General features: G+C 31.0%; 6 protein-coding genes and 1 long non-coding RNA gene across 8 annotated transcripts; 3 read left to right on the plus strand and 4 right to left on the minus strand.

Moving 5' to 3' along the window:
- Positions 1 to 18,905: 18,905 nt before the first annotated feature.
- Positions 18,906 to 21,706, minus strand: LOC105650331 (AAA-ATPase At3g50940). Its single transcript, XM_012237215.4, has 2 exons — positions 20,540 to 21,706; positions 18,906 to 19,431 (listed from the first exon to the last, which is right to left on the minus strand). Exons 1-2 carry the CDS (start codon positions 21,560 to 21,562, stop codon positions 18,994 to 18,996), a joined length of 1,461 nt encoding a protein of 486 aa, XP_012092605.1. The 5' UTR covers positions 21,563 to 21,706; the 3' UTR covers positions 18,906 to 18,993.
- A 5,765-nt stretch (positions 21,707 to 27,471) lies between these two features.
- LOC105650507 (abscisic acid 8'-hydroxylase 1) lies at positions 27,472 to 34,487 on the plus strand. Its single transcript, XM_089719912.1, has 9 exons — positions 27,472 to 27,719; positions 31,133 to 31,457; positions 31,789 to 31,938; positions 32,363 to 32,614; positions 32,705 to 32,791; positions 32,948 to 33,026; positions 33,159 to 33,265; positions 33,439 to 33,557; positions 34,373 to 34,487. Exons 1-9 carry the CDS (start codon positions 27,472 to 27,474, stop codon positions 34,485 to 34,487), a joined length of 1,482 nt encoding a protein of 493 aa, XP_089576038.1.
- A 1,405-nt stretch (positions 34,488 to 35,892) lies between these two features.
- LOC105650519 (acetylajmalan esterase 2) lies at positions 35,893 to 38,568 on the plus strand. Its single transcript, XM_012237433.4, has 4 exons — positions 35,893 to 36,170; positions 36,793 to 37,151; positions 37,855 to 38,128; positions 38,215 to 38,568. The coding sequence occupies exons 1-4, from the start codon at positions 35,918 to 35,920 to the stop codon at positions 38,430 to 38,432; spliced, it is 1,104 nt and encodes a 367-aa protein (XP_012092823.2). The 5' UTR covers positions 35,893 to 35,917; the 3' UTR covers positions 38,433 to 38,568.
- Positions 38,569 to 42,636: 4,068 nt separating this feature from the next.
- Positions 42,637 to 49,313, minus strand: LOC105650347 (TIM-barrel signal transduction protein). Of its 2 annotated transcripts, XM_012237235.4 has the most exons (9): positions 49,035 to 49,311; positions 48,310 to 48,945; positions 46,875 to 47,081; positions 46,329 to 46,544; positions 45,996 to 46,212; positions 45,490 to 45,737; positions 44,075 to 44,253; positions 43,725 to 43,978; positions 42,637 to 43,095 (listed from the first exon to the last, which is right to left on the minus strand). In XM_012237235.4, exons 1-9 carry the CDS (start codon positions 49,149 to 49,151, stop codon positions 42,944 to 42,946), a joined length of 2,226 nt encoding a protein of 741 aa, XP_012092625.1. In that variant the 5' UTR covers positions 49,152 to 49,311; the 3' UTR covers positions 42,637 to 42,943. The 2 variants fall into 2 exon arrangements, with proteins under 2 accessions (XP_012092625.1, XP_089576586.1); XM_089720460.1 differs by lacking the exon at positions 42,637 to 43,095 and having other exon boundaries at positions 43,731 to 43,901; positions 49,035 to 49,313.
- Positions 49,314 to 65,933: 16,620 nt separating this feature from the next.
- On the minus strand, positions 65,934 to 67,602 carry LOC149496742 (heavy metal-associated isoprenylated plant protein 12-like). The gene is made up of 2 exons (XM_089720461.1): positions 67,273 to 67,602; positions 65,934 to 66,262 (listed from the first exon to the last, which is right to left on the minus strand). Exons 1-2 carry the CDS (start codon positions 67,355 to 67,357, stop codon positions 65,988 to 65,990), a joined length of 360 nt encoding a protein of 119 aa, XP_089576587.1. The 5' UTR covers positions 67,358 to 67,602; the 3' UTR covers positions 65,934 to 65,987.
- A 7,875-nt stretch (positions 67,603 to 75,477) lies between these two features.
- Positions 75,478 to 78,259, minus strand: LOC149496743 (uncharacterized). Its single transcript, XR_016320655.1, has 4 exons — positions 77,587 to 78,259; positions 77,233 to 77,370; positions 76,464 to 76,545; positions 75,478 to 75,649 (listed from the first exon to the last, which is right to left on the minus strand). It is a non-coding gene; the product is annotated as an uncharacterized LOC149496743 (long non-coding RNA).
- A 52,471-nt stretch (positions 78,260 to 130,730) lies between these two features.
- LOC105650357 (S-adenosyl-methionine 4-1-methyl-2-pyrrolidinyl-3-oxobutanic acid methyltransferase) lies at positions 130,731 to 132,548 on the plus strand. Its single transcript, XM_020676724.2, has 4 exons — positions 130,731 to 130,888; positions 131,137 to 131,544; positions 131,630 to 131,884; positions 131,994 to 132,548. Exons 1-4 carry the CDS (start codon positions 130,814 to 130,816, stop codon positions 132,357 to 132,359), a joined length of 1,104 nt encoding a protein of 367 aa, XP_020532383.1. The 5' UTR covers positions 130,731 to 130,813; the 3' UTR covers positions 132,360 to 132,548.
- The last annotated feature ends 11,631 nt before the right edge of the window (positions 132,549 to 144,179 follow it).

The following is a 144,179-nucleotide window of genomic DNA, read 5'->3' on the forward strand; positions in this document are numbered from 1 at the left end:
CTGAAGGCCACTAGTATGCAAAAAAGGAGATTCTCCAACTTTGGTACTCCTCTCTTAAAGGTGTTTGAGAAAGTCAAGTCAGCGGATCTATTGAGATCGCTAGCACTGAGGTCACCTCCGGTACCTTTGCCAAAGAACTTTGATTGTAATGCTTATTGTCAATTTCATCAAGGCAATGACTACACACTATCGACCACTGTCTTTGGTTGAGATATGAGATCCAGAATCTAATTGATGATGGCAAGGTAACAGATTCAAAAAAATCAAGGCCAAGTACAAGAACCAATCCATTACCAAACTTTTGCAACATGTCGCCTCCTAAAAATCTCTACATGGTTAAGTCTGGTAAGACTATCGAAGAGGTGATGGCTGAGTTTGAAGAGGAGGAGGAGGATAAAGAGAGAATAGCTATTAGAGCAAATCTTTATAATGGTCCTGAACATATGGGACAATAACGGTGAGGAATGGTTCAATCAGAATGAAGAAGTGTGTGTAGGAAGCGAGGATGAGTTGATAGTGAATCCTGTTACTCTTGATGTTTGGAGTAGTGAGGAGGAGGAAAAAGCTAAAATAGTGAATCGTATGACCTGCAGTGGTCGAGTATACCAACTAGACATGATAAAGCCAAGGGAGGAAAATGAGAAAGCTAGCCCGTCGGTCATGCCAAAGAGAGAAGTTGAAAATGACACACTGATTAAACAGTTGAAAAGAACCCTTGCAAATGTGAGCATGTGGGACCTACTCATCTCTTCCAAGAAACACCGAGAGGCTTTGCTTAAAGCTATGGTCGAGATTCCAGTCTCGTCATCCATTTAAACTATTGATTTTGTAGGGCTGGTTCAGCATAACCCCTTTACAATAACCTTTCTGATGATGAGCTTCCTCCCAAAGGAAGGAATCACATAAAAGCTTTGTTCATAAAGGAAAAAGTGAGAGGGAGGATAACAGGAAATGTCATGATTGATGATGGGTCAGCTTTAAAAGTTTGTCCATTAAAACTTCTATTAAAGTTCAAGTTGGAAGTGTCAAATGTAGAACCTTCTGATGTTGTCATTCGAGCCAACGATGATTCAAAGAGATAGGTGGATGGCATATTCAAGATTGTGGTGAAAGTGGGGCCAATTGAAAAGGAGACAGAATTCATCGTGATAGATATCCCCCAACATGTCCCTTATTGCATGGGCGCCCATGGCACCATTCTTTGGGAGGTGTACCATCTATGCTACACTAAAAAATCAAGTTTCCATTTAATGGTGCTGTCATCACCATACCTGCTACTAGTGAGAGAAGTGTAGCCACACTGAATATCAATAAGCTGGTCATTCTCCCATGGACTGGCTTCCAAATTACAGTCCTAAGTACCGATATGGGGTTCGTTGTCTCCAACATTATGAAGAAGATGAAGTTTGAGGAGAAGAAATGACTAGGAAAGCACCAATAGGGTATTATAGAATTACCAAAAATTCACACCCAAAAGGAAGCTCCTAGGCTTGGGTTTTAAGTACAGAAGCACATCGAAGAAAACATTCGGCTGGTTAGACATTGATGAACATTTCGTCCGTACAAGTGAGCATTTCTCTCCATGTCTACTAATAGATCCCTTCGAATATAATGGGAAGCCATACCTAGGCCTAGAGATTTTTGCTGATGTTATCGAGGTCCTAGCAGTTGAGCCCAGAGGACGAGAACTTGAGCTTGAGAAGAAGGAAGAGAAAGAACCTGAGAAAAAGGGGATTGAGGTGCCAAAAGCGGCTGAGGAAGAGAACAAGAAGGAAGAGCAAGTTGCCCAAGAAAGAGAAGAAGGGAATAAGAAGACAAGCTCCGAGAAAGAAGAAGAGGACCCTATGGATCAAGTGCTCTAGGCGATCCAAGCTTGTATTGAAGAAAGCTTTGAAGAAGTTAAAATCTCTTCTAATGTTGTGATCTATATTAATGATGAATCTGAGTGTAATGAACTATCTATACTCTTTAATGAAATGAACTTCAATTTTGCTTACTTGTTTGATGTCTTTCCTGATGGTTCCATTCATCAAGTAGATAAGCTCATGTGCATATTTGACATTAACTCATCATGCATGCTTGAATTTAATATTCACACAAAAGTTAAGCCACATATTTTGTCAATTGGGCTGAACCTAAAGCTAGAATTAAAAATAAAATTTTAAAGTCTAATCATGGACAAAAAAGAGGCCTTCGCATGGAGCAATGAAGATATGCCTGGAATAGATAGGTCTATAGTCGATCACACGATTCCATTGTACCCTAAAGCCAAGCCAGTGAAACAAAAGAGTAGAAGATTAAGACCAGAATAGGCTGAGAAAATTAAAGAAGAACTGACCAAGTAATAGACGCAGGATTCCTAGAAGTGGTTCACTATCCAGAGTGATTGGCAAATATAGTCCAGTTTCCAAGAAGGACAAATGAGTCAGAATGTGTGTGGATTACAGAGATTTGAATAAAGCATCACCAAAGGATGATTTTCCTCTCCCTCATATTGACATCCTAATAGACAGCGCATCAATGATGGGATGCTAGTCCATTATGGATGGATTTGAAGTCAGATTCTCATGACACTGTTAGACAAGGCCAAAACAGCCTTCGTGACAGAGTTCAAAACTTTCTGCTACCGGGTGATGCCATTTGGCTTAAAGAATGCCGGGACTACTTATCAAAGGATGGCTACTACACTATTTCATGACACGATCCATAAGGAGTTAGAGGTTTATATCGATGATATGATTATCATGACTAAGACGCTGGAGGAGCATCCAGCAGCCCTAGAGCGGTTCATGGATAGAGTAACAATCAAATGCAAGCTACGACTAAACCCAAAGAAGTGTGTATTCATGGTAACTTCGAAAAAAGTGCTAGGATTCATAGTAGGACCGAAAGGAATAGAGATTCATCCAGATAAGATTAAGGTGATTCAAGATATGGAGCCGCCTAAGACAGAAAAGCAAGTGAGAAGCTTTCTGGTTCAATATGTCAGTAGGTTTATATCAAAGTTGTATATAATATGTGATCCAATTTTTAAGCTGTTAAAAAAAGATCAACTAGTAAAGTGGAACAATTACTGCCAAATAGCTTTCGATAAAATCAAGGAATATTTGTCAAGTCCCTCAGTTTTATACCCACCAAAACCAGGGAAACCACTAATTCTGTACTTGACAGTGGAAGATGCTAGAATTGGAGTCATGTTAGCACAAGCTGATGAAGCGGGTGTTAAAAAGGCAGTACACTAATTAATTGAACAAAAATATAACTTGATTGAAAGAACCTGTTTAGCAATGGTTTGGGCAACCAAAAAACTTTGACACTACTTTCAGTCTTATAAGGTTATAGCAGTCTCAAGGATGGATCCGGTTATAGTATGTGATCCAAATTTTAAGCTCTTAAGAAAAGATCAACTAGTAAAGTGGAACAATCACTGCCAAATAGCTTTTGATAAAATCAAGGAATATTTGTCAAGTCCCTCGATTTTATACCCACCAAAACCAGGTAAACCACTAATTTTGTACTTGACAGTGGAAGATGCTAGAATTGGAGTCATGTTAGCACAAGCTGATGAAGCGGGTGTTGAGAAGGCAGTACACTACTTAAGCAAGAAGCTTCTTCCAAATGAACAAAAATATAACTTGATTGAAAGAACCTATTTAGCAATGGTTTGGGCAACCAGAAAACTTTGACACTACTTTCAGTCTTATAAGGTTATAGCAGTCTCAAGGATGGATCCGGTTAAATATTTGTATGGAACAACAAAACTGGTGGCAAAACTGGCAAGATGGTTAATCTTGTTATCAAAATTTGATATTGAGTATGCCACAAAGAAAACCTTCAAAGGATGAGCAGTTGTAGATTTTTAATCAGCACATCCAGTTGAAGATAATGAATAATGGGAAATTGATTTTCCTGATGAACATTTGAACTTGATAGAAAAGAATGGGTGGAAAGTCTATTTCGATGGTTCAATTCATAATAAAGGAGCCAAAGTAGGGGTCTTGTTAGAATCTCCACAAGGAGAAGTTATCCAGATGCTGAAGAAATTGCGGTTTACAGTTATGAATAACATGGCAAATATGAAGCCTGTTTATTTGGGTTAGAAGCTCTAATTGCCATTAAAGCTGAAGAACATAAGTTATTTGTACTCAAACTTGGTAATAGAACACTCTAACGAAAATTGGGAAGTCAAAGAATATAGGTCGAAGCCTTACTTTGACTACCTGCACATCATTATTTAGAACTTCAAAAAAGTAACCTTCACGCACGCAAGCAAAGTAGACAACCAAGTACCGGATGCTTTGGCAAATTTAGCATCAGCTTGGGAAGAGATATCAGTTATGCCTAAGAAGTTGTTTGTGATGTCTTCAGATAGTATCCTGTGTTACGAAGGAGAGAGAATTATGGATATAGAGGAAGAAGATCAGCTATGGTTTCACGATGTCTTGTAGTGGGTGACTAAAGGATTTATCCTGATTCAGGTATTAAAGATGACAAAAGAGCTTTACAACATTTGGCAAGACAATTTATAGTCTTGGACGGGCAGCTATACAAGAGAATGTCTGATGGGGTATTGTTGAGATGTGTATCAAGGATAGAAGCTAAAGAGATTATAGAACAAATCCATGCAGGGGTTAGCGGCACCCATATGAATGAAAAAGCAATAGCTATGAAGATTCTGAGACAAGGATTCTTTTGGTTGATAATGGAAAAGGATTGTATTTCTTTTATGAAAAAGTGCTTTGAATGCCAGATTCATGGAGACCTCAATCACACCCCACCTTTAGAATTACATCCTTTATTTTGCCATGGCCATTTGCAGCTTGGGGAATAGATGTCATTGGCAAGATTTCACCACCTGCTTCTAATGGACATGAATTCATAGTGGTGGCAATGGACTATTTCTCGAGACGGGTAGAAGCAAAATCTTTTAAGAATATTGGAGCCAAGCAAATGGCCAAATTCTTTGACAAGAATCTGATCTGCAGATATGGGATTTCCCATCATATGGTGATAAATAATGGAGTTCAATTCTAAGCAAAAGTAAAGACACTGTTAAAAAATATGGGATTGAACACCATAAGTCTTCACCATATCGACCACAAGCTAATGGGGCAGTGGAAGCTGCAAACAAGAACATCAAGAAAATATTGAGAAAAATGACAGAAAATCATTGTGATTGGGCAAGCAAGCTAAAGTATGCTTTATAGGGCTACAGGACCACCGCCAAATCTGCAAATAGGGTAACTCTTTATTCTCTAGTCTATGGAATGGAAGTCGTGCTACCAACAAAAATAGAAGTGTAGTCCTTGCACATAATGATGGAATCTAAGGTTGCAGAATGTCAATGGCAGAAAATCATTATCAAGAGTTAGCACTCCTAGATGGAAAGAGGCTTAATGCTTGATTTATGGATCAGTTGTATAAAAGGAGAATAGCTAAGCACTCCAATAAAAGAGTTAACCCGAAACTACTCAGAGTAGGGGACTTGGTCCTGAAATAGATGCGGCCAAACATTCGTAACCCGAGAGAGAAGTTCAAACCAAACTGGGAAGGTCCATTTCTGATCAAGAAAATATTTTCAAAAGGTGTAGTGAAGCTATCAGACATAGAAGGCAATCAATTCACAGAATTAGTCAATTTGGATAGACTGAAAAAATTTTATGTATAAATTGAAACATTTATGGCAAAGCCCAATTCATAAATTCACCTTTTGTGTTCTTATCAAACTTCAAAGCTTGTTATGTTAAGTTCTTGTTGATATGCAAATGATGTGAATCTTCATTAGTGACATAGAATAGCAGGAAATATATCAAGCATTTTCAAGCAAAAGACATTTCATTCATAATAAGTGTATGCATTTATATAATTGCACTCTCAATAATTGTTAAGTACATATCATTAGAAAGCAAGATATGAGCATCTACGTGCCAGGTCCTAATATAAATTTAGCAACCAATAAATCAACCAACTCCGAAGTCTTAAGATAGAATCTCATAAGTTAAGAAATCGAATACAGGCAGGATCATCGAAGCAGGATAGACATCCAACCGGGCACCGTAAGAACCTCTTCAGTCACGTGTATTCTCCCTGATATGATGCTAAACTCTTCAAACAATGGATAAATCTCAAAGTCATTATGACAAAATAAATTGTCGGAAGGGTCAAAATGGTTAATCAACCGTTGTAGCAATCTGGGTTGAACCCAAATGTTCCGGTAGTAGCTCAACCCATTGAGATCGAAAGGAGAAAGCAAATCCCAATCCTCACCACTAAAATTGTGGAACAATGCTTCACATACAGGTGCCAAGGACCGATCCATGAAGAAGGGTGAAGAAATGGAGAGTTTAGGGAAGTTTTTGAGTGAAAGCTTCGTCTGGAAAAGGAGAAAAAAGCTTTTGAAGCGTGTATGGGTGTTATGGGCTTTTGTAGCAAGAAATAAAAGGACAAACTTGACAGTTGGCTACCACTGTAGCAAGAAATTGGCATTCACCTTCATATAAATAAAAATATATATTTCTTACAAAAGACTATTCCCCAAACTAGGCCCTGAATTTAGAAAAAGAAGAAACAAGAAAAGAGTAGACTGGGGCATCCATCTAAAGATATATTTATGAAGTCGTCTCCTCTGAGTCGTCGCTGCCAGACTCCTCAGTCTCCTCAACAACAACTGGCCTGAGTACAACTCCGTGACCAGCATGCCCGCCGCGCTAAAGTCCCCAACCTCAACCCACTAAAGGCGCTATGCTGCCTCTCTGCATATATTCATAAACATTAGTAATTGCATTTCATGCATACATGGCATATGCATTGTATATTTTTCTTTATGTTATTATTTTTTTACTTACAAACACGTGCTCGTCGGAGAGCCTTGCCACCACTAACTTGAGGTGCTCTGCTTCATACAGTTGACATACCTCATTGTAATCGACGATAAACACCTGCAGTATAAGACAAGGGCAGCCAATAAGAGAGGGAATAAAATAATGCAAAACAATTGCCAGAAGAAGAAAAGCGAATACTTACATGAGTGCAGCTAGGCGGAGACATCTAATATGGGCTCACCAGATAGCTCTCCAGCATTGCCCTATGTTGTCTGCCCCGTGTGCTCCAAAATAAAAGAGAAGCAAGCACATGGGCCATGCCCTAGCTTACCGACAACGACAGCCGTATTTGGAGCCTTAGAATTAGAGCCCCTCCTCACTCGCTTGCTGTGCTACTGCTGCTGCATGAATAAAGCATAGTTAGTGAATAAAAGAAAGAGACACAGGGGCAAAACCAAGAACAAAATGAAAGGAGATCAGAACTCACATGAGTTGGGGCATTGCCCTGATCCCTATCAAGCTCCTTCGCGTTAAAAGGGTCAAACTCAGATGGTGGAGGAACATGGACCAGAAGCTGAGTCCACACAAAGATGGCGTAGGCGCCAAGTACAAAAGCAACTAGGTGATCTGTAAAAAGCGATCCTCTTCGTGCAACTGCAATATCTTTCTCCAGCTTGATAGACCAGGTGGAAAACATATAATATGGCACATTATGAGACACCCTCCTCCTATCTGGCCCAAGCTCCCACTCGTACACCCTCTCTCCGAGGTAGTACATATCATAAAATAGACCAGGAAGGAGAAGCCGCCTCTACTAGTACACAATGATTGCCTGGACAAAGTCGGGGTACTCAGTCACCTCCCCACATGGGTACCTCACTATCTATAAAATTATAAAAAATTTTATCAAAAAAAAAGGAAAAAGGAAAAAAGAAGAAAAAAGAAGAGAGAAAAAAAAAAAGAAAAGAAAGAAAAAGAGAAGAAAAGAAAAGAAAAAGAGAAGAAAAGAAAAGAATAAGAAAAAGAAGAAAGAAAAAGAAAAGAAAAGGCAAAGAATATAGGAAAAAAAGCAGTGAGAGGTAGTAACTTACCCAAGGTTGTTCGGCAACTGCCGGAATACCGATATCTCTAAGCTAGTGTGAGCATACCTCCCACTGAATCTCCAGGCTCGACCTCAAGGGAGAGTCCTCTCATTAGTGTCAACATCGAAGCTGTACAAGGTTAGCATGGAGAGGACCCGGTACTCATAAGCCTAAATCTATATCAAGAAAAAAACAAAACTCAGTAAACAAATGAAAGAGCAGGAAGAAAGCATAAAAAAGGAAAAATCATCGGGAAAAATGTGATTTCATACCTCAATGACATGCTTATAGCACCTTGAGGTACGCCCCTTAGACACAGAGGTCCATACTATAGTACAGGTACGATAGGGCAGTAGTTCCCTAGTTTTACTGCCTAGTCACATCCAAATCCTATAGAGGTGTTAGCAACGCCGAATATACATTATTACCATGGTTGGTGAAAAAGGTGGTAGACAGCAGATAAAAGATAAAGGCTCGTGCTACCACATGAACATCTAGCTCCTAAATGCGCCTCTTGAGGCATCTCCTCATAATGAGAGATGATGCTCTCATAGCGAACTCTCTTATCGGAGATGGTGGGCTCCATCCCGATAGTTGCTCTGAGGCTCGCCCGCAAGCCTGGCCAATCCAAGGTCCTCAACTAGTCATCAAAGACAATCGACCGCCCTTCGAAAAGAAGTCCAGTGATGGTAGTGAAGTCCACCAACGTAATCGTCATCTTACAAAATGGTAGATGGAAAGTGTGAGTAGTGTCTATCCACTGCTCCATAAGAGCTAAAATACTAAAAGGAAGGGTCTGCCCTTGCACCCATGTTAGAGTGTTGACAAAGCGACCAAAGCCCACCTCTCGGACACAATCCTGGAATCATACAACCAACCGATCAAACCACTCACCAGCTTTCCCATACTTTGCGCTCTTCTGCAAAATAAACCACTATAAGTATACTAATAAAAGTGCAAAGGCATATATTCATGAGAAGTGACGAAAAGTGATGAAAATATGTGTTTCATAGCTACTGTGGCATAAGTCACTAAGTAGTGGCACAAGGCATTACTCAAGTGGCGTGCGCTACCACTGTTGTGGAGCACGCCATAGCATAACAGACCAGCTAAACAGCTAAAGAAGTGGCATGACATGTGCATAATTTGTTACTTTTATTCTCAATATTTTTGGTATTTCTGAATTATTTTTAAGTTTAACTTAGTTGGTTAGACAATTTTTATCAATTAGAAATGATCTTAGTTACTTTTGGAATAATATCATTAAATTAAGAAATTTCCAGCATTTTTATTGTCTTGACCGTTGTTCGATTTTTCAAGAAAATCTAAAGTTGTAGGACTCCAAACTGGAATCTATTTGATTCATTAGAAAGATGAAACAAAACTCTACACATTTCTAAAAGGATCAAAATCTAGTTTAGCCTCAATGTTGATCAAAAGTAGCTCTAAATTCAGGAGAAATGTTTAGAATGAGCATGCACAGCAGGTTTTAGTGTTTAATTGATATTTGGAGTTTTACATGTCCAAATAAACTTAGCCAAGGCCCATTTGAACCTTAACAACCAGCTCTACAATTTTTATACAGACCACTAAGTGAAATTACATCATTTTGAGTGTTAAAAATGACAAACAATTTGATCGTTCTGCTGTAACGTATGTTGAAGACCTATTTCGGTGTTTTTACCATATCTTGAGCTGTGAGTATTCATTTTGAGCGAATGATAGCTCGTTGGAAATCTGAGAAGAAGAGCTTCAAGTTTTTAGAAGAATCAAAGAGAGATTCAAAAACAAAAGGGCTGAAAAAAAGGGAGAGAAATCAGAATGAGAAGATTTTCAATTGATTGCTTTTAAAATCCCTAATCAATTGGGGATTTTCTGTTGTCTTTGAGGCTATAAAAGGAGTTATTTTGGGAGCAGCAAAATATTAAGTTTTTTGGTTAGTTCATCATCTATTTTGAGTATCTTTCTTTATTCTTTTGTTTAGTGATTGTAAGCCATGGGCATGAGTGGATAATTTCTTAGTTCAATTCAAGGGATTCAACATCCATTTGTATATTTGTGAGACATGTTCTTACTTTAAATAGATTCTCTTTGAATATATATTATTTCTTGCATTTAAGGTGTCAGGTCTATTGAATGATTTGCTAAAAAGGCCTATTAGTCAATTATTTAGTATGATTAAGTGTTATTTCATCTTCATAATCCGTAATTGTTGTGCAAGATTGAATGTTAGTAGCAATTAGGTTTTGCTGATTATGTTCCAAGTTTTCGATAATAATCTAAAGAAACAATAGGGTTGAATTAAACAATTTATGCTTTTTAAATTGTTATGCAAGTTTAACTACTTCATATTCTTAATGCTTTTATTAGATTCCGATTCATTTCATAATTAGAGTTAATGAGGGTGCTGGGCTCAAATTAACGATAATAGGGAAGTTTGGGAATTTATCATGCTTGTTGGTAAGTTTTAGTTAAGTATTCAAAAAATAATTAATTCATAATTTATCTATGATCATTTATGCATTGGATTACAAATCACCTTGAATTGAATGTTTATCAGATTGAATTACAATTTAAGTTTATTAGTTACTTTTCTTGTGATTACCTTGATTGAATTTCCACAAACCAACCCCATTTTCTCATACAAAATAACGCGAAATTTAAGATTTTAGTCTTTAGAGCTCAACTTGAATTCATCACTTCTGCAGTTAAATTCAGTAATTAATTTTTGGTGGAGTCGATAAACATTATGGAGCACGCCATAGCCGCAATGGCACACACCACACTCAGTGGCACATGCCATAGTGGCCTGCCACAACCCAAAAATGTCCAAAATGGTAAATTTCAATCTAATTTGTGATTTCTAACCTAATGTTCGCATGTTTTTAATATTTATAATGCATAAAAAGCAAGAAAACGACTTCTGGGTTACCTCAGATGTGCCTCAGCAAAGGTGGATGGGTAAATCATGCTGCTGGCTAATAGAAGTCCCTGCGTCGGGGATAAACTCCCGTAATTTCATAATGTGGCTCACAGGTCGAGTCAAGGGATCAATAACCGCATCCCCGGGAAGCCAATCTGTGACGTTCTTGGCAGCTATAAGTCTCGATTGAGGAGGAAGACGAGAGAGAGTTTTTGAAAGAGAAGTTTGTAAGTTAGGTTGAAAGTGACAAAAGAATGTCATTTTCACCTTTTATAAGGTTAAGTGGGCTTATGGGCCCAACTTAGGCCTTTGGGCCTAGTTTGGCCTAATAGCCCACTTATTGCGACCAGCTCTCATGCTTAGCCAATAACCCATCGATGGCCCACCGCCCATGCAGGGGCAATACACCGCTGGCTACAAGTAAGTTTCCTCATTTTACGTGCCACAGTACGATTTTCAATAAATTCACACAAAAACATATAAATTCACACAAATTCACGCAAACTCATGCATTTTTATGTAAAATCACGCTCAACACACGCATGCCTTTTCGGGCCCAAACATGGAATTTTCTAACTCTAACCATCGGCCAAAGGCCTTTTTACCTGTTAGCAAAAAATTATTTTTGCAGGCACCTCCCAAAGTGGAGTATTTCAAACCATAAGCCCTTCAAAGAAGGCACCGTAAGTCCCCTAGGGCAGCCAAAGCGCTTCAATGAAGGCACACATCCATTGAAGCCTTCGACAATCATCATGGCATATCTCATCCACATTCCATGTCCTCAGTGACAACCTCCCAGGATGGAGCATCTCAAAAACAAGTCGTCCCATGTGGCGCACAAACCCATCCCAATTACGCACCCAAGTAGTCCCATGTGGCGCAGTCAACCGCAGAAGCGGCTAACAATCAACATGGCACATCTCCTCCTCCCTCCATGTCCTCAGTGATAACCTCCCATAATTGAGCATTTCATATCAAAGCCGCCAAATGGTGCAATCAGTCGCAAAAGCCGCCAACAATCACCATGGCGCATCTCCTCCACCTCCATGTCCTCAGTGATAACTTCACACAGTGGAGCCTTTCAATAAAGCCGCCAACTAGTGCAGCCAGTCGCAGACGCCGCCAACAATCGCCCTACATGTCAACATCCCACAATGGAGCATTTCAACAAAATCTTCAACTGACGCAATTAGCCATAGAAGACATTAACCACTATGACGCAATTTGTCTGCCTAACACCGCCAAAATGGCAACCTACATCAACAAAGACGCCAAAATGGCGCACTTCGTCCATCCAAACCATTGAAAGAATAAAAGTCAGCCAAGTATTTCTTACTTTCGCGTCTACTTTATAGTTTTACGACATCTTACTCAAAAAGCAAAATATCATCAAAGTGGGAGCAAACTATAGACACTCAAATTTTGACCATAATGATAAACTATTTTTCACATAAGTGTGGATTAGGATTTCTGATTGTCCTGGTTTTCAGACAAATGGTCTGTGGCCGAGGTAATACACGTGTTTAACCATTTTTACTTTTTTGGGTCACCGGGCATTTTGCGATGAAACCGGGCTTGAGAAGCGCGTCGGGCCCGCCTAACGCACTATAGAGTGCACCGCCTCATTTTACGTGTCATTTGGTCTAATCTTATAAAAAATGGGCTTGGCCTTATTTTGAGGCCCATCAGTGGCATTTTTGCCATAACCCTAAAATAGGGCTACACATTCCCATTTGCCTATAAATAAGGCATAGGGAATTGTGTAAAAGGAGGATTTTTGGAAACCTTAAGGAAACTCTTGTATTTTCAAAACTCAACTCAAAATCAAAGCTAAACTTGTGTTTCTCTGTAGTTTAAGTTGTGATTCATCCATTCTAATTAGATTCACCTTGAGGATTCATTGAAAATCCTAGAAACACGTAGATCTAATCTCAAACTCGGATTATTGGATCAAAGAACTCAACTTTTGGGTTTTTTCATCCATTCTGACAGAAACCTTGGACACTCTTCACAAAGGTAGTTTCTGAGGCTTTTAATCCATTTTTCCATCTTTTTTCCTATTTCTTTTGGTATTAAATCACCATTTTTTAGTCTAGTTATGAGGAAAACTCGGGATCAACCAAAGGATGCTTTCTATGATGAAGTGGCGTATTGATAGTCGTAGTGGTGCAAGCCACTACGTGTGGCATAAGCCACTACGTGTGGTATGCGCCACTTCACCATAGATCTGCCCCTGTTGACTCTGTTCCAATCCTGAACCTTTCTGATTAGGGAAGGGCCTAGTGCCACAACATGTGGCACAAGCCACACCCATGTGGCACACGCCACTTTACTTATGGTGCTAGGCACTTTATTACAGAGGGCCAGAAAATAATTAATAAATTGTCCCGATTCGGACATCCAGTAGCAAAGCTCCAACCTTAATTGGTTTGGGATGCATTTTTGTCCATAAAGGGGTTTAACAAACGTCCATGAACAAGATTTTGAGTAGTGATGGGTGTATTTGTTCATCATTCGTGATGAACATCAAGGCCTTGAACTCTAATCTTGCTTTAATTTTTAGTTATTGTCTTTTAAATTAATGTTCTTTACTTTCAGCACTTTTAATATTCTGTCCTTTAAATTTATGCCCTTTAATTTGTGATATTATGATTATTGTTGCACTAACTCATTATTCATCAACTCTTGAACATAAACATGCATCATTTAGTCATTTGTTGGATGAATGAATGTTTGTGATTCGATGTATGGGGTTGTGATTTAGTGAATATGCTTTATGCTTGGATTTGTGTCGTATGGATGCCCTTTCTTTATTATTATGGTTTTATATTGTAGTTGGCTTAATATAAAGGGTCCTAAATGGATTTTTATTGCTTTAATATAACAATTAGTTTGGTTGAGAAATTCTAAAGGGATGAGGGTAGATTATATTAATAGGAGATGGATTGTAATCTTTTTCTCTTTCTCTCTTTTCTTTGCATGATTGTTTAATGCTTTACAACAAAATTCTTCATTGATATGTTTCCCAAAATTGCATTAAAAAGCATTTAACATCTCAATCTTAGTTAATTGTATTATTAAATCATTGTGAATTAATGGACAACAAGGAGACCGGTTTAACCAGGCGATATGGGTGCCTAACACCTTCCCAATATCACACCTAACTCTCAGATCCTATCTCTAGTTTAAAACTGAGTTAGTCGATTCTAAAGAATCGAATAATTTGAAAGTTTTTCCTAAAGAGGGTGGCGACTCCAAATTAAAAATTCTTACCAATGTAAGAGATCTTTTTACAATCCCGTTTTCAAAAGGATCACCATTTTTGAGGATTAATAAACAGGTTTAATAAAATAAAATCACTTTACAAAATAAAATCAACCAAGCTCGTTCCATTTCGATTCTTTCCTCCCATGGAAAAATCCACTCGTCCTCAATGTGGCTAAAGAAGTTCCTTCTTAGCGCATGCTGTTATGCTGCAGTTTTTGTACAACTAAATGGAAGAGGAATAAAGAAAGAGGGAAGAAGAACTTTATTAAGTTTTAATAAGGTGAAGTGATTATCATTTAAGAGAGCAATAGTATAAATTATTAATGATTTTGAATTTGATGATTCAGATAGTTACTTCTTGCAGACTCTGCTAAAAGATATTATGAAAGTGATAGTTACTTAATGCCAAGATATTAATGTGCTTTATTTGCTCATCCTAGTGCAAGCTTAATTAGGGGTGTGTAAAACTACCAACCGAACCAAATCAAAAACCAAACTAACCAGTTTTAATTTACCTATTTGTTCGATTTTCAACTAAACTTGTTATTCCGTTTGAATTGATTTCATAGAACTTTATTGGTTAGGCTTAAACTAAAATGATATAAAAAAAAGCGATCAAAATAAACCGAACCAACCGGTCGGTTTAAGTCACTTTAATTCAGATGGCAATTTCAATTTGGTTCGATTTATCATCAAAACAATTTGATATATATTTTTGGCCTTGGTTCTATTCAATTTAATTTGCTTACTCCTAAGCTTAATATAGAGACGTAATGTTCAAGTTTATGAAGTTGAGCTCAAGAACATTGATAGTTCTTTTTGGAGTCAAAGTAGTATATGACTATGAACCAAGTATAACTATACCTTAGGTTATGCAGAAAGCATATTTTTCTAAAACATTAGAGTTAGAGGTGACCAAACAGTTAGATTGTTCCAAACAGAATCGAACTAAGGTGAAAAATGTAAATCCTAAACTTTTCAAACTTAAAATTGAATCGAACCAAAATTGACATATGAACTGAACCGACTTAATCAACCATCTGATTCGATCAGTTTTGATCGCTTTTGCATATCGGTTCAAATTTAAGCATAATTGATTAATTTCTATAAAAAAAAAAACAAAGCTGAATTAAGAACAACTTTGGTTTAAACTGACTAGCTCGATAAAACTGAATCCCCCTTGAGCAAGCGGATCAGAACTAAAATGGTTCGATTCGTTCGGTTGTTTTGCATACCCCTGCTTAGATTGCTCTAAGAAGAGGAAATCCTCGGCTAGCATTGGGTACTCCAAATGTTAGTTAGCTCATCAATAGTACTCAAAACCATAATGTTGCATACCATAAAATTATCAAGTAGAGAGTTGAATATGCAAGGGAGTTATCCTTTCATTTTACAAAAGATTTATTTATATGGTGAATTGTAGCCTTTCATTGGAATCTTTGTGTTTCATTGCGCACAAATTTCTTACTTTGAACATTTTTACATGGGTTCTTAATATAAAATGGGGGAATGTTGGAGAGTTGTACAGTACATGAAATTTGAAAGAAAACTCAAGGAGAGCTTACTTATCTTATATAGGGTCCAAATCAACTAGATCATAACTTACTAACTCAATAGTAGCAGAAGTAAAAACAAAAAAAAAAAAAAACAAAAAAGGAACACTAATATAGCCTAAATTGCTTTCAATTTTCTCTACAACCAAAAAGTGTTTGTTGATAAGATTCCATAAGAGATATGGAATGAGAGAAAGAAAGAGACGGAGAAAGGTTGAGTTTGTGTGGAGTGATAGAGAGAAAGGAGAGGTTTTGTAGAAAGTGTCATCAGATACCGAAAGTGGTAAAACAAAAAAGTGAAATATAAGTTGAAGAGAGAAAAATCATAATGTTATGTCTTTCAAGTAATGTATTTCAAACTTTACTGTCATGATCCATTACGGAGGGCGGAATTGAAAACTAAGATCTAAATGGACTTAAGGCATCTAAAGCCCAGAATGACCCTATTACACTATAAAACATTCATGAAGCCCATTAAGATATACACCTAGCAAGTCCATTTCAATATAAATAATCAAATATTGAGCTGAGGCCCATTTCAATCATAAATTTAATCATTCAACATTTTCACAATATTCTAGCTATGTTTCATAATCATTCAGTCAATCTTCATAATGGTATTCATGGAACTTAACAATCAATGCCTAACGCAAGATTTCATTCTAAATTTAATTGAGAATATCTACAAAGTACACAAAGTAAAAGAGTACAACTGAGAAGAACCTATTAATTAACTAAATTTCGTACTAACTAGCTCTCTAGAGAAAGAGGAACAGCGCTTCTAGCACAAGTGGAAGTAGTTATCGGATTTCCTAAAAAATTAGGTGAAGCGGGCATGAGTGTTTCGGCTCAACGAATATTAATATATAACATGCGGTCTAAGCAATCAGGCGTGCGACAGCAGGGTTATAGCGTCCATAATTGTAGGCTATTTACGTCTTTTTCTTTTCCTTTATCATTTCGATACCCACCGTTGGAGGAACGTGGCTGATTCCCAGCAACAGCTGTATCCATGGCCACCTAGTGGTTCTGCTTTGTCCCAAGCATCTCGCACAGCACAAACAATATCACAGTGCATCCGTATCACATTATCATGTAACAACTTAAAATAATTCGATCAATAATCAATAAATGTAAGCATGATTATATTTAATTAGAATTAAATAAAATGCCATGCATGAAGTGACTATATATTATATATTATAACTACCCACAATGGTTTCATTTTTCCATTAATCAACTCCCACAAAATATCACCTCATAATTGTAAGGACTTTTGAGAAAATGTCACGTTCAAGGTTTCACTTTTAATTAAATGTCATCAAAGAATACTTATTAAGATGATAACAAATTACGTCAAAAAAATTTCAATAATACCAAAACTGATTTTGCAAGAGAAACGGAAAAAAAAAAAAAGAAAACGCTAGAAACACTTAAAAAAAAAAGAAACATTTGAAAAAAAATGACAATTAAATAGTTTGGCCCAAACCAGTGGGGCCGAAGACCTTCTCTTGATGGTTCCCAAGCTCTCTCATCGAGAAATTGTACGTGCTGCATTAATCTGGACCGTCTAAAGTCTGATAATATACCATCTATGATCACGTGGCACCGTAACTTGGTGGACAGATTCCCTTTCCACAACAAATATTACCGTCAACCGAACAGAAAATCTCGCTAGGATTGGCGATCTTTTAGCCCAGCAATGAGTAAGTTTTTCTCTTTTTGGTAAGATCGATCCTTTATATAGAGAAGCAAATCGGTTTTTGTCATTTGTGGCTAAATGGATTGTTATATTACAGAATAAAAATAAATGAATAAGTGATGATGTTTGATTGCGTTAATTGCTATTTGTGCTATATACCATATTCAAAAGCTAGAAGGAAATTATTTTTGCATTGATTAAAATGAAATGTCTGTTATACTGAATTTAATATGTGTAATCTATAGATATATGTGTTTTCTTGTTGCAGATTGAACTGCTTAAGTCAGTTCTTTGCATTTCATTTTTCTGTTATTACTTCACCTGATAAATGGAACTTGGAAGTTGTGATCCTCTAGTTCAGTTGCAATCTAACTTTATTTTACAAATTGAAAATAAAGTAACAAAACTAAAAATGAAATATGAAGTAATACAGTGACAAAAAAAAAAAAAAAAAAAAACCGAAAAATTAAAAATTATAATTAAAAATGAAAAACGAAATTTGTATAAAATGAAAAGTTAGGAAAACAAAACAAACAAAAATCCCAGGTATATATGTGGAATAAATTTGTAGTTTCATTTCCATAATCAAAACAATAAATAGCCGAAAAACTATATTTTCTGATTCAACGGCAAATATATACACGCACATCGTATTTACTATTGTATCAAAAAACCTATATATATATATAAGCGCGCGTGCACACATAACAATTCAAAATGCAGGCAAAATTCATAGAGTAATCAATAAAATAACTAACATGAAAACTTAAAAATCTATAAAATAACTAACACGAAACTTAAAATATAATCAACTTGACTGTAAAATAGCTCAAGAAAATTGGAATCTAAACAAAATCAAATACACAAAAAGAAGGAGAATGACAGAAAGAAAAAGAACAGAAGAGAAAAAAAGAAGAGAAAGAAGATAAAAATGAAAAATGAAAACGAAATCGTAGAACAGGAATTGATTTTCCAATGAAGAATAAAAACAAAAACCATATCATAGAACAAGAATCAATTTTCCAATGAAGAACAGAAATGAAATGAATATGAAATCGTAGAACAGGAATCGACTTTCTGATGAAGATCAAAAACGAAAATGAAAATGAAATTGTAAAATAAAAAATGATTTTTCAGTAAGAACTCTCACGCATCCTGGTTACGACAATGACTGTCATACTAATTTTATCGCCGAAGGCAGAGTCACATGCCATTGAAAAAAGAAAAAGAAGAGAAGAATAAACATAAATTTTAAAGTGACAAATGGTAGCATCCAAATAGGTAATAAAAGCCCAATTAAGTAAAAGAGTAATAACTAAATCACTAATAAAATATAACTTTTCATAAGGATTTTTTAAAAAAAAATTTCTTGTGGGCATTGGCCTCCACCTCTCCACTAGTTCTGCCTCTGATGCTATTATTGATTAAAGGTTAGTAACTTTTGGTTCTTAGTTTATGATTTTCTACACTAAAACAATTGTATTTTCAAAAATGGTTGATAAAACAAGTAAAAGTTACTTTTTATAATGGTGTAACCTATTTGTTTGAGATATCAAATAAGAGAAAAAAAAAAGCTGTAACAATAGATCTTTATTCTTTGACAAAGAGAAACTAAAAACCAGAAATAACAACTGTGCCAAACTAGTTAATTGTCATCATCATCCTTTTCCACAGTATGCTCTTGTTCTTTTGCCACCACTATCTCACTTTCCTTAGCCTTGTCTTCCTCATTTTCTTTCTTTTTCACTTTGAGAAATTGAATTAGCTCAACAAGCACAGTCTCTATTTCATCACTTCTCATAAGCTGCTCTGCAACTTCAGCTGGGGTGACTTGTGTTGTAGAAATGAATTCCTCAATCTGTTGAAACAAGAAATGATCATTAATCCCAAGGTAATTAGAAGCAAGAAGCCTAAACCCAGATGGGGTGCAATAAGACATGTGAACATGAACATCCATTCGCCCAGGCCTCAACAATGCTGGGTCAAGCTTTTCTTTGTGATTTGTAGTTAAAATTATGATTCTTTCATCTCCACAGCTTGACCATAGCCCATCTATGAAATTCAGCAATCCTGATAACGTCACCTGTCGGAGGATTTAATGGATCAACATAAAATTTTTATAAAGCTCAAATAATCCAAAGGGGCTTAAAACACACACACACACACACACATACATATATATATATATATATATAATTTAGTAGAATGTAATTTATTTTACTAACTTCTACTTTAAATTCATTAATTTAGTAATGTTTATTCTTTCTAAATTTGAAGTTTTTTATAAAATTTAGTAGAATGTAGTCAAAACAATTCTTTATTCCAACCATAAAATAAAAGTTTAAAATTTATAAATAAATAAATATTTATATAAATTCCTCTATATCATACAGCTATCTCAGTTTCCAAATTCTGCATCAAATCCCAACAACACGCAACGGTCAAATTAAGGAGAGAGTGACAAATTAATAGCTTTTAAGATAAATCACCATTAAACCTGTCCTTTTCTTTTTTAAAAATAGCTAAATCTTTAAATTGTGTTTTGATGGTTTCACACAGGACAATTTGGTTCATCTTACCAATGTAAAAGAATATGTGTATATATATAAGGTTAACCTAATCCCGGAAGGTACCCCACATGGCTTGGATTCAACGTTGAACTTTCAACATAGCCTTACAGAGGTAGCAATTAATTACATAACACTGTTAACATAGTCTCCCCATCAAATCAAATAAAAAATAACCCTTTAAGAATATAGCATAAAAGTTTTTGGTACTCGCAATAAAATATGTTTCCTAAGATCGAATTTATATTCTTTTTTTTATAAAAATTGAGATCGCTTAATTTTTATTGGTTAAATTCTTAATATTTATGTTTCGTCAAACCATTCAACCAAAATAAGATCGAAGGAGTATTAAATATTTGATTATGTTCTATGATTAACCATTTGATAAAAGTTTATGATTTCACATAATATAACAGTATTAATACAAATACAAATGTTAATGAATTTAAGATATAGATAACTTGAAATTTGAGTCCCCTCATTCTGAAAATATTAATGAATTATTAGATTATCCATATTCTGGACTTAAGTGGATTGAGACTCTTAATATACCAAAAACCAAAAAAAAAAATAATAATAATAATAAACAAAGTAATTAAGCTTAAAAAACAGAAGCATATATACCTGTTTTTGTGGTGGAAAACTATGACTATGTCGTGCCTCACTTGCTTCAGCCAATCGATCCTGCAACTCAATACTGCAATCTATATCCTCAACCACCAAAATTGACCGATTTGCAGTAGAAATAAGCAATTTTCTAAGATCAGAATTACTGTGCAACTCAGTCAACTCCAAGTCATATATATCAAAATTCAAATAATTCGCTATTGCAGCAATCAAGCTTGATTTTCCAGTCCCCGGCGGCCCATACAATAAATACCCTCTCTTCCATGCCTTCCCTACTTTTCTATAATAATCTTTCCTTTTCACGAATCTTTCAAGATCTTTCAAGATTCTATCTTTAAGCTCAGTTTCTAAAGCAATGGTTTCGAGAGTCGCGGGATGATCAAGATTCACTGGTTTCCATGCATCTGCTAAATTGCCATACATATGTTGATAGTCTACTGTAAAAATCTTTAAAGTCTTCTTTTCTTGAACTATAGATTTTGCTTCTTTAACAATATAATGCAAATAAGATTCAAGAACCATATCTTTTTGTTTCTTTGGAAAACTAACCTCAAAATATCTTTCTTCTGATCTTAAACTGGAATTATGATCAAAAGGATGGTAATAGTTTCTTGATTCAACTTGTCTGCAAACAAAAACCCATTTGAATTTAACACCTTGAAAGATATCTATGATTTCTTCATTTCCTTCCACTTTTACTGTAAAATTGTTTTCTTTTTCGGATTTGCTTACTTTGAATCTTTGTGTTGATGGAGAGATTTTGCTACCCAAATAAGTCTCTGCGGCTTCATACATTTGGTTGTGTACAAAACCATCAAATTCGTCAATGACCATTGTGATTTGGGGAGAGAAACGATTAAAGAATTTGCGAACATTAGAAAAAAAGTAGTAATGGAACTCATGGGGTAAGATATCTTGAGCTACTGATCGCGCAAGCATAAAGGTGGCTGCCACAGAGGCCGCCGTGGATAGGACTGTCTTTGCGGTGGCTAGATTGGTTTCAGTTGAAGAGGAGGCCATCTTGTTTCGGTATGGGGTTTCTTTGCGGTAATGAAAGATTGCAGAGATGTTGATATAAATGGAGAAGGAAAGAAGACGAATGAAAAACTAGAATAAGAAAAGGTCAATAGTGATTGCTGACTTGAATACAGTACAAAATTGCAATTCCAAATGCATGATTATTATTATTATTCCTGGATTTTTCCTAGAAAATGACCGCTTTTAGAGTTGGAAACATAAATGTTTCAACCTTTTTAAGTATAGATGGATTATATGGAGAGGCAACTTGGATACGAAATTAATAACCCAATGTAGAAATATAGATCAACACTAATTAAGGACTCGTTTGGAATAAATTTGCTTTAGAAAAATTTATTTGAAAGTTTATACTTTCATATTTAGTATAAATAAAAATATCCCTTTTATTTTTAAAAAATAAATTTTTTGGAATTTCAATATAATAAAATAAAAATTTGTGATTTGCAAATATATTCTAAAGTTTAAGTTTTTTTATACCGATTAAAGAGTAAACTAAGTTTACAAATGCAGAATAAGAAATATTATTGTCGTTGTTGTTATTATTATTTAATTACATCAGGGTACATATGTAAGTTTTTGGATAATTGTTAACCATTATCTACCATATTAAATGGGTTTAGTTGCAGGTATCCGTGTGTACTCACTACTATTAATAATTATTTTGTTATTATTTCCGTTCCATAATATTTGTCTTATTTAATAAAATAGTTTGCTTAAAAATGCTTGTCACGTTTAGTTTCAAGGAGTAATAAATTTTTTTTTTCATGTTTACCCTTTGTTTATGATCAATAATTATCACTTTAATTTAATGATTTTTTTAGAAAATTAGTATTAAATTAAGGGTGATATAGTAAATTTACTCAATAATTTTTTAAGGAACGTAAAATTTTAAATGTAACAAGTATCATGAAATACGGTAATATAATTTAAATTATTTAATTATTAATTACCGTGTGAAGACCTTAAATCACATATAAAAATCAAATCTTGACTAATATTATGTATAGCAAACGTACATATTAATTGAGCCAAGCCAACTAACATTAACAAAAATTTCTTACCATGCTTGTGCTTAAGAAAGAATACGCTTATTACATGAATTCGCTTTGAATTTTGCAATTTTAGCTTTGTGGCAATTTGAAATTTACAGATAATCTATCATACACTTGAACTTGTAAGTTTTGGTAATATTACACACATTTTCGACACTAATATCAATAATTTTTAAGATTTTAACCTTTTATTTATAAAATATCGACTTGATATGTAGTTAGCACGACTTTTGGAACAATAATTTGTATAAATTTAACTTTTTGATGAGTTTTTAATTGATTTAATTTTGCAAGTGTTCGATAAAATAAATTTAAAAATTAAATTATTTAATAGAGATAATTTTATAAATTAAAGTATTTGAAAGGTCAAAGTAAAAGTTGATGATGTCATAAGATTAAAATAACGAAGTTTAGAGATGAAATTATATATTTGGCCAAAAAAGGATACTTTGGTTAATTAACAACAATAATTCTATAGAAGGTTCTAAAGTATGAAGCCTTGGAACTTAGGTGTTTAATGGAGTATTGCATGGGCAATAAGCAAACGAATAAATGAGACCAATTACTCTCGGACTAGGTTTTCTATGCGTGATGTTTGGTTCTTGGACTTGGGTTTTCTATGCGTGATCTTTGGTTCTTGGACTTTGGTTTTCTAAGCTTATTCTTCGGCAAATATCCATTTATCTCCGGAAATTATTTTTCAAGAAAAATTTTGGGCAAATATCCATTTATTTCTGAAAAATAACTTACTTTTGAAAAATATTTTTAAAGGAAAATATTTTTTAAAATAATTTATTTTCCGTTATTTGGTTACAATATTAAAAATTAGTTAAAAATATTAAAATCTTTAACTCATAAGACTATAAAAATATAAATAATAATAGAAATTTCGTATTTTTAAAATTTTTTTGTTAAATATGAGAAAGATATAAAAAATAGTACATTATGAAAGTCGTTGGTGACTGATAGTGGTGGCCGACAATGGCCTATAGCCGGTGGTGATGGCTAGTAGTGAACGTTGATCGATGGTAATAACTACCGATGATTAATAAATTAAAAAATATGAATTTATAAGGTTTTAATAAATTTATAAATGTCTGAAAAATGTTTTTTCTCTCTTGAAAATAAGAAGTCATTTTTCCTTAAAAATGACTCAATTTTTCTTTGACCAAGAAAATATTTTTCATTGACTTACTTTCTTGAATGCTTCAAACAATGAAAAATATTTTTCTGAAAATTATTTTATGGAAATAATTGGTGTTATTTAATAATACATAAGACAAATAACTACTCCCTCCATCCCAAAAAAAAAAAAGTTCACTTTCTATTTTCACACAGATTGAGAAATAACAGTTATTACGGTTAAAGGATAATTTTATTCATATAATTTTTTTATTATGTCATCTTAAATAACACAAGGACAATTATTATACTGGAATAATAAGTAAAAATTAGTGAGAGTTATTGAAAATAAGATAAAAATTTAATAAGGGTACAGTAGACAATTTAAGGATTAACTATAATACAAAAAGAAAAATAGACTAAATTCTGGGACAAACTAAAAAAGAAAGACAGACTACTTTTTTGGGAGGAAGAGAGTATAAGAGAAGAGCACTAAACATTATTTGTACATTTTAACAAAGGATAGAAGTTTAATTTGTGGCCTAGCCTTGGTGCTTCTGTTTAAATTTGCCATGGCAATTGCATGTATTTTCTCTGTTTATCCATGTGATAAATGATGTCTCAATAGATGTAGCAAACGGGATAGCTCGGGTGAGTTTGTTTTAAATCTCGATTCAGGTTGAAATAATAAATAAGACGGTCTAATTAAAAATTTAGTTCTAATTTCACAAATTTGATAAATTAATAGAAGAATTACACATATTATGCAGTCCATTATATTATTTTAGTCCATTGAACATCCTAATGCATAAAAAAGAGAGTTAATTCTGAGGAGATAAACGACTTATCGTTGGCCTTTTCTAGTTTAGCTTTCGTATGACCCATTTAAAAGTTTTACGTAGGCTTTTCTTATGTAAGATGAAGGGTTTGTTTGAATAAGATAAAAATAAATGTCTGACGTAATTTTTATTTACACTTGCTGTAATTATTGTGAGCTTAATGTTGGGAGTTCTGAAGGAAAACTTACACGTATAGATATCATTAATTTGGTGGTGTTATCACTGCAAAAAAATACCTTTGAGAAATAAAATGATAATCATAATAATAATAATCAAACATTAAAAACTTTATTTTTATTGCAAAAAATGCCCATAACAAATTCCCTACTTTTTTATTAGTAAGTTGTTATTTGTATTTTACATAAGCTAAATGCATAATTTAATCTCAAATTTATTATTTTAATTTCGTGTCATCCTTAATTTATTTTTACTTTGACACATTAAATACTTTAACCTATTAAACATTTTAACTTATAAAATCATTTTATTAAATACTTTAACTTATAAAATTAGATCAATTAAATACTCATTAAATAGTTGAAAAATATAAAAATTATTATTTTATAATTTGTACTAACCACGTATTAAATCGATATTCTGCATGTAAAGAAAAAAAATTTATAACATTATTGTTTGTAATGTGGAAAGATGCCTAATTTTATCAAACAACATAATTTTAGGAGTATAATTTGTAAGGGTTTCTCAATGTTGAAGGTTTCATAACGTAAAGTAATAAAATTTAAAAGTGAATTTATATATTTATCTATTTTATACAAGTATTTAGACTTTATAGAATGGATATAATTTTTCATTGGCCAAAAATGAGCTAACAAAAATACTATATTTTTTTGTTTTTTGTCTTTGTTTGAAGGCTATTTTTGACTTTATATCATATGATTTACCAAAAGTTTCCAAATGTCATATTTTATAATTTATTAGTTCTTTTACGACATATATCGCACGTTGAATATGCTCATTTTTTGTACTCGTTTAATTTTTTTACTTATATAATATTAAAGCATAAGTAGTTATCGAGATTAAAATAAATACAGTGGTTAATTTACATTACATTTTGCCTAAAAAATTTTTGTAATGTTATTTATAAATATTTAATTCTATTTATATAATGAAATTATCTCAAAATAAAATTCAACCTAATCTCTAAACCCAATATTCGACCCTTAATTTATACATACAGATTCTTAAAACTCAAATCGATGCCCAAAAAACACCCATTTCCCAATACTCAAATAATAATAGTAGTAGTAGTAGGTGCCCAAAAAAAGAAATTAAGTCATCACTCAATTCCTAACCTCTTCCCCAACCCCAAATCAATATCTATATATATTTATAATAAAAAAGTAAAAAAAAATATTTCTTATGCTAGGTAAAAGAAATAAAAAAAAATTGATTTGAATTATTTAAAAATAACATGAGTAGAATGATGATGGTAGTTCACTTTGGCTATAATGATAGTATTACTTATTTAATGTATCAGAAAAATGAAATATGCATATACACAGACTCTTGAAACCTCAAAAAGTTTAGCTGCACCTGTGCGTAGGCCCATTCCTTAGACCAAATCAATTAAAGAAAGATTTTTCTATTAAAATGATGTTGTTTTTGATCATTTGATAAAAAAGAATAAAATAATAATAATTTTTTAAAAAACTTTTTTGATTGAGTTGGTGAATGGGTGGTATATATAGCAAGTGTAGACAAATTTTATTATATTATTTATATTTTGTTTTTTACCTTTCATATGTGAAGGCTATTTTGGACTTTTTATATAATTAGTGACATTCTAGAAACCCTAGTAAATTTTTTGAAATGACTATTATATCCTTAAAAATTGAATATGAATTTTGTCATTCTTTTATTTTTCCTTTTCTTTTCGTATGCTATTATATTTTTTCTTATTCTTTTTCTTGCATATGAATATGAGTAGTTCTTATTTTATCTCTCTTTTACCATCCATTTATGTGTTTTTTTTTAATTTATTCTTAAATTATAAAGATGCTTTATTTATTCTATTATTTTTCTGGTATGATAAATATTTAGAATCCATATATGTAATTATTATCCAATTTCTAAAAACATTTTTTTTTAATTATCCAATGGGCCGAAATAATACTGCGGACTATATAACAGAGATAGTATCACTCCTTTAAACTTATCAAATTAATGAAAACATTTATGGTTAAGAGGACTCGAATTCGAGACCTCCTAACTAACCAAACCACAACAAATTGGCAATTTCTAAAAACATATTATATTCTTATAGGTAATAACATAATTTCTTATTCTTGTTGTCTATTTTAGAACAACTTCATCCTTAATTTCTCTAGTTCATATCACATGATTATAAAATAAAGATGAAAGATTAGGTGAATCTACTATTTTATTCCTCGATGTAGTCTATGCGTAACTTTAAATTCTAAGCAAAAAGGTACAATATCTAATATCTTCACATAGAGATTTTCTTTATTGTGCCTAACGATCCTGCCTAAGATCCTATGCATTCATGATAAAAAGTTCATACCCATAGCTTTTTTTTGTCTCGTTAAGACAAAACTACCTTTTTTTTTTTAATTATCCAGTGTCGAAATTCACTGTTCGAATAATTTAAATTCACAAGTAAGCCCATAAATGAATGTAAAGCGCTCTCTCCTGAATGTTTAAAGGAACTTTATACTCAAAGTTTGAATTCGAAGACTTTTAGTTAAGGGAGAATGGATTTCTGTCATTTCATCTCACTCCTCGTGGCTTTAAGACAAAACTACTTTTCCTTAGAATAAAACGACATCGTATCATACCCCATCCATCCTTCACATCCTCTAGATATTCTTTGTCTATATATAACCAGATTAAAACTATCATGACCATACTGAACCTTTCTATGGAAGATCATTATTTCCTTGTACTTATCGTTGTTGCTTTGTTTTCTTTAGCATATGTTGTCTCCAAAAAGGCTTGGAAAAGGGTTCCCGGCGATGCATGTCTGGGGGAATCTGCTCAAATCCCTGGCCGGCTCGGACTACCTTTCATAGGTGAAACTTTTTCTTTTCTTTCTGCAAGTAACAGTAACAAAGGGTGCTACGAGTTCGTAAGGCTAAGGAGATTACTGTAAGTGATAATTATTTCTATTCTACAGTCTTGAACACCATAGCTTTTATTGTTATATAGTCATCTTTTTTCTCTATAATGTTTTTGTCATTTGGGCTCAGTTGGATAATAGCGTTGAGCAATGTTTAGTTTTTTGATTAAATCATTATTTTAATTAATTATCGCGCTTGATAAAGTCATTGTCACATCTATTATAACGTTTAGAGTTTGAGGCAGTGTATAATGAAATGTTATCCTCATTAATATTTGACTTTTTATAATTTTTTATGGCGCTTATGCCAATCACTTGTCTTTGTCTTGTTCTCTATATTCATACATTTTTGTCGTTTTACACCGCTATATAAATAATTAACTAACTGACAGTTATTACAACACCTATCAGCTACTAGAACTGCTAAAATTGTAAAACATATATGTATATATATTATAAGAATATTGATAATTGTCGGATGAAGTTACTACAAGGGAAAAATCCATAAGTTAATAAACTATTGGTTTAAGTCTCCTCATCGATAAACAATGACTCAAACACCCAGTAAGTACTTTATAAATATAAATATACAATGTGATTTTAAAGTACAAGAAAAAAAAAAAAAAAAGTAACTTCAACACATATTGGTGTTAGATAATATAATATGTAGATATAGCCTGTGAGTTGCGTTAAGAGATAGAAATTCCATACTGATTATATAACAGAGTTGGTAGTGCTTATAGTGGGAAAAACATTTAATTTAAATGAATTGGATATTAGATGAAGATCTTGAAGAAAAAAATAAATTTATGACTTGCTTGTATATATAATCGAATTATGTTATATTAAAAGTCTGATGATACTTGGCATTCTCACAAAAGAATTATGTAGCTCCCTGAGCCCTTGAAAATGTATTTTTGCGCCACAGAAGTCTCAGAGAGTCAAAAATAAATAAATTTCAGAGTGTCATAAGGTTTTTTATAATTCAGGGAGGGATTAAATTATTTATTTGGCCTATGTTATTTATAAAAGTAAGGATTTTCTACAACTAATTCCTTTTGATTTGATTTAAATTGGACAATAATTTGATTGTATTTTAAAACCATATTCTTGTGTTTTATTTTAGAAGTTAAAATACTAATAAGTTTATTTTAAATTTAAATTTCATAATCTTAAGGGTGTATTTGATTAGAATTGTGTTAGATTTTCACATATTCCACTAGAATTCTACGTAGAGTTTTATAGAATTGGTGAAATTTTTTTATAGATTTTTATTGATTTTGATAAAATTACAATGATTTTTATATATCCGATCAAAATCAATTTCATGGCCTAATTGAACAAATTAAAAGGTTTTTTGAGCTCAATTGAAAAGCTGAAAAATAATAAGAGACCAAAAAGCAAAACGAGTCAACTTCTCTAAAATCGTTTTTTATTTATTAAAACCTTATCGCTGTTGGCAATGAAAAGTTTGCAATGGCCAACGTAGCCGTTGGCCATCCTGCGCTCGCAAAACAGGTGCAATGTGGTCAGAAGATCATGGACTTCTCGTCTTTGACTAAATGGTGACCATCTCGTCTAAAAATCATATATTTAAATATATTTATATTTTTTAATTTAAAATCAAAAATCAGCAACTACCGCTAGTTAGGACTTGCGTCGGCTATCGGAGCTCGTGCAAGGAGGCGATGCACAGCGAGACAGGCAAGATGCACGCTCCACCGCCTGTGGCTCATGGAGCCTGGCGGTCCTGCCACAATAGTGGCAGACTTTGGCACTTCGACTATTTGAAAGCTTTTTTAATTTTTTATTTGATTAAATCAATAAATAATTGAAATAAATATTTAAAGGAAATCAACCCATAAAAATTTCAAAAAATAATCAAATTAATATTGAAAAATTTACAGGAATATTAATATTACTTTTTATCAAAATATTAAATTCTCAGCACACGAAGTAATTTGAAATTAATCCAATTATTAATATAATATTTTACACGGTTAAAGGGTCTATATATTATATTAAGACTCTATTAGATTTTAAAAGATTTTTAAAATATTTGTGTTAGAGGATGAATTTATGAATGATACTTTTATTTATATCTACTACTCTAAAATCCAACGAAATCAATAATTTTATAAAATTCACCCAAATCGGCAATTTTTTTAATACAATCAAATTTAATTTTTATGGATTTTATAAGAGTCTGAATTGAATACTTCAAGTAAACTGAATCCAAAAAAGTTTAGATTGATTACCATTGAAATTTTAAAATCTTTAAACTCTAATAGAGTCCTAATTCAATACACTCCTTAGTAAAACAAGTTTATATTAAAAATTTCATGCCTAAACCATTAATTTATTAAATTCTTTTTTTTAATATTTATTCAACTTTTCTTTTGCTTCAAATGTTTAGTTATGTAAAGGTTTTTTTTGTTCTTATTTGGAATATTTCCTGTCATAGAGTGATCTAATCCAAAATTCACGAATTTAACCTAATTTAACCAAAATTAATGAGTTGCATAGTTGCAGAATTATACTATTTTATTTTATAAAATTTAATTATTTATTACATATGAAATACACATATAAATTCTACAAAAATTATATAATAGAAATAATCGCGTGCTCTTTGATTATTATATAGGGCATGTTCGGCAAAATTAACTATTTTGGCATCTGTAGCTATTTTAGTAGAGTTTTTAGCTGTTTGAGTAGATACACATTACAAGGGATTAACCTTTCATAAAAATTAGTTAAAACACTATGTTACCAAGCACTAAAAAAAATAGCATTTAGCATTTTCACTTATTAAACTACTAAAAGCTACTTAAAAACCTATCGTTGATAACAACCATAATAATGTTGATTGTGTATCATTATAAACCTGGGAACGAGGTTTTGTTGTTTGCTCTCTCAACTTGAACGTGATATGCAATTTATTTAAACATTAACTTTTTGTATAATTATCAACTTTTTTATAATTATCACCCTAATTTTACACCTAATGAACAAAAAACTCAATTTTTGGCAAAAAAAAATAATAATAATAAATAAAATAATAATTTTAAATATTTTTATTTTTAATAAAATAATAAGTTTACATTTAATGATAATAATTTTATCAATTAAAAAATATAAATTTCTTTTCCAAAAATTGGATAATTTTGTTCATTTGGTAGAAAATTAAAGTGAAAATTGTATAAAAAATTGATTTTTGGACAAATTGTATATACAAATTAAAAAGATTATTCCATAAAAACTAAATAAATAACCTGAGTGGCTTGCGACCCAAAATGGTGTGACCCAAATCATTTACCACCATAATTCTAAAGCTTATCATTAGATCTTTTTTAATAGCTCGATCTAAAGTGATTTTTTTTTTTCTTTCACTAAAAATATTGGTCATCGACTTAAATTCATGATCGTGGTAAGAAAATAGGTACGGGAAGTGCTTCAAGACTAGAATATTTGGAAAGATCCATGTGTTTATTCCAAGTACAAAGGGTGCAAGACATATATTCACCAATGATTTTCTAGAATTCAACAAAGGATATGTCAAATCAATGGCTGATGCTGTTGGACAGAAGAGCTTGCTCTGTGTACCGCATGATAGCCATAAAAGGATTAGGCGTCTCCTCTCAGATCCTTTCTCCTTGCCTTCTTTATGTAAGTTTGTTCACAAATTTGATCAAATGCTTACACAAAAGTTGAAGAAACTAGAACAAACTGGCAAAAGTTTTAAGGTGCTTCACTTCAGCATGCAGGTATATATATTTCTTTTTCACTTGGATATAATTTGCGGGAATGACTTATCTACACCAAGTGTATGTGTCTATCCAATACGCCAAATTAATTAAAATTTTAGTTCGAACGTGTAAAAGTGTTTTTGACTATTCATGGGAAAAAGGATAAAACAGTAATTAAGTTTTTAAAAATCAGTTTTTGATTGATTTGACGTATGAGTAGTCATATACCGGGTATAGACAACTCATAGTAGTAGTTCAACTAAAATATTTAAAGATTTTTTTTTCTGGTAAATTATTCTCATAGTTTGCATGTCTAAATTTAATTTCTTTTAAATATTTGTTTTTGTAGATGACATTTGATGCCATGTGCAATATGCTAATGAGTGTCACAGACGACTTCTTGCTAAGACATATAGAAAAAGATTGCAATGCTGTTTCAGATGCCATGTTATCTTTCCCTCTCATGATTCCTGGGACTAGGTATTACAAAGGCATTAAGGTAAGAAACTGATATTAGAATATACGAGTACACCTGAATTACTATCCCACGTAGTGCCGCATTAATGTATGTGGAAGAACTTTCCCACCTCTCCATAAATTAAGTAGAGCGAGTCGTAGTTTGAAGTTCGACTCAGAAAAAGCATGTCCAAACTTAGCTGTTTGAAATTTCTGATTAATAAATTGAACTAGTGTTCGAGTTAATAAATGAGTCATAATTTTTTTTACTATAAATTGTAGACGAGCCGAACTAGAGATTGAGTTCGATTTTTAAAGCTTGAATCGCGTTCACTCAGAACTTGAGTATTACTTTTAATGGACAAGGCTCTGCTCAGGTCCTTTACAGCGATATCATATAAATCATCTTTTCACTTTTCTTCTTCCTGGTAAATATATATTAACACTAATATGAATAGTTTAAACAGGCACGCCAAAGACTGATGAAAACCATGAGAGGGATAATTGCTGATAGACGAAGTGGAAGGGAGACTTGTGATGATTTCCTACAGTCTATGTTAGGAAGAGATTCTTACCCATCCAGTGAAAAGCTCGACGACGAAGAGATTATGGATAACATATTAACATTGATAATTGCAGGGCAGACCACCACTGCAGCTGCTATGATGTGGAGTGTCAAGTTCTTGGATGAGAACAGAGAAGCACAGGACAAGCTAAGGGTGAGGCTTTGTAAAATTCCTGTACCCAAGTCCTTTTAGTTACTTTTTCTTGTACATTAATAATTTACATTCAGTTATAAACTTTTACAGGAAGAACAATTATTGATAGCAAAAAATAAGCAATTTGCAGGTTTACTTAGCCTTGAAGACCTTCACAAGATGTCTTATGGTTCAAAGGTTAGAGAGCATTATTAACAATATATTCGAATACTCAAGACAGCTTTTTCTAGCAGTTGGTGCATACTAGATTCTCACTTGATCAAAAGATCGAGTCATAGAATCAAGATCAAGCGGTTGTTTTTAACATTAACATTATACTTTTGCATTCTGTAGGTTGTCAAGGAAACATTAAGACTATCAAATGTCCTGTTATGGTTTCCAAGAGTTGCAGAACATGATTGCATAATTGATGGCAAGTAATTTCCTCTAAAATTGCTTCTTGCAGCCAAATATCTTATTAATTGTCTAACAAAAAATGATTTTAAATCATATGAAATGAAATTTCTTATTAATTAATTACCTTTTCTTCTCATTTTTTACTTAGGTTTTGAGATAAAGAAGGGATGGCATGTAAATATTGATGCAACCTGTATACATTATGATCCAGATTCCTATGTGAATCCTATGCAATTCACCCCTTCAAGATTCGATGTAATCAATTACTTTGTTAATGAAATTTAAATATTTTATTGATTTATCAGATTGCTTTATTTAGTTTATAATAAAAAAATAGATTAAAATTAATAGAATTTATCAATTCCAACTATTTGATATAAGATCTATGTTTATATAATAATTATCTATATATGTTCTGGTGTGTACAGGAAATGCAAAAGCCATATAGTTACATACCTTTTGGATCAGGACCCAGAGCTTGTCTAGGAATGAACATGGCCAAAGTGACAATGTTGGTATTTCTACACCGGTTAACTAGTGGATACGAGTGAGTGATTCCTACCTTTTATGCCTAATTTATATCAATAGCCATTGGATTTACACTAAAATTAATATTAATTAAATTGATTACATGGATTCAAGTTTATAAATTTGAACACTAAATTTATAATCTGCATGTTGTAATAACTTTTAAAATTTTAACTAATTTAATAAATTTAAAGGAGGTTTACTTCTTATTGTATAACTTATAATTTCAGTTAATTTGTTTTTCTAACGAATAAAAAAAATCATAAATGAATTTAAGAGTCAATTTAATTTTTTTTTTTTCCTGTTTTAAAATAATCGAATGATTAGTAGCTGCCACGTCTTGTGCCTTGCAAAATATATTGAATTGATGTTGTATTTTATTAATTTTACTTATTTACTTTTAATTTTTACGTAAATATGAAATATAGCAATAAAATCTTATGAAATGTAAAGTATAATAAACATAGAGATCAAATAAGGAAGAAAAAAATCAATAAATATTTGAAAACATATATATTGTGAAGAGAATTATAAATTTCATTTAAAACGGAAAGTTGAGATCACAAGAAATAGGAGCTTTAATATTAAGAGAAAGCTCATAGCAATCTAAAAACAAGCATAAGAGAAAGCTTTCCTAATATATTTGAAAACATGTTAAGAATTAATTAAAATATTTTTATTTTTTAAAAATAAAAACTATAAGATGCATATTATTCTTGGAAATGGTTTTGAAATTGCATTATTTTAGTAAATATTTTTGCATAAAGTATTATTTTTGTCATAATAACCCATTTTCTTCACTAATTATTTTAGATTTTTTTGTCATTTGTGCAGATGGACAATACACGATCTGGATCCCAGTCTAGAAAAGAGGGCACACATTCCTAGACTTAGGAGTGGTTGTCCCGTAACATTAAAGGCCTTAAATTCTACTACCTCTGTTCCATAATATTTATTCCATTTGAAAAAATAATTCATTCTAAAATACTTGATACGTTTGTAATTTCAAGAAGTAATAAATTTGTTTTTTCCATATTTACCTTTTATATATAACTAATAATTATTACTTCAATTTAATGGTATTTTTAGAGAATTAGTATTAAATTAATGATAATATAGTCAATTTACTCAATAATTTATTGTAACTGAGACAAATTTAATGATTTTGTTCAAAGATGTGAAATTCCAAATATGATAAGTATTATGGAAAAGATGAATTAAAATGGAAACGAAGTAAATATGTTCCTTTGTTTTGGCATTTCTCTCTCCATATCTTAAATTTTATATTGTATTAATATTGATGTAATTTATAATTTAAGTATTTATAAGGTTTAAGTTATATTTTATAAGTTATGTTAAATTAGCGTTTAAGCTTACACAATTCCGTTTGCATAAATTATACAAGACGTGATATTGTGATGTATGAAATTTGGGCTTTTGGGGCCAATCAGATCTGGTTGGACTTCTCATTTATGTAAAAAATAGAACTCATAATTAAATTCATTTTAACCACAATTGTCTTCAACCATATATAAGGAAAATTTCGTTTAAAAATTAATTTGAAAAATATTGCTTTTATTCATTTATAATAATATTATACTATATGTACTTTCAAAAAAAAAAAATATTATACTCTATGCAGTATGAAATGGTTAAATGGCATCTTCAACTTTTACTTTGACATATTAAATACTTCAATTTATAAAATTATATCAATTAAACACTTTAATTTTCAAATTTATTTTATTGAACAATTCAACTCGTAAAATTAGATCAATTAAACACTCATTAAAAAGTTGAAATTTATGCAAATTATTATTTCAAAAGTCATGCTAACTACATATCAAGTTGATATATTAGTGTCGAAATGTGTGTAATATTACCAAAATTTACAAGTTCAATTGCATAATAAGTCATCCGCAAAGTTGAGCTTGCTATAAGATTAAAGTTGTAAAGTTTAAGGGTGAATTTATGTATTCAGCCATTATAAAATAGATAAATGGGGAATTGTTAGATGGATATGGCATTAGTCATCCCTAACCTCTCGCAGTTTATATTTAGGGTGAGTTCTTTTTTTTTTTTTTTTTTTTTTCCGTCTCACTAGGACACAAATAAAAATTACCATCTCTATTTAATATACTATTTTTATATTTTTTAAAATTAAAATAATAAATTAAGAGTAATTTATTTTTCCAAAATTTAGTAACTTTTCCATCATTAACAAATTCTACACCATACACAAGATTAGAAATGTTTACCTAAACAACAGAAAGTTTAAAAATAGTAATCCTTAACTACAGCATTCATTTATTAGTTAACAAAATTTCCAAACTATACATATATAAATACTGATTGAAGCAAAACATTATTTGTGCAGCTATGGGTTCCTTCAAAATAGATTTTCCTTATGTTATCTCTGTTTTCATTTTTATTAATTTATATTCATGTTATGCACAAGATCTGAAGGCTTGTAAATTTGATCAAATTTATCAATTTGGAGATTCACAATCAGATCCTGGTAATTCTATTATAGAGATTCCTCAAGCATATCATGCTAGGCCTCCCTATGGCATAACCATTAACAAAGCGACTGGCAGATCAAATGATGGGAAGTTAATGATCGATTATATCGGTGAGTTTACAATTTAATGCCTTAAAAATATTATTCTTACATTATTTTTTCATAGTTTCTTTAAGAATTTAACTTGTAATAACAATGAAAAGTATTGGGATAGCTAGGGCTGGGTGATCAAACTCAACTTTAAGATTTGGTTTGATTTTTTGAACTATTAAGTTTGGTTTGATTCAATATAGAATTATCTTATCTACAAAGTGTCTCATCGAGGAATTGAATCAAACGGGCCCTCTTTATGGGTATTTTAGTGATAGATTTCATAGGAACTAGACGATCCTATTTGGTAAATATTAGGATCAAATATCTAGCAACAAACTCCTGTCTTCTTTTCATTACAGTATTTCTGAACAAGTTCTGGATAACAAGTGTAAAGGCTTAATCAAATATAATCTCAGTTATTTTTTTCTTTTAAAAAAAATCTTTTATTCGGTTTGGACCGATTCATTTCAATTTGAATTAAACCATCCAAATGTCTCTATAAGGATAGTTTCTTGGTTCTTCCGTTGTAATCTTATGGCGGTTCCATGGCAGGGGCATGCAATGGAGGCAATTGCGCTATTAGTTTTTATATTTTAGTGAATATAATTAAATTATTTATATATTTTATGAAATTTTGCAGCTGAATCAGCTGGTCTTCCCTGGATTGAACCATATGAAAACCCTAATTCAACATTGGTCCATGGAGCAAATTTTGCTGTGGCTGGCGTGACTGCTTTAAGAGTTGAAGACCTAATAAAATGGAAAATTCCACTTCCTTACACTAACAGTTCTCTTCTTGTCCAACTTGAGTGGTTCGACAAACTTATGGCAAAAACTTGCCAAACGAATTGCAAAGATAAGCTTAAATCAGCACTTTTCGTGGTTGGAACAATTGGAGCCAATGATTATGATTTTGCAGCTTATGAAGGAAGAGGTGTAGGGGAGATAAAGGACGTCATGGTACCTGGCGTTATGAAAAATATTAAGCAAGTCATCGAGGTAACTTGACATTTAACTCTTGTAATAATATTACATCATATGATTTTGATTTATGAGTTGTATTTTATGATCATTTAATTACAGTCTTTTGATTAGAATTTGTTTAGATAACCTAATTAAATGTTAATACTTTCTTCACATTTGGATTGCTAAACATTGTGAAGTTGTGCCGATTAGATTTATGCATTTTGTAGCTGGATTTATATTGATTTATGGTAGAGAAAAGAAGGGAGAGACAATTATGCTTTGGGGATTGATATCATTTGATAATAGGGTGAGCAATTCTCGGTTTCTAATCGTGAATCGAACTAAACTGACTCATTTCGATTGGATTCGGATAATTATTTTAGAAATTTGGTTATCGATCAGTTTAGTGCGTAAGGCTGTTTGGTTTTTGATATTTTGTTCGAATATTATATAAAACAAACCGATTTATTTTTAAGTCCAAAATAATTTATTTGGTTTAAAATAATCGAACCAAACCGATTTACTTTGTTTTGGATCAGTTATTATATCATGTTTTTTCTAAAGGAGTTATTATACCATTTAATTTCGGATTTGGATACTATAAAAATAAATTTAGATAAACCAAACCTAAACTAATTCAATTTGGTTCAATTTAATTAATGGAATGCTCATCCTAATTTGATGGTAGGTAATGCAATGATTAAATAGTATTCACCTTTATTTTAATTTATTACAGGAAATTATCCGGTACGGTGCTGTTCGAATAGTTGCACCAGGAGTTTTTCAACTGGGTTGTACCCCAAGCTTGCTGACATTATTTGAAACAAATAAAACTGCTCTTTATGATTCACTTGGATGTTTAAAAGATTATAATGATCTATTTATCTATCATAATACTCTTCTCCAAGAAATGCTTAAGGAATTGCAACAGAAGTACCCTGATGTAACAATTCTGTACGGTGATATTTACAGTGCCCTACAATGGATTTTGGAAGACCTTACAAAACTTGGTTAGTGATTTCCAAAGGCTTTTTTAACCTTATTATTGCGAAAAATAGAGTTTAATTATATATATTTTTTAATAATTTATGTGCAGGATTTAAATCATTTAAACAAGGTTGTTGTGGGACTGGGGGTAAATATAATTTTACTCCTGGGCTTAAGCACATGTGTGGAGCTCCAGGTGTACCTGTTTGTCCAAATCCTAGAGAGTATGTGTTTTGGGATGGTGGACATTTTTCAGACCAAGCAAATAAATATTTGGCAGAATGGCTCCTTAAAGACTTGGTACCTAAACTTAAATGTAGTCCTTGATGATAAGATATCAAATTGATCCAAATCAAGAGGTAAAATAAATTAGTTTAAACTTCTAAGATCTAATTGAATCAGTGGATTCATTTCTGTATCTGATTTTTCTAGTTGGGTTGCTTCTCCATTCTTTATTGTTCTACATTTGATATGCTTTGTGAATAAAATTTTACATTTTTAATCTAGAAAAAAAAAAAGATTATTTTCCACGTTTTAACTTTTGATTATATTTTAAGATTTTATTAAGTTTACTAATTAATTAATTAATATGTAATGACATAAATAACACTTAATATAGCCCATCATCACATTGATTTTGTAGCAATATTTAATTAAAGTATTTGACTGTTGTGGTTATATATATACACACACATAAACACATTAATAATTTACTAATTTCATAATGAGCAATGCTAGATGGCACATGCCGAGCTTGGCACAACAAGAATCAAGGAGAATCTTTGGATATAGAATGCTCATATTGCTCTTAATAAAATATTTTTTCTGGAAATTTGAATTTGAAAATTATTCTCTCTCTTTTATTTTAATAATGATAAAATTACAAAACCACAATCCCTAAAACTGCATTTTTAATAACTTGCTCTAATCACTCTCTCTCCTCTCACATCCCTAACCCCAAAAACCTTTTCACCCAACAAAGGCTTTCATCTTCTTCCACAAACGCCACTGGGGAGAAGAATTGTTATAGTGACATGAATCCACCGAAGAAGAAAGCCAAGGTATATGTAGTTTTTTGTGGAATTAAAACTAGAAATTTTGATTCTTGGCCAAAGTCCGAGTCTCAAGTATTAGGGGTCAGCAATGGCCAATACAGATCCTATGAAAGTAGGGACGATGCTGTGAAATTCCATCATGTGCTTTGGCACTTGACCTATGAACACATTAAATGCAAGATGGTGAGAAGCGACACTTAGAGTTGTTGTGTATGAACTGAATCGAAAGATACAAAAGAAAGAAAAGAAAATGTTGTACCTATGTGTGAAGTGATCCAAAGGTGAAAAGAAAGAACCAATACAGATCCTATGAAAATAGGGAAGATGCTATGAAATTCCGTCATGTGCTTTGACACTTGACCTATGAACACGTTAGATGCAAGACGGTAACAAGCAACACTTGGAGTTATTGTTTATAAAGTGAAACGAAAGATACAAAAGAAAGAAAAGAAAATATTAGACCAATGTGTGAAGTCATCCAAAGGTGAAAAGAAAGAAAAGAAAAGTTTGGGCCTGTGTGAATAACTAGCCCATATTAATGTTATTAAAAGTTGGGCCTATTTATTATAAATGAACCACAAACAATTCGATAGGAAGCATTGAAATATTTTTAGTTAAAGTTATTATTTTTCAGATAATTCTAGTGGGTGTCATAATTTAAATTTCTGTTTACAGAATGTCAATTTGACTTTTTAATTTAAATTATTGTCAGTTTGGATTTGTTTTTATTTTTATGCATTTTTTTTTTTTGTTAAGCGTTAGTTCGTTAGTAAATCACTGTTTTTATTGTTTTGTGTTTCCTTTTTTATTAATTTCCTATTTTAATTACCAATGTTTTAATTGCTTAGTGTTTTCTTTTTTATTAATTTCACATTTTAATTATCATTTCTTTTTTTTATTTTTTTTATTTTTCTGCTGCCGTCTTTTTGTAGCCTCCATTATTTTCAGCGTTATTCTTTCTTCTTTTGTTGCCTTCTATTATTTTCTTATCGTTATTTCTCATTTTACTCTCGTTATTTTCAGCGGCCAATTGTTCTTCTCATTATTGACGTTGTTCCACGGTTTCTTTTTTATTTTTGGATTATTTTTCTCTTCTGAGATTTCATTTTTGCATGAATGTATCAGCGATTTAATTTTTGCTGGAAAATTGTCACTGCCATGAATGTTATTTATGCTCTGTCGAAATAAGGTAGAACTCTCAATTCTGTTTGGATTGATATTGATACAATATATATACACACACATTATTTACTTTGTGTAATCGAATGTGTTAACTTGTTTATATATATATATATATAATTGATTTTACAGTATTTACTGAGATAGTATATATACCGTATTTACTGATGCAGTATATATATACACGCCTTATTTACTTAGTTTGATCTAATTTGTTAGTTGGTATATATATATATATTGTTATTAATACAATATATACATCATATATATCGTATATATCGTATTTACCATCGTTGTGGTCGTCGTCACCAGTCGTTATCCTCATTGTTGAATCACAGAAGTTGTATAGGGATTTGCTATTACAGATTTCATGTTTTTTTGTGTTTCCTTTTTTTCTTTTTTTTTTTAGCATTTCCTTTTTGACCAAATATGTTAGTTTCATGTTGTTTGAGGTTATTTTAGGTATTTTTATTTTATTTTTGACCAAATATGTTAGTTTCTTAATATTTGATATTTTATGACATTTATTAAAAATTGAAACCTTGAATATGATATTTGCTTCATAGCCCCTTATTTTTCTTATTATTATTATTATTAATAAATAATTAAAAGACCATAATTTTATTTCAATATTATAGTAAGTGTAATAACAAAATGTTATGAAAAGTATTAAGTTTAACAGTTTTTTTATTAAAGGATATACTTAGTAGGTTATAATTAATTATGGTTGTTGTAACTTGTAATCCTTAATCTATATACACTAGACTTCTAAGTACAAGTATACTAATATATATGATGATACTAATAAAAAAAAAACAGACATTTAACTAAGGTCCAATTATAATTATTTTTATAAGTTTATTGGTGATATTTTATATGAGTCATATTTTAATTTACTAAAAGTCTATTTAGATTTCATATTCCACATGAGTCATATTTTAAATTAAGATCTAATAATTATAATTATCATTAGAAGTTTAATGATGATGTTGATAAGTAGCTTAAAAATTTTTAGTTATAACATTATTAGTATTTTATTAATTAATAATATTTTTTATTTTTAATAAATTTCATAATTACGAAACTATAAAACATTCACTAAGGTTACAAAGACATGACATGAATATTATATTATAATTTTCTGTAATATATTTTATAAAAAAAATAAATTCAATTTATTAAGATATTATAATTTAATGTATATAATTTTATTAAAATTTTACTTATGAATAAGATAATATTACTGTCAATAATATTTTATTCATTAATAAATGTATATAATTTATTATAATTGCTAGTGTATATATTTTTTATTTATTTTTTTTTAAAAAATAAAGTAGTTTGGTGTTAAGACAATTTAATACATGAACAAAAGTCATGAGTTCAATATTATTAATTAACATAAAATCATTACTGTTTTTTTCCCTGATACAGTGCATCATTTCTCGCCCAAATTTAATAAGTTGCTCACATGAGTCATTTAGCATTGCTCTTATATTGCATACAATAATAATTATATGAATGAAAAATTTTGCAATCAAATAAATTTTCTACGTGGCTTGCTAGATTAGCCACTTGGCATAAATTGGACTCACGTTTGTTATATCATCACTTGATTTTATTTCTAAAAAAAAAAAAATCATTACTTATTTGTATTTGTTTTTTTCTACGCGGGTCAAATAATGACATGGCAAAAGTGAGCCAAATTGCACCGTATGACCAATTTAATTGAACTACATAGGTAAAATGCACTAAAATAACATACTTTGGGTTGAATCGATCGGACTGATTGAACCAGTTCGGTTCAATTGATTTTCTTTTTCACAAAAAGTTTGATAAATAAAAATTTTTAATGCAGTCTTGGTTCATGAAACTCACGTAAAAAAAAGCTTAAAATCAAGCCGATGCCGATCCATAAATAATTGCAAAAACTGAAACTGATTGAATGAAACCAGTTTGGTTTTGGTCAGTTAAATTCTAAATTCTAATTCGGTTCGAGTCTATTTTCATTTTAAAATAGCAAAAATTAAAAAGTTTAAACTCCGATGGGATAATTACCCCTTTGGTAGATTTGAGAATAGATGTAAACCAAGACTCAGTTTGCTAAAAGGTAGGGCCAAGCATATTTGGGTTAAACCGACTGAACCAAAGCAGTTCAGTTTGATTTTTAAGCTCACAATGGGAAGATGTTCCTTGCACCCAATTTTTTCACTGGGTTGTGGCCAATACCTGATGATAACCCATCAGCTCGTTTCTAGCCATTTTAAGCTCACAACTTTTTGGACCCAAGATGATAATTTCTGTAAATATTATCAAAAATATTCATTCCAAACAGAAATGAAATATATACATATATATAATTTTCCATTTTATTCCAGCCGCAGCTATGATTATCATGACATATATTCTTTATAACTTCACCATCACTCCATAAGTAACACAAGATCAAACCAGAAAATGACATTATCAGATGGTATGGGGACATTGTTCGTATGATGTGATGACTCGTCTAATCATATCCTTCGGCCCTTTGATCATTAAGCAGGAAAAACTTATGATAATTATACATAATGATACAGGTTAATGACTTGCAGATAGCAAACCTCATTTGAGGGACATTGATTTGTACTTCTGCATTGTGCTTGTTATAGCTTGTTCGACAGGCAGTCTCTCCATGCTTGATGCCCCGTAAAATCCATGAACTCCCTTTGTTCTCTTCAGTATAAATTCCGCCTCTGTAGGACCAGATATAGGACCTGACAATTTGTTGGACAACAATATTTAGTCAATTATACAAGATTTGCTACTAATAGCAGTAGCTAAATTGGGGAAGACAATCGATCAACCAATAAAATTAGAAGTATTAAAAGTGATTTATGAATGCTGGAGGTAATAAAAGAACAAAAATGAACAGCAAAACTAGAAATTATTTTTGGAGTGACCATGACATGTTCCAATCCTGAAAGTTCAAAAAACTTTAAAAGTTTCAATTTTTTATTTTCCAACATGTAAAATGATGCTTTTTGAAAATAGGTTACAATCTCAATGACAAAATAAATAATAGAGTGAGGACAAACCCAAACACGAAAAGGAAGCCAAAGTTTAGACAATGACATTTTAGGTTTCAATATGTCTTAAGCTTGGGTAAGAAAAGGAACACCCACAAGACTCACAAATTCTGAAACTATGAAGCACAGTCATACATATAAGAGAATATTCAAAAATTGAGTATTCTAATATACAATAAGCAACAAAAACTGGGATATAACGTATTATTCAAAACAAACCACATTATTTGCCATCCTGCAAAGCACAGTTGTATTGGGGGTTGAAATACATAATCACCAGAAAATCACTAGAAGAAATAAGCAAATTCTGTAAGTACCTCCATGGCAAAGCACAATTACACTGGGGTTGATGTTATGTGCAGCGTCTGCAATTGCCTGCACACGAATTACGCTTTCCTCCAGTGAGACAGCTGTTTTTGCACCAATAGAACCCGATGTAGTAAGCCCCATATGGGCCACAATGATATCAGCACCTGCTTTTGCCATTTCCATGGCTTCATTATGATCAAAGGCATAGGGAGTTGTCAAAAGGCCCATGTTATGTGCTTTTTCAATCATTTGGACTTCCAAGCTTACCACAAGGAAACCAAAAATACAAGTCATAAGAGGAAGTAGATAACCAAATATTAGCAGAATCTCATTAAAATATATTGTTCAGAAGACATACCCATATCCCATTCCTGTCTCTTCCAGATTTTGTCTAAAATTACCATCAAACAGCCCAACAGTAGGAAAATTTTGTACCCCTGAGAACCCAATTGACTCCAGCTGCTTAAGGAAGTAATCCATTCGGCGAAAAGGATCGGTCGCACATACTCCAGCAAGAACTGGTACCCCCTTCACAACCTAGAATTGTTCTTTAATTAGTTTTAAATTCAGCAGTACTTTGATGGGATTGATTAAGGTTTAAACTATGTAACATAATTCACATCAAGTTAGAAAATAAAACATGTCATTAACTACTTGTAGGGCGCACACATGAACACTGAGAGAGCTATTTCATTTTCAGTTCAGAAAACAAATTAAATCTTTAAACATTTTCTCCAGTCTTCAATTTGCAAAAACCAGTTGAATTTAAAAGTTCAATGTTAGAGTGCATTCAGTTTTTCCTAAAATAACACACAAGGACCAAACATATCAAAATTATTTTCCTGTATGTCTCTAGGTCTCTGCTTATTCAAACACTTAGACTCCATTTATTTCTGAAAAATAATTTACATGGAATACATTTTTCATATTTTCTGATGTTTGGGATGCTCAGAGAAAAAAAAAGTCAAATAATTTACATGGAATATGTTTTTCAGATTTTCTGATGTTTGGAATGCTCAGAGAAAAAAAAAAGTCAAGGAAAACTAAATCATTTTAAGAGAAAATGACTTTCTCTTCTCAAAGAGGAAAATATTTTCCGGATATTGATAAATTTATTATAAAAATATAAATATACATTTATATTAACATATTTATTACCGTTAATCACAATTATTGATTATCGCTAACAAACACCAATCACCAATTGCCGTCGGTGACCACCACTACTCACCAGAGTTTATCACAATATATCATTTTTATGCATTTTTTTCTCATCTTTAACAGTGAGATTTTAAAATATAAAAAATTTCTGTAATTCTAGGTATTTTTATACTCCTAAAAATTATAAATTTTAATATTTTTTTTTAATTAATTTTTAATATTATAACCAAACAACAGAAAATAAGTTATTAGAAAAATATTTTCCAAAGTTAAGTTATTTTCCGAAAATAAATAGGGCCTAAATCAATGTGACTGATTATTCCAGTTTGGCACTTAAGAAAGATAACACTAGCACTTGGTCATTGTTTGTTTATGTGTCTTCTCTTTACACATTGCACAAAAAATGCTATGACACAGAGAATGTAAAACTAATTAACACTTGATAATTTTTCCCTTCATTTAGTGCCAGAATTTAACAATAAGTATATCAAACAGAGAATAGTAAAAAAACATTCTAATGTGTAACAGGAAGAAACTTAAGATAAAAAAAAAAAGAAGGAAATATTAAACATTTCCTTTAAAACCCTTAGCAATAGGAAATAGGAAACTTACTGGCAGCACTTCATTGGCCATGTCAATTACTATTGCGTTAGCATCAGCAAAAGGCAATAAGCCTGCTAAGGAACCCCTTCCCGCCATGCGAAAGCGTCCCGAGTTGTATAGTACAATTAAATCAACTCCACCAACTTCCTCAAACTTTGCTGATATTCCAGTTCCTGCACCTGCCCCAATTATGGGCAATCCTTTTTCTATTTGATCTTTAAGTTGCTGCAATATGGCCTGAGTCTTGTGCAAAGTTTCTGTTAAAATAGCAGTTATCTGTTAGCTTGTAAGGTTTTTCTCTAGATTTTCATTGTTCATAATTTTTTGGTTTACTAGCCATTTATGCTATACCTATATTTTTTGCGTTGTTTGTGTTTAGAATGAGTACAAGCATTGTAATTAAAACTTTCTTGGCATAACACATTAATCCTTTACAAAGATCAGCAGTACTTTCTTGTATGACGATCAGAACCAAAATATTAACAAGTTAACAACATGGAGAAGTCCACTTAAACCTGGTCTGGCATCTGGATAGTTGATTGGGCTGTAACAAATAGTCTCACATCTTGATGATTTCACATTGGAGACATTTTGAAGGTCATGACTAGGTTCATGGCTACCACTCTGGGGTGGACTGGAATACATAGTGTTCTCAGAAATAATCTCTAAAAATGAGTTCACCAATGCATCTGCAAACTCTGAATCATTGACATGAAAAGGGTAGACCTTTACCTATTATTATCAACAAATTTCAATTTCATTGTTTGAAGCTACATATAAAAGAAGAGAAGCTGGAGCACATAGATATGGAACTCTTATATACACAATTTGATAACCAATAATGGTACCTGTCGATCTTCATTTGTCAGTATTAGATTCTGTAGTTCATTTACTAGAGCAGTAGTAGCCTCAGGATCATAAAAGGGTTTCCCAGGTGCATCCAAAGCTGAGATACCCTTTTGTGGCAGGCAAACACAGATTTTTGATGATGACTTATTAAGCTTATCTGCTATAAAGCTAGCAAACTTTTTATTCTCTTCCACTGTCGTTCGCACAAGTGAAACCTGAAATTAATAATAGAAAGAAAATATATTAGACTAACAACAGGGTGAATCGAAAACTATTGAACAATGAGTTCAAACAGTCATGCTGTGGAAAAGGGAGAAGATTGACTCATTTGTCATTTAGCAACACAGGTAGAAGGGCTGACAAGGAAAAAGATAAACAAAAAACAGACATGAATTGCAGTTTCAACTTTCAAGAAATGATTCATTCCAATTATCATGTAGAAAAGCAATAGTATCCTGCTCAGTGTACAGTTAATTCACAACAGAAACATCTGAAAAGACAATAATTGAAAGAAAAAAAAATCCAGTTTCACATCAAAGTATCACCTGCTGATTGTGGATATGAATCTTTCTTTGTCGAAAATTAGGAGGGATTGTATCAGCAGCTCCAAAGTTCACCATATCCAAAGCTCCTACACTCAAGACCAAAGGAACCTTCTTCTCTAACATGGCATCGAAGCGGGAACTGTCACAAGCCATAACACCTGCAACTACATAATCTGCAACCTCTGTTGTACTTATGTCTAAAACACCCTATATATGAAACCAACAGGTAAAACATGAATATAAAGAATAGAACAGAATATAGAAACAAACACAGCATCAAGAAAGAAAAGTAAACCCCTCATAAGCAGTGGAGAAAAAAATCCGCATCAAATTTGAGTATATGAAAGGCAGGCAGAAAATAATTAGCAACTAGACGCTTAGAAATGTAAAAATCATAAACAAATACAAAGTATAATTCTATATTATTAATTGTTTTAAAAGGGAGAGAAAATTGATTTTGATCATGAGAAACATAAGCATTAAGTTGTCAACTGGTGTATGAACAATACCATTTGAAACTTTCAGGAATAAAATATTCTGGTTTTAAGAACTCCTTAGGAAGTCAAAAATGTATAACTGTGGACAAGAAACATGATGTTCTTTAAGTGATAAAGAGTTGATAGAATTCAATGATTGCTTATGCAGAGTAGAAAAATGATCAAACCCAAAAAGGCATAATTTAGAAAGCATGCAACTTAAGTTTCAGTTCTGACTTGGTATACGCACAAAACATACAAAATGAGGTTAGATTAATCTGTTAATAAATGAAAAAGCACCAGTTGGTTCAGCTCCATTAGCAAGAAATGAATTTTACTGGAAAGTTTATCATGAATCACAAAGATGATTTCTTAAAATTCAAATTATTTACCCCTCAAATCGTTTACTCCCTTGCTTGGTATAAATGAATTTCAAAAATTTCATGAAATTTAACTGAATTCCCAGTTTTGAGTGTTTGGTATGTTAAACGATGTTCATTCAATTCCACAAATTTAATTCTATGAAACAGAACCTAACTCAACTAAATTCTATAAAGTTGATGTTATTTTAAATGAATTCCATAAAACTTTACATAAATGTTTTATAAAAAAATCCCATCTATCTCTCTCTTTTTTATTTTTTTCCTCTTTCCTCCCCATTTTCTATCTTTTGTCTCTCCTCCTCTTCTGCTCACTTTCTCTCTCTTTCTTCTCTCCCCTTTTCTCTCTCTATTTTTCTTTCAAGCTAGTTTACACAATTATCATGTATTCAACTGAATTATAAATTTATAACAAACATAAATTATGAGGATAGTTAACTGAATTCAACACTTTAATCTCATAATGACAAACTTGAAAATTTATTTTAAATGAGTTCTACATTTTACAATGTTTTAGTACCAAACACAGCCTCAAGCTTAAAACCATAACTTAAAGATAAATTACTAAAGAAACAATACCTGTATGAATCCCTCTCGAACCAAAGACTCCATGGCCCTGCCTCCAACCCCAGTGGCGTGGAAAATCAGTGTCTCATAACCTTCTCTTTCCAATCTTTCTTTTACAGCATTCACACATGGGGTTGTAACTCCAAACATAGTTATACCAACAGTTAACTTCTCACTGCCAAGAGAAGAAACCCCACCTCTCTCAACCCTTCCAATAACCATTCCAGAAAAAGCAGCTGCAGCATTTGACAACACAACTCTACTTACACTATTAATCCCACAAACATCCACTACAGATGGAAACAAAACCAAATCTGATGTCCCAATATAAGGTTCAGTTTGACCACTAGCTACAGTTGATACAATAATTTTAGGTAACCCAAATGGAAGTGACCTAAAAGCAGAAGATAACAAAGATGTCCCTCCACTACCTCCAATACCAATAGCTCCAACAACTAAATTACCCTTAACAGCTTTCTGTAAGAAATTTTCAAGTGCTTTACTCATTACAGCAACAGCTTGGCCTCTATCATCAGGAATCAATTTTTGAGTTTCTTCAAGAACTTCATTTCTTGAAACAAATTTGAAATCCCCAATGCTTTTAGTCTCCTTCTTACCGACCGAAACATCAACAACTACAACCTCTACCTGCCAGCCATTGACGTTTACAGATTTTAGAATGATTTTTTGTTCATTTGTTTCTAAAAGAAATACGGAAAACTGAAGAATAAAGTTACCTTGGAAGATGAGCTGAGACTGGATCGGACGGACTCGGAGAGAAATCGGAGCTCGTCGAACTTCGTATCGGCGGTTCCAACACAGAAAACTCGAGGGGTGTTGTGTGGAGGAGCCATTCCTGTTCTGTTCAAGCAAAATCAAATCAGGAAAAAGATTGCCTAGCTCTCCTGATTCTTTCAAAGTTAGCTCTAAGATGGAGTGGTAAAGCAGCGAGGTTTTTCGTTACCCAACCGTACGTATCAGTGAGGCTTCTCGTTTTTAAGATTTTGACATTTCACCAGCCACGTTAACTTAACTATAGGTTTGGGGCATTTTTTATCGTTTTGTGGAGCAACGAGGACATGACACGTGTAAAAAAGCAGCAAATATATAGTGCAACCAGGTGACATCTTACCCAATTAGAAATTTAAAGTGAAACGTCGGGAATTCATAGCGATCCCTCCATTTTCATATTCCCGCCATTTTTTCTAACTCATATTTTATTTGTTTTTCCCATTAAAATGTGATTGAGAAAAAAAATAATTAATCAAATTTGTATTAGTTAGATAAAAAATAATTGATGATAAAAGATGTCTATAATTTTTGGTTTTAAATAGAAAAATATTTTAGTTTTTTTATATGTAGTGTATTTCAGAACATTTAAATTTAAACATTTTGTACAAATAACAAAAATTTTGTAAAGATACATATTTACAGTAAAAGTTAAATCGTTTATAAAATAGTGTGCAATTTAATTAACATGTTGTAAAAAAAAAAAAAAGAATGCTAATTCAAATCTGTTTTTATATATTCTGTCGTTACTCCATAATACTTATCACATTTGAAATTTTACATCCCTTAAAGAAAATCATTTAATTTGTCTAAGTTACAATAAATTTTTGAGTAAATCGACTATATTATCCTTAATTTAATACTAATTCTCTAAGCAAATCATTAAATTGAAATAATAATTATTGGTTATGTACAAAGGGTAAATATGAAAAAAATATATTTATTATTCTTTAAAACTACAAATGTGACATGTATTTTGAAACCAACTATTTTTTTAAATGTAACAAATTTTATGGAACTGAAATAGTAATTAATAATAACCGATTGGTCTACTTTAAAAAATCTATTGTTAATCCTGAATTTTCTTGTAATGCCATTGTTAATTCAAGCAAGAGATGATCGTTTAGTTGTTTACCGGTCACTTTCAAGAATAACGTATTTGTAAATCTCAACATCCACCATCTCCAATGCATCTAAAAGCTATAATGCACGGACACTTTAAAAAGTCTAAGGTACTAGTGTCATACCTGCGTCAAATATCGACATTTTTCGAATACTCCCGAATACGTGTTGGATACTTTAAAAAATGTATTCTAATTTTTTTTTTTATTTTATTAATGTCAAAGACTTTTAGGACACTTTAAAAACACTTGTAAAAATTTTATAAAATTTTTAGATAAATTTATTAACAAAAATTTTAAATTGAGGTTATAAATATAAATATAAATATATATATATATATAAGCAGAGCAATTTGCATTATATGGAAGTTAAGTATAAGTTTTTATTTGTATGTATAAGCTTTTGAAATTGCCAAGTATGAGGAGAACAATAATTATTTAGCACAGTTCTAAGAAGATAAGGTGTAATGACAGTAATTGTAAAAAGATAAGTTATTTTATATTTTTTGATAATGTCTTTATCATAATAATATCTATTAATTACATCCCATCAAGATAATACATTAAATTAAATTAAAATTTAATTAAACTACAAATAACCCAAGCCATAAAATAAGAAATACTTAATTTATATCAGGAACTAGGTTGCACGGACAAAGGACACGAGATACGAAACGTACGAGATATATGATAATAAATGAACAATCATTTATAATAAATAAAAAACATCAAATTAAAAATACTTCATTTTAATTTTAATATAATTAGTTTAAATTAAAATTAAATTAAAATACATATAACCCAAACTATAAAATAAAAAAATACATAATTTTTTATTTCAATATAATTAGTTAAATTTTTAAAATTATTATCACTATTAAAAAATCTATATCTATTTATATAATATATAAAAGTAGGGTAGTTTGTTTTATATGGAAGCTAAGTGTAAGTAACGCAGTTTGCCACTTGACATTATTTTGAATTATAGAATGACGAATGTAATAGTTCACATAATTTAGCATAATTGTAAGAATTGTAAAAATATCAATTGTTCTATATTTTCAGATAATCCCTCTATCGAGATAATATCTATAAAAAAAGACTATCTCTAACATTTAATTTAAGATATTAATATAAATTTATTTCTTCTTACAAAGTAATTAATAAGCTTAAAAAGAGTATAAATAAATAATATATTACTATTAAATAAACAATATATAAGCAATTTAAAAAATATAAATTGAAATGTACAGGACACGACAATTTTTGAAAAGATAGGACATCCGCATGCTTAGGACATAATATACTAAATAAGTAATACATTAATATTTCAAATAAATAAAAAATCATTTATAATAAATCATAAACATAAAATAAAAATACTTAATTTCTTATTTCAATGACACAAAAGTAAATTAAAAAAAAACACTTTATTTTATTGGTAATAAAAAAAACCTTGGTTGATTAGTTTGGTGTAAGGAGTAGTCTCACATACCAAGAATTAGATTACACGGACACGAGACACGAGATACAGAAACGTAAGGATATGATAATTTTTAAAAAAGATAGGACATCCACACGCTTAGAACATAGTATACTAAATAAGCAATACATTAATATTTCAAATAAATAAACAATCATTTATAATAAATCATAAACATAAAATAAAAAATATTTAATTTCTTATTTCAATAACACAAAAGCAAATTAAAAAAAAATTTATTTTTATTGATAATAAAAAACCTTGGTTAATTAGCTGGGTGTAAAAAGTAATCTCATATATTAGGAGTTAAGTCGCATGGACACGGGACACGGGATACGGAAATGTACAGATACGACAATTTTTAAAAAGCAGGACATCCATACGCTTAGAGCACACTACACTAAATAAGTAATACACTAATATTTCAAATAAATAGACAATTATTTATAATTAATCATAAACATAAAATAAAAAAAACTTAATGTCTTATTTCAATAGTTAAATTCTTAAAATTATTATCACTATTGAAAAATATATTAATACTGTGTATGCATTTTTTATATAGGTTATATCAAGCATAACTTTTGCTATTGGATATCTTATGAAAAATTAAACATAACACTTCAGAAGACATATCTTAGTATCAAAACTTTTCACATATCTCGATAAGATAAAATTTATCATTTTATTATATAATTTTACTATTTTTTTAATGATGTTATAAAATACTATTTCATCTTTTAATATTATCCTATGCATCGTGCGGATTATACTGGAAAAAATAATTATATTTTTAGATAATATCATATAGGAGGAAAAAAACTAAATTAATATTAATAAGCAAAAACTATTTTATTTGAAAATAAGAAAGGAATATAAGGGAAAAGAATTCTAATAATTTTCTCTTCAAATTAGAAGGAAAATAAAAAACTATAAAAATAAATTTGTAGAGAAAAATTAATTTTATTTTCCTTTTATATCCAAAAAAATAAGTAATAAAAATTTTTCCGAAAAAAAGTTTAGTCCCTTATCCTTTTTTTTTGATTATTTATTAATAAAAAAGATACAAAAATAAATTTTTTAAAAAAACACTTCATCACATGATACGGGAACGTAGGCAATACGTCAATTTTAAAAAAAGTAGAATATCCACGTATTTAGGACACACTACACTAATTAAGTATAATACATTAATATTTTAAATAAATAAACAATCATTTATAATAAATCATAAACATAAAATAAAAAAAAATACTTCATTTCTTATTTCAATATAATTAGTTAAATTCTCAAAATTATTATCACTATTGAAAAGTACATTAATAGTGTGTGTGCACTTTTTGATGCAAGTCATACTAGGGGTGTCAATATGGGACACGACATACGAACATGATTTACCTAACATGCGAAATAAATGGATTATGGTTGAGGTTAAACGAGTCCGTGTCATAAACGAGTCACTCATTTATGACACGAATATAAACGTATTGTGTCGTGGGTTAACACTTTAGGATTTGAATTTGTTTCAGTCAAATAAATCCATATCTTCAAGGGATATTTGTTTTGTTTATTCTGATTTGTTTGATTTCCTACTGATTTCCAGTTTAGGTTACTACGTGAGGTGTTATAAAAGCCAGTTTCTGCAAATCAACAAAACATAATTTCTCCTCATCTCTTCTCTATCTTTCTCTTATTATATTTTCTTTTAACATTTGGTATCAGAGCCTCCTCACGAGGTTAGAAATAGCAATCTTCTGAGATTTTATTTGTCTTTCAGCATGACATTTGAATCCTCTTCTTTTGTTCAACCGGCCATTCCAAAATTTTGATGGGCATTATGATCATTGGTCAATGCTCATGGAAAACTTTCTGCGCTCAAAGGAGTATTAGAGTGTGGTAGAGGATAGAGCTCCAGCTGCAGTAGAAGGTGTGACTCTAATAGATGTACAAAAGAAGACCTTTAAAGAACAAAAGTTGAAAGACTTGAAGGCGAAGAATTTTCTATTTCAAGCACTAGATCATTCTATTCTAGAGACAATTCTTCGAAAGGACACATCAAAGGTACAACTCGAGTTAAGCGAGCACAGCTGCAAGCTCTTCGCAAAGAGTTTGAAATTTTCCATATGACAAATGGAGAAACTATGAATGAATACATCGCCCGAACTCTTTCCATTTCTAATAAAATGAAAGCAAATAGTGAAGACAAGGGAGATGTTGGTGTTGATTTTATGATCCATGACTCCTAAGTTTAATTATGTTGTTTGTTCATTGAAGAATCCAAGGACACAAGCTTGCTAACCATTGATGAGCTGCAGAGTAGCTTGCTTGTGCATGAACAACGTATTAGCTCTCAAACCATTGAAGAGCATGCCTTAAAAACATCTCGTGGAGATCAATATACAGGAAGAGGTCGTGGTAATGGACGAGGTGCGCACGGAAGAGGATGAGGCAGACAACAGTTTGATAGATCAACAGTAGAATGCTTTCGTTGTCACAAGCTTGGACATTTTCAAGGGAGTGTTTATAGAAGGAAGCTAATTTTGCTACGGTATAAGAGTAGATGTTGTTAATGGCATATACAGGTACATATATGGCCAACGAAGAAGATACATGGTTTCTTGATTATGGTTGCAGCAACCATATGTGTAGAAAGAAGGAATATTTCTTTGACTTCGATGATAACTTCAGAGATTCTGTGAAGCTGGGCAATAATTTCAGTTTGATCGTCAAAGGCAAAGGAAATATAAGGCTATTAATATGTGGATCAGCACAAACCACCACAAATGTCTTCTATGTTCCTGAATTGAAGAATAACCTGCTAAGTATTGGGCAGCCGCAAGAAAAAGGCTTAGCCATTCTATTTCAGCATAACAAGTGTAAGGAATATCATTCAAATAAAACCTTGATTATGGACACAACGATGTCATATAATTGAATGTTTAAACTGGATGTTGTATCCAAACCTATAGCATCTGCTTGTTTCAACATAATTACTGAGGATACTACACAACTTTGGCATTGTCGATATGGACAACTAAGCTTTCAAGGCTTACAACTTCTTCAACAAAAGGATATGGTGCATGGTTTACCACAGCTCAATACTCTCTTGAAGCTATGCAAAGATTGTCTTGTGGGTAAACAACACAGAGATCCATTTCCCAAAAGGAGCAATTGGAGAGCTGCACAAATTTTGGAACTAGTCCATGCTGATATTTGTGGACTGATCAAGCCAATTTCTAACAGCAACTAGAGGTATTTGCTCACTTTTATGGATGATTTCAGCAGAAAATTATGGGTTTATTTTTTGAATGAGAAGTCAGAAACTCTTGCCATTTTCAAAAGATTTAAGGCTAATGTTGAAAAAGAAACAAATTAGTTTCTTAAAGTCTTACGCACAGATAGAGGAGGAGAATTTACATCACAAGAATTTGCTAATTTTTGTGATGAAAATTGTATCAAGAGACAACTAACAGCTGCATATTCGCCGTAACAAAACAGCGTCGTAGAGCGGAAGAATAGAACCATCATGAACATGGTTCGCAATATGATTTTAGAAAAGAAAGTTCCAAAAACCTTCTAGCCAGAAGCTGTCAATTGGACATCACATGTTTTGAATTGAAGTCCAACTTTGGTAGTAAAGAATCAAACACTAAAAGAGGCATAGAGTGGAGTCAAACCCTCATTGAGTGCTTTAGAGTTTTTGGTTGTATTTCTTATGTCCATATTGTAGATAATAAAAGAATTAAGCTGGATGACAAGAGCTTGTGTTGTGTTTTATTGGGAGTAAGTGAAGAATTAAAGGCTTATTGTCTTTATGATCCAATTTCAAAACGGATCTTTATAAGCCGTGATATAGTGTTTGAAGAAGACAAGAGTTGGGAATGGGATAAAAAACATGAAGAAGTTGGTGAGCCTGATTTGGAGTGGAATGATAATGAAGAAGAGTTCATTGATGATGCAGAAACTCATCCCATTGCAGCTGTTGCAGAGGAAAGTGAATCTGATCCTAGCGATATAGAGGTGAATGATCAACCTTCTGGCTCTCGTCTAGGAAGAACAAGGTTCCCACCAACCTGGATGAGAGATTATGGAACAGGTGAAGGGCTTTTTGAAGATGAAGAAGCAATTATGTTTGCAAATGCTAGTGCTGATCCTAGTCATTTTGAAGAAGCCATAAAAAATAAGCTATGGATGCAGAAATGGCAGCAATAAAGAAGAATGGCACGTGGGAATTGATGGATTTACCAGAAGAAGCAAAAACAATTGACGTCAAATGAGTTTACAAGACCAAATTTGATGAAAATGGAGAAATGAACAAATACAAAGCCAGACTCATTGTGAAAGGATATGCCCAACAGCAAGGGGTAGACTATAATGAAGTGTTTGCACCTGCGGCACGAATGGAGACAATTTGTTTGGTGATAGCTCTTGCAGGTCAAAAAGATTGGCCTATTTTCCAGCTGGACGTGAAATCTGCATTTTTACATGGTGAGTTGAATGAGAATGTTTTTGTGGAACAACCTTGTGGGTATGTGCAGAAAGGAGAAGAGCAAAAGGTTTATAAGCTTCAAAAAGCTTTTTACGGGCTTAAACAAGCTCAGCATGCCTGATACAGTCATATAGAAGCCTACTTCATGAAAGAAGGTTTTGCTAAGTGTGATTATGAACATACCTTGTTCATCAAAAGAGAAGCAGATGGTAAAGTTTTAATTGTTAGCCTGTATGTTGATGATCTCATTTTTACTGAAAATAATAAGTTGATGTTTGTAGATTTCAAAAATTCCATGAAGCAGGAGTTTGATATGATAGATCTTGGGAAAATGAGCTATTTTCTTGGTTTGGAAATTTCACAAAACTCAAGTGGAATTTTCATTCGTAAAAGAAAGTATGCTTTGGACATTTTGTAAAAATTTGGAATGGATAACAACAACTCTGTTCATAATCCTATTGTTCCCGGTTCTAAGCTTGTGAAAGATGAGGGTGGTGTCAAAGTGGTAAGACTTACTATAAACAAACTGTTGGTAGTCTTATGTATCTTACAGCAACTCGGCCGGATATGATGTTTGTGGTAAGTTTGATTAGCAGGTATATGGAGAATCCCACTCAGTTTCATCTACAGGCGGCAAAAAGGGTGCTGAGATATTTGAAGGGAACAACTGACTTTGGGATTTTCTATAAGAAGGCAGGAAGTGAGGAACTTATTGTTTATAGTGATAGTGATTATGCAGGATATTTGGAAGACAGGAAAAGCACTTCTGGTTATGTGTTTCTATTGAGCTCAGAAGCTGTGTCTTGGTCCTCAAAAAAGTAGCCCGTGGTCAATCTATCATCTACAGAAGATGAATTTATTGCAGCTGCTTCTTGTGCTTGCCAAGCTGTTTGGTTGAAAAGAGTTTAGGAAAAGCTAGACTCAAGTCAAGACATAACTATTGTTGTTTGTTGTGATAACAGTTCAACAATTAAGCTTTCAAAGAACCCAGTAATGCATGGACGTAGTAAACATATAGATGTGCGTTTTCATTTCTTGCGTGAGCTCACTAAAGAAGGTGCAGTAGAGCTAGTTCATTATGCTACACAGGAACAATTGGCTGATATAATAATGACTAAACCACTCAAGCTGGATGTTTTCATGAAGTTATGAGAACTCTTAGGAGTATGTTCTAAGTCAGTTATAAACTGATAGCTTTAAGCATTCAGTTTAAGGGAGGAATTGTTAGGATTTGAATATGTTTCAGTCAAATAAATCTCTATCTTCAAGGGATATTTGTTTTGTTTATTCTGATTTGTTTGATTTCCTACTGATTTCCAGTTTAGGTTGTTATGTAAGGCTTTATAAAGTCAGTTTCTGCAAATCAATAAAACATAATTTCTCCTCATCTCTTCTCTATCTTTCTCTTATTATATTTTCTTTTAACAAACACGCGAGTTAGACGAGTGACCCGTTTATTTAAAAGTAAAGAGATAATTTTAGTGTTAGATATAAATATTTCAACTAAAACCTACTTAAATTTTATTGTTATATTACTTTTTTATTTTTATTATAAATCTTGAAGAATTTATGCATTTTACGTGTAAAAATTTGTTTTTAAATATGATTAGAGTTAAATAGGTTAAGAGTTAAAAATACTATAAGCAGGTTAAGTGGGTCGTATATAGGTCAACATATTCACTTAACCTATTTATGATATTAAGCAGGTTTCACAAGTAGTACACGAGTCAACACAACCCACTAACCTGTTTATGATATTAAGCGTGTTAAATAAGACATGTTTGTGTCAACCGTCTAATTTTTGTATTGTGTTTGTGTCGAAGTTATAAAATATTATTTCATCCTTAAATATTGCTCTGCGCATCGCAGGATTTCTAACACTAGTTATATAAGTATATATTTAAAATAAAAAATTACAACATATATAAGAAGAAGAAAAAAAAATCCTAAATCATTATGTAGGGTTTATAATTTTATTGCCAAATTTAAAACTTGTTTTTGTTCGTGGTGATCTTCGACTTTTATCAAGAAGAAGCTAACAATATTATACCGAACAAATAAAAATATGGGACGTTGTAAGAGATCATTTGACTATTTTGAAGATGTTGGAATTCTTGAAATTGACAATTTATCTTCAAATAAGTCAGGTACGAGGTAATGACCTTTACTGATAATGTTATTGTTGTGCGGATTTAACTAATAATATTGAAGTATAAAATTAAGATTTTTTTATTTTATGTTTACGACTTATTATGGATATATATATATATATATATATTTAATTTCTTAATAAATTATTTTTTTAGTATAATATGTCATGAGCGTTTCGTCTCCTTTTTTTTTTTTAAATTACCGTGTCCTGTGTCTGTATTATTATCGTGTCGTATTTGTGTTTGTGTCGTATCGTATCCCGTGTCTATGCAACCTAGTCTAAAAGCATCATAGCTTTAGCTAACTTGGTATCTTTTTAAATATCACAGTATGAATCCTCTACTATGACCAAAGAATTTTACCATCACAATTATTTGATTTTTTTACCTATATAAAAAGAAAGTGGATAAATTATTAGTAATCTTTTGATATCAAAAGAATATACCAAATAAAAATATGTATGTAACATCAAATTAAATAATTTAAGTATTTTATTCATTTTCTTTTGTTTTTGCAAGTGATATCATCCTCGGATTAAATATGATATTCAAATGAAACCCTTCTAATAATAATAATTTCATTTCATTTTAAGCCATGTTGACGCGTGTTTTTTATGCCCCGCTTGATCCGATGAGGACACGAGGATATGGATTGTCTAGAAGTCTTTTAATCCAAGGATTTAAAAAAATAAATAATAATAATAATAAAATTAAATTTAAAAAAAAAAAAAGACGCGTGCTACAGTAGCTGTGCTACTGTAGCTACAGTCCTAACCTAGCTCTATAAATTCATCTCTTTCTCACAATTTTTACACTCTTCACTACTACACACTTCTTCACACACTACTACAAACAACACTACACTTCAGCCACATTTTCCTCCAAACACTCTTGTGAGTTGATTTGAAGGAAAATTGCTATTAGATATTAATTTTAGGTGAATCAAAGAGAAAATAACAAAAAAAAAAAATAAATATAAAGAAAACACATTTAAATCCTTGGAAACAAAGCTTCTGGGAGATCTGATCCATTTATAATCCTCAATCTGAGGATCAGGTAATTTCCTTAACATTTTTTGTATCTTTTACATATTTTTATATTTTTATATATTCTTGTGATTTTAATAATTTAAGCTTCTTTAAATTATATTCTGTTCATATTTGGCCATTTTATATGTCCTTAAATTACATTTGAATAAGAAATTATGTAAAAAATCATTTAAAAATAAATTCTGGGCAAAAAATACGCATCTGTTCATCGATGAACAGTAATTGTCCATCGATGAACAGTAAATGTTTTTAATTTTTTCAGAAATACACTGTTTATGCACTGTTTATCACTGTTCTTGCACTATTTATACACTGTGCATGCACTGTTCACGAATTTTCTAATAATCGATGAATAGTAACTGTTTGTTCATCGATGAACAGTACTGTTCATCGATTTTTCCAGAAATAATAATAAAAAAAATATAAATTTTGCATAAAAATAAAATCTAGTCTGAGAATGTCTAACTATGAACAGATTATAATTTAATTGAGCTTAAAATATTAAAATGTGATTATATATATTTATTTGTATGAATTTTATTATTTTATTATTTGTATGAATTTTTATTGGTTTATGGATTTAATTTTTGATTCGATCTGTATATATATTTTTGGATCCGGTTTGTCGCCCGCCTTTAACCATAAGGCAAGAGCGGGTTATTTATTATTTTTTGTTTCAGCCATACATTAATAAAAGCTAATTTTCAGTATGGACATTTGATCTTGATTTTGAGAGTGGACCTCTAATTCGTTTTGAATAACATAATGCAATTGTTTATAGTGAATTGATACCCAAAAAAAAAAGAGAGCTATAAGGGGGGTTGAGATTCCTTTGAATTTTCACATTTTCCGCATTATTTGAAAATAAGCGTGAGATTGCAAAAAAAATTGTAATTAATCAAAATAAGATCCTGCTTGGGACCATTTATTCCAAGGCAAAAAGTAAGGACACAAAAAAATTTTTCGCTTGGAAATTCTTTCATTCCAAGGCAAAAATTAAGGACTTGAGAGAAAATAGCCGACTGTAAAATCCAAAAGGAATAGTCGACAACAGATAATGCTAGAAATGTTTTAGTGCAAAGTAAATAATTGCTATGTTATTCATGCTGAATTTTAGGTCCAATCATAATAAAATAAGATCTTATTTCCATACTGATCATTGGCACATTAGATTTGCATTTCTCATCTATGTGCCTATATTCTTCATGCATACAAGTGCAAAGACAGAAAAAAGGCAAAGCACCATTCACATCGTCTTCTCAAACAAAAGAAGTGGATGCCTTACAGCAATCAAAAGAGAGTTTGCAGATCACAGTTTTTGACATGGGACAACAACTGCGCACGATCCAGGCAAACCAAGCATGTATGGAACGGAAGTGGATGAAATATTTCAAAAAAAAAAAAAAAAAATTTTTTTACTCTGTCACCTTCAAGTTCGGGAGGCCTAGGGATTTTCTGTGCGTTGTTTTTAATTTCTTGTGTGTTTTATGAATGTTCATTTTGTATTTTATACATGTATCCTCCCACGATGAAGACACTGTGTCTTTCAAAGTGTAGAGGAGACCTATATTTTCAGTTCATTTCACTTATAAAAAAAAATAAGTGTAAAAAAAATAATAATAAAAAATGTGTGACAAAAAAAGTGTCAATTTCTTTACCTTAGTTCAATGTTTTAGTCTCTACATGTTGATTGGTTTATATTTTGCTTGTTGAAATAGAAGTCTTGAATAATATATCATGATTAAGAGATTTAAATGATTTTATGAACTTAGGTATTAAAGTATGACGCAAAATTTTTTCTTTGGTAAATATTAATCTTCTAGACATTATCTTTGACCTTAGAGAAGCATGAATCCTAACTTAAATGAAGAATAGGAAGGAAAGGGAAACTAAAGTCATAATACTTGTATGTTTCAAGTCAATAAAGGATGAGGGTATTTTGAAAAACAAAAAAAATAATAAGATGGAGGGAATAATAGAAATCTGTTCTAAAACGAAGTGGTACGGAGCATAAAATGCAACCATTTACCATTCACATTCCCACATCTGTCTATAAAAAATAAAAAAAAAAGGAGAAAAAAAAAAAGAAAATGTGGTATAGAGCATAAAATGCAACCACTTTGTAAAAAGGAATAGGTTACCTAAAAATACCTTGAGATAAGAAACAATGCATGTGTGCTAAAATTGTCCTAAGTACTTCCTATTCTGCATTCTAAGGAAGGAGGATTGCCTATCTCGTATGTTAAATGAATAGATTTTGTATACTTTAGATTTTTGTTTGCTACATTGAAATTTTAAATGTCATATTTATTTATACCACTTGGTTCATAAACACTTCAATCTCTTATCTTTGGTAGATTACTTAAGAAGTCTAAATCAACGAATAAAAAATAAACATGATCAACATGAGTTCAAAAAAAAAAAAGAAAAAAAAGATGAATGTTTCTGCTTTGAGACGAGCAAAGAACTAAGTGTGGAGAAATTGATAGCCTCGCAAAGTGGGCAATTTTGTTATGTTATTTTCATTTGCATGACTGCATGTTGTTTTTATACATTTTTACGTTTGTTGTTTTTGTTTTAAAGTGATTATAGGAATACAATTTGAAAAAGAAGAAAAATAAAAAAAAATAAAAAAGAAAATAAATTAAAAAAAAAACAAAAAAAAATGTAAATTTTGTCCTTAGCTAAATAATCCACTTGAATGTGCTTTCATGGCCCAAATGCTAATCCAGCAAATAATTTCGAAAGAAAAGATTTGTTGTTGCCCTTTTGCTGTGCAGGAAATGTGAATCAATAAAAAAACTGCTGGAATTGTTCATTGAAGAAAAAAAAAGGGAAGATACAAGCAACTGGCATTCGAATAAAGCGGTAATTCTTACTAGTTGTCATTTTGTTGTCCTTTGTCAATTTTGGAATAAAGTAGATGAGCATTTATGCTCGCATTAACAAGGTGGACCATCCTTGTAAGCAAGTGGGATGCCTCCTTTTTGTCTCCGTGGTTTTGTTTTCTTTGTGCATGAACAAAGCAAATTTAAAATAAAAAAAAAACAAAAAAAGTCAATCAATTTGAAGTCGGTGTGCGGCTCGCCACACAGGGGGCAAAATCACCAAATCTACCAAATTACCCTCTAGCAGGTAAGTTTTCTTTCAAACACTGCATCAGGAAAAGTATACCTGAAAATTTGATTATTAATGCATGGGGGCATGTGATGCTCCAACATTTAACAAAGGCAAGATCTGTTTGTACACAGAAATTGCTCTTTTCTTTTGAAAATGTTTTCAGGTCAACAGGTGATGGTTTCTCGAAGCCGTTGACGCCCCAACATTTAACAAACGCAAAATCTGTTTGTATACAGAAATTCTGTTTGTACATAGAAATTACTCTTTTCAAAAAAAAAAAAAAAAAAAAACTCCGAAGCCGATTACACCGAGCTGAGGAGGTGGACAAAGCCGATTACACTGTGCTTTGGACACAACCCAACACTCTGAAGCCGATTATACCGAGCTGAGGAGTTGGACAAAGTCGACTACACCGTGCTTTGGACTCTTTTGAAACCCTCTGAAGCCGACTACACCGAGCTGAGGAGGTGGACAAAGTCGACTATACCGTGCTTTGGACTCTTTGCAAACCCTCTGAAGCCGATTACACAGAGCTGAAGAGGTGAACAACAAAGCCAACTACACCGTGCTTTGAACTCTTTTCAAACCCTCTGAAGCCGATTACACCGAGCTGAAGAGGTGAATAACAAAGCCGACTACACCGTGCTTTGAACTCTTTTCAAACCCTCTAAAGCCGACTACACCGAGTTGAGGATGTGGACAAAGCCGATTACACTGTGCTTTGGACACAATCAAACACTCCAAAGCCGATTATACCGAGCTGAGGAGGTGGACGAAGCCGATTACACTGTGCTTTGAACACAATCAAATCCTCTACACTGAGCTGAAGAGGTAAACACTCCAAAGCCGATTACACTGTGCTTTGGACACAATCAAATCCTCTAAAGCCAATTACACTGAGCTGAAGAGGTAAACACTCCAAAGCCGATTACACCGAGCTTTGGACACAATCAAATCCTCTAAAGCCGATTACACTGAGCTGAAGAGGTAAACACTCCAAAGCCGATTACACCGAGCTTTGGACACAATCAAATCCTCTAAAGTCGATTACACTGATCTGAAGAGGTGAACAACAAAGCCGATTATACTGAGCTTTGGACACCATCAAACCCTCTAAAGCCGATCAAACTGAGCTGAGGAGGTGTCTTCAAAGCCAATCAAACCGAGCTTTGGAGATGATCACAAATTCCACAAAATCCTTCGAGCCAATCAGACCGCGCTTCGGAGGTGACTTCAAGGCCGATCAGACCGAGCTTTGAAGTTGATCACAGATCCGACGGGAGCCGACAAAGCCGATCAGACTGAGCTTTGGACGCGTCCAGATGATCAAATCAACATAACCAAAATCCTTCGAGTCAGACCGCGCTTCGGAGGTGACTTCAAAGCCAATCAGACTGAGCTTTGGAGTTGATCACAGATCCGATGGCAATCGACAAAGCCGATCAGACTGAGCTTTGGACGTAACCAGACGATCAAATCGACACAACCAGAACCCTTCGAGCCAATCAGACAGAGTTTCGGAGGTGACTTCAAGGCCAATCAAACCGAGCTTTGGAGATTGAAGCCAATATTGAAGGTGCGGCAGTGGGCCACTTTAACATTAATTGGTTATGCAATTAATGCTAAAGTGTGGGGGCAAACTGTTGACGTGTGTTTTTTATGCCCCGCCTGATCCGATGAGGACACGAGGATATGGATTGTCTAGAAGTCTTTTAATCCAAGGATTTAAAAAAATAAATAATAATAATAATAATAAAATTAAATTAAATTTTAAAAAAAAAAAAAGACGCGTGCTACAGTAGCTGTGCTACTGTAGCTACAGTCCTAACCTAGCTCTATAAATTCATCTCTTTCTCACAATTTTTACACTCTTCACTACTACACACTTCTTCACACACTACTACAAACAACACTACACTTCAGCCACATTTTCCTCCAAACACTCTTGTGAGTTGATTTGAAGGAAAATTGCTATTAGATATTAATTTTAGGTGAATCAAAGAGAAAATAACAAAAAAAAAAAAAATAAATATAAAGAAAACACATTTAAATCCTTGGAAACAAAGCTTCTGGGAGATCTGATCCATTTATAATCCTCAATCTGAGGATCAGGTAATTTCCTTAACATTTTTTGTATCTTTTACATATTTCTATATTTTTATATATTCTTGTAATTTTAATAATTTAAGCTTCTTTAAATTATATTTCGTTTATATTTGGCCATTTTATATGTCCTTAAATTACATTTGAACAAGAAATTATGTAAAAAATCATTTAAAAATAAATTCTGGGCAAAAAATACGCATCTGTTCATCGATGAACAGTAATTGTCCATCGATGAACAGTAAATGTTCTTAATTTTTCAGAAATACACTGTTTATGCACTGTTTATCACTATTCTTGCACTATTTATGCACTGTGCATGCACTGTTCACAGTACTGTTTGTTCATCGATGAACAGTACTGTTCATCGATTTTTCTAGAAATAATAATAAAAAAAAATATAAATTTTGCATAAAAATAAAATCTAGTCTGAGAATGTCCAACTATGAACAGATTATAATTTAATTGAGCTTAAAATATTAAAATGTGATTATATATATTTATTTGTATGAATTTTATTATTTTATTATTTGTATGAATTTTTATTGGTTTATGGATTTAATTTTTGATTCTGTATATATATTTTTGGATCCGGTTTGTAGCCCGCCTTTAACCATAAGGTAAGAGCGGGTCATTTATTTATTCCATTATATATTTTTGACTCGGTTTGTCGCCCGTCTTGAACCATAAGGCAAGAGCGGGTCTTTTTATTTATTTGGTTTGATTGCTTGATTTAATTGCTTTAATTTGAATAATTGTTATGTGATAATTAGATTTGTTTGGAACGATTAAATAATTTTCTAAATAGAAACTCGGTCTGATTTATTTGGATTGGGTTTAAGTAAATAAATAATTTGGCTTTTCTAACTAAAATAAATTAGAAATCATAGGTTAATAGAGGCCGGTTTTTCCGGGCGTCGGCTTCCAACGGGCCGGCGTACCCAATTCCCTTACCCAGAATTGCATTGGTGCGCCTGACCAGTCTTTTAAAATAATTTAACTGTTATAATAATTATTTATTTTTCTTGTAGTGTTGTCTAAAAATATTAGGGGTATATAAAGTGTCGTGATCTACTCTCTCGGCCTCTAAATACGTTACAAGTACTATACTGACCGAATAATATAAATAATAGTTTATAATATTTATTTATCTTAGTCAAAATATTAAAAGTTATTTATCCAATAAGATGGTAATCATTTTATTATATTATCCGTTTTCCTTTTTCACCTATCAATTGATCCTAGGTTGTGCCTTTTTTTTTTTTTGTTTTTTGGGCATATGGAATATTGAACTTATTCTTGTCAATTGATTAAAAAAAAAAATAGAAGAACTAACGATACAATGTTCCCCTTCTGTTTTTTAATTGATACTCAGAAATGAGTTCGTCACATTATGGAGCATGATGGGCTGGGCTCATAGCCCATTGGCACGACAACAATTCGCTGGCATTGTGTACAGGAGGGGGGATAATGGACTGAGTCGGGCTTTTTTTGTTCGGGCTTTTTTGCATCTTGTTTGGGCGGAGGAGGAGGAGGCCCAATGCTCACTACCTCCGCATGTTTTCCTGCTTTTCTTACACGGACTATGATGTCGTATGGATCTGCAGTTCCTGTTACCGTTAATGTCCCCTTGGCTTCATCAACTTCAATCTTATCTACACCTAAATAATAATATACCAGGAAAAAACAAAAGTCCTTACCTCAAGTAAATATTACTATTATCTTAATCAAAATTGTCAGAGTTCTAATTAAAAATAAATGACATACTAACTATTTTGAATTATTATTTTATTTACTAAATTCAATTAAACTAAAAATGTATTTAATTGTCACATCATGACATAGGACGCATAATATTTAAGTTTTAGTTTGACCAATTGTGAATATTAGAACAATTATATTAAATATTTTCTTAGGTATTGCTCTATCTCACTTCAAAATGAAAAAAAATAAAAAACTATATTAAATAATTGTTAGGTGTTGCTCAATCTAATTTCAAAATCAAAAAAAAAAAAAAAAAAAAAAAAAAGAGTATTGTTCTATCTACTCACTTTTTTTTTCTTATGTAGATTAATTTGTAAAACTATAGTTTAAAACCTATTTTAATTTTTTAAAATATAAATTATAAAATAACATTTGAAATTTTTTAGAGGTGCAAATAGATGATTTGGTCAAAACTAGACCGAGTATGAAAAACTCTTTAATATCTAAATTGATTCCATTAATTAAAGAACAAAATTGAATCGAACTAAGTTGATTCATTTTGATTTTTTTTATTTTAAATTATTTTTAAGCAATAATTAGATTTGGTTTCCATTTTAATGATAATCGAACTAAGATGAAAAATTTTGAATTTTGAATTAAAATCAAAATCGAAATTGAAAATTTTAAAAACCATCAAACCAAATTGTTTAGTTGGATTTTATGGGTTTAAGTAGCTTATGGTCAGCCTTAGAATTTCCTACACGTTTTTTAGAAGTTCTTAAACTTACAATCATTTGCTTTCGCAGAAGTTTCAAATGAGATTAAGATTGCTATCTAATATTTGAATCAATTAGAAATAAATAGTCAAGAAAATTTGAAAGTTATGGGTAATATGAAAATAAAGTAAATGCACTAAATAATAAAGTAAAATAAAAATCACAAAACAATATATGAAATATGTACTAACCTTGAAGTGAAGACACAGCTTTGAGGATCTTCTTCTTGCATTTCTGGCATGAAACATCAACCTTCAACACAGTCCTTTGTACCATGGAACTAAGCTAAGCGAAGCTCAACTTTTTCTTTAGAAATCTAAAACTTCATCAACAAACCCTAATGCCCTATTTATCATTTATTTTCCATTTCGTATTTCATAAAAGAAAGCAATGAAAGAAGAGGTTTGGTGTAAAGAACCTTTGGGTTGTTCACCTTCCCAAAGAAATGTTTAAAGCTTTGTGTTCAGAAAGCTTGTCTTTTACGCAATGTCTAAGTCTAAAACTTTGGTTATTTAACCCATAAAATCCTGACTTTTGTTTTTGGAATTGGGAAATATTTATTGGTTTGATTCTGCAGGCGGGCGGTGGACACAAATGCACCATATGTTGTAATCAAAATCAACAAGCTAACAACCAAATGGAATTGGTCAATATTTGTATTTTTCGGATAAATTATAAGCAAAATATTTCTTCAACTGTTATCTAACTTTTACTTATCTGATTTTTTTTTTTTTAACCACGACGATCTAGTCAGTATCCATTTAACGGTTCACATAATCAAATATTCCCCATTTGCTCTGAGAGGCCTGGGATGAGTTGTTTCTTTATTAATGACAAATGAAATTTGAATTTGGGATTTGGATCCTTGCATGGTATTAGTAACATGATCAATCTTGTGTGTAAAGTCTCAACCTTTGAATGGAAAATTGTCTAATAGAATTGTCTAACTCAAGCTTTATTTTGTTTTACAGTTGCATCATATTTTAAAATTTTCATCGATTTTATTTGAAAATGTATTTGCTATTGCTCTTTACATTTTAAAATACAAAAATATATTAAATTTTAATATAAATAAAAAGTACTTTTTTAATTTTAATTTCTTTCTCCTTCTATCCGATCTCTTCTTCATCTCAACCCACCCAACACCTTCACCATCACCCACTATCATCATCAACATTTTGATTGAAGTCAACATTTTTAATTTTGATAGTGTACAAATTTACTATAAATTTAATAAAGTGGAAAATTTGATACAACTCCTTTATACGAAACAAATAGTCAACTGTGAAATAATTGAACTCATACATCTTTAATCCTCGAAATGAGTGATCCAACTCCAGCTCCAATGATTCGATTGAACATAATTAAAGGCAACCCTTTTGTTCTATAGAAAGAGAAGAGAGAGGTAGAGAGAAAGCGAGGAATGGAAGAGAGGGAGGGCGAAAAATTGAAAAGGTGTAGTTGTATAATTAATAGATTTTAAAAGAATGGTTAGATTTTAAAAGAATCGTTGAGTTTGACGGAATTCAATGATGTCCTAATATTTTCACAGATTCCACGAGAATTCTATAAGAGTTTTATGGAATTAGTGAGACTTTTTTTTAATAGATTTTGATTGACTTTGATGAAATTACAATGATTTTTATAAATCCAATCAAAATTAATTTCAAGACCTAATTGAACAAATTACAAGTTTTGGAACACAGTTGAAAAACTGAGAAACTGAAAAACAATAAGGGACCAAAAAGTAAAATGTATCATATGCTCCAAAATTATTTTTGTTCTTCATTAATACCTTACTGTCTCCTACAGTGAAAGGCCTACAATGGCCAGCGTCGCCGACGGCCATCCCACGTTCCCAAAATAGTCACGATGTGGTAGGAAGACCACGGGGTTCTAGTCACTTAACTGAACAGTTGAAAAATCTCAAGTATATATATATATTAATTTAAAATTGAAAACCAGCAATTACTGCTAACTAGGACCTGTGCAGGTTGCCGGAGCTCGCGTAAGGAGATGCTGCACATCGAGACAGATTTGATTCATAGCCCGCTGCCTGCGGCTCATTGAGCCTAGCGGTCACAAAAATGTATTCTTAAGTTCTTCGACTATTCCAAAGCTTTTACAACTTTTTTTATTTGATTAAATCTTTATTGAATTGAAATGAAGCCATAAAAATTCTAGAAAATAATCAAATTAACTTTGAAAAATTACAGCAGTATTAATAATAATTTTTGTCAAAATATCAAATTCTCAGCACATAAATTAATTCAAAATTAATCTAATAATTAATACAATGTTTTACACCTTAAAGGACAAGGATGGAAGCGGTACATGTATTTTAGGATACTCGTTTCGCTACAAGGACAAGCTGTAGGAGTAACCCATTACCTTATATCACGATCTGTTTCTATGGGTCGGATCGACACTAAGGCCTAGGTAAGCTTAAGGCCTCCGTGGGAGCCGATCCCCTATACCTGGCCGACCGGTCTAATCTTCACTTGACTAGTCGTCTCCCATATTTACTTTTTATATATTCTCTTTTCTTTTTCATATCAATAGGCGGCCACTTCATGGTTTTTCCATATCATATAATATCAGGTGCACATGGGGGCGCCGATCTCCCCATACACGGCCGATAGTATCGTATATCACCCTCACAAACCAGTGGTGGCCTACTTCATCCCAATTCCATACAAACAAAGCACAACAAATTCATAGTATAAGTAATCAAGCAATTCATTCAACGTAATACACCAAATCAATCTTTAATGCGCAACATAAAGGTATAATTAGTATTAGCATAATACAAATATGATACAAGTGTGTATAATAATATATTAACAATAATTTAATAATATGAAAGGTATATTAAATTATCATTTATATATATAATATAAGGTATATGGTATGCGTCTGCAATGAAGGTATGCACTATTTATTATTAGTCACAGTGATAGAGGAGAAAGGAAGCTCTAGTTTGGATTAGACAGAAGACTTTATTTAAATAAAGAATTAGAAGATTTTATTTCCTAATAATCTTATAAGTAATTATTGGCTATAGCTAATCTAAATTCCACCAAAATTTCGGTAGCACCTACTCTAAAATTTGTACTAACTACCTGTTAAAAATAATGTCAAATACTCGCTATATAATTAGTCAACCCACACAGCCCATCCGCCGGGCAATCAACCAAGTCAAGTACCCATCCTCTTAAATATCAGCATTAACACCCAATTATTGATATGGATCCATTGGTGCTTCCTAGTGGGCTTGGATGTGTTCTTATCCCTTGTTGCTTGTTTTGGTCTAATTAATATGTAAGGGATATGGGCTTATAGTGTTTGTTTTAAGTTGTTTTGGGCTAATTTTATATGCATGCAATCTGCCCAATATTAAGTTGTCTATTTTGGGTTGGAAATGATTCTATTTTGAGTGTAATAGTTAGGCCCATGTGTTTTGGCCTTAGGGCAGCCTAGTTAGATACTCTTCTTTAAATTTAGGGTTGTTTGAGGCATATAAATAGCCTCCTTAAGATGTAAAACGAGATTTTTGGCATAAATTGAATCAAAGGCAGAATTGTTCATGCTCTTGCATGTTCTTCTTAATTAGAGTGATTGTGAGAGATTTGCTATCCTCTAATTGCATCAAGAATTAAGGTAAACTTATCAATTCGTTTGTGGCGTTTATCTTGTTCTTTGCTCGATTATTGGTGTTACCGTTTCATTATAAACGTGGGGTGCCATAGAGCGTTTTAATCTCGATTATTGGTGTTTCCGTTTCATTATAAATGTGGGGTGCCATAAAGGCGAACTTACATCTCATTCCTTTGATTCCCGATCCCGGTTCCTTATCATTTGGTATCAGAGCCAAATCAAAGTTTTGGGGTAAGTTCTGTTATCTTAGTTAGGAATTTGAGTTTTCTTGTTGTTGGATTCATTGTTGTTTATCTTCGTGTTTTCTTTTCATTCTGAGATCTACACATTATCTCTTTAGATCTTGTTGGATCTAGACATTATCTCTTTAGATCTTGTTGGATCTAGACAATTTCTCTTTAGATCTTGTTGGATTTAGATAATTTCTCTTTAAATCTTCTTGAATCTAGTTTTCTCTTTGTATCTTCTTATAGTTTGCATCATTTTCTAGTTACCCTTTTGACTAATTCAAGATCTATCTTTGATTATTCTTGTTGTTTGCTTGTTTCTTGATAAAAAAAAAAAAAAAGATCCAGACATTGCAGCCTTAGATCTTATTAATTAGATCTTACAACACAAAAAAAAAAAGGTCATTATTAAAGAAAGAAAAGTCAGAATTTGTTAAGGTCATTACCTACTTAAGTTGAATTAGTAGACACAAAATTGTTGGACAACCTACATACTAAGTCAATATCTACCTAGATTGAAATTGGAAGACACAATTGCTGGACAACCTAAAGCCATTTTGACTTGATTTGGGAATTTATTGATAGTCTACCTTACATTCAATTGAAGGATATCATATTTTGACTTGATTTGGGATCTTATCTTGAAAAAACACAAAAGTCATTGTTGGACAACCTAAATATTAAGTCATTACCTACCTAAATTGAAATTGGGAGACACAAACCATCCACTTATACCTTGTTAAGGCCTTACCCTACCTAAATTGGGTCACATTTGTGGGTTAAGTGAAGATACAAGTCATGCACGCTTGCTACAGTAACTTGCTACAGGAACTCAGAAGCATCCGTGCTACAGTACCTTAAAAAAAATTTTTTTTTTTTGGGTTTTCTTTGTTTGCTTGCTTTGATTGGGTAGAAGTAAATTAGGTCCATATTTGGTTTGCTTGTAGTGAACTAAATTCATACATTATATCCAGAATTTGTCTTTTAAATTCTAGTTTGTTTATTCTTGTTTTGAGCTTTCTTTTGCCTCTATTACATTATTAGGGTGAATTTGTTTGTTCACTACACTCTAAATTAATATAATCAAGTAGTACATCATCTTGTCCTTGTACTACCATCCATTATCGTTTTGAGTCTTCTTTCTAGAGTTTGTGCTTACTTTTACTGTTAAGATTTATTTCCTTGATTCTAAAACGTGCTTTCGAATTGGTTGGTTAATCTACGATTCTGAAGTACAATTGGAGGAATTGCAAGGAGTGATTGAGGAGTGTAAACACGTGAGGGAGTGCTTTATCACTAATTCAAATGTTTTTGTGATTTCTATTTTGAACACTAACCATGAGTGCAGGCACATTTGGAGATAATAGTGGGGAGGGAAGTCAAATGGAGGATCCCCAGTTGAAACTTGTAATGGAGTCAATCCTAGGACAGTTTAGAACTTTCAACAATTCCGTCCAAGATATGAGAAAGGAGTTGCAGGAGTTTAAAGCTGCCCAACGCTCTAATACAAGAAGAGCTCGACCTAGTGGTACACCAACTAGATTTCAAACTCATGAAGAGAAGAAGGTCGATAATCCTGATCGTTACTTTAAGGATTTGAATAATGAGTTAGGAAGGGTGCAGGGAAGGAAGAATGTGGATTACCTCAATAGATATTCATCCACAAAGGAAGAGCATAAGACCATTCTAACACCAGTTTGGTCAAAGGAAGTGTATGTAGATCAATGTAAAATGAAAGTATGAGAATTCATGTTGAAAAGAAAGAAAAGGCGATTGAAAATAAAATGAGTGAAAATACACATAGTGCATATAAAAAGAAAGAGGGAAAAGAAAAAGAAAAGAATGTGAGTTTGATAGCTAGGACAAGTGAGGATAAACATGCTTTGTACAACACTCAGCCTATACTTGTACCTTTGTGCAAGGGAGCTTATTTGGCCACTAATGATCTTAACCCATCCTTGCCAAGTGTGTTTGTTGATCTTTTGCAGGACTTTGAACATGTGGTTCCAGAAGAGATTGTCCAATCTTCATGTGAGGGTGAAAAGGTGGTTCTTGCACCATTGACACCTCAAGAAGTGAATATTGATCAGAAAAAGTTGCTTGAGAGAGAGAAAGAGGAGTTCACTGATGTCTTTCTTGAAGAGTTGCCTAGTGGATTGCCACCTTTGAGAGGGATAGAACATCAAATCGATTTCATTCTTGGCTCCACCATTCCAAATCAACTAGTCAATAGAAGCAATCCAATGGAGACAAAGGTGTTGCAAAGGCATATTCAGGTTGTAGCAAACAATGGAGTTCAATACGGTCTAAAAAGGAGAAGAAGAGTAAAGAAAAGGGCATGGATTCTAAGGAGAAGTGGACTGATCCTAGCAAGCAAAAGGATACCTCAACTTTTAACTAAGATTCGAGGACGAATCTTTTTGAGGAAAGGGGGAATGATATGGATCCATTGGTGCTTCCTAGTGGGCTTGGATGTGTTCTTATCCCTTGTTGCTTGTTTTGGTCTAATTAATATGTAAGGGATATGGGCTCATAGTGTTTATTTAAGTTGTTTTGGGTTGGTTTTATGATGCATGCAATCTGCCCAATATCAAGTTGTTTGTTTTGGGCTGGAAATGACTTTATTTTGTGTTTTAGAGTTAAGCCCATGTGTTTTGGCCCTAAGGCAGCCTAGTTAGATGCTCTTCTTTAGGGTTATGTTTGTTTAAGGCATATAAATAGCCTCCTTAAGATGTAAAACGAGATTTTTGGCATAATTTGAATCAAAGGCAGAATTGCTCATGCTCTTGCATGTTCTTCTTAATTAGAGTGATTGTGAGAATTTGCTATCCTCTAATTGCATCAAGAATTAAGGTAAACTTATCAATTTATTTGTGGCGTTTATCTTGTTCTTTGCTCGATTATTGGTGTTACCGTTTCATTATAAATGTGGGGTGCCATAGAGCGTTTTAATCTCGATTATTGGTGTTTCCGTTTCATTATAAACGTGGGGTGCCATAGAGGCGAACTTACATCTCATTCCTTTGATTCCCGATCCCGGTTCCTTATCAATATAATTCATGAATTTTGATTATAGTTAAAAGATTTGAGGTAGAAATAAGAATCCTTGACTATTATTTATATAAGTTAACTTATGAGTTTTTAATAAATATTGTTAAGGGGAGCCATAATCTAAGTCCTAGTTAAGTTGAGTAGGATAAATATTATATATGTTAGTCTATTGATGAAATTGTGATTTTTACTACCTGTTTGATATAAATGAATTCTTGTATAGGAGCATCTAGGTCATTTACTTTTATATTGCAATTTTGTAAATGAATCATTGAATTCCTTGATGATTAGAGAATTTGCTATATCATAGTTTAAGTTGGAATTTAGGATTTCTAGGATATGATAACTTTTACGAGATCGGCTATGTTTTACTTAGTATGAATGTTTAATCTAAGAACCTTTGAACTAGTCTTCGAAAATTTGGTCCTTGCATTGATATGGAGAGAGAGAGATATAAGAGACATGTATATAGTTCCTACTTGATTTACGAGATATATTCGTATAAGTGTGTAAAGTAGTTATTTCTAAAGCTTTGAATGTACAGTACAATTTAAAAGATATTAGATAAGAGTTAACGGTGAAAGCTATTTATGCGTTATTTGGCTTAGATAGGTATATATATATATATATATATATATATAAATGGATTGATAAATCGTATTATTTAGAATATAAAATAATTTATGTTAAGCGGTTGAGATAATTGATAAGGAACCGAGATCGGGAATCAAAGGAATGAGATGTAAGTTCGCCTCTATGGCACCCCACGTTTATAATGAAACGGAAACACCAATAATCGAGATTAAAACGCTCTATGGCACCCCACATTTATAATGAAACGGTAACACCAATAATCAAGCAAAGAACAAGATAAATGCCACAAATAAATTGGTAAGTTTACCTTAATTCTTGATGCAATTAGAGGATAGCAAATTCTCACAATCACTCTAATTAAGAAGAACATGCAAGAGCATGAGCAATTCTGCCTTTGATTCAAATTATGCTAAAAATCTCGTTTTACATCTTAAGGAGGCTATTTATATGCCTTAAACAAACATAACCCTAAAGAAGAGCATCTAACTAGGCTGCCTTAGGGCCAAAACACATGGGCTTAACTCTAAAACACAAAATAAAGTCATTTCCAGCCCAAAACAAACAACTTGATATTGGGCAGATTGCATGCATCATAAAACCAACCCAAAACAACTTAAATAAACACTATGAGCCCATATCCCTTACATATTAATTAGACCAAAACAAGCAACAAGGGATAAGAACACATCCAAGCCCACTAGGAAGCACCAATGGATCCATATCTGTCACGACCCATTTTCGTGAGCCGGACCGGCACTAGGACCTGGGTGGGCTTAAGGCCCCCGAAGCCCGTAGTAAGCCTAACTTATTCCAATTCGACATTCTACAAATATTTATGGATTCGGGCCCATTAACTTATTATGCATATGCATTCAAAATACAGTTCATATATTTAAAATGGACTTTCATTATTTAATTACAACCCAACTGGAATACAATTGCGGAACTCTACCTTTGTATTTACATCGTTATTTCTATCATTAACAGTCTTCTACAATAAGTGTCTCAACTCCACAAGGCTTTTCTTTCTTTTTATTACCTGGAAAAAAAATAGTAGGCAGGGGTGAGCGCCAAACTCAATGAGTAGGGTTAGATAACCCTCTCACCCCACACAATCACACAGATGCTAAATATTTTTATCTAGTTACCGTTTAATTATATGATCATGCAGTTTGTCACACAAATGGCAATACAACAGCAATCACAAGTATCATCACCTTCATATAATCACATCACGTGGAAATTAGTCAGTGGCACCACCTGAAACCCCAACGAGCCGTCCTCACACATGGCTCGCCCTCTCATACATGTGCACCAGGGAGCCGATCCCCCATACGGCCAACTGGTCTTATCCTCACTGACCAGTCCTCTCATTGTTTTTCCATTTTCTCTCTTTTCTTTTCCATACCAACAGGAGGCAACTCGGTGGTCTCCATCCAATCTAGATCATCAAGTGCTCACAACAGGAGGCCACCCTGCGGGCTACAATCAAATCTAGATTATCAGGTGCGCAACAACAAGAGGCCATCCTGTGGTTCTATATAATCCATATCATCAGGTGCACACGGGGGCGCCGATCTCCCATTTTCCCGGCCGACGGTCACATTTCATATCATATCATATTCAGGATCCATATCACATAGACCGTCCTCACAAACCCATGGTGGCCCACTTCATCCCAATTCCACACAAACAAGGCACAGTATATACACAGCACAAGTAATCACATAATTTATTTAATATCAACAATTAGTGCAGCACAATATGGCAATTCAACAAATTAATGCATGATAGCATTTAGCCGTGAATGCATGAATGCAGGCGGATGATACTAGTTATCTAACACTACTCACAGTTCTTTATTGTCCTTTAAAAGGACTGCCTTTTTAGCCACATGCTTCCAGCTTTTGTCCTCGCATTTTGTATTTTATAAACCTTTAAAATAAATAAGAAAATTCTAAATAAGAATTTTAATTCAAAAACTTATATTTCACATTCGTTTATTTATTTTGGCTACCGGTCATTTAATTCACTTGTTATATACGCATATATATTTAGGTTCTCTCATTTATATAAATAACTATTCTAATTTATAACCTTTAGATAAAATCTCTAATTATTCGGTGAGAAATATTATATAATGATAATTCTAATATTGTATAATATTTCTTAATACTTCAAATTTTTGTCGTCACTACTTCTTAAGAATATAACTAATTTAATTCTTCATTAAGTGTTTTATTAAAAATTCGGCAACATTTTCTCTATAAACTGGACTATCCAAATTTTTCATATTTTCACAAATCCACACACACAGCCCATCCATCGGGCAAATTCATATCCACTAATCTCGTCCGCCATATCCGTCATTTATTCGGTCACTTAATTCACATAATCCATTATAATTAATTGTTCTATAACTATTTATTTGTTAATACCTAAAATTTATTATTAGCTAGGAATATATATATATATTTTTTGTACCAACCTTATAGTTATACTTAATATTCATAAAATATATTTAACAATATTTAATTCAATTTACTTAAATACTTAATTAAGTTCATTAATTAATTAATTCGGGATTTATTCAAAAATTGCGAATTAAGCTTTAGAGTGTACCGATTGAAAATCAGACGACGGATCCACAACCTACATGAGAAGAGGAAGATTCTGCCTTTTGGTGCCTCACCGGAGTGTCGCCGGCCAGTCGCCGGACCACCGCCGTCGCCACCGTGCACGGTGGCCGGAAATTCAAATCTTCACCAAAATTAACAAACAATATATCATTTTATTCGTTTCGATGAGAGGATCATTAATATGTATTCAAATCAAGGTGGGTACGAACTATTTGGCCGAAAATTGATCGGAAAGGTTCGGTGATACCCATTTTGGGTTTTCCGATTCCGGCTATTTCAGTCGACGAGGAGGCCATCAAATTAAAGAGGAAGAAGAGAGGAGTCATTTGGTACTCACCTTGTGTCCTAGGCTTGCCTGAAACGGCGTGAATCGCCGGAAAAAGGTGTCCGAAACTTCAAGCTCTTCCCCTTCGAAATAGTCACAATTTCAGTTCAAATCTACGCTATAATCTTCTTCCTCGCGTTGAGTAGATGTTTTTAGAGTATTCATTTGCCAAATTCGGTGGCCGGAGGAAGGAGATCAAAGAAGAGGGAGGAGGAGGAGGAGGAGGAGGAGGTCACGCTACTGGAGAAGAAGAAGGAAGAAAAGAAAAGAAAAAGAAAGAAAAAAAAGAAAAGAAAGGAAATGGGCCGGTCCGGTTCGATTCGAACCGATTCGGTCCGATTCAGTGATTTGATCTCGTTTCGTTTGGTTTTTTTTTTTTTTTTTTTTTTTTTTTTTTTTCGCTCGGTTTTTCAATTATTCGTGTGGTTTCGACACAGTTAATTAATTTTTAGGTCCGGTTTAATTTATTTAATTATTTAGTTGGGTCATAAAACATCTCTTCAATTAACTTTCTAATAGTACAACAAATAATGATAACAATAAATTAATTTAGGATAATTAGTTTATATCGTAGAGTTCCATTTTATTTCATCGAAATTTCTGAACGTTCTGTTTTTGGGCTTGGGCTCAATTCAAATTTGGGCTCAAGTTAGAAATGCTCGGTCTTCACGACCCATACTATAAAAAAAATTCGGATTTTTGATTTAATAAAAATTCTAAAGTTTTGAAAATAAAAATTCGGGATATTACAATATCATATATTCGACAATATTTAAATTAATTTACAACTTACGATATGTCAACTAACTATTTCCTAGCAAGAATTAAATCTACTACTTCACCTATTCCAATATGTGTCAATTCCCATGCTTTGAAAACATTAAATCCATTTTTAATTACACCATTCATAGTAAAATCCATTGCCCAAGTCGAATTTTCTCAACTCATTCCAACTAAACCATTAAGCTCACATTTTGATTTTCCACACGTATAATCTAAAGATAAAGTGCATTTGTAATTCCCAAATATCAAAATTATACAATGACTAAATTTTCCATAGGCCTTTTGCTAAATCATTATCTAGGGTTTACATCTAGTCATAGCTTTACATTCCTTAATTAAAAAGGCTCAATAATCTTTTCAAACCATAGTAACAAATCAACTAAGCTCGATTAAGTTTGATAAGTTAACAATTTGCAATTTGCTATATCTTGTCAGAGACTTAAACCTCGAATAACAATTAGTTCAATGAAAACTTACTCATGTTATCTACTAATTCAAACCTGAATTTATATTCCCAAATTAAATTTAAGATCGAATTACCAGCTACATTATTAAAATTTCAATAGTCAAAGATCAAGTTCAAATCCTAAAGAGAAATAAACCATAAAATTGCAATTAACTTCGAATAAGGTTTCTATTGCTTACCGAATGATGATTGGCATATAGCATCGCAATCTACATGAGGAGTTGATGATTTTATCTCTTGGGGCCTCGCCGGCCGGTCATCGGAGTGTTGCCGGCGCCACTATCTACGGTAGTTGAAAAATCCAAACGGCCTAAAATCAAGCAACCCGCACGCCTAAATGCTCGAAATCATTTGTAAAAGCCGAATATGTTGTCTTTTTGAGGAGGTAATGGCTTGTTTGGCCGGATCGACCACCATAGCCATCTCCACACTGCCGCTCATGGTGGTTTTCGTTCCCTCCACTGAATCAATCAATTCTTAGATGGAAAATGTTCGCGTGGAGGAGCTGAGTCGATCGAGACTCACTTTGAAGCTTCACGTCGCCGGAGTCGCCTGATATCACCGGAGATTGAAGAACGAGAACTATTGATGGAGATAGTCTCTATTTGCAACATTAGAGGCTCTGCTTGCATAGAAGGAAGTCAAAAAAGAGACCAATGGCTTTAGGGGAGTCAATCGCCACCTCGCTCTCGTCGAGCGGCGGTCGAAAACGAGAAGGGAGGAATGGCACACGCTGGAGCCCAGGAAAGAAGAAGAAGAGAAAGGAAAAGAAAGAAAAGGCTCGTTACGAATTGATTTGGTCCAATTCAGTGATTTGACTCTGTTTTTGCTTAGTTTATGAGTTTTTTACTTGGTTTTCGAAAAATCCAAACTGGTTTACAGGTCTGGTTTAGCAATAATAAATGATTTTTTTCTAAATTTCATTAGTTGGAATAAAAATTTAGTTTTTAAATGAAAATTCTACGAAATTGAATTTTCAGGTCGTTTCACCTTAGGAGATATTTTTATTTTTCCCTTAGGGAATCTTTAGAATTACCACTGCTTAGCAGGCGAATAAAACTCCTTTCAAAAGTATTAATACCATCACATGAATAGTAAATGAATGCCACGACCATATATATTAATATAAAAAAAACTGCTATTTATTTGCTGAATAGACAGATCCGATCTGTTTAAAGAGGATATGGATAATTATAAATGGGTTTGGAACGGATATAGTTAGTGAAATTACTACTCGTAACAGATATGGATAGTGAAATTACTACCCATAATGGCCATGGTTATCGATATTTAGATACCCGCTACTCGTTAACCGCTATATTAAATGAGTTTGATAGTGGTACCCATGAATACCCTATCCATTATTAGTGAAAAATGTATTTTAAATAAGTTTGAATTTGGATAGTTTAAGATTCGTGAGTACCTTATTCGTTTAAAAGGTACTTTTAATGGATTTTGGATGGATATGAGTAGTAAAAATTTAAATGGGTTCGAATACAGGTACTTTAATGGGTATTTAAACTGAGTGTAGAATAGATAGTGGTAGTAAAATTTTAAACGGATATCTATACAGGTAGTTTAAAATTCGCAGGTACTTGCGCCGCTTCAATCCTATTAAGGGGGTGTATTAAATAAAGACTATGTTAGATTTTAAAAGATTTTTAAAATCTTAGAGCTGGAGGATGGATTTGTAAATGACTATTCTATTCATATCTAGCTAGCACTCTAAAATCCAATAAAATTAATAATTTTATAGAATCCTAGCAAATTAACAATTTTTTTAATACCATCAAAATTTTATGGACTTTTTAGAAGTCATAATTGAATACCCATCAGATTTTTATGGATTTTATAAGAGTCTAAATTGAATATCACAAAATTTTAATAAACTCTAAAAAAAATCTAGATTGAATACCATTGAAATTTTAAAATCTAACAAAGTCTTAATCCAATACACTCCTTAAATGAGTATATAAACGGGTTTAGAATGGATAGAAATAGTAAAATCTTAAACGAATATCTATATAAATAGTTTAAAATTTGCGGGTAGTCGCGCTTCCATCCTATTAACGAAGTGTATTTGATTAAGACTATGTTCAATTTTAAAAGGTTTTTAAAATCTTTGGGTTGGAGGATATATTTGTAAATGACTTTTTTATTCATACCTAGCACTCAAAATCCAATGAAATCAATAATTTTATAAATCCTTTCAAATTAGTAATTTTTTAAATCCCATAAAATTTATATGGACTTTTAAAAAGTCATAATTGAATATAATCAAATTTTATGAATTTTATAAGAATCTGAATTGAATACCATAAAATTTTAATAGATTCTAAAAAAAAATCTAAATTGAATACCATTGGAATTTTAAAATCTAACAGAGTCTTAATCCAATACATCCTCCTAATATTTTACCAATGGGGTCATCGGTTTGGTGTAGAGGGAGGCGCTCTTTGTTGATCTTTCAGGGACTCTTTTGTGAGATACGTCCATTTATTTAAGCCTATGGGCTCACTTATTTTAAGGACTACTTAAAGGGAGAAGGCGCTTGGAGATGGCACCGGGCGTACTTCCTGCCTAGCTTCCTGAAAACAAGGTTGACATATTTTTTCAGAAAAAGGTTTTTGTCAATATTTAATGAGAAAATAGCATCGAATAATTGATAAAATTTTATAGATAAATTTGAAACTTGTCGGTTATAAGGGAGCAAAATGTTGGCACCTAATTTTTCAACAAATCATCGACAAAATTTAGCGACAAATTTGAATCTTGTTGGTAAAAAGCGCGCCATATGTATGCGTTTATTATGATAATTTGTTGTCAAATTACCTATAAATTATCAAAAAATACCGACAAACAACCTACATATTACTAATGAATTTAAAAAAAAAATTTAAAATTTTAGAAGAGAACAATGAGCAGTAAATAATGAAATTTAGTAATAGATTATAAACAAATTACCTATAAAATTTTTTTGTCGCTAATATGTTGGTAGTTAATAAATAATTACGAATAAAATTCAAAAAACTTATGCAAAATAAATGGGCGAAAGACTAAAAGAATACTAGTAAAATTTCAACATTTAGTGATGAAAAATATGCTGGTATTTACCGATTAATTACTGATGAAATTCAAAAAATTTTTTATGGAATCAGTGGGTAGGAGACTAAGAAAATACTGATAAAATTTCAATATTTAATGATAAAAATCTATTTCACTAAATGCCAAAATTTTATTTTTTAAATACCAATTTTCTTGTCACTTTATCTCCCATTCATTTTGTCTTGTTTTACTTTTTGCACTTTTTCTTTTTTCTTCTTATGTTTTTTCTTTTCTTCCTCTTTTCATTTTCATTCTCACAAAATTTGTCATTCTTCTATTGATAGGCTCATTTTGTTATAGTATTTTTAATATAGTTTTTATTAGGTTTTTAGTATTTTTATTTACTTTAGTTTTTATTTAATTATTGATTATTGCTTCTTTTATTGTTTTGATCTCGTTTGGAAGGTTTTTGTAGGGTTTTAATTAGGAATTTGCCAAATATCAAATAAGAAAGAATAAGGAACACAAAACTACTACCTAATTCAAGTTTCATTCTGAGTGATCAACTTGGACTCCTAATTTTGAAGATATACAAGACTTAATTATTTTTTATTGTAATTATATTTCTTCATCAACAAGTTTGGTGGTTTTCATAATTAGACTCAAGAAGTCTATATAAGGGGAAACTCTACAATAATTGTGGAGTCATTTATTAACATTATATCGTAATTTCATTCTCCATCATTTGATCTCTTGTTCTATTCTCTACATAGTTTCTCTTTTTAAGACTTTAAGTATTCAGGTTGGCATGAAGATCCAAGGAATTTGCTTAAACCTATCATCGACTAGTTTTTATTTCTAAAGTCTTTTCTTGTTTATTTTCAATATGAGATTATTTACAAATTTAATTGAATTAATTCAATTAATATGTCGAAATACTCCCTTTATTCTCTTTATTTAGGGAAAATAGAAAAACTCTTGGATTAAAAAAGTTAGTTAAATGAAATTTTCTTTCTAAAATGCTCTTAAGAAGAGTTCATTTCTTCATTAATTATGAGAACAATAATTGCCACAAAAGTAGTTTCAAGAAGTGCATTTATTGCCTACTTGCATTCTTCGGGGCATCACTTCAAATCTTTTTTATTAACTCTATCACACTTTATTTTAAAGAAGTGCATTAAAAAGTAGTTTCAAGAAGTACTCCCTTTATTCTCTTTATTTTAAATATATGTCGAAATACTCCCTTTATTCTCTTTATTTAGGGAAAATAGAAAAACTCTTGGATTAAAAAAGTTAGTTAAATGAAATTTTCTTTCTAAAATGCTCTTAAGAAGAGTTCATTTCTTCATTAATTATGAGAACAATAATTGCCACAAAAGTAGTTTCAAGAAGTGCATTTATTGCCTACTTGCATTCTTCGGGGCATCACTTCAAATCTTTTTTATTAACTCTATCACACTTTATTTTAAAGGGATGTTTACATAATGAAATGAAAAATTGCAATTACTGTTTTTTTTCTTTTAACAAGTTTTAATTTGAAAGTGAAATAACTTTTGTGACTTAACTAAATTGAATCTAAATTCGAGTTTTAGTATGAGTTTGATATTACAATTTTTGAAAAATGTGCACAACCAAACAAAAACGGTGATAACTTCACATTTTGAAAAGTGCACAACTAATAACAATAAGGTCGCAAAGTGGCTTACAAAAAAGTACAACCATTATAAGACTGTGAAAAGTGCATAACTAATAATAATAAGACCACAAAGGGCTTATAGAAGTACACGACTATTAATAAAAGGCCATAAAATGGCTTACAAAAATTTACAACCGTTAACTAACATAGAAACAATAATTATTGAAAAAGTGCACAACTAATAATAATAACGTCACAAAATGGCTTACAAAAGTTCACAACTAATATTATCAAAAGGTCACAAAGCAGCTTACAAAAGAGTACAACCATTACAAGGATAAAAAAGAAAACTATATTTTTAAAAGTGCACAATTAATAATAAGAAAAGGCCACAAAGTGGCTTACAGAAGTTCACAATCATTACCTAGACAGAAAAAATAACTATTGAAAAAGCACACAACTAATAATAACAGGTCACAAAATGTCTTACAAAAGTTCATAGCTACTATTAACAAAATGCCACAAAGTGACTTACAAAAGAGTACAACCATTATAAGAAATTCAAAAAAAAATAAAGTACTATATTTTTAAAAGTGCACGATTAATAATAACGAAAGGTCATAAAGAGGCTTACAAAAGTTCAAATCGTTACCTAACATAGTAAACAATAATTATTTAAAAAGTGCACAACTAATAATAATAAAGCCACAAAATGGCTTACAGAAGTGCACGACTAATAATAAAAGGCCTCAAAGTTGCTTACAGAAGTTCACAACCATTACATAACACAAAAAATATAACTATTGAAAAGTGCACAACTTATAATAATAAGACCACAAAATGACTTACAGAAGTGCACGACTAATAATAAAAAGGTCACAATGTCGTTTACAGAATTTCACAACCGTTAAATAATACACTCGCACTTTTAAAAATAAAACGTGGACTTTTTCAAAACTTAATGAAGCCCAACATATATTTGTTCTTGACGTCAACAATTGTGGCCAAATTTAGAATGTGAACATATATTCATTAAACATACAAATAAGGGCTAACTTTGTATTATGTGACAATTATTTTGACTTTTTAATATTAGAATTTTAATTTTGTGGCCAAATTTATATAAACGATTACTGTTACTACAAAATGAAATGAAAAAGTGAGCTGATAACTTGTCCCTTGAAACATGTGTACATTAAATGCTGAGAATATTTTTGTGATTGCCACTTTTCTTGATTGTTGAACTTCAATCTTAAAATAAACACATACACTACAAGGGTATTTTCATTTTTTTTACTTGGCTTGCATCCTAAAGTTACTATTTAGAGTAAAATTCTCTATATAGAAATACACCTAAAAAGGAAATTTTCTCTAAATGAAGAGAACAAAGGGAGTAAATCTTTTTACTAGAGATTTGATGTAGCTTAAATTCAATTCCAATTTATAATGTTAGATTTGGTTTTCTTTGTTCAAGTAAAATTTATTATTGATCTTAATGTTTCTAGGCAGAGTTTCTCCCCTGGATTGATTTATTTCATTAATCCTATTGAGAGAAGAGTTTTTTATACGAAAAGGTAAATAAATTTCATGGAAATAACAACTTGATGCAAGAGCTAGATGATTTCGCTCATGAGAGATTTTCATCAAATTAAAAGCCTTAGTTTGTGTGATTCCTAAATAATCATAGAACTTAATAATTTAATCTATATTTGGTTGCGATATTGAGAGATGGGTAGCTGAATTGTGTTAAAATAGCTAATAAAATATCGACAGAACTTATTAGTGATTTTAGGGTTATTTTTCCTTCTTGAACAATTGAAATTGATTATTAAACTAATATAATATATTAGATAGAATTAAGTAAAGTCAAAATCCATAGTAACTTTCACCCCTTAATTACTTCTCAAAAAATTGCTTGCTCAATTTTTGTCTTATTCGTCTCTTTTATTTTTTTTTTATTTTTAAAATTATTCTCCTTATTGTCATTTAAATAATAGTAGGTCAACACAATTTTGGTATTTGGTATGCAATCTTTGTGGGAACGATACTCTACTCACTGTTTATTAATTATTACGATTTTCTCATAATTGAATTTGCCTATCAAGTTTTTAGCGCTGTTGGCGGGGATTGACATTACCAATTTCAATACCAATTAACCTATTATTAATTTAGATTTTTTTATTTTAATTTTTTATTATTAATTGAAATATTTGTTTATATTATTTGTAGTTTTTCTTTATTTTATTGATTTTTACTTTTGATATTTTATTATGAAGTATTTTAATATGTTTCATCGACAAGTATGCAAATTTTAGTCAACAACATTCGGAGCCATTTTGTATCGCTTGGGCAAGATTTAACGATTGTTGGAGAGATTTTCTTATCATAATTTTGCAAATAAATATCTCAATTTCTTATAAGAAATAAGAAGTTGGATAGATAGTGGATTTTTGACAACCGGTATTTATCTTCTAGAAAGTAACTATGAAGATTTACTTCATATGTTACATGATATGGTGGATTTTGACAACTATTATCATTGGAATCCTTCATTGCAGAGTTGGAATCACCAATACCCTTCAAATTTTGAGGATGAAGAGAAAAAGAAGAATCAAATTAAATGAAATTTTCTAAGTTTCACATAGAATTTATGAATGAAACTCACGAGACAATAAATAATTTGGAGATACAACTAAGGCAATAAGCAGCTATTGTAGCTAATAAACCTCAAGATGAGGAATGCAAGTTAGAATGAGGAAACTTCATGGGAAGTTGCACATTGAGAAGAAGTAGCAGAACAAGCCAAAGCCGCAGAGCTACTCAATACGTTCACCCTACTCACGCACTAGTGCTTCAGCAACAAGGGAGATTCAGTTCACACCTTTGTCAAAGAGCCAAACCGATATCATGTGATGGTTGAAAGACAACTAAGAAGTGGTTCACTTAATTACCCAAGAAAATTAAGGGAGGAATCTACAAGGCAGAGAGACAAAAGCAAGTACAATGCATTCCATAAAGATGTTGGTCATGACACCGAGTAGTGTTGGCAGTTGAAAAAAAAATAGAGTGTCTGATCCAACGAGGAGTCTTAAAGAAATTCATTAGAAAAGGAGCCTAGAATTTCTAGCTGAGCCTAAACCCAAGTCATCCAAAAGGACGGGCAAACAACCTGTAAGATTTGAACTCATCGGTACAATTAACATGATTTTTTCTGGTGTTGCAGGAGGAGATAGCACCTCGGCAAGGAAAAGACACGCCTGAGAAATCTACTCCATCCAAGCCGAAATGTTAGTAGAGCCCCTACACAAACCCATTACTACCTCGAAGGAGGATATAGAGCACGACCATTCCTGCACTCTGGTGCCTTGGTGGTAGAAGGTGTAATGGAGAATTATAAAGTCAGGAGAATCCTGGTAGATGATGGCAGCTCTACGTCACCAAATTGAAGCTAGTGCGAGCACCCTTGGTTGGTCTGGCAGTAGAAGCAAGCATGGAAATTATCATTGAGCTTGGAGATGGTGAGCATACCCGTACAGAAAAGACCGAGTTCATAGTAGTAGACATTCCGTTCCCCTACAATGCCATCCTTGGTTGACCACTACTCTACACCCTAGGTGCCTGTACATCAATTAGGTACCTTATAATGAAGTTTTACTGTAACTCGATTGTAACAGTCAGGGGCAATCAGAATTTATGAATGAAACTCACGAGACAATAAATAATTTGGAGATACAACTAGGGCAATAAGCAGCTATTGTAGCTAATAAACCTCAAGATGAGGAATGCAAGTTAGAATGAGGAAACTTCATGGGAAGTTGCACATTGAGAAGAAGTAGCAGAACAAGCCAAAGCCGCAGAGCTACTCAATACGTTCACCCTACTCACGCACTAGTGCTTCAGCAACAAGGGAGATTCAGTTCACACCTTTGTCAAAGAGCCAAACCGATATCATGTGATGGTTGAAAGACAACTAAGAAGTGGTTCACTTAATTACCCAAGAAAATTAAGGGAGGAATCTACAAGGCAGAGAGACAAAAGCAGGTACAATGCATTCCATAAAGATGTTGGTCATGACACCGAGTAGTGTTGGCAGTTGAAAAAAAAATAGAGTGTCTGATCCAACGAGGAGTCTTAAAGAAATTCATTAGAAAAGGAGCCTAGAATTTCTAGCTGAGCCTAAACCCAAGTCATCCAAAAGGACGGGCAAACAACCTGTAAGATTTGAACTCATCGGTACAATTAACATGATTTTTTCTGGTGTTGCAGGAGGAGATAGCACCTCGGCAAGGAAAAGACACGCCTGAGAAATCTACTCCATCCAAGCCGAAATGTTAGTAGAGCCCCTACACAAACCCATTACTACCTCGAAGGAGGATATAGAGCACGACCATTCCTGCACTCTGGTGCCTTGGTGGTAGAAGGTGTAATGGAGAATTATAAAGTCAGGAGAATCCTGGTAGATGATGGCAGCTCTACGTCACCAAATTGAAGCTAGTGCGAGCACCCTTGGTTGGTCTGGCAGTAGAAGCAAGCATGGAAATTATCATTGAGCTTGGAGATGGTGAGCATACCCGTACAGAAAAGACCGAGTTCATAGTAGTAGACATTCCGTTCCCCTACAATGCCATCCTTGGTTGACCACTACTCTACACCCTAGGTGCCTGTACATCAATTAGGTACCTTATAATGAAGTTTTACTGTAACTCGATTGTAACAGTTAGGGGCAATCAGAAAGTAGCTAGGGAGGTACACATGGTGGCTCTCAAAGAGGTATAACTCACCCTCCCCATTCAAATGGTCCTAGACACTGGGCTCAACGGAACGAACATGGATTCAGACAAGCCATAAATGGCCTAGCCATTTGATATACCAGAGAGCAAAAAAACTAAACCTAGAACTGAAAGGCGAGCTATTGGACATCATAATCGAGGAGATCAAAACCCTAAAAGTAGGAGCCAACCTCCAAGATCAGGTGCTTACCTCTATAGAAGAAGTATTGAAGAGATATAAGTAAAACTTCGTATGGACAGCATAAGATAATAAAGGGATTAATCCAAACATAGTAATCACAAACTCAACATTAATCCAAGCACCAAACCAGTCATACAAAGGAGAAATCATACACCCATCCGACTAAAGGTAATCGCAGCATAAATTGACGAACTCATTAATGAGGTTTTATTAAAGAACTTCATTACCCCGAGTGGCTGAAAAAAGTAGTCCTCGTCCCAAAGCTGAACGACAAATGATGTCTTTGCATCGACTTCACAGACCTAAACAAAGCATGCCCAAAAGATCCTTATCCTCTCCCGAACATTGATCAACTGGTAGATTCAATAGCCAGATATGAAAGATATAGCTTCATAAACGCGACAATAGGCTACCACTAGATAAAAATGAACAAGCTAGACAAAGAAAAAATAACTTTCATCAAGGACCGAGGAATATACTGTTATGAAGTAATGCCCTTCAGTCTTAAAAACGTAAGGGTCACATACCAGCAGCTAGTCAACACGATGTTCAAAGACTAAATTGAAAAGTTGATGGAAGTATATATGGACGACATGATTGTGAAAAGCAAATGGGCAGAGGAACATGCCAAGGACATAGAAAAAGCATTTCAGGTACTATCTAACTTAGCATAGACAAGTGTGTTATTTGTGTAACTGTAGGAAAATTCTTAGGATTTATGATATCCCAAAGGGAATTGAGGTTAATCCAGAGAAAATAGCAGCGATCACAGCCATGACACCCCCAAGGAACATAAATGAAGTACAACAGCAAAATGGGCGAATAACAACTCTAGGAAGGTTCATATCATGCTCAACCAAGAGATGCATGCCATTTTATCAAACACTAAAGAATATGAAACAATTTCAATATTCTGAAGAATGTCAAGCAGCCTTAGAAGAGTTGAAAGAATTCATTAGCTCTTCGCCACTCCTCAGCCAGCCGTAAGAGAGCAGTTCCCTATATACTATGTTGGCAAAGTATTACGAAGGGCAAAATTGAGACATCTAAGAATTGAAAAGCCAACATTTGATGTGCTCTTAACATTCGCGTGACTGAGACACTACTTCCATGCTCACACAATAGTGGTAAGAACAAACTTTCCCCTAAAAAAAAGTAATACACTGAGCAGAAACTTCGAGCAGGCTAGTCGAGTGCTCCATAATGTTAAGAGAGTTTGACATCCAATACGTAACCCGCCTGGCCTTAAAAGTGCAAACACTAATTGAATTTATGGCAGAGATGACCATGCTGGAGACACTGAGTGAGGCAAGCATCTGCTCATCCTAGTGGAAAATGTATATAGACGTAGCCCATGGATCGACAGGTGAAGGAGCAGGAATCATTTTGGAAGGCTTGAAAAAAAATACGCCTCGGTTATTCTGTGCAACTAGCTTTCCTATGCACAATAACATGGCCAAATATGAAGCATGATTAATGGACTAAAAATGGCCATGGAAGTCCAGGCAGAAGTAGTCATAATATTCTTCAATTCATAGTTGGTGGTGAACCAAGTATCTAGCAAATTTGCGATAAAAGAGCCTTCCATAAGCAAATACCAGACACTGGCAAAACACCTACTAGGCCAGTTAGAGAGGGAAGGAGCTAGTTGGGAAATCAAATAGATCCTTCGATTAGTTTTCTGTATCAATTCTAGCCTCCATTTGTCTTTTGTCAATTTCATGCTAATATGGCAGTTATCCCTCATAAGTCGGCCCTACAACAGCCAATGTCAACGTCAAGTCATATATCCATGTATATTAAAAAAAAAAAAGCATGAACTTCAAGATTTTTATCAAATCTAGCCAGTTCTTTTAATTTTATCAATTAATACCGCATACTAACTAATCTCTATCAAATGATTTTATTATATTGATATTTATTCAATTAAATAATTTATTAATTAACTAATATATTAAGTGTATAATGGGATTAATCAATTAGAATTCAATTTTATTGAAGAGTCTTTTAAAAATATTATTTTTAAATATACTAATTGATAATATTATTTTTAAAATTGAATTCTAATTGATTAATCACATTAGACACTTAATAAACATAGTTCATTGAATAAACTATTTAATTGAATAGATATCAATATAACGAAATCATTTGATAGAAATTAATTAATACCGAGTATTGATTGATAAAATTAAAAGAACTGGCTAAATTTGATAAAAACTTTAAAGTTTAGGTTTTTTTTATTATACTTGTTGGATGTTGTAGGGTCCACTTGTGAGAGATAACTACAACATTAGCATGAAATTGATGGAAGATAAACGGAGGTTAGAATTGATATAGAAAACTAAATACGCGGTATTAATTGAAATTAAAAGAACCGACTCGAATTCACAAAAAGATCAAAGTTCAGGCTTTTATTTTGTCATTAAGCCTAACATAAACATAAGACATGGTTAATCATAAATTTTATTTGTTTACATTGTTAGAATTTGTTTATAGCCATGTCTTGATCATCTCTTACTTGATATGTCCCTTATTCCAATTGAAGCTAAATGTTAATACGAAGACAAAAATAAAAAAAAAAAAAAAAAAGAAAAAAAAATTATCAAATATTTAGATTTCAAAGCAATTTCTAATTTCAAAAACTATATCTATCAATTAATAATTTTTCCTAATTAATCTACGTAATTTTATAAGATAATTTTTTTTTTACAAATAATTTATATTTATAAATTTGAAATAAATTTATAATCAATACCATTATTTTTTAACCCTATCTATTTTTAAATGTTATATTTGAAAATAAATATAATAAAATAATTTTGACTTTTTTTTTTCAAAACTATATCTCCCATTTAAAGTTTTTTTTTCTATTATTTATCTAAACATATTAATTGGATAACTTTATTTTTTTCAAATTTATTTTCAATTAACAAAAAACCTAATCTATATATATGCCTTATGTTTGTTTTTTCTCACAAATGTATCTATCTCTTAAAAGTTATTACCTTATTTATTTGTATATTTTAATTGAACAATTTATTTTTTGAAATTTAGTTAATATTAATAGAAAATTAATGGATATATAAATATTATTAAATTAACTAGATAATTATTACTTATTTTTTAAATTTCTTCCTTCATCTATCTATATATGGTTTGGATAATTTATTTTTCTAAATGTATTTAAAATTAATAAAAAATTATTAGACACATACAGACTATTAAATAACTAGATAATTATAAATTCTTTTTTTTCACAGTTATATCTATATATTAAAACTAAAATTTATTTCCTAATTTTATCTATATATTTTAATAAGTTAATTTAATTTTTTGATATTTAATTAATAAGTAAAAATAATAAAAATAGGCAATTTATTAAATGACATGATAATTATAATTTTTTTTAAAAAAATCTATAATATTATCTATTAAAATTAAAATTAAAAAATTTATTCCTTTGTTTATCTAAATACTTTAATGGGATAATTTATTTTTTAAAATTTATTTAATGTTAATAAAAATTAATAGATAAGTACAGAATATTAAATAACTAAATAACTATGATTTCTTTTTTTTAATATATCTACCTATTAAAATTAAAATTTATTTTCTTATTCATCCATATATTTTAATTGGATAACTTATTTTTTGAAAATTATTTAATATTAATAGAAAAGTAATAGCTATAACTGACATTCACAATTAACTAGTAATAGCTATAACTGGCATAGTTTTATTCATTATAAATTATTTTGATATTTACCATTATTGAATTATTTCAATTACAGTTTTTTTATTAATCTTCCTAACAATTTGATAATTCATAATAGTTTATCAAAAAATAATAGCATAATCAACTACACCAATTATTAAAATAATATTTAAATATCCATGCGAAAGGTTTTTTTTTTTTTTTTTTTTTTTTTGCGTTGTTATATAATATTCTCTTAAAAAATAGAAAATGAAATAGTTTAACACATAACAAGAAATAAAAAAATAATAAAAAGCGAAATAAAATTATTATGGAAGTTATAAAATAAGTAATATTTTATACCTTTCTATTTGAAGTTGAAGCCACATAATTGAATGGCTTACAAATAGTTGGTGTGGGATGTCTATAAATGAAGCATGCCATACATTTATGTCGTGGAACATGTTGTATTGGTCCACATTTACATATAAGGTCACAAATTGGAAAAAAAAAAAAAGAACGTAGATGTGTGAACCCTAGCGGGTCAAATGATTCTTGATTCATATCTGTTTTGCAATGTCAACACCAAGTACAAAACAAGAGAAGTTGTTTTCCGGACATCGATTTGATTGAAAGGTAAGGAGTGAACGATTTGAATACTTCTTCCTTTTTCCCTACTTCTCAAGCTCTTACTCTTATTGAGGCGGACAAATTCTTTCTTACGACCAAATGCAGACAATTTAAACATGACGTTCTCTAACCTCCAAGAATAAAGTCGAATTGAAATCCTAAAGTTATTTAGAAGAATTAAAATGTTAGCTAATTTAAACCATAAACTTATTATTATGGTCAAATTTAGTTCTAGATTCTTCGCTATACTTAAAATATGAATGTAATAGCTCAGGCCTAACAAGATATTGTAGCATCCAATACCTAGCAAGATACTGTTCACTTTGAGCCAAAGCCATTCAAACCTGTACAATTTTGTTCTTAGGCGAGAACCAATTTAATAATTCAAAAGACCTCTTGCTAGTCTAAAACTTGCCCATTCTTTATGTACTTCATTTATATCTTATGTTTAGTCGATGTGGGATTCGTTTAGAGTGTCACAGTGAAAATCCTTGTATAGACATCTATTAGAACTGTATAAGAACAACTAAATTTTTATCAAGATTAAGAAAGTGATTTAACCAACTTTTTTTCTTTATTTTTTTTTAATTTACTCATAATATCTCATTAGTTGCTCCTTGAATATCAATGTATGCATCAAATTACGTTTCAATCTTAAATAGGGCTTTCAATGCTTTGTTTAGGAGAAAGTTGGAGGGAATTGTTTAAGGCCAAATTTTGTAGCATTTTCCTATTCAAACTCCATTTTGATCAACGCTCGTATCTCTTATACAAGCATTTTTTTTCAGCATAATTGATATGAAAACAATCCATCTCTAAAATTTTTTCACATTAAATGCTCATCTATACTTCTATTTGTCATTACCTTAAGAATCTCCCATAGTAAAAGCTTCATAAAGAACTAAGACAAGGATAAGATAGATTTTTTATATTGGTATTGTTAGAAAAATATCTATATAAAAGTATCCAAATCCAAAATTTTTTTATATAAAAAGAACGGAGAGAGTAAGAACTATTAAAATAGTTTTGTTAATATTATTGAATAATTATATTTTTATTGTAAAAGAATTTTGGTTTACAATTTTATAATAAATATAAGAATAAATGTGATTGCAAATGTTTTAATCAAATTTCAGAATAATTAAGTGAACATGGACTAGTTTTAGACGTCTTTTTTTTTTTTATTTGGCCACTCTCTCTAAGGGCCTTCCTACCTAGTTCCTATCTTGAGTCCTCTCGTGAAGAATCATAGATAAAAGTTAAGCCACAAAATTGCATGGCCTACAAATTGTTAGAGTGCTTCGTGAAGCATGCCATTTTCGTTGTACACGGATTATTATTACTTTTTTAGTATTAGGGATTCGAACCCGAATCTATTGTCTGGTCGTATATGCACTTACTACTAGGCTATACCTTGGTGTGCAACTGTATGGATTATTATTCAACTTGAAATGACCTAAATTCCAACAATTGAAACTTAAAAGAGATATCATTCCCGGAAAAAAAAAGAATAAATTTAAAGAGATATAGTCTCCTTTACTCAATATAAAATAATAAACTGTTGGTTCAATGGTCAATTTTATTCTAAGATTTTAATGATTATGCAAAATAAATAAATTTAATATTTTTTGTCTGTGCTAAAGTTATTTTATACAGATTTTTAATGTTGAAGTTGCTAATGAAATCAAGTTTCTACAATCCAAGATTCTTTGAAGACCGTGAAGATTGTTGAAAATCTTTTAGGTTTTAGTATCTTAGGAAATGTTGTAGGGTAGAGAGAATATTTCATTATAAGCATAAAATATTATGCTCATTAAAGCTAAAGATCAACATATTTTATAAACAAGATTTTTATTCCTCTTATAAAACACTTTCAAAAATGTGTAGTTTTTGCAAGAGTAAGAGTTTATTGATTAAAAATTTTCAGATCTCTCAAAGCTCTCTCTTCAATCCCCCTTTATTTCTTTTCATCTATTTTCTTCAAGATATATTTTTTTACGAGAAGAAATCTGGTAACAACTTTTTCTGAAGAATAGTTCTGAAATTTTTTTTCTATTGTAAAATCTGTTTTCTATTCTTCCTATGCTTACAATTGCGTTTCTCTCTGTGTATATAGATTCTTGTAATCTGTTGTAGACTAGAGACTTTTAAATGAAAAACTTTTGTGTAACAGCTTAAGTGAAAAGCTATGGTGTGAAAGATTATCAAACGACCTTCTTCTTGTGTGAGATTTAATATCTTGATGTGAGTTTTCTGTTCTGATAGAGGTTGACTAGAACCTTTAGAAATCTAGTGGGATAAAGGTTAGATATAGGTGTTAATCTATTTTCCTGTAAAGTTGTTTTGTCTCTTATCCTTGAAAAGAGATAACATAGTGGAGATCTCAAGATGAGTCTTGGGGAGTAGATGTAGGCGAGTTAGTGCCGAACCACTATAAATCTTTGTGTTTATCTTCTTTTATTTTTCGAAGTTCTGCTTGATAATATTTTGTTTACACAACTGTTAATCATTTCAGGAATGCAAAGTTGTTGATGAGTTTCTATTTGTAAACCTGAATAAGTTTTATCTTTGTGAAACATTAGAACTCTGGATTTTTGTATTGTGATTTTACTAAGTTTTAATTTGTCCTTTTATTTTCTATAGAAATCACAATCTCAGTTTTAATCAATTTTTTAAAGTTATATAAGCTTTGTGAAGTAGTTCTAAACATTATAACTGTTCTTCACATAGTCTTTCTAATCTTGCAACAGCTTTGTGAGAAATTTCTAAACTTGATAACCAACTCTCACAAACGCTTTCTATTTCCACTGCAATAAAATTCTGATATTGTATTTTAAAAGTCAAATTTTTAGAAAATCCAATTCATCCCCTATCTTGGGTTGTGACATACATAAACGGGATCCATAATCTGGTATGAGAGCTTGTCTCTTGACTTATCAAAGCTTCACAGCTTAAGAGAAAAGATCTCATGGCAGCCCCACTTCCTCTTACATGTTTAGAATGTCAATCTATTTATAGACCACCTTTGTTCAATGGTTCTAATTACTCTTATTGGAAAACCGGAATGTAAAATTTTATCAAATCAGTTGATATAAACTGCTGGAGAAATATTATTACTGGTCCTCGCATTCCTATAAAAGTAGAAAATATAAGAGTTCGAAAGACAAAAGAAGAGTATACTGATGTTAATTGAAATAACATTTTTATAAACGCAAAAGCTATCAATATTCTTCACTGTGCATTAGACCCAACAAAATACAATAAAGTTTCTGGATGTAAGTCTGCAACGGAAGTCTACAAAAAACTTAGAGTTACCTATGAGGGTACTGATCGAGTTAAAGAATCCAGAATCAATATCCTTTGGAGAGAATATAAAATGTTTAGTATGAAAGAAGGAGAGACTATAGCTAAACTAAATTCCAGATTCACAAATATAGTTAATCCTTTGAGAACTCTTGAAAAGAAAATTTCAGAAGATGGGCTTATTAAGAAAATCCTTAGATTTCTACCCGAAAAATGGGATTCTATAGGAACTGTCATGAACTACAAGGAGACTCTAGTAATCTATGATTATTTGATGGAAGCTCTTATTTCAGAAGAGATGAAATCTTCTTTGACTATAAAAGATAAGAAAAAAAAAAAGACTGACTTAGAAAGTAATTTTTAATGAAGAAAGTTCTCATGATCTTGATAGTGATGACTTAACTCTTATTGCTAGAAAGTTCAAAAAGTTTTATAAGAAAGGTGGAAGGCCACAAAAAAAGTTTATCAAAAAGAATTTTTCACTTAAAAATAGCAACTTGCCTAAGAAAGAACCTTCTGAAGTGGTTTGTTATGAGTGCAACAAGCCCGATCATATCAAGCCAAACTATCTTAAGCTGAAAAAGAAGTCAAAGAAAGAGAAGCTGTAGCAGGCATTTGTTGCTGCATGGAGTGACTCAGACGATTCTAATTTTGAAAGTCAAAGTGAACAGGAGAAAATTGCAAATATCTGTCTGATGGCCATTACAAATTCTGACTCCAAAGAAATTAGCACTCTGACTTGAACAAAGAAGGCTGATAGTAGCAAAGCAGATATAGCAGGCCAAAAGCACGATGAAAGCGACATAAGTATCTTTGAACATGAATCTGAAAGTGATCTTCTAGATACTATAATAACCTTTGCACTGAATTTGAAAAGCTACCTAAAAAGCATAAAGTTCTAAAGAAAGATTATAGAAAGTTGAAAACTGAATGTAATCATTTGAAATATGCTTTTTATTAAGAAGTTACATGCAAAGATCAAAGATCTAAAAGAATGTAATAACAAATTTTCTGAAAATCTGAAACACTTTGAAGAAAAATGTAAAAGTTTAAATTTGAATTCTGAAAATGAATATTTGAAATCTGATATTAAAATTCTAAAGTTAGTTTCAGAATCATTTTCTAAAGAAAAGACAAGTTCTAGCTATGATAACACTTCAAGACAAAATTATATTTCTGTTAAGAAAAATGCCATTTCTAATGTTATAACATTAGAACATCAGAAAGATTTTAAGAAATCTGGCAGTCTTAACAAAAAGAAAAATCATAGCAAGATGAATGTAAAAGAATCTACACCGGTTACCACTAACCCTCCATGACCCTATACATGTTGGGTACCTAAATCTGCGTGATCCTTTCAGGTGTGCCTAAGAAGTGAGCTGAAAATAGAAATGTGGTACATAGACGACATTTGCTCTGGGCATATGACTGGTGATAGAAAGAAATTCACTAAATTAGACAAGAAAAAGAGAGGTACAATGAGTTTTGGAGACAAAGCAAAAGGTAAAATTATTGGTATTAGTGTGATAGGTTCTAATCCTTCAATAGAAAATGTATGCTTAGTAGAAGAATTACATTATAACTTGTTAAGTGTAAGTCAGATTTGTGAAAATAATAGAATAGTGATCTTTGAACTCTCTTATTATGAAGTTTAGAACATGCATGATAACAAAACTCTATTTGTTGGAAAAAGGTTTGGAAATGTATACTAGTAGACCTTTCTGATATGCATAACCTAGACATATGCTTAGTTTCTGTTAACAATTCTATTTGGTTATAGCATAAAAGACTTGGACATGCAAGTATGCACCTCATTTCTAAACTGTCAAAGAAAGATTTAGTGCGTAATTTGCTGAAGTTGAAATTTGAAAAGATCACATTTATGATGCTTGTCAATTGGGCAAACAAACCAGAATATCTTTCAAATCTAAGGGCATAGTTTCTACTTCTAGATCTTTAGAATTGCTGCACCTTGATTTGTTTGGACCTGTTACTCCTTCTAGTCTTGGAGGTAACTCATATGCACTTGACAATGTTGATGAGTACTCTAGATTCACCTGGACACTCTTCCTTAGAAATAAGGATGAGTCATATGACCTATTTGTTCACCTTTGCAAAAGAATACAGAATGAAAAAGGATACAACATCACTCGGATTAGAAGTGACCATCGAATAGAATTTGAAAATCAGAAATTCGATGCTTTTTGCAAAGAATCAAGAATCTTCCATAACTTCTCAACACCTAGAACACCCTAACAGAATGGAGTAGTGGAACATAAGAATAGAACACTTTAGGAAATGGCCAGAACCATGTTGATTGATTCTAAGTTACCAAAGTATTTCTGAGTAGAAGCTGTTAACACTGCCTGTTATGTTCTAAACAGGGCTTTGGTATGATCTAAACTTAAAAAGACTTCATATGAGCTATACAAAGTTAGAAAGCCAAACATTGATTATTTTCACATTTTTGGGTGTAAATGTTTTATTCTAGATAACAAGAAAAATCACCTTGCCAAATTTGATGCTAAATCTTATGAAGGAATTTTTCTATGATATTCTAGTAATAGTAAATCATATAGGGTATTTAATAAGAAAACTCTAGTTGTAGAAGAATCTATCCATATTGTTTTTTATGAATCTGATTTTAATTCTAGAATTTTAGAAAATGATGATGTTATAGATTTTGATCAAGAAAAGAAGAATAAACAGTTAGAACAACTAGAACAGCCTAAAAAAGAGCAGGATGATGATAATCAGGCTGAACCAGAAAACGAACATAAAGATCAGAATATAACAAAAAAATCAAATGCCAGAACCAAAAAATGGAGCTTCTGATTTACCAAAAGAGTAGCGACTCCACAATTATCATCCTTAAGAGGACATCATTGATAATCCTTCAGAAAATGATGATGACTAGAGCTCAACTTAAGAGATATTTTGGTAATGTTGCTTTCATTTCTTAATTAGAACCTAAGAATTTAGAAGATGCTCAAAATGATGAAATTTGGATTCTTGCTATGCAAGAAGAACTTAATCAGTTTGAGATAAACCAGGTTTGGAAACTTGTTTCTATATCTAAAAACTATTCTGTTATTGGAACAAAATGGGTATTTAGAAATAAGCTTGATGAACATGGTAATGTTATGAGAAACAAAGCAAGTTTAGTGGCTCAAGGTTACAACCAAGAAGAGGGCATCGATTTTGCTGAGACTTGAGGCTATTAGAATGCTTTGTGCATTTGCATGTTTTAAAAACTTCATGTGGTATCAAATGGATATAAAAAGTGCTTTTCTAAATGAAAGTGTATGTAGAACAACCACCTGATTTTGAAGTTTATGATAAACCAAACCATGTTTACAAACTTACTAAAGCACTTTATGGTTTAAAACAAGCTCCTAGAACTTGGTATGAAAGATTAAGTAAGTTTCTATTAGAAAATGGATTTTCTAGAGGAAAAGTGGATACTACACTATTTATTAAAAACAAAGCACCTGATATTCCAGTTGTGCAAATCTATCTTGATGACATAATCTTTGGTTCTACTAATGTAAGGAATTTTCTAAGCTTATGCAAGGTGAGTTTGAAATGAGTATGATGGGAGAATTAAATTTCTTCCTTAGACTTCAAATCAAATAATGTGAAAATGGAATCTTCATAAACCAAAGTACACTTGAGAATTGTTAAAAAGATTCAAAATGGAGAATGCCAAGGTATGTAGCACACCAATGAGCCCATCCTCAAAATTAGAAAAAGATGAAAATGGAAAGGATGTGGAGATCAAGTTGTTTAGAAGTATGATTGGTTCTTTACTACATCTAACTACAAGCAGACCTGACATTCACTTTAGTGTTTATTTATGTGCTAGATTTCAATCATGTCCCAAAGAATCTCATTTAATTGCTGTAAAAAGAATTCTAAGATATCTTTGTGGAACTTCTAATATGGGACTGTGGTATTCTAAAGATGATGCATTTGATCTTGTTGGGTATAGTGATTCTGATTTTGCAGAAAGCAGGATAGATAGAAAGAGTACGTCTAAAACTTGCTAGTTTCTAGGTAGCGCCCTTGTATCATGGTTTAGCAAGAAACAAACTTCTGTTGCTCTCTCTACTGCAGAAGCGGAATATATTGCTGTTGAAAGCTGTGTTGCACATGTTCTGTGGATCAAACAACAATTACAAGACTATGGTCTGAAATTAGAAATAGTTTCAATCAGATGTGAAACATAAGCGGTATCAACTTGTCTAAAAATCAAGTCCAACTCTCTAGAACCAAGCATATAGAACGTAGACATCACTTCATACATGATTATGCTCAAAAAGGTGATATAGTGGTTGAGTTCATCCCTACAGAAAAGCAATTGGCAAATATTTTCACTAAACCTTTAAATGAAAGCAAATTCTGCTTAATTAGAAGAGAACTGGGTATGTTTGTTCTAAACTCTTAACTTTAGAACTATGTGCGTATGTTTTAAATTCTTTCTATATTTGAGATTGGAAGACATGTTTTGTGTTATGTTTTAAAATTCTATTCTATGTGATTTTCTTTGAAAAACGCTTTTGTGTCTAAAAGAGCTATATAAGGTTCTGATGTGGAATTCTAATACATCAGATACTAGACAAATCAAAACAGTTATTTTTTCTTTTTTTTTATTATTTTATTTTACTTTATTTCATTTCCTTTTTTAGCAGCAAATTTTTTTATTGTGTGTGTCAGTTTGTTTATTTGAATTTTGTTAGGGTTTTTCATAATTTGGTTCAGTTTATTTTAAACCGTTATATTTTTTATTTCTCTCTCTCCCACGCCTCTGACATAACTTCTCTTTTACGTTGTTTCTCTCTCTCCTAAAGCCATAACTTCTCCTAATTACTTTCTCTTTCTTCTACCAAAGCACCATTTTATCTTCCCTATCTCTCTCGCTCACAACAAAACCCTAATCCTTCTCTTTTCTAAAACCTGAGACATAACCAAATCCAATTCCTCCTCCTCCTCTGATTCTATGACTAGTGAAGAATTAAAACTTCTCAAGAAGTTAACTAAAAAGTACAAAAAGCATGAGCCGGAGTTGAAGAAATCGGTAATGAAATCGAGTTTAGGAAAAGAGAAATTGAGAAGCAAACCAAAGAAATCTAAAGGAAAAGAAAAAGTGAAAGAAACTATTTATGTTTCTCGTGGCAAAAGTAGGTCTGTCTTTCCCCAAACTCTCTTATGCGATCTTATGTGATTGATTGGAACTTCTTTGGGAAATCAGAGTTTATATTTAGAGATTTGTTTGAGGTCAAGGGTGGATGGAGTTCTTATTTGTGAATAAACCTTGTTATGAGGATGTGGTTAAGGAATTCTATGGCTCTCTTAGAGTCATTAGTTCAGAAGAGTTTTCTGTGAGAATTGATGGAGAAACTAGAGTGTTATTCTACACAAACCTGAGCAACATTTATAAAATTTCAAACTGTGGGTCTAGGATAACTAAAATTAAGGAAACCACTAGGGTTGATGAGTACAAAAAGGATGAGTTTATAAGAAAAATTACTAGAAAGGGGTTTACAGAAAAACAAAGTGTGATTGAATGCTCTAAACTTCATGAGAATATGAAGTGGTTGTACAAATTAGTTGTGCACTACATCTATCCTAAGAGCGGCTTTCAATTATATTAATCACGTTGAATTGTGCATAATATGGCATATAGTTGAAAAGAAGCTTTTTAATCTATGTTATGCTATTTGCGATAAGATGCAGAGCAATCCCAAGAAATTGCCCTATGGTATGGTGTTGACTGCTATTTTTGAGTTTCTAGGAGTAGATTTGGAAAAGAAGAGGTGTTACAATGTGTCCAAATTAGATAGTAACTCTCTGAAGTTGAAAGATGAAGAAGATGAGGAAGAAAAAGAAAAGGAAGAGAAAGAGATTCTAGAAAAAGAAAGAGTTGAAAAAGAAAGAACAGAAAAGAAGAAACTAAGTTTAAAAAAAGAGAAAGGTGAGGTTAAGAAGAAAAAGAGGATATTAGAAAAAGAAAAAGGAAAGTTAGAAGAAGTAGAAAAAGAGAAAGGGAAAGAAATAGAAAAAGAAAAAGGGAAAGAAGCTAAATCAGAAATAGAACCAGAAAACGAAGAACAAGAAGAAAAAGAAGAAGAATAAGAAAAAGAGAAAAGAAAGGAAGTTGAAATTTAAACTGAAGCACCTTAAGATAAAGAGGAATATATGGATCTTGAAGGAAATGAACCTGAGATGGCAAGAAAGGATGAGGAAGAAATGGTAGTTGAAGATGCCAGTGATGATGAAACTGAGAAATTAGAAATAAGTGATGAAGAGGAAGAGAAGCCTGAAACTGAAGCCAAGAGGACTCCATAATACATCTCAACACAGAAGAGTAAAGAGGCAATGTTGAACAAAATAGAAAGAGATCCTATTGAAGAGCACAATAGGGAACTTGATGAGGCCATCAAGCATGGCAACTGTGGTGGCACACACTCAGTCTCTCATTGAGTTTATGGAAAAAGTGAAGAATGTCAATGAGAGAAGACTTGCTACTCTCAAAGTTAAGGTTATGCCCTACATTCCTACTTCTGAAAAACCTAAAAGAGTTAAGCATATTGCTGGGAAGCACAGAGTTCATGGAAGAAAACCTCCTCTACATCTTTCTTCTAAAAAATCTAAGAATCCAACTGAGACCTCACCCGCTCAGAAAATAAGAAGTTCTAAAAGGCCCAGGACAGAATCAAAACCCTAGTGACTCCTTTTCAACTTATTCTGATTATATGTTTCTTTGAACTTATGATAACCTGCTGTGTGTTTTATTGGTTTCTGAATACTTTTTTTTATTTTGCTTTGCTTTATTTCTGTTTCTGTTAATAACTCAGACTATTTTTATTTGTTTTTGTTTTTGTTTCTATTTTGCTCTGATTTGCTAAACCTCTTTTATGATGACAAAAAGGGAAAAACACAAGTATATATTTTTATGCTTGAGTGCTTAGAGGAGAACTCATGCACATCTGTTTAAGTACTTAATCTCTTTTTGCTTACCATGTTCTAATCCTGTGATGTTTTTATTCTAATGTTTGTTTCTATGTGAACAGAATAAGTTTGTACTTTGGAATGACTCTGATTGATAGACTTTAGAACTCTGTTCTAATTCTAAAGTCAGTTTCTAAATCTATTTTCTGTTCTAGATCCCTTAGGCTTAAATTGCACTTATTTAAAGGGAGATTATATAAGTTTTAATCTTGCTTCATGATAAATCTGTTATTTTTAGAACTTGTATTTTGGTGACATTCATAAACTTAGGGGGAAGCACATATTATTATATTTGATAAATTTATTGATTTTGTCATCATCAAAAAGGGGGAGGCTATTGGTTCAAGGGTCAATTTTATCCTAAAATTTTGATGATTATGCAAAACAAATAAATTTATTATTCTTGTATGTTTTAAAGTTATTTGTAATGTTGAAGTTGCTAATGAAATCAAGCTCCTACAATCCAAGATTTTTTGAAGACCATCAAGTTTATTGAAGATCTTCTATGGGTTAGTATCTTAGGAAATATTGTAGGATAGAGGGAATATTCCATTAGAAGAAAAAAAATATTTTTATCTCCCTTAAAAATCATTTTTGAGATATTTTCGGAAATTTCTTTAAAAAGAAAAGCCCAAAATCTTTGCTTTGCTCTTTTAATTTCACTTAAATGAAAAAGATCTTGGCAAAAATAATTTTTGGCAACAAATAAATGAGTATATAAAATATTACCGTGCATTATCTATTTTTGGAATGTCAAAAATACTCATTAGAGCTAAAGATCAACGTCTTATATAAACAAAATTTTTATTCCTCTTATAAAAACGTTTTTCCACTTTCTAAAATGTTTGGTTTTTGCAAGAGTAAGAATCCATTAAAAATTTCAAATCTCTCAAAGCTCTCTCTTCAATTCCCCTTTATTTATTTAGATCTATTTTCTTCAAAATATATTTTTTTAAGAGAAAAGAAATATGGTACCAACTTTTTCTAAAGAACAGTTTTGAATTTTATTTCTATTTTAAATTTTGTTTTCTGTTCTTCTTGTGCTATAATTGCATTTCTCTCTGTCTATATAGATTCTTGTAATCTGTTGTAGGCTAGAGGCTTTTAAACAAAAAATTTTTGTGTAATAACTTAGGTGAAAAGCTATGGTGTGAAAGGTTATCAAGCAACATTCTCTTTATGTGAGATTAATGTCTTGATGTGAGATTTTTGTTTTCTGTAAAACAGAAAGAGTAGAGGTTGACTAGAACCTTTAGAAAGAAATCTAGTGGCTTCTATTTCCTTATAAAGTTGGTTTGTCTCTTACCCTTGAAAAAAGATAACACAGTGGAGAATCTCAAGATGAGTCTTGAGGAGTGGATATAGATGAGTTAGTGTCGAACCACTATAAATCTTTGTGTTTATCTTCTTTTATTTTCTGCAGTTCTACTTGATTATATTCTATTTACACAACTGTTAATCATTTCAAAAATGCAAAGTTGTTAATTAGCTTCTATTTCTAAATGTGAATAAGTTTTATCTTTGTGGAACATTAGAACTCTGAATTTCTGCATTGTGGTTTTACCAAGTTCTAATCTGTCCTTTTACTTTTTATAGAAATCGCAATCTCAGTTTTTTAAAGTTGCATAAGCTATGTGAAGTAGTTCTAAACGTAATAACTATTTTTCACAGAGTCTTTCCAATCTTGCAACAACTATGTGAGAAAGTTCTAAACTTATAACTGACTCTAATAAACGTTTTCTATTTCCGCTGCAACATAATTATGATCTTGTGTTTTAAAAGTCAAATTTTTAGAAAACTCAATTCACTCCTCTTGGGTTATGCCATACATAAACAGGACCCATATAAACTTTTTGAAATAACTCATTTTCATTATTAAACAATTAATTGAATTCAGTTTGTAATTTTTTTATTTTTCTGCATAATAATAATAATAATAATAATAATAATAATAATAATAATAATAGCTTAATTTAATTGTATATTCTCCTTAAAAATATCAATGGTAAATTCATAATCTCTTAAATAAATATTACCAATCATTTAAATTACAAATCAAATTGTTTTTGTTTTAGAGTCAAATTAAACGAAATTATGTAATTAGATTTAATGTAATCCATTTTAATATATGAATAGTTAAAGTAAATTTAATTTCTAATACTTATTTTACTTTATTATTACTTAATTAAGTTATATTTTCAAGTAATTTTAAAAAACATCCATGTGAAAATTTATTTTTAGAATATTTTTTTCTCTAAAATATAATATTGTTAGCATCCCAAATTCAACTCAACTCCATCCAATCTAAAACTTGTAAATTCAATTTGAAAATTAACCCAAATGGATATTACAATTCCAAGTTTAATCTTAAAATTTAGGTATCAAGATTAGAGGACTTAATAGATTATAAGGTCTTAAAATCATTGCAAAAGTAGTGTAGAATAGAAACTTTTAAATAGGCTTTTTGGAATAATATTTTAATAGTCAACTCTGATTCGATCAAATAGACTAAACTGATTCGATCAATTTCGCCTGATTTAAATCTGTTTGCCAACTCTGCTTACTCTATATTTATCTACTTATGTAAATATATAATTTCTAAAATATTAATGATGATGTGGGAATATGTTAAAAGTATTGAAGTGATGATTGGACATTTATCCTTTTTTTTCATTCTAATTAATCTTTTTTTAATTTAATAAAAATAAATTCTTTTATTAAATAATGAAACTAGCTACAAATTAATGGAATTTAATGAAGTTAACATTTAGTAAACAATAATTTTTTTTAAAATTAAATAATAGAGTCACAAACTAATGAAATCTATAAGAGTTATTATTAATAAATATTAATTAAATAATTGAGTTATAATAACGTGATTAGTTAATGGAATTAATTTTTTTATAATTTCAATTCATTAAAATTTATTGCATTATAATTAAATATTCTTTTACCTCATTTAATTATAATAAATTAATAAGTATTTCAATTTAATATATGACGATTTCAAAAAAAAAATTATATCATTTGAATTGCAATAATTAATTGTGATAATAAATATTTTAGTTTATTACTTGAGAATTTCTAAATGAGTATATAATTTTATCTTTCATCATTTAATCAAATTATTTAAATTAAATTAATACAAATATAAATTGCAATGATTTTTTTTTAAATTATATCATTGAAAACAATTTAAAATATAAAATTATACAATCTGCTCATCATATCGCCAACATAACTAATTTGGAAAGTGGATCAAATGGTTACATAAAACATAGTGGTTAAACATATTTCATTAGTCCATGCTAATTCGCTGACTTCCTAAGAAAGGCATAAGAAATATGAAGGAAATTCTCAAATTCATATGAAGAAGTTAGTGCTTAACCGCCGTTTAACAATCAGTCTCCACACAAATAGGATGAAAATGTAAGGATTTAACCCAACTCGAAGCTTCTCCAAAATATAAAATTTGACCCAACTCAGGATCACTCAAATCTGGCTGTGACCATGACAAGGAAGAGATTATAGAAAACGCCACAATATGAGTAGTTAAGATGTCGTTATCGTTAACTTATTTGTCGTTATCAAATGAGATAATTATTATAAATTTAATATCTGGGTTTTTATTATTTTAATATTTTAATTATGTTTTTTATCAATTAACTCTCTGAATTGATAAATTTTTTACAATAAATTTATTTAATCGAAGTTTCTACAAGAATATCAAAATCAACTACTTCGTCTTATTTTGTTTACTTCATTCATTTCTTGGTAGCCATATTTTCCTCTTATTTTTGTTCATTTTATTTTGAAATATGAAGAAAATTATAATGAGCCTTTGAGATTTTTTTTGAAAAATAAGACATTTATCTTAATAAAAAATTTCTAAAAAATTATGAAATGGAGATGAATTGGATACTATTTATTTGAGGTTCTTGACTAAATATTCATATTAAATGTACTCAAATAAAAAAATTTCTGTTTATACGCTTAATTGATAATGAATGAAGTTTAGACACTAAATAATTGCATTAATGCCAAAAACATAAAAAAAATATAAAAATGAAAAAAAAATTCACACACCAATTGTATAATTCTCTTACAATACTAAAATTAATTGTTTTCACACATAACAAGAAATAAAAAAAACAATACTAGAAAGGGCAACAAGAATCTTAATCCTTCTAGTTTTTTTTTTTAAAAAAAACTTTATTCTTATATTTTTCTACTTTTTTTAATATTCCTCAAATTTATATCTTTTTGATAGAGATTTATTATTAGATTTATTTATTTTAATAGACATTGAATTTTTATTATCAGATTTATCTATTTTGATAGTTATTGAATTTTGGTTGATATTTTTGAGGTTCTTATTATCTAATATGTGGTTTTTTTTTTTAGTATTAGGAGAGTGGGATTCAAATCCAAATTTATTGTCAGGTTCTATATGCACTTACCACTGGACTATGTCTTGGGGTGATGACATGTGATGGTTTTATTTGTTATATTTCATTATTTCAAAGTAAATACGGACGAGTACAATAATACATAAGGAGGTGCAGATTTCTTTTCCTACAGAAATGATAACGTTGAAATTTATTAAATCAAACTTGTTTAAACACCATAGAAATGGAGAGTGCAGCCACCTTTAGCATAACTTTATCAACTTAATCAAACCCCTCGAAAAAAACTAATACTTTTTTATTTTTTTTGTATAAATAGTTTATAGTTAGGCTTTTTATGTAAAAATAAATTAGATTAAGGCTTAATTGCTTTCTGAACTTAGGCATAATATCCAATTTGTTTAAAAATTAATTTTTGTACAATTTGACCCTTGAACTTGTATAAAAAGAATAAAATGCCCAATTTTTTAAAAATTTTTTTTTATAATTTTGCACTAATAAAAAATTACTTAAAAATTTAAAGTTAGAAAATAAAAATTATTTTTAAATATAAAAATTTATAGTATTTGATTTAAAAATACTTTAACAAATATTTGATTTGAAAAAAATTAAGAAAAATATTTGATTATATTGAAATATTTGGTAAGAAAAATATTTATTATTTTTAATTTGGATCAAATAAGTAATTACTTTTTTAATCATATTTGATACATGTCAAATTATTTATTTTTTAGAAAAAATATAACAAATATTTTATAGTAGTTTGTACTTTTAGTACTAAGACAAGTTTTAGTCGTAATTTACATAAAAAATTAATTTTTGGAAAAATTATATTTCGTACACGTATTCAGAGGGCAAATTGAACTTTATTTCAAATGAATATAGAAATGTCTATATCGATAATTATTTTTGTTATGTTTCATCCTAATCAAATTTTTACTTTAGTTCTCGAAAAAATATATATATATATAGTCTATCTATTTGCAGGCCACATAATTTAATTGCTTACAAATAGTTAATTATTCTCGTGAAGCAGGCCATATACAAAGTACATCATTACTAGAGTTGGCAAATCTGGATTTGAACCGGTCTGCTCAAGTTGGACGGTGATCCACTTAACTTATCATTCAACTCAAACGATTTAAATCCCAGAGTGATTCCAAATAATTCCAACTCGACCATAATAAAATAAAATGTCATCTGTTTAATCTTATATAAGATAATAAAAATATTCGTGCAACAATTTATTTTTATATTATTTTTCCTCTAAAAATATAATATTATTTGCAACTCAACACACTCCTATGAAATTAATCTAAAATTATTTGTTGACTTGGTGCAATAAGTAACCCAACTTGCAATAAGTAATCTAAAATTATTCGCAACTTAAAACACTCAAATAGAACCATTCACAACAGACATAATCCAAAATTAAAATTGACTTGAAGAACAGGATTAAACGGACACGTTTTGCCAACTCTTAACACTATCTACTTGGTAATAAAATAGCTATACGTAAACCATACGTTTAGGTCGTGGAACATGTGTTATTGGTCCACATTTACATTTAAGTCACAAATTAAGAAAAGACAAGGTAGATATATCTATGAACCCTACCAAGGTCCAATAATACATAATTGATTTCTGTTTTGCAATGTCAACATCAAATACTAAAAAAAAAAAAAAAAAATTATCGCTTTCGAACTTTGTGTTTGCTTGAATTAGATTTAATGATAAAATGTGCAGGAATATAAACTGGAGAATCAAAGAATCCGAAGTCTCTTTCTTCGTGAATATTGAAGTTGTTGAGTAAAATTAACTATTTTAGTAACTGTTAATTATTTTAGTAGCATGTAATTATTTGAGTAACTAATAGCTATTTGAATAGTTTTCTGTAAGATATTAAAAGCTATAACGATACGAAAGTTAGATTCTGTTCAGCAATTTTAACGGTTGTAGTAGTTCATTGGCCGTTGTAATAGCTGTCGGTTGTTACTGGTTGATATTAGCTGTTAATTATTAGTTGTTTATATAGAGATTTATAATAAAAGTGTTTGATAAAAATAAGTGTTGGATTAACTGTTTAATATAAAATGACAATAAATGTATGAACATGTGGGACAAGGCAAAGACAAATTTTGTACAGATATATCACTTTTACAATTTTGAATTTTTTCTTATTTATATATATTTACCTATATTTAAGTTTTTTAATTTTTATATTTATAAAGGCAACACTTCAATCTATACTGTAATTAAATATGCGAATAGAGGAAAATAATGAGATTTTTTATATTAGCTTTAGTTTAATTTGAAATTTCTAATATATCCTTTTAGTTAGATTTTTAATGCATTTTAATTGGAGAAAATAAGTTTATTTTTCTTTTGAAAATCCTTTTAGTTATATTTTTTATCCCTTTTAAGTTGAAAAAATAGATTTCATTTATCCTTTTGGATATCCTTTTAATTATATTTTTTATGCATTTTAATTCGAGAAATATGTATATTTGTATTCTCTATTGATCTTGCAGTATTATAGTCCAGTGATTTTTATAATTAATAGATTTTTTATAGGTTCTCACGCGATACTACTTTCTAGAAGGTAAATCGAAAGCCTTAATTTAAGTAGTGAAAAAAAATTAAATTCTTCTAATTTATTATGTTCTGAATTTTTTCACATATATATGGTTACATAATTTATTATTAGAATCTATTAGTTAAATATAGAGAAATTAAAATATATTTTTTTCTCTTAGATTTACAAGTATTTGGATTATTTACACATTATTATATTTTCAAATTCTTTATAATTCTGATTTAACAAAAATAATAGAAGTATGTAATTATAGTATTTGACTAATATATCAAATATGGAAGTTTTTCGTTTTTATAGTCCAATAAAATCTTTTTGAAAAAAATAGGCTACAAAAGTTTGATTAATGAAAAATTGCTATTTAGGCATATTTGTTATCATTTTTCTTTTCAGCTTTTCTATATTGAAGATAAAATAAATAAAAAATTCAAGAGCTCACTTTTATTCGATATTTTATTCTACTATTTTTTAAAATTTATCAAATTTTATTTAATTTTTATGGTTTAATTGGATGTATTTCTAAAAATAAAATTTTTTAAATACATTCGTTCTCTTTAATTTACATATATTTGGATTATTCACACGTTATTGTATTTTAAAATTTTTTATAATAAACAATAGAAGAATGAAATTATAGTTATACGGAAGTTTTTTCTTTTCTAGTCTAATAAAATCTTTTTGAAAAAAAAAAAGCTCTAAAGTTTGAATTAATGAAAAAATGATTATTTAATTAATGAAAAAATAGCTATTTAGCCATATTTGCTACCATTTTTATTTTCAACTTTTCTATATTAAAAATGAAATAAAAAGAAAATTCAAGAGCTCTCTTTTTATTCAATTTTTATTCTACTTTTTTTTTAAATTTATCGAATTTCATTTAATTTTTTTATGATTTAATTGGATGTATTTTTTAAAATAATTTTGAAAATATAACGATAATTAGACCTTTGAGATTATAATTTTTTCAAAATTTTTTAAATAAATATATAGGACTTTTAATCTCATTTATATCTATCTATAAATTTTAATAAGTGTTATTTTTATCATATTTTTAATATAATTTTTATTAGAATTTTTAGTATTTTTAATTACTTCAATTAGTTTTTATTTAGTTTTCTTTATGTTTTTGTTTAAAATTTCCTTGAATCACATTTCACTTGATCTTGGGGAATTTTATTAAATTTTTATAGAAAATCAGCCAAAATATAAAAAAGAGTGTTCTTTATAATTTTACAAATAAATATTTCACTTACATATTCTACTTTGGATTAGATAAAGAAATAAGAAGTTGGATAGGTAATGGATTTTCAGCAATCAGGAGTCACCTTCCGGAAAGTAGCTATGGAGATGTACATTGCATGTTAAATGATATGGCAGATTTTGACTATCGTTAGCATTAGGATCCTTCACTACGGGGTTGGAATCACCAATACCCTCCAAATTTTGAGTATGAAGAAAAAAAGCAGCAAAATTTAGAGGATTTGATTATTGCCCTTACTAAATCTCACATGGAATTTATAAATAAAACTCGCGAGAGTTTTAAGATCCAATAAGAGACAATGAAGAAATTAGAGGTATAAGCAGCAGAATTAACAACCATGGCAGCTAATAGATATCAAGATGATCAGTGTAAGGTAGATTATGACGAAACTTCATGGAAAATTGCACCTTTAGAAGAAGTAAAGTCTACATGTAAAGAACGCAACTCCTTTGAAGACGGATTAAATCTCACTTTCTTGTTTCCAGACATGATTGTTAATGATGATGAAGAAACTAAGGTACAACTGGAAGGGGCATTGGGTGAGATTTTAAATGAACACAAGCAGAAAGCAATATTGGTAGATGAGGAAATAATTGAGACTATTGATTTGAGCTCATCTTTATACATACACTAGCGGAAGATCCTTTCTTTCCAATGAAACCACCTTTAATAAATTATGTTCTTCATGATCTAATACAGTTCTTTCCCTAGTTCCATCATTCAAATCGAGATGTTATTGATAAGACGGGCATAAATTTTCTCAAACTAGCCAATCTTGAGGGCATTTCAACCAAAACCCATGTGTGATATTACACGATACATATTATAGGCGAAAGCTGTTATTTGATAACCTTCTCAAAAGTCAAGTTTGAAGATTTTAAACAAAATGCTAATGGGAGGCAACCCATCATTTTCTTTCTTTTCCTTTGCAATATTTTTTTATTTATATTTTTCATTTTTTTCCCATCTTTAAACCATTATTTTCTTTTATTTTTTTGTTTTACACTGATGTTGCAGGTTAAAGAAGGATTAAAGAGGCTTGAAAACTAATTGAATGTGCCAGAGTCAGGCTCTAGCACGGGCAGGGCATGCTAGCCAGCACCCTCGTGCTGTCTCATAGAAAATTATGCCCAGAGTCAGGCTCTAGCACCCCCAAGGGTTGCTACGCAGCACCCCCGTGCTCCTCAGCACCCCCAGGGAGTGCTACCTAGCACCCCCGTCCTACTCACCACCCACAGGCCATGCTGCAGATTCTGTTATTTTCAAAGGTGAATTGACTTAAAAATCGCGCACAACTCCAACCTTAAGTCTTCCCTTCTCTTTTAAAAGCCTTATCCACCCACTATACCTCCTCAAACATCCTCTCCAAGTCATTTTATTATTATTATTATTTTGTGTTTTTTGTTATTTACAACTCCTGTTGTTTTATTTTGTTTTGAACATTGTTCTAGTTTATTTTAGTATGTGAGATGTTTTGTTCGTTTTTCTTTTCTGTAGTTTGTTTCACTTTCAAAATCTAGCCCGACTCTCATCCAATCTTTTCCATGAGTATTATTATATTTTTCAATACAATGGTGGTAAGATGTTCTCAACTCTATTTTTATTTTTGCACCTTGTTTTGATAATATATGATAAATTTGGGAAAGTGGACTTATTTTTGCACACATTGGGAACAATGTGCTAGATTAAGTTGGGAAAAAGAAAATTTTGGTCAAAATTTTAGTTTTCTTTATTTCATTAGCTTAATATGGTTGGAATAATTATGAGTAAACTTGAAAATTATCATAATTTTTTAACTTGTGATAAATTTAGTTGTTTTTCTAATCTAGTATGTTTAAGCTTTAATTTTAAATTTTAACTTAACATGATTTTTTAATTTAACGATTTATTTCTAAGATCATGAACACTAATTTTTGTGAATTTTATTGTATATAGGCATGTTTTAATCAAAATTTATTTAACTTTGGCATTCCTAGAACAAATTAGAATTTCCTTTGAGACAAACTTTTAAATGCTCACATTTAGAAAGAGATGATTTAGACATTCTTTATTGAACTCCATATTTAGCCTAGGCCACCTAAGTTAAATTTTGACATTTGCAGCCAATTTGAAGCTTATAACCAAAATTTTTCTCGTTTACCCTTTTTAAACCTAGCCATTAAACCAATTTCAATTACCCTAAGCATAATAGTATATAATTGAGAGATTTGATTTTATTAAAACATAGCAATAAAAGGGAAAAATTCTCATTAATATTAGCAAATGAAACAATTAGAAAACTTAAAGAGAAACAACCCATAAAAGAAGCAATCAATCAAGAAATCAATAGAGATTTCTTATCTCCAAAAGATTTCTTACTCAATAGAGATTCACTTTCCTAAACGAACATGAAGATATTCCAAAAAGTCTATATAAAGAGAAAGACTAGCCATGATCGGGTCGAATTCATTCACTGTATATTTCATTCCTTGTTCTATTATTTTCTACATATTTTTCTCTCTTCAAGACTTCAAGTGTTCAAGATTGGTGTCAAGATTCAAGGAAGCTGTTTAAGCCTACCGGTGACTAGTTTTTATTTCTAAACTCTCTTTTTGTTTATTATTCTTTATGGGATTATTTACAAGTTTTATTGAGTTTTATTTAATTACTATGTCGAAATAAACTCTCATACCAGGAATTTGATGTAGCTTAATTTTGATTTCGATTTATAATATTAGATTTGCTTTTCTTTGTTTAAAGTATAATTTATTATTGAACTTAATGCTTACAGGCAGAGTTTTTCCCCTGGATTGATTTATTTCATTAATCACTATCGAGAAAAGGGTTTTTGATATGAAAAAGGTAATAAGTTACATGAGAATAATAACTTAATGCGAAAGCTATATGGTTTGACTCATGGGGGTTTTCATAAGTTAACAACCTTAGGTTATGAATTCATAAACAACCATAAAACTTAATGATTAATTCATGTTTGATTGCGCTATTGAAAGATAGGTAATTAGACCGGGTTAAAATAGCTAACAATACATCGCGAGAGCTTTTCAGTGATTTTAGGGTCGTTTCCCCTACTTGAACAATTAAAATTGATTATCAAACTAATAAAATAAATTGAATAGAATTAAGTGAAATCAAAATCCCTAGTAGCTTTTAATCCTTGATTTCTTTCATCAAATTGTCTTGCTTGATTTCTTTTTATTCTCTTTTATTCTAATTTAATTTCTTAAAGTAATTCTCTTTATTGTCGTTTAAATAATAATAGGTTAATACAATTTTGGTACTTGGTATACAATCTTCGTGGGATGATACTCTACTCATTTTTTATTACTTGTTGCGATTCTGTGCACTTGCAAAAAAGCCTTTCGAATTTGATAAAGGATCTTCTGTTACCAATATTATTGTTTGCACATTGATCCCTATATGGAGCTAAGAACTTTAAGCAATTTATTTTTAAATTTTGTATAAAAGACATGGAATCCAAAATATTACACACTATTGACAAAATTTCAGCTTAACTTCATCTAACAAAAATAATTAATGTGAAAATCAAATTTATATTTTATATTGTTGCTACATAAAGCAAGTCTTACTTTATTAGATTAATGTCATAACATCGTCAAATTATAAAAATTTTGCAATATGGTAAATGTAACTTTTTAGTTATTTTATATAATTAATAAATAATATAATTATATTTTTTTATTAAAGAGAGAAACAAAAACATTGTTTTTTTTTTCGATTGATGTTAAATGAAAATTAAATGAGTATATAACGAGTAAAATCAGCGTAAAACATACGTTATAAAAGAACTAGTCCCTGTATAAAAGACCGCTACTAATAACTAATAGTCGATAGTACTGCGGAAAGAAAATTTTGAATAGGGTGAATAGGTCTTTGAACTGCTGTGAGCAAACTTTGGTTCCATCGACTGAATTTTTCCTGTTCGGTTTGGTTTTAAACATATACAGTTCCGTTAAAACTGAAAATATTTAAAAAATAACTATAAATCGATTTTAATTGGTTGATTCAATTTTATTTTTTATTTTAAAAATTTTGATTTGCTTGATTTATTTCAATTCCGTTTAATTTTAATCAAATCAACCAACAATCACATTTAGTTTTGAAATATTTGCGCATGACAGAAATTGGATGCACTTAACTTTTAATAATAATAAAGTGAGAAGTTTTCGATATAGCAATGGTAAAGAAACTCTTGATAGTAGAGAGTCTTCAATGAATTATTGATAATAAAAGCACAAAAAAAAATCATTAATCGTGGCCAAACAAAATATAGTTATTTGATAGATTAAATTTTCAATTGAGTTACAATTTGAATATTTATCCTTTATTAATAGATGTAAAATTAAAATCAAAGTACGATAAATTTTTAAACTAAAAATATGCAACAACTTAAAAAAAAGAAGCATTAAATGTTAAAAAATTACAATCATGATTTAAATAATTTTTTTAAAAAAAAATAAACAATTTATACTAGTTGAAAATTGACCAAGGAATTTACTTGCAGATTAAAGATAAAATAAGTAATACCTTTAAGAGAATGATAAGGCAAAAAGTAGCTAACAATATTAACAAAGCGAACAAAAAGAAATATGAGCAAAAGAAAAGAATTTCAATTTATAATTTATAAATTTAATTATTTTTAAATTTTTAATATAAAATTGCTAAGGCCTTTTGCAATAAAATTATAAATATAATTGGTTTAATATTAGTATACAATAGGATTTTCCTTCCTAATTAAGATTGGATAGAATTTTTCGGTTACAATTTCTAATATATATTTGATTTAATATTAATAAAACATATATATGTAGTTTATTTAATTAATTTATTATTATTAGGAATTTTATATATTGATTAGTTTATGGGCCTTGGATACCTAGAGATGGAAATTTTATGGTTGAAGATGGAGGAGAGCTTATACATTCTGATATGAGGGTTTGTGGTCTATTGAGTGATGAAGGAGGGAGTGGAATGTCCTCAAAGTTTTGGAGCTTTTTAGTTTGAGAGACATTAGGGATATTTTGGCTATTCCAATTAGTCATACTACAATGGAAGGATAGGAGAGTTTGGCAATATGATAAAAAAGGGATATATAGAGTGAAATCTTACTGCTCTTTAGCATTAAATATTTTTAGGCAGGGGGGGGGGGAGAAGTAATGAGAGTCTTTAGAAATACTTATGGCATATTGAGGTTCTTCCAAAGGTGAGAGATTTTTTATGGCGTGCGTTGAAAGGTATTCTCCCAACTAGAGCAAACTCGCTTCTCGAGGCATCCCTATTTCTAGTTTGTGCTGTTACTGTGATGCAGAGGAGGATATCAATCATAGCTTGGTTGGGTGTGGGAGGGTGAGAGATGTTTGGGATAGAGGAGGGTATGCTATTTATAACGTTTATCCATCCTTTAAGGATTTTTTTTTTCTGAAAGTTATTGGTACTCAGATAAGCTACGAAGGTCCTCAAGGATGCCTATCCAAAACAGAAAATAATTGGACTAAGCCTCTGCTTAAGTTTGTTGGTTTGCTGCAATTTTTTTTTTTTTGTTTATTTGTTATTGAATAAGTCAATTTGCTCTCTGATTTTTGGAAGCAAAATCTGGCTAGTTTATCTAATAAGTGTCGTTTATGGCCTTAAGAATAGGATCAAGTTGTTACACTCTTTTCCTATTTATTCTCTTGTATCCGCAGCAGAAAAGGCATGAATGAAAAAAAAAACACTTAAAACTTCTTATTCTCTCTACTTAATTCGCTTTGGCTTTGACTGGGACCTATCAGTGGTATCAGAGCCCGGATTTTCTTTTCTCTATGGCAACAAACAAAGAACGTATTGAAAATTTGGAAGCTAGGCTTGGCCAGCTCCAAGATTGTGTGACTAAAATGGAATGAGGCATCAATGATAAGCTGCAACAAATAGAGGCAGCTATAACGAAATTCTGTGAAATTGGTCTTCTTACCAGAGATGTATCCAGCAGCGCTAGTGACCGTCACAGCCCGATGAGCGTCAACAGAGATGAATACAAGGATAGAGGGAAACCTATGTTCTCTTCTAAACTGGCGAAACTTGAGTTCCCAAAATATTGAGGTGATGACCCAACAGAATGGTTCACCCGAGTGAATCAATTTTTTGAATATCAAGGAACCCTAGAAACAGAAAAGGTATCTCTAGCTTCCTACCACCTATAAGGGGAGGCCAACGAATGGTAGCAGTGGCTTCACCAGACTCATCAAGAAGAAGGAAAGGATGTTTCATGGGAGATTTTCTCTGAGGAACTATGGTCTCGCTTCGGCCCCACCGATTGCGAAGACTTAACGAGTCTTTGTCAAAAATACGACAAACAAGGCTCTTAAGGGACTATCAAAAGGAATTCGAGAGACTCGGAAATAGAGTACGAGGATGGACCCAGAAAGCTTTGGTGGGTACATTCATGGGTGGCCTTAAACTAGAAATCGCAAACGGCATTAGAATGTAAACCAAAAACATTAAAAGACGCTATCGGTTTAGCTCGGATGAAGGATGAGCAATTGCTACATCAAAAGAAAGCAATTCGCCCAACTTTCTAGATGAGCTCCTTGTCTCCAACAAAGAATAAGACAGCCACTCCGGTGAAGCGTCTTACCTGGGACGAGATGCAGAAACGGTGAACTCAGGGGTTATGTTTTAACTGTGATGAGAAATTTGTTCCTGGGCACAGGTGTTCCAAACCACAACTTCTTCTCCTTGATGGCAGAATTGAGATTGGGGAAGAGGATGGCGATGACAAACCAAAATTCTCGTTACTCGCCCTCACTAGTTGGTCTTCAACAGGTACTATGAGAATTGTTGTTACGATCAGGTCCTTTGAGCTAATTGTCCTCATTGATAGCGGCTCCACTCACAACTTCATCAATGAAAAGGTAGCAGGATTGCTCAAATTACCGGTAACACCGATGAAACCCTTTAATGTGAAAGTAGCTAATGGCAATCCTCTACAGTGCGGTGGGAAATTCCAAAATGTTCCAATCCTGCTACAAGGCATACCCTTTATTGTTACATTTTATTATTTGCCAATGATGGGTTTAGATGTGGTATTAGGGACTCAGTGGCTTGTGCAATTAGGGACGGTACAATGTAATTGGAAGCAATTGACTATGGACTTTGAGTGGGAAGGACATCAACGACATCTACAGGGGATCAAAAACCAACAAATTGAATCTTATTCCTTGAAGGAAATGTCTAAAGAGCTAAGACACAAAAGCTCATTCTTTGCAATTTGTATGGAGTCCTCATCGACAATTTTACCTAAGGGAATACACCCAGAGATGCAGATTTTGCTAGAACAGTTCTCAAACATCTATTAAAGGCCAAATCAGCTTCCTTTGGAGCGGGAAATTGATCACCATATCAACCTCAAAGAAGGGACAAATCCCGTTAATGTACAGCCTTACAGGTATGCCTACTTTCAAAAAGTCAAAATTAAAAAACAAGTTCATGACATGTTAAAATCGGGGCTAATTCAGGCAAGCACAAGTCCTTTTTCTTCTCTTGTCCTATTAGTTAAAAAAAAAAAGATGGCTCTTGGAAATTTTGTACAGATTATAGAGCTCTTAATGCTGTAACTATTAGAGATAGATTCCCCATTCCCTCTGTGGATGATATGTTAGATGAACTCTTTGGGGCTGCTTATTTTACCAAACTTGATTTCATTTCGGGGTTCCATCAAGTTCGGGTTCACTCTAAAGACATCCATAAAACTGCCTTTCGTACACACAATGGTCGCTAAGAGTACTTAATGATGCATTTTGGCTTATGCAATGCTCCCTCCACTTTCCAAGCTCTCATGAATTCTATTTTTTGCCCTTATTTACGAAAATTTGTGCTAGTTTTCTTTGCTGATGGTTTAATCTATAGCCCCAATTAGAACATGCATGTTGAACATGTGAAATCTTTTGAAATATTGAGGCAGCATAAGTTCTTTATTAAACTCAATAAATGTGCTTTTGGGCAGCAGCAAATTGAGTATTTGGGTCATATTGTGTCTCATGATGGTGTTCAGGTGGATCAAGGGAAAATAAAGGCAATGCTTGACTGGCCTAAACCTACTAATGTCTTTCAATTATGTGGTTTTTCAGGTCTGACAGGTTATTACAGGAAATTTGTACGTGACTATAGCGTGATAGCTCAACCTTTGATTAATTTGTTAAAGAAATGCCACTTTTCTTGGTCTGCTAAAGCCGAAGCATCTTTTGAAGCCTTGAAACAAGCCATGACTTCAACGCCTACACTTGCAATGCCCAACTTTGATGAACCTTTTGTTATTACCACAGATGCATCCAATATTGGCATAGGAGCTGTCTTATCCCAACAAGACAGACCCATCATGTTCATAAGTCATGCTTTGGGAGTTTCCAAACAGTCATGGTCTACATATGCCAAGGAGATGCTGGCTATACTTCAAGCTATTCATACTTGGCGACCTTATCTTCTCAACCGCAAATTTTACATTCAAACGGATCAACGAAGCTTAAAGTACTCGGTAGAACAGCGGATTGTCACTTTAGAACAACAGAATTGGGTCTCCAAACTGTTGGGGTTTGATTATGAGATCATCTACAAGCCGGGTAGAGAAAATAAAGTAACAGATGCCTTGTCACATGTTGTATGCAGCACCGGTCTCAACACTCTTTTCCTTCAACAAACTTCCTTATGGGATAAAATTCGGGCAACTGTCTCAACTCATCCTTATATGCTACGCATGGGCAAATTGGCTATAGAGAAACCTGGTGACCCTTATTTATGGAGAAATGGTTTAATTCTTTACAAAAATCGGGTGGTGATTCCTTCTAATACTGATTTAACTTGTCAGCTTTTACAGGAATTTCATGATTCCCCATGCGGCAGTCATTCTGGAGTTTTGCGCACATACAAGAGAACAGCACAGCAGTTTTGTTGGCCTTCTATGCGAAATCAAATTCAGCAATATATTTCTTCTTATTCTGTTTGTCAGAAAAACAAGGCTTCTACTTCATCTCCGGCTAGACTTCTCCAACCTTTACCAATTCCTCACTAAGTCTGGGATGATATAACAATGGATTTCATTGATGGACTTCCACTTTCATATGGCAAAAATTCAGTTCTGGTGGTGGTTGATTGACTCAATTAGTATGCTCATTTCTTATCTTTGTCTCATCCTTATACTGCCAAAATAATTGCTGAAAAGTTTGTTGATGGAGTTGTTAAATATCATGGGATGCCCAAGTCTATAATCAGTGACCGTGATCCTATTTTTATTAGCAATTTTTGGCGTGAGTTCTTCAAATTATTTGGTACGAAGTTAAATATGAGCTCATCTTATCATCCTGAAACTGACGAACAATCTGAAGTGACAAACAGATGTCTCGAACAGTATCTTCATTGTTTTGCATCTCAATAGCCGCGTAAATGAAGTTCATTTCTAGCTTAGGCCAAATTTTGGTATAATACTTTCATATTTCAATTGGAATGTCTCCTTTTATGGCTTTGTATGGAAAACCTCCACCGTCAATATGAGATGGAACAATCACTTGTTCATGAGGTGGATCAAAATTTGGTCACTCGAGATGAAATTTTGTAGGAACTAAAAGTTAATCTTTCGCGTGCCATAAACCGGATGAAGCAAACAGCTGATTTAAAATGTAAAGATGTTGAATACCAAGTGGGTGATCTGGTTTATCTTAAGTTACAATCTTATCGTCGACACTCGGTGTACAAGAGAGCTCATTAAAAGTTAGCTAGTCGATATTATGGGCCTTTTCCAATTGAAGCCAGAATTGGGAATTTAGCTTATAAATTGCAACTTCCTGTAGGCTCCAAAATCCATTCGGTTTTCCATGTGTCGCTTTTAAAGAAACATGTTGGAGATGATGTTCCTGTCACCTTGGACTTGCCTATATTGTTCAATGATGGTGATGTTCTCTTGGAACCAGGGGTTCACGCTTTAAGCAGGAAAGTCTGGTTTTATGGAAGCAATTGCCACAAGAAGATGCCACATGGGAAAATTCTGAGATGCTGAAAGAAAGATTTCCTACTTTGAACCTTGAGGACAAGGTTCCTTTGAAAGGGGAATGCAATGATAAGCCACGAAGGTCTCAAGGATGCTTATCCAAAACATAAAATATTTGGACTAAGCCTTTGCTTAAGTTTGTTGGTCTGCAACAATATTTTTTTTTTTTATTTGTTATTGAATAAGTCAATTTGCTCTCTAATTTTTGGAAGCAAAATCTGGCTAGTTTATCTAATAAGTGTCGTTTATGGCCTTAAGAATATGATAAAGTTGTTACACTCTTTTCCTATTTATTCTCTTGTATCCGCAACAGAAAAGGCATGAATGAAAAAAAAAAAAACACTTAAAACTTCTTATTCTCTCTACTTAATTCTCTTTGGCTTTAACTGGGTCCTATCATACTCATAATGTTCAAAAGCTAAAGGAGTTCTCAGTTCTTGCATGGAAATTTTGGAATGTTAGGAACAAATGTGTATAACAACAAACTATCCTTCCAGCTCACATTATTCACAGTATTGCAATGGACTACATAGAGGACTGGAGAGCTATCTGCAATTCTCAATCGCAAGCTCATTAGCAATAGGTGTAGCTCAATGTGGTGTGCTTGGCAGTGCGGTCCTTAGTGTCGGCGTCGCTATTAGGCAGAGGCATGAAGTAGTTCTAAGGCTCCTTTATTCTGCGAGTGCTCACACTCAGGTTTTTGAATGGCAAGCCTTTGTCGATGGAGCTCTTTTCTGTGATCTGGCTATCTTAGGTTATGGGGTAGTGGTAGAAGACATGGAAGCATGTTTTTGCAAGCAGTGTCCAATTCTTTTCAAGGCTAATGCCAGCCTGCTCTTATTGAAGCAATGGCGATGAGAGCGACACTTTGTTAGGCTGAAACACACATTTTTACGCCGGATTGCTTCTATTCTAACTACCAAGTTATTATTTTTGCTTTAAAGTCTAATTTAGATGATTGTTTAGAGTTTGGTCTTGTTATTCAGGATTGTAAATCTATTTTGAGTCGATGTCCTTTATATTTCTATTGCATGGATTAGGAGGAGTGATAATATAGGAGCTCATGCTCTTGCTAGACTATCCTATCAGTTTGCTCCGGTTCGGATTTGGTATACAATCCCCATTTATTTATCTCATATTTACATCAATGGTTAATGCACATCGTATTTTCCTTTCAATATATACATATATATATATATATATATATATATATTATTTAATTAATTCATTGTTATTAAGAATTTCATATATTTGATTAGTTTACTACATATTGTATTACTTTAAATATTATTTCATATTGACTAACATTTTAGATATATTAATTGTCAAGAGAATACAAATTTCAATTAACTAATACAAACTATATTCACAAAATTCAATGATGTTTATTTCCTATTTTTTCTCAAACTAATGAATTTATTTTATTCAAAAGGAAACTATCTTTATTTTTTCAACCAATAAAATTAAAATTCTTAAAGTTTTATATTCTTACCATATATATTTTATATAATATATAATATAATTTATTATTTTATCCAATGGAATTTATATTTAAATATAAAATTTATATCCTCAATAATTAAATTAGCTCTATTTTTCAACCAATAAAATTAAAATCTTTAAAGTTTTATATTCTTACCATACATATCTTATATAGTATGTAATATAATTTATTATTTTATTCAATAGAATATATATTTAAATAGGAAATTAAAACCTTTAATAGTTAAATTAGCTTTATTTTTCAACCAATAAAATTAAAATATATAATAATTTCCTATTTAAAATTAGATTAAACTTCCTATAGTTGCTAGAACATACTTAATAAATATAAATAAAAACTATTCTATTAATTTGTAAATAGAGAAAGTTAAGATTATACTTATCGCAAGAAGAAGACATGTTAGCAAAGCTTGATGTAATAATTCTTGATAGTGAAAAACTACAAATTCATGATAGTCTAGAGTAATAAATTCTTAATAGCCAAAATTCAAAAGCAATTAAACCAAACGTACATGTAGTGGTATGATAGGACAAAATCCTAATTAGAATAGTATTAAAGGACAAATTTCTAATTAGAGTGGGATTAAATTTATAATATTAAAATAATAAAAATAAAAAATTGATATCATAATTAGAATAGGATCAAAGTCAAATTCCTAATTAGAATGAGATTAGATTTACGATATTAACAAAAAGAGCTACCAATAAGGGAATAATAAATTTAATATCTTATATTACAATATATTTAAATTATAAGATATTAAATCATAGTACTTTTATATGTATAGGAATTTTAAAAATTTCCTAATTAGAATAGGACAAAATTATTTTTAATGATATTATTAATAAAATATAAAATAAAAGGGAGAAAGAAAAGAGAAAGGGAAGTGCAACCATACCAAAGGATATCACGGAGAAGAGATATGCAATGAAAATAGGTTCTGAATTTTTGTTAAAATAACTTTTGGAACGGATAAAATTCCATTGCTAATCCTTTTGTAGAACCAACTCTCAATGATGGAAGAAAAAATCAATTTAGGTTATAACTTCAGAAACAGGAAAAAAATTTCGACGCTAACACGTTTGTGGAATCCTTTGTCAACTCTTAGCAACGGAAAAATAATAAAATAAGATTTATTAATTAATAAAAATAATATGATTAATGAAACTAATATAATCAATGTAATTCAAAATTATTATATAATTTTAATTGATAAATAAAATTAAAATTTTTCTAATTAGAGGTTCTATCTCTTTAAAAGATATTTCATGATAATAGTACTCAGGAGGAAAAACTTGTAAGCTTGTAATTATTCACAATTACTAAAAAATTACAGTTAATTTATAAATCTATAAATCTAAATTGGAAGAACTATAAATAAAAACTATTCGATAATTTATAAATAGAGAGAGTTAAGGTTATGCTTACTGTGAAAAGAAGACATAATTGCAAACTCAAAAATTTCGAATTAGTAAAAACTTGATATAACTATTCTTGATAATCAAAAACAATAAATTTTTAATTGTCAAAAGCAATTAAAATTAAACATATATATAGTGGTATGCTAGGACAAATTTCTAATTAGAATGAGATTAAAGTTATAATATTAATATAATAAAAATAATAAATTGATATCATAATTAGAATAGAATTAATAATGATATTTTTGTCAATTCATACACTTAGCATGGGCATTTTAGGAACCCAATGTTCCCCTCATTTGTACTTTTATATATATTATACATAAATTTAAGATTTTAGGCTTATGCTCCGCTTGTTTCCGTAAAACAACTTGCAGGAAAATAACTTGCTGAAAAATATTTTTCAAATGACTTATTTTCCATTGTTTGGTTGTTATATTGAGAATTAGTTAAAAATATTAAAATTTTTATCTTATAAGACCATAAAAAATATTAATAATAATAGAAATTTTATAATTTACAAAATTTTATTGTTAAATATGAGAAGAATACAAAAAAAATATATATAAATTATCAAAGCTGTCAGTGGTCGGTAGTGGTGGCCGCCGGTTGCTGGTGGTGGTAGCTAGTAGTGGTGGTCGGCAGTAAATGGTGACTGGTGCTAGCGACTATGACAATTAATAAGTTAAAAAAATATGGATTTATAAGGTTTTTTAATGTTTGAAAAATATTTTACTCTCTCGAAAATAAGAAGTTATTTTCCTTAAAAAATGACTTAATTTTCCTTTGACCAAGAAAATATTTTTACAGTTGACTTATTTTCCTGAACGCCCCAAACAGCGGAAAATTTTGAAAAATATTTTTCTGCAAATTATTTTACGGAAACAAACGAAACCTTATGTTTAGGATTTAGATTTTTAAGATTTACCCCTTGTGTGGAATAAATGAATTCCATAAAATTTTATGGAATTCATTTAGAAATCTATATTTTTGTGTGTAAAATGAAAAAGAAAATGTAGATTTCAATTCTAGGACTTCAATTCTATAGAATTGAACATAACCACACTAAATTCCAAAAATATGGAATTTCTGAATGAATTCCACAAAATTGAAAAATTCACCTTGTTATAACAAAATACCCTTCTCCTATTATAAAGTCAATTTTTCAATTTTTTTTCTTAACTTATTTATTTTATCAAACTTGAACAAAACTATTTAAAATTTTATTTTTTTTAGAAAAATATTTTCTTATTATTGGGTTTTTTTAAAATATTTTTATGTTTTATTTTAATATTTTTTAGCATTTTTTTACTATTTAAGAGAGAAATTAAAGTTAAATATACATCTACTACTAAATTAAATGCGATAAGATTATTAATATTGTTCTTATTTTATATAATTATTTTAATAAAAATATTAAAAATTTTAGCTTAATATAAAAATTATTTTGTGAAATTATTTATTTCAATGACATTTTAGGAAACAAAAACAACTGAATTTTTAATTATGAGTTTATTCCATATATGATTGTAAATTCAATTAAATTACATATTTTGAATTCACCACAGCAAATATGAAAATTCATGTATAAATGAATTACAAATGTATTTTATATTTTAAATTCATTTATATCAAATGGATTGTTAGAAATTAAAAATTTTAGGATTTGACTATATATAGTTTAGGATTTAAGGTTTAAGATTTTAGGATTTCCTTACCTTTTAGAATTTTTTTTATATTATTTTAGGATTTAAAATTCAAACTTTAAAGTTAACGATGTAAAGTTTAGACTTCGTTTGCATCTGTAAAATAATTTACAGGAAAATATTTTTCACAATTTTCCATTATTTAAGATATTCAGAAAAAGAAGTCAATGGAAAATATTTTCCTAGAAGGAAAATGAAATCATTTTTTAAAGGAAGAATGACTTCCCATTTCCATTTCTAAGAGAGAAAAATATTTTCTAGATACTAACAAATTTATTGTAACCTTATAAATATACATTTTAATTTATTAATTACCAATAGTCACTACCACTAGTCACTAGCTACCATCTACCACCACCGCTAGTCACTAGTGACTATCATAATTTACCTTTTTTTAGCATTTTTCTCGTATTTTAAAAAATAAAATTTTAAATTACAAAATTTTCTATTATTATAAATATTGTTATGGTCTTATGAATTAATGATTTTGATATTTTTAACTAATTGTCAATATTGCAATCAAACAACGTAAAATAAGTTATTTGAAAAAGATTTTTCAAGAAAAACATTTTCCTCAAAAAATATTTTTCAAAAAGTAAATTATTATACAGAAACAAATAGAGTCTTAATATATTCTTTTATTTTTATTTTTATTAGTTGTGTTAGGCAACAACTTTTTAAGTAGTTTTTAACGTTTTAATTGATCAAGACGCTAAATTTTAATTTTTATAGTATTTGGTAATATAGCATTTGAACTAATTTTTAGAAGTTAAAGTAGCGCTTTATAAAAGCTTTTAGCGTTTTATGAAAGCTACTAAAACAGCTAACAACTAAACACTCCTAAAACAACTACTAGCTACCAAAACAATTGTTTTCTTTTACTACGGGTCTATTCGACAAAATTAGCCGTTTGAGTATATGATAATTGTTTCATACACAACAACCAAGTTGTAGGTATTTGGTAAGCTTTTAATCAGCAGCTGATAGCTGATAGAAGTCTCAATCAACGGTTATTTTTATAAGCTATGTTTATGAGCTTTTTCATATCAATTGGTAGTTGATTAATATTAATATTATTTGGGACTTCATTAACCCCATAAAAATTATTAATAAAATTATTTTCCAAATTAAAATTTTTATGATAATTTTGTTTATAATTATTTGAAAATTTTTCTTAAATATTATTTTCAAAATTTAATTAATATTTTTATTTATGTAATACTTAAAATAAAAAATAATGTATCCACCTTAAATTAAAAACATATATATACATTACACATCATAATATATAAAAATAATTATAGCTATAAAAGTCATTTTATATTTTAACTACTAAAATTTTACAAAACACAAACAATAATTAGCTAATTGCTATCAGCTATCAGCTGCCAGCTATCAAAAACCGCTATCAACTACTAACTGGTATGAACTGCTGAATAAATGAGCTTTTAATAGCTTTTAACTTTTAGCTGTTCGGGTTTGTGTTTTACAAAACGCTAAAACTAAACGTTATATGAGAACCTTTTATAAAAACTACCTTAATCTATAAAAATTAGTTCAAATACTATATTACCAAATATTATCAAAAATAATATTTAATATTTTAACTAAAAACTACTTAAAAAGCTATTATCCAACATAATTTAAAACGAAAACTTGCAAAAAAGGACAGAAATTATATATAGTATAGTTTATTTATTTATGTATTTTTAAATACCCTGTAGTTGTTATTGTTTTCGTCAAGCAATAAAAGTCATTTCATTAATATCCACCAAAAAGAATATTCAGTTTATTAATGTTCCCATAAGAGCAATAAAGTCATGAGCTCAACGTCGGCAATACGAGGTGGCAAATTCATGCCTGCTGACATCATCAACCGCACTAAGACTGACGTATCAGCTATACACGGAAATATATTTTATTTATTTACAGGACAAAAGTAGGTTAGTTAGATAGATTATTTTAGTTTATCGCAGCTTTTTATCCGCCGAATGCCACTAGAGATTATACAAGATGAACAATTCTACCCATAATTCATTAAATTGATAAAAATATTTATAATCGAAACATTTTAAATTCGAGACTTCTCACTCTTCACATCAGTGAGACCACCACTTCACTGATTAGATAGACTATGAGGTTTGAATCTGATTATTATTATTATTATCTTTCTTATTAATCAGGTATAAGTGCGTATTTTGGTCGCATAGGCAAATCGTAATATAAAAGTACTATTACTCTCGATCAATACATTCGCCTTCACACTTCACCTGAAAAATTTTATGAAAACCCTTTTTTGTTTTTCACAGTTGAACACTTAATTGGTTAGATAGAGTATTAGGTTCGAATCTGATTATTATTATTATCTTTCTTATTAATCAGATGTAAGTACGTATTCCGGTCGCATAGGTAAATTGTAATATGAAAGTACTCTTATTCCCGATCAATATATTTGCCCTCACACTTCACTTGAAAAATTTTATGAAAACCTTTTTTTTTTATCCATTGAATACTTAATTGTTTTCATTAAATACTTCAATTTGCAAAAATCATTCTATTGAATATTCAAATTTGTAAAATTAGATCGATTAAATAATTATCGAATCATTAAAACTATAAAAATTATTATTCCAAATATTATACTTACTATACATAAAGTGAATACTTTTACATATAAATGCAATAAACACTCAAAAAAAATTATTATTTCTAGTATGGTGAAGGGTATAATGTTATCAAAATTTATAGCTTCATGAAAAAAACATGTCATTTGCAAAATTTATGATATTATAATTTTTTTTAAAAAAAAAAATACATGAACAAATTTATGCATTTGGCAGACTTTTATTGTTTGGAGGAAGTTTTATATTAAAGAGATTTTAGGATATATTAAATTGCAAGATGCAAGTATACTATATTAGGGGTTGATTGAGTTGAATTCTTAATTAATTTTTTCTTTAATTAACAAAATATTTTATATTGTTAATTTTTCTAAACACTCAAAATATTAGAAAATTTAAAAGTATTTTAGGTAGTTTTTTTTTTTTTTTTACAGATGCTTTGTTCAGCTACAACTTTGAGCTAATTTTTACCTTTCTAACCATGTCAAGACTCTATTTCTATTAATCATACTGTCGGTAACATAATATTTATAATAGCTTTTAGAAATTGATGCAATTTTATTTATTAAATATGAAACACTCTAACTTTCAGCACTTCAAAAGATTAATTAATTTTTTTTGATAATCATACTTTTTTTTTGAATTCAACTAATTAAACAAATAATATCATTTTTTTAATGTTTAATTTTTTTACAGAATACTTTTAATTTAAAGCTTTATACCAACTAAAAATTAATAGGTAACAATTAATGACTGACAGCTACTACAACAATTATCGATTAATAAAAATCAAATCCGAAGCCTGAAAATTCTTTGAATCATTGAAGTTGTCTATTTCCATATTTGCAGAAAACAGTTGAATACGTTTCTTTCCTCTTTCCACGGCTTTCAATACGCTTTTACACTTGTTATGTTTCTTGTTTTTTTTCTTTTTTTTTTATTTTTTTGTGTCCATTGGAATTTCATTAGCTTATGGAAGAAGTTAACAAGAAGATCAACCAGAATCTTTTATTTTTATTTTTATTTTCTATTTTAATTATTATTTTTTTTATTGCTTAATCATTCATTGGTACATAATTATATGAGTATGGCCCACAAGCAAAAATGAAATCAAAAATTATTTTCTAAAATTAGTAATTACTTGAAATTAAATCTAATTTTATACTACTTAGATTCCATTAAATTTTCTAAAAGGCAAGCCGGGGAGCCCCACTAGCCACCCCTTACGTCAGACAGTGCATGTGGGATGACGAATCATTGTGCCAAGTCAGCCACTGGACAAAATAGTACTAAACAATTGCAGCAAGAAAAAGCATACTATTCACACAACAATAATTTATTATGCTTTCCTACTTGATAATATTTTATTTCTTCAAGTAGGTAAGTGTGTCGGTGATTATATAATACGCCTAGTTTTATTCCGATCTTTTACCTTGGTTGTTATATCATTCTGATAAATTTTTATATTTTTTTTAAATATAAGGATAAATTAATTAATAATAATTAATTTTGATAAAATTCCAGACAAAAATAGAAAAAATTAATGAAAGTATATAAGAGAGTAGCGGAAGAAAAAGATAGACATAAAACTATGAATTTTTAAAAATATAAAAGTTATGTTGCATATTATGAAAAACTGCAGGGATAAAATAGCAATTTTTCCGATAAAAAATTGTTGTTGATGTTGGTAAATTCCTCCGTGAAGTAAATACAGGTAAATACCTAACCTCCAAATTTGTTGATACCAAATTTCTCAACAAAAATTAGAAGAAAAATGAAAACGAAATAAAAAGAAAAGAAAAGAAAAGAAAAGAAAAGGAAAGAAAAGAACCCTACGGCAGAAATGTTGACAAGATTCCACACCGGCCAATGAAGCATGAGAATCACGAGCCATACAGAAAAAAAAAAAATCTACGTCTACAATAATTGACTGAAATTTAATGAAACTGAAGAGTATGTGGACACCATTAATATGTACTAACGATTGAAGTGCTTCACTAGGCATGATCTTGACAAAAATAATAATATAAGACCAACTGGTTGATTACGATGGAGTAGAAGATGGGCCTATAAATTCAGATGGTATACCTCATTTTTAACAAAAAAACAATAAGCATCAGAGAGGGAGAGAAAGAGTTGCAGATAAGGAGAAATGGAGGTAGTTCAAGTGCTTCACATGAATGGCGGAATGGGAGACACTAGCTATGCTCAAAACTCATTGGTTCAGGTATATTCTTTTCATTTATTAGGACCATATAACTGCCTAGTACAAATAATATAACACTAAACTATACCTTAAAAGTACGACTTTAATCTTAATCATGGACAAGAGAATCAGTAACATGCATAAGGGGTGACATTGAAAGAAACACTAAGAAAGAAAACTGAATTTAATAACAAATCGCATCATCATTTGAATGGACATGTAATTGAAGATATCAGCTGAAATTGTTGTTTGTGAATATGTTTATGCAGAAAAAAGTGATATCCATGACAAAGCCTATAACAGAAGAAGCCATTACCAATCTCTACATTAGTTCCTTGCCAAAGACTCTAGCCATAGCAGACTTGGGGTGTTCTTCAGGACCAAACACTTTGTTTGTGGTTTCTGAACTCATCAAAGTAGTGGACAATATCTGTGGAAAGCTAGGGCATCAATCACCAGAATATCAAATCTTCTTGAATGACCTTCCAGGAAATGACTTCAATAACATTTTCAGGTCCTTACCAAGCTTTCAAGAAAAAAAGACAAAACAAATGAAAGCTGCAGGAGCTAGGCAATGCTTCTTTACTGGAGTTCCTGGTTCTTTCTACGGCAGGCTTTTCTCTAGAAATAGCCTCCATTTTGTCCATTCTTCTTATAGCCTCCAGTGGCTGTCCCAGGTAAGTAACCAATAAAAACCTTTCTATTTCTGTCAGTGCCTTTATTTTTTCTCGGTCATTTTTAAGAAGAGGACTTTTTTGCTAGGTTCCTGAAGGGTTAGAGGGAAATAAAGGGAACATTTATATGGCTAGTGGCAGTCCACCAAGCGTGCTAAAGGCTTATTACCATCAATTTCAAAGCGATTTTTCAATGTTTTTGGAGTGTCGTTCACAGGAATTGGTGACAGGTGGTCGTATGGTTTTGACATTTTTGGGGAGAAGAAGCCAAGATCCTTCTAGCAAAGAGTGTTGCTATATCTGGGAGCTTTTGGCTATGGCTCTTCATGAAATGGTCTTAGAGGTACATAGAGTTACTGCTAATATTTTCAATATATCGTATTGCTCAAATCATTTTAATATAATTACTATTTTTTGTGCTGAAAATTTAATTATATAAGTTAATTATGCAGGGGCTAATTGATGAAGAGAAATTTAACTCCTTCAACATTCCTCAATATACACCATCCCCTTTTGAAGTGAAGTCTGAGATTGAAAAGGAAGGGTCTTTCACAATTGATCGCTTGGAGGTTTCTGAAGTTAATTGGGATGCCTATGACAATGAATTTAACCTCTCTGATTCATTTAAAGATGGTGGATATAATGTTGCAAGGTGCATGCGAGCCGTGGCCGAGCCCTTGCTTATCGGACATTTTGGCTTTGATAAAGCCATCATCGATGAGGTATTTCGTAGGTACCAGACAATCATCGCAGATCGCATGGCAAAAGAGAAGACGGAATTTGTCAACGTGATTGTGTCTATGACTAAGAGGGAATGACCAAGATCACATCACTTCTCCATACTTTGTCACCAATAAGCCAGTTACTAGTTAGAAATGTACCTTGTCTCTTTAATTAGTTTTTTTTTTTTTAAACTATTTGCTATTTGAAATTTACTGGCAGATTCGCACAGGCTAGTATCATGAATTTGAGACTTGTGGTTAAGAGATTAGAAACTATTGTCATCACATCTCAGGTCTCACCTCTTTGTGGTCCTTAATTAGTTATTTAGTTTTTCTTTGAATTGGAGAAAATAAATATTGAATAATTTTGATGTGTTTTAGTTAATTAATTAGTAGTGTAGTTTATGATTTTTTTCTTTTTAAACTTCGCATTTTATTTTAAGTGTAAACTATTTTTTTTTATTTTTTTTTATCTATAAGCTCAAATCTCTCTGCATATTTCCCAAACATAAAAGAATTGTCATTTTCACAGTGGTGGTGGTTGTCATATAACCAACCTCAACTAATTTATGATTAAAACTTAAATATTAAGGGAATGATGCTAATTAGATTTCATTATTAGAATACCTATGATTCCCTTCTACTTTTCAATTTGTATTCATCGAGATATATTTTAGTTAAGATATTTTTATATTTTATATAACAATAAGAAAGAGAGACAATGATGTATATAAATATAAAATTACAATTTTATTACAGGAGTTTTCTTTTGTAATTTGCATCTATACATATTATGAGCTTATTTTTGTGGATTAATCATTCCTATTAAAAATTAAAAGTTCTTGCGCAAAAGATGGGAATACATAAATTCACTGTTAAAATTTTCTAACTTTGATTATTGATATTCTGAATTTTTATAAAGGGCTTATCATACACTTAAACTTGTAAATTTTCTTAACATCACCCTCATTTTCACATTAACAACAATAGTTATTAAGATTCATTGGCTTTTGTGTGCAAAATAGTGATTTTATGTACGTAGTTAGCATAAATTTTTCGTAATAACAATTGTCATAGTTTAAAGTGTTCAGTAAGTGTTTAAATAATCTAATTTTACAAATTGAAATGTTCGATAATAAAAAAAAAAAAGTTGAGAGTGATATAAAATTAAAGTAATAAATTTGAATGGTGAATTTTGGTATCTTAGCCTGCAAAGTATAGGTATTTACTTCCAGGCCAATTTGAATCATCTTGATCTAATGATAAGCAACTCGATGTCAAATTAAGATAAGGTGACGTGAATTAAGTTTCTTCCTAATAAGCCTAATTTAATGTTAACTCATCATCAATTAAATCTTAATTTGATGGCTTGTATATAATTAAATAATAATTTTAATTATATGTTTTATTAATTATGATGTCAGCATGTAAGAACATTTTAAATTTATTGAAAACACCCTTCAAATACGACACGTGACCTTAAACGCATCTGACAACTTTGTATGTATTAATAATTTTATTATTATTTTTTAATTTTAGGAGGAAACATAATTTATAAACAACACTTGAGCAAGCATACGACACTTTTTAATATTATATTTTTTTAGTTAGAATTTTTAAATATATTATATGAATAAAATATACGTTATGAAATGATATTTATGATGTGCGAAATTTCAAGTTTGAATAGTTACTTGATAATGATTAAAATTATATTAAAATATTAGAATCTCATATAGAATAAGACTAAATGACGCCAATCAGATGCGGTTTAATTGTGGGGAGTAGGAGGCATCGAGTTTTCTATATCCCAAAATTTATCAAGTCGCAATTATAGCCTTCATTATCTGTGTTAAAAGTTGTCGATATTACAGTCAGTAGGGTCCACGTTTTAATACTATTGGTGCTACAACACTATGCCATGTCAACAAGATAGTCAAATAACAAAAAAAGTCTGAACTTTAATAATTTTTACAATTTTAGCTAATTCTTTTAATTTTGGTATGATGTCTTAAACTTATTTCTTTTTTTCGATTTTCAAAAATTATTTAATTTTTAAAGTTATTTATTTTAAAAATAAAATTTGAGCTACTATAATTTGATTTTAAATTTCAAAATTTTAAAATTTAAATTAAATGAAAATATATAATGTACTTATGTGTTATAATGTTATTTTAGTATTTGAAATTAAATTATAATTTTTTATAGTATATTAATTATTAATTAAGTGTACAATTAAATAATAAATTTTATATGATAAACTGATAGGGTGTAATTTGCGGAATCATATAAGAAAAGCTAAATTTTACATCATTAAACTGTAATTAATTATGTGCTAAATATGTATATACAAGTATTAAAAAACAACTCATGTGGCATTACCAAAATTTTTAAAAAAAAAACCGGTTAAAATTGCAAAAATGGATGGAGTTCAAGCCTTTTTATCATTTAGCTTTTTCTTTTGCTAATGTAGCCTTGTGATGTAATGTTGATATGTCAAAATGTGAATCTCACTACCGGCAACATCAGCAGCTTTGTAATTGACACAAGATGAAGACTGTAATTACAATAAAAAATAAATTCACTGACACAAATTGCTAAAATTAAATGAATTGACTAAAATTGTAAAAATAGCTAAAGTTCAGATTTTTTTTTTTTGTTCAGCCATTGAATGAAATACCAATGTACTAGGGTGTAAAGTCATTTATTTAATTAGTCTTTAACAGTGGTTAATCCAAGTCCAAGTAAACTCAAATATTTCAAGTATGCCTAATCACATGCATTTACTTATGTGATTCGAATTGGCCTCCTAGTAAGACCTAGTTTAATTATTGGATCTAATAGGGTATTAGAGTCAGACTAGCCTAATACATAAATTTAACCATGAATTTTGGTTGATCCTTCTTATGGCCCCTGGAATTTTTGAAGTTCAATCATGATTCTGTATTTTCACATTTCAGCAATAACTATTTCTCTTGCCGAAATGGAATAACTTTGTTGGGGGGTTTAGTCATAATTATGCTTTCAAATTTCATTTGAAATGTGAAAGTGTAAAGTCATGATGGATCCCTATGAGCATCTAAATTCTAAACTTCGGGTATCCAAGCTGGACCTAGAAATTCCATAAAATCGGACAAAAATCGAACAAACCAAATCCAAGGTAGAAAAAGATAGACAGTTTGCATTTATTTAGCCATAATTCTTTCCATAATGTGAATTTTGAGACAAAGTTAGTACTAATGGAAACTAGACTGAAAGAGTTTTCCAACAACATATTGCAGGTAAAAATCAGAGTTGAAATGGCTCCCCAACCAAGAGAATTAAAGCGAAACAAGATCGAAAAAGCTAGAAAATTACATTGGAGAATTGATTGGCTGCCTAGGCTAGTGGCCTTTTCACACTAATCCCACATTGCTAAGCCAAAAATTCATTCGTTCCACCTCTTTACCTATATAAACCCCCCACCAAATTTCCTTTCTACACACAATTCATGGACTTTTACCTCGAGCATTATAAGTAATCTTATTTTATAAGGTTTTTTCCTTTAAAAAAAGACTGAGTAGGAGATTTTGATCTACATAATAGAGGGAGAGAACTCTCATCAAGTTCTTTCGAGAACTCTCCGAGTCAAGGACTTGAAGCGATCTTAACAATGAAAATTGAAGCTTCGAGTTGTGAAGATTATACTTTCCTTGATCCGACGACATACACTTCACGAGGTAGACCCCTTCTCCTTTTTTTTTTTTAATGCTTTAATTAGGTTAGATGCTTAATAACATTAGAATTTTATTGTTCATACTAATTAGGTTTGATTAGATTTAATTAAATGCAAATTAGGTTTAGATGCTTTGTTTAGATTTTATTTCATGCAACATATAAATGCTTAATTAATTTAACTTAGAAATAATTAAATACATGATCACTTAGGTTTAATTAATTGCTAAGAATTTAGCAAGATGCATGAATAGGATTAAATCGAAGCCTAATTAATCTAAGATTTAATTAATTGCATGATTGACTTAGACTTAATTAAGAATTAACTTAGGTTTAATTAATGATTATTCAACTTAGGAAAATGCTTTAGCTAGGTATAACACTTATGCTCTAGAATTTTGAGAATGATTCTACAATCTCATAATCTTTGCATCTTTATTACAATTGCCTTCAATGTGAGACTCTAAGCTTTTGAATGGTCGAAACATGACTTGTATGCTTGAAATAGATGAATGTTGACTTGTATGCTTGAAATAGATGAATGTTGAGGATTGCTTGTTGCCTTGTGTATTATGAAGAATTGCATGTTGCTTTGCTTGAATTGCATGTTGCTTTGCTTTATTTGCACACCGCTTCATTTCTTTTCTCCTTCTCTTCTTTGAAACCTTTAGCAACTAAAGCTAAATGATTCATTTTTACACAAATAAGGCAACTAAAGCCTTTTAAAACCTTGGCGACTAAATTCAAATGAACCATTTTCATACAAAATAAGTTACTAAAGTCTCTTTTCTCAAACTTTTGGCAATTAAAGCCAAATGACCCATTTTTAATCAAATGGCAGCTAAAGCCACTACTTCAAATTGAAAGGCGACTAAAGCCTCCTTTCCTCAAACTTGGTGACTAAAGCCGTTTTCCAATCAAATTGGTGACTAAAGTCACTTTCTCAACTGATGGCGACTAAAGTCATATTTTCAATCAAATAACATTGTTTCTTACAAATGGTAACTAGAGACAACTTGACAAAGCTCGCTTTTTCATAACTAAAAAAGTCCATTTCACAATGACAATTGCTTGATGCTGATCCTTATTCAATGGGATAAGTAGGTAGACTCGATTATTAAACTCGAGTTGCGAACCAAAAATCTACAAAACCTTTTTTCTTCCTTCCCTTTCCCTTGCTTCATTTGGATTTGCTTATTTATACGGTTGATTGGGAGATATGTGATTGTCCTAAAATCTCTATAAGGAGCTAGAGGCAATACTCCATTTTCTACTTTCTTTGTGCTTTTCTTTGCGTTATCTTCATGCTTCCTTTCTTTCTTTCTACGAATGTTTTCTTTGCTTTGATCTAGGGAAATGTATGGTCATTCCAAAATTCCTCAAGGGATTGAGGTGGCATTTTCTTCATTAATTTATTCAGCCATTGCTTTATTTACTACTCTCTTTACTTGCTTTATTTGCCTTGATTGGTAGACATGTAGCCATTCCCTTCATTAATTGATTGTTTTAAACCATAACCTAGTCCCCAAATCCTCTTTCATTTCAATGATTAGTGTATTTTATTCGTTTGGATCAATGTTCGAAGTCAAATGAGGGTTTTCCTTAGATTTGTCTCTCAAAATAAAAAAATGTAAGTAGCGACTCTTTTTTAAAGAAAGCAATCTGATTATATCTGCTTTCGCACCGTGAATCCAACTCAAAATTAGCATTTCGATTTCATATTTAATGGATTGGACTCGGCTCTCAGGTCAGGCATCATAGTCCCGCGCAAAGTTCAAAGAGCCATAAGAATTATCGCCAAAAGTACAAGATCCATTTTTGTATTAAGTCGAGTTGGACTCCCATTGAGATTCAATTCAATTATAGGGTGGAGCATTTCAAGTTCGTACGTAATCAGTTAGTTATTAGCTTTTAGCTATAGTTAGCCCAAGCCCAAGTGTGTCTAAATGTCTTTTCAGTGGATTTTAGCCTCTGGCCCAACATCTATATTTAATAAATGGGAAAATTATAATCATATCTCTATATTTTTAAATAGAAAAAATTTTTTCATTGTTTTCTATAAATAGATTGTTATGCCATTATATTTTGGTTCCACTACACTACTTTATCCTTCCTCTAATTTTTGTTATTTTAAAGTACAAGTCAAATAAAAATCTAATGGTCTAGTGTCACGACCCATCTTCGCGGGCCGGAACAGCACTAGGACCTGGGTTGGCTTAAGGCCCCCGAAGCCCGTAGTAAGCCTATATTAGTTAAACTCGTATTCTATTCATAAATGTGGCTTCAGGCCCAATAATTTATTTTTCTAATATAACAAAAACACAATCCATAATATTAATATATGTGCTCTTATTATCTAGTTACAGCCCAATTGTAATACAATTGAAGAACTCCATACTCTACAGTCCTTTACATTTACATGACTAGCACAACTATTAACAAGTTTCTGATTTTGTTATTTCGACTCAGTCGGGTCCATAGGACTCTCCTTTGTTCCTATTACCTGAAAAAAAATAGAAGGCAGAGGTGAGCGCCAAACTCAATGAGTAGGGTTAAATAACCCTCTCACCCCACACAATCACACATATGCTATAAATAATCAATTTAGTCCTCCAACTAGTTATATGATCATGCAATTTGTCACACAAATGGCAATACAACAGCAATCACAATCATTATCATCTTCATATAATCACATCACGTGAAAATTAGTCAGTGGCGTCACTGAAACCCCCAATAAGCCATCCTCCCACATGGCCCATCCTCTCATAACGTGTGCACCAGGGAGCCAATCCCCCATACATGGCCGAACGGTCTAATCCTCACTTGACCAACCCTCTCATTGTTTTTCCATTCTCTCTTTTCTTTCCCATACCAACAGGAAGCCACCCTGTGGTTTCCATATTATCCATATCATATCATCAGGTGCACACGGGGCGCCAATCTCCCATACGGCCAACGGTCTCGTAGACCGCCTTCACAAACCCATGGTGACCCACTTCATCCCAATTCCACACAAACAAGGCACAGCTATATCACAACACAGATAATCAAGCAATTTTAATAGCAACAATAGTGCAGCACAATATAGCAATTTAACAAATGCATGATAACATTTAGCTGTGAATGCATGAATGCAAAGATGCAGGCGGATGATGCGAATTATCTAACACTACTCACAGTTCTTTATTGTCCTTTAAAGGACTATCTCTACTACAGCATGCTTCCAGCTTTTGTCTTCACATTTCAGAACTTTATCAATATCTAAAATAAAAAGAAAATTCTAAATGAGTTATAATTTGAGAAATATATTTCATATTCATTTATTAGTTTTGGTTACCAGTCGCTTAATTAACTTATCAAACTAAACTATATATATATATATATATATATATATATATATATATATATATATATATATATATATATATATATATATATATATAATGTTCATTTATTTATTTATTTATTTTTTATATACACTTATACTAGATTAATAGCCGGAGTTCCATATTATTTCTCAAAAATTTTAAGTGTTCTCAAATCGAAAGTTTCGATAATATATTTTGGGCTTGGGTCCAACTCACAGACTTGAACTCGATTTGAGACTGTATTTATATTTGCAGCTCACACGGTCAAAATTTTTAATTTTTGATTTAATAAAAATTCTACAATTTCAAAAATAAAAATTCGGGATATTTCAATCTCTCCCCCTTAAGACAATTTGTCCTCGAATTGAAATCTAATAGAGGGTAATAGGAATAGAGACATAGATGATCACAAATTTATAATAAGAAATACTTCACATATAAAAGAGTAATGCTTTAAACGGAGCGAAGAGAGGTATGGTATTATACTTGTCTTTCTATCTTCAACCATCACGCTTCTTTTTCCACGGAAACCTCCTCTAATGATCTTAAGAGGAAAATTTCACTTCAAATCACCTCTTTTAGAACAGTTTCTCTTTAATTGCTTTAATCTACAAGGCTTTCCGTTTAATCTATACCTTCCACCTTAATAGCTCTCTAAGACCTTGTTTACATTTTCCCTTTAACTTATATCTCGAAACATTGTAATGCACACGCACTAACGAAAATAATAATCTTACAATGAAATAGGAATGCCATCGAGGCAAGTATTTCTACTTTCCTAAACCAAGAAGTTTATACTAACCAGAATGAGACCTAACGTAATCCTGGAAAGTATTTTTCTTATCCTTTACTAAGGGTGCTTAATACTTACACATTGTCTCGACTTAAACTTTCATAACTTGACTGGTTTACATCTGTCGATATCAAGTGTTTAAAATCCAGCAATCAAGATCTCTAATAGTAGGATCGTGTATATCAATTCAATTCATAATACCATCCGACTAGATACTACATAGCTTGATGAGGTATTATTTACCCAAACTTCCCATTAATTATTAAGTTCTCGATATCCTGTTATACCCACACATTACTAGCTTATTTCATTATTACATTCCATCTATATTTATAATAGACTCCACTTTTCATGCCTAAACACTGCTTAGATACTATCAGCATCATACAATTTTATAGCGTTAGCTTGGTTTGTCCATCCACGATGTAAGATTCCTATCATTCACTCATGGCACGCATCAATTAAGGATACCTTCCTATAGTTGAATAAATTAATTTAGACACATCTAATGTGCATCATGCTCATGCTGCAATTGCTTTAAATTTCATTCACCCTGCCCCTTATTCATTTATTTATTTATTATTTTAAAGAATTCTTGTACAATTCTTATTGCTTCTTGATTAAACTATGTTCTTTGTTTCATATTTATTCTTAACCCCATAAATGTCTATGAATACCCAGACCATAATACCATTGGGTTATTCCCTTCCTCTAAGTCGATCGTAATGTCTATGACCTTCAAAATTTGTAAAATTTATACCTAATACGATCTAGGAGTATCCTCAACCTTAATTAGGTTCCCTCTATATTCTTTACCCCAAACAAGGTTAATACCTCATTGAATCCTTCAACCTCTGAGTTACAATGTACCAGTCCTCTAATGGACCTAACTAGTTAAGCATTCACTTTAAGATATGCCGCAACTACCATTTATAACATAATTCTATTCATCCAATTACGATTGCTACCAATTGCTAAGGAATTCAGAGTAGGTTTACATTAACTCCAAATTATACTTCAATAATTCTCACCTTAATTGGTACCTCAATCACTCCATGAGTAATTTAAACTAATAAATTATCTAGCTGACACACATGAGTTGGTGTTCCAACATAATTAAGATGTAATCTTAACCATCTTGTTACCCATCCAATAATCTTATAGTTTATGTTTTCAGTCCTCGAATACTTGTGTGTATTCTCCTTACTAAATTCGCTAAAATTATCCCAAATTCACTGGTTTGTTCTTATACCAATTTTCAATATTCTAAATGAATAGTAAGTTAAAACCCAGCTTGTTTATTGATATATAAAATAATCCAGATACCCTTATGTTCCCTAGAGGCATAATTATAACTCCCTTTCTCCATCCAATAAAATAAGTAACTTACAAAAATACATTAAGTAATAGGAATTCCTTATGTTTATTTACTTTACATCAATAAGTTACATTTATTCACATTCATTGTCATCTCAAATAATATCTTATGATTCTTTATCAACTCTCATCTCCAGTTATTACTATTAATAACACGTGTTACTTGCACATAATTCATTTATAGATTCAATATATGGGTTTAATTGATATAACTTATAAAATTATTTTCTAACTACATGTTATCAAGCTATAGGAATCAGAATTTGCTCATTTCTTTCTTTCAAGTAGAAAATCTATCTTCCTTTTTGAATATAAATACTATGTTCTTTTGTCATCATGGTCACAATCCTTGCATCATGATACAGATTCGCTACCACTTAACCATAGAGCTCAAGGAAGCATGGAGAACAATAAACGAGATTTGTTGGTGCTTCCGAGTGGACCAATTGCAAGAAGTCATACAAAGAGATATGGGGCAGCCATGTCCTTATATGTTCAAGACCAAGTTACACAAGAGCTTCATGATCTTGCTTTCAACAAGTGTTGTGTGGAACTTGAAGGCACACCTAGGCTTCTTACATTATTAGAGGCATATGTTGATGGTGTAGCACACCCTGGCCATACTGGAGCCTAACTTTGGAGTAATAAGTTAGCCCATTTTTGTTAGTTTTGAGTTGTAATGTTGTTAATGGGTTGGGCCACCCTTTTATTTTTATCCTTAGTTGATTTGGATTAATTATTCCTTATCCTTAGTTGGTTTGGATTAATTATTCCTTATCCATAGTTTGTTTGGATTAGTTATTCCTTATCCTTAGTTGGTTTGAATTAATTATTCATTATCCTTAGTTGGTTTGGATTAATTATCCTTATCCTTAGTTGGTTTGGATTAATTATTCCTTATCCTTAGTTTATTTGGATTAGTTATTCATTATCCTTAGTTGGATTGGATTAATTAGTCCTTATCCTTAGCTGGTTTAGATTAGCTAAATCCTTATCCTTAGCTGATTTAGATTAATTATTCTAAATCCTTTAAGGATCAGGACCTCTTAGATTTAGTATAAATAGCTTGTTATGTTGTTAAACAAAACACAATTCATTGAAATAAGAAATCTACAGATTTTGTTCATGCTTAGGCGTGTTCCTTTGATTAGAGAGATTGTGAGAGTGCATTCCTCTAATTGCATCAAGAATCAAGGTAAACTTATCAATTTATTTGTGGCGTTTATCTTATTCTTTTCTCTATTATTGGTGTTCTTGCTTCTTTAAGCTTTGGGTGCCATAGAGGGGAGTTTAGTTTTATTTTTGATGTAACAGACTGATTTTCTTTTAGTGTCGGTCTAATTTGTGATCTAGCTTTAATAAGTGACATAAGACGGTGCTCCGGCACCGATTGTGTCATCCGCCGTCTGGTTCTCCGGGATTGGTCGGTGGGTGTTACATTTGATCTATTCCAAATCTTGTCATAGAGTTCTTGGAATTAATTTCCATAGGGTTCCGCATCACATCATCCCTTCGTTTGTTTATCATAAGGCATTCAATAGTTTCCTACATTTAAATTCTTAACATCCACCTTATCTCTATTCTCTAAGAGATATAACTAAGTTAACAAGAAACCCTTCACTTGTACAAATATTATTCTCCCCTACTCTTTATATTCAAATTTTATTCAAATTATGATTTCCCAATACAATTATCCCTAATATAATAAATTCTCAATCCCAAAACCACTAATTTCCTTTATTATCTTCTACATTCATTTTATTATATTAGATCCATAAACTTAGTCTGGCTTATTAAACATCCTACCTGTCCTAGGATCTTAATTATATCCTGTCTAATACACTCACTTATGCAAACTTTCACCATATTAATTTCCTAAATTATACTGACTATCCCTTAATTGTATATACTACCTTCATAATTCTATTGACGATCCAACCTAATTACCCAACTTATCATTTTTCTACCAGACTCTCCTTTCTAGTCCTGAATATCCTTAGGATTAGGTCTCTTCCCTTTTTGTAAATATCACACATGGATCCATAACTCTTTCATGACTTGTAAATACTTCTATTAACTATTAGTCAATCTTTTCTATCTTAACAATATTCACTTATAAACTCTTGATCATTTTGTGTTAGAATTTATTCTCATATAAGCATCGTGAGATCAACACGAACCACAATTTTTCTATACTCATGAAATCCCAAATATAGAAATCCTTATCTTAAATCCTCTAATGTATCATTATTCCTACTTCCATCAAATCTTATTACCCATGACTCTTAATTTGTCAAAAACTCTAAGTAATAACTATCATCTCACTCATCCGATATCACTCATCAATCCACTTAACCATCATGGCCCACTGTTTGTATAACACAATAATCTTAATTTCTTTATAGGAGTCGTTTACTTTTCTCATAAATAGAAATCATTTCTCAAAAATGGCTTTAATTAATGTTTCATTTCTCCAATATTATTTCTTATGAAAAATACTCATCACCCATCATTATAGCCAACCACGTCAAATCGTTTATTTAAGCCTTATAAAAACCATTTATGTAAATACACTAATTAATATATGTATACTACATCCAAAAAATGCTTATTTCAATAGTTATAATAAATTCCACCAACCAACATCATGTAAATTTCATC

The sequence above is a fragment of the Jatropha curcas genome, chromosome 4, assembly GCF_041381405.1.
Source record: "Jatropha curcas cultivar XTBG-Jc1 chromosome 4, XTBG_Jcur_1.0, whole genome shotgun sequence".
Taxonomy (NCBI): Eukaryota; Viridiplantae; Streptophyta; class Magnoliopsida; order Malpighiales; family Euphorbiaceae; genus Jatropha; species Jatropha curcas.

Bases quoted from the DNA above. Each gene is read 5' to 3' on its own strand.
- LOC105650331 (XM_012237215.4), bottom strand. From the start codon at position 21,562: ATGGCCTCCTCTTCAACTGAAACCAATCTAGCCACCGCAAAGACAGTC. The intron at 19,432-20,539 runs GTATATATGCTT...ATCCTCCGACAG, and splicing joins GTTTTCCACCACAAAAACAG to GTGACGTTATCAGGATTGCT.
- LOC105650507 (XM_089719912.1), top strand. From the start codon at position 27,472: ATGACCATACTGAACCTTTCTATGGAAGATCATTATTTCCTTGTACTT. The intron at 33,266-33,438 runs GTAATCAATTAC...TGGTGTGTACAG, and splicing joins TCACCCCTTCAAGATTCGAT to GAAATGCAAAAGCCATATAG. The intron at 33,558-34,372 runs GTGAGTGATTCC...TCATTTGTGCAG, and splicing joins CGGTTAACTAGTGGATACGA to ATGGACAATACACGATCTGG.
- LOC105650519 (XM_012237433.4), top strand. From the start codon at position 35,918: ATGGGTTCCTTCAAAATAGATTTTCCTTATGTTATCTCTGTTTTCATT. The intron at 37,152-37,854 runs GTAACTTGACAT...AATTTATTACAG, and splicing joins ATATTAAGCAAGTCATCGAG to GAAATTATCCGGTACGGTGC. The intron at 38,129-38,214 runs GTTAGTGATTTC...ATTTATGTGCAG, and splicing joins GGAAGACCTTACAAAACTTG to GATTTAAATCATTTAAACAA.
- LOC105650347 (XM_012237235.4), bottom strand. From the start codon at position 49,151: ATGGCTCCTCCACACAACACCCCTCGAGTTTTCTGTGTTGGAACCGCC. The intron at 46,545-46,874 runs GTGATACTTTGA...TATTAATTTCAG, and splicing joins TTCATATCCACAATCAGCAG to GTTTCACTTGTGCGAACGAC. The intron at 46,213-46,328 runs GTACCATTATTG...TGATAATAATAG, and splicing joins TGACAAATGAAGATCGACAG to GTAAAGGTCTACCCTTTTCA.
- LOC149496742 (XM_089720461.1), bottom strand. From the start codon at position 67,357: ATGGTACAAAGGACTGTGTTGAAGGTTGATGTTTCATGCCAGAAATGC. The intron at 66,263-67,272 runs GTTAGTACATAT...ATTATTATTTAG, and splicing joins AGCTGTGTCTTCACTTCAAG to GTGTAGATAAGATTGAAGTT.
- LOC105650357 (XM_020676724.2), top strand. From the start codon at position 130,814: ATGGAGGTAGTTCAAGTGCTTCACATGAATGGCGGAATGGGAGACACT. The intron at 130,889-131,136 runs GTATATTCTTTT...ATGTTTATGCAG, and splicing joins CTCAAAACTCATTGGTTCAG to AAAAAAGTGATATCCATGAC. The intron at 131,885-131,993 runs GTACATAGAGTT...TTAATTATGCAG, and splicing joins TTCATGAAATGGTCTTAGAG to GGGCTAATTGATGAAGAGAA.